Source organism: Stenella coeruleoalba, assembly GCF_951394435.1.
Source record: "Stenella coeruleoalba genome assembly, chromosome: 15".
Classification (NCBI taxonomy): Eukaryota; Metazoa; Chordata; class Mammalia; order Artiodactyla; family Delphinidae; genus Stenella; species Stenella coeruleoalba.
The window spans coordinates 37,024,333-37,168,511 of NC_137161.1; the positions used below are offsets into that span (position 1 = coordinate 37,024,333).

General features: G+C 40.5%; 1 protein-coding gene and 2 pseudogenes across 3 annotated transcripts; 2 read left to right on the forward strand and 1 right to left on the reverse strand.

The window, feature by feature from the left end:
* Positions 1-7,242: 7,242 nt before the first annotated feature.
* Positions 7,243-24,907, forward strand: ANKEF1 (ankyrin repeat and EF-hand domain containing 1; the record flags this gene model as incomplete). The annotated part of the gene is made up of 9 exons (XM_079946180.1): positions 7,243-7,612; positions 12,733-12,932; positions 13,709-13,858; positions 14,876-14,999; positions 18,301-19,123; positions 21,013-21,239; positions 22,428-22,591; positions 23,774-23,911; positions 24,749-24,907. The coding sequence occupies exons 1-9, from the start codon at positions 7,267-7,269 to the stop codon at positions 24,905-24,907; spliced, it is 2,331 nt and encodes a 776-aa protein (XP_079802306.1). The 5' UTR covers positions 7,243-7,266.
* A 23,427-nt stretch (positions 24,908-48,334) lies between these two features.
* LOC307198665 (large ribosomal subunit protein uL6-like) lies at positions 48,335-48,914 on the reverse strand (annotated as a pseudogene). The gene has a single exon. The product of its transcript is annotated as a large ribosomal subunit protein uL6-like (transcript).
* Positions 48,915-60,355: 11,441 nt separating this feature from the next.
* LOC307198463 (thioredoxin-like protein 1) lies at positions 60,356-103,615 on the forward strand (annotated as a pseudogene). Its single transcript has 3 exons — positions 60,356-60,392; positions 99,827-99,932; positions 102,760-103,615. The product of its transcript is annotated as a thioredoxin-like protein 1 (transcript).
* Positions 103,616-144,179: the final 40,564 nt, after the last annotated feature.

The window sequence follows — 144,179 nt, forward strand, 5'->3', positions numbered from 1 at the left end:
CTACCCCCAACACCTCTTTTGTCTTCGGCTGAAGATGACATTTAAGGTGAGGGCTCCTGCCTTGTTGACAAGTTATTAAGTTCTCCTGGGTCTCTCTCCTGTATACATGTTATTAAATTTTGTTTGATTTTCTCCTGATGATTAGTCTCAGTCAATTTAATTCTTAGGCCAACCAGGAGAACCCAGAAGGGTGGAGGAAAATCTCTTCCTCCCCAACAGTAAAAACTCTGTAAACTTTTCTGTCATGTCTCCATTAGCTTTATTTTAAGCAGTAGGACTATTAATGCCCTTTCCTCCCATTTTTTTCTTTATGTTGCCCAAGTTCTGACAACTCTACTGCCAAATGCTAAAGGCAAGAAATAAAGTTCAAGTTAAGAACTTTTCTGTTTTTAAGACCTCTCGTGAAACAGGGGAAAGGTTGTGTCTATTTACTAATCTGTGGGATTTATAAAATTTTACCCTTGTTACGCCTGTCCCCTCATTAGAGGAAGATGGTATTTATGTTGTTGCTCAGTGTAACTAGCCTCCCAAAGCTACAAAATGGTTAAAATCACGCATGATTTTCTATTGCCAACTACTTTTCAGCTACCTACTCATAAAATCAAAGAGAATTTTTATGAAACTCAGACATTACCCTTTCAGGGGAAAATTTTCCCTAAAACATGTTAGGAGTGTGAGTTAGACTGCTTTGTCTATCTCCAAGGTCTCAATCAACTAACAAATGTTTACCAACTTCTACTCAAAGTATTTGTACCAATAGTTCTGATAAATTCAAGCATAGTTTATACATAATCAATCTATTCCCTTGGTCTTCTAGGTGTGTTTCTTCCCAAATCTACCAGATCCTCAAATAACTTTAGGAACCTTCTCCAGAGTTAAACAATGCTGCCATCAACATCAACTTTGTCTCCAGAATGAGGAAGACTATCACTGTAAAAATCCATTGATGACCTCTAATACAGAGTTTGAACTATTCATCTATAGAAGCATTCCCCAAGAATCAATCACATTTGTCCACCAGAGCAAAGATGAGATCTTTTTTTTTTTTTTTTTTTTTTAAATGTTTGGCCATGCCTCACAGGTTGCGGGATCTTAGTTCCCTGGCCAGGGATTGAACCCACGCCCTTGGCTGTGAAAGAGTCCTAACTACTGAACTGCCAGGAAATTCCCAAGATTATTCATTGTTACACCTAGTTCCTTTATGGCTTGTAAGGGTAGTTTATTTTATTCTAGTATTACAAACTGAGACCCAAGTAACCTGAGTGACTTCCTCTTCTTTGCCAAACCCCACTAGGTCAACAAGCTAAACCCAAATGTGAGGCTTTCCTACACTGAAAAACAGTAGTTCAAGAAGTGTTGCCCTGAATCTATTAAAATAATCTGAGTTGTGTGGTGAGTACTTGAGGGTGAACAGTGTAGCTTTCCGATAATGTTACATTCAAATATCTACATGCAATCAAGCTTTTAGACTAACAATTAGTAATCGGAGCATACAAAATAAAATCAGGAAATAGATTGGCAAAATTTTTAAAGTGTGACAAAACCAAGTTTTGGCTAAGACACATACTGCTAACGGGAGTCTAAATTGCTATACATACTTGGAAAACAAGTTGACTTTACCCTGACATCATAAATAACCTATGACCCAGAAATTTCACTCCTAGGTTTATACCTTAGAGAAGCTCTTGAACTTGTGAATCTAAAGACATGTACAAATATGATAATAACAGCATTGTTTTTTAATTTTATTTATTTTTGGTTGTGTTGGGTCTTTGTTGCTGCCCGTTGCGGCGAGTGGGGGCTACTCTTCGTAGCAGTGTGTGTACTTCTCATTGCGGTGGCTTCTCTTGTTGTGGAGCACAGACCCTCCGCGCACGGGCTTCAGTACTTGTGGCTCGCGAGCTTAGTTGCTCTGTGGCATGTGGGATCTTCCTGGACCAGGGATCAAAACCGTGAGCCCTGCATTTGACAGGCAGATTCTTAATCACTGTGCCACCAAGGAAGTCCAAACAACATAGTTTTTAATAACAAATATTGGAGACAGCCTAAATGCCCATCAATAGTAGAATTGATTTAAAAGGGGAATAGAATGGTGGTACAATGGAATAGTTTACAGCTGTTAAGATAAAGGAGCTATAATTAAGTATATCAACAAATACACATTTCGAAAATAAGATGTTGAAATAAAAAAGTCATCAAAACAATAACACACAGTTCTATACCATTTTTATAAACTCTGAAAACATGCAATACTAAATACATATTATTTGGGGAAGATTTCATATAAAGCAACACATTTTTAAAAGGCAGGGGGATGATAAGTACAAAATTCACAATAGTGGTTATCTCTGAGCGCAGGAAAGGAAAGATGCAGTATAGGGAAGAAAACCCAGGCTGTAGAGGCAGACTTCTTTTTCCTTAGCCATGGTACGCTTTGTTTCTTCATACTTTCCAAGTGTTATATAGTTTACTCTTTTGTGTTCATGGAATAGTCCTTAAACATATTTTTAAATGAAGTGTAAAATATAGGACAGATGGGGTAAGGAACTACTGCTTTTAATTAGAAGCTATTACATATTATTTTTAAAAGCATACATATTTTATACTCACATAAACAGATAAAAGCTTTCAGAATTTGCCTCCAAAAAAGTGTGCATGTGTTTGGGGATAGGGATGTTAGGGCATCTTTGTAGGCCCTGAAATAAAGCTATCTCCATGATATATTTGGTCCCATTTGTGTATAAATCTTTTCAAGTATATATACATCCTAGAGTATGCAAAGAAAATTTCTGGGATCTATGAGAAATAAAGTTTACAAGAATCTACTGCAGTTGTCTCTGACAAGTAGATTTACTTTGCATTTTATTGTATTTTCATTTAACCTTACTGCTTACTTAATTAATTAACACTATATGAGGTTTACCTTTTTGATCAAGTTATTTTTTGAATGAGGGCAGGAGGTAGGAGAAGAGGATGAAGGAAGGGAGGACTCCTGGAGACCCCAGCAATGGGCGCAGCGGCCCTGCCACCCGTTCTGAGAGTGCTGAGCCCTCCTCCAGCATCCTAGCCCGGCCGGCGACCAGGCCGAGACCAGGCCACCTGGCGGGAGGGGCGGTGGGTGGCGGACGGTGGGCGGAGACGGGCCTCGCCCCGCCCCACCAGCTGAGCACCTGGGCCGTTGCCCTGGCAGCGGGGCCTTGCTGGCGTGGCCAAAACTCACAATCGACGGGCGTCGCCGGCTCCCTCCCCGCCCCCTGCGCTCACCTGGCCGCTCGATCGCCCTCGGCGGATCCGCGGCCCATGGACACACACACCACCTTTCCTGCTGCCCCGCGCGCCTGCTCGCCTGCTCTGCCCAAGGGGACACCATTCACGTCCGGGCGCCCAAGCCGGGCTCTGGGAGCCCGAGGTCGTGGCTGGGACCCGCGCCAGGCGGCAGAGAACCAGAACCGGCCCCCTCAGGCGCGTCTGTGCCCGGACGTCCTCGGCTCTGATCGTCCTGGCGACTAAGAGGTGAGCTTGGCACCATGGTCCCGGCCACCTGGACTTTCCCTTGAAGTGACATTTTACCCACCTTCCCTTCCCGATTTTTCTGAGCCTTAAAATTGAACGGAACAGTAAAGAATCCCCGACATCTAAAGCTTGGCTTATGGATGAGCTGAAACCCATAGATGTTTGATTTATTCATGGCGAGCCTGTGTTGAGAGACTTGTCTAAATACTTTACAAAGCTGAACTCATTTCTGCTTCACACAGCCCCATGAAGGGTGCACTCTTCTTATCCCCATTTCACAGATGAAGAGACTGAGGCATGAACTAGGTAGATGACCTGTCCAGGTTTATCTAACTCCTTTGTATAAATAATGATGCAGAGGAGGGAAAACAATGGGTGGCAACAGATCTCCCCACTTCCAATCCTGCACTCTTTCCGCTGTACATTTCCTCTTTCTGACCAACCACCATTGCCTCACAGGCTCCTTTGAAAAGTTAATGAGCTCTATGGATCTCTCCCTACAATGGAAAAATGCATCTGGACACACACACCCTGTAGATTTTCATATAATTTCAGAGTATCCAGACTCCAAACATGAACTTCAATTCAAGGAATCCTGTTCTGTTCCACTATCTTTTGAGATTGTGCTCATGGATGGTTACGTGGGGTATGCCAAGGTGCCCCAGGGCTATGCATGCATACTGAGATGTGTGTATATGTGGTGACCCTCCTGAGCATCAGAGAGGCCGTACAGTTTACAAGGAACCCAGGACTGGAGGGCAGGACTTCTGTCATTTCCTCCAACGGGGTCAGTCTTGGCAGTTGGTCGTGAAGGACACTGCACAAGGCCTTGCTCTCTCCTCAGCAACTCAAAGCGTTAGCCAAGAGGAACGCAAGCTGTAAAACTGACCTATGGGCTACTGAATTCATCCTTGTAGCTGAATGGGACAATGCCATATGTTGCTGGTTCTTTGTAGGGGTGGGTGCTCTCAGAGGCAACATTGAAGCCTCTGATTAGGAAGTCTGTCCTCACAAATGAGTTTGCATCAACTCAGTATAAGCAATAAGCTTTTGGGGTGCATCTTATCCTATTCTGTATATGATGTATGTATGCGGTAAGACAACCCAGCATCTAACCAGAATAAGGCTAATAATAATACAACAAACCATAATCTCCAGCTAAAATGAATGTCACCAAGCCAAGCTGCAAAGGCCAACTGGATAAGTTCTGAGGCAGCTCAGGACTTACTGGGAGCCTATTTTACACACATGGTTCTAACAAGTTGCCTTATCCAGTTCCCAGTCCATCACCCATTGTAAACAGATTAGAAGGGAAGAGAGGGGCTACAGCAAACAGAACATTGAAGCCACGAGCCACGTGATGGCTGATGCTCCGCAGCAAAGGAGGAGGCACAAAGAATAAACAGTCCTCACCCAGTCTGGGGCTTACTGAAACTGCCAAAAACCTCGTAACTCCCCACCCACCAGGCTCAGATCTTTCCCTGAATAATGTACACCATTGCCTTGTGAATTCTCACTCTGCATGCTCAAAGCTTAGCTCACTCCCTGACAAATCTGGACCCCATCCTGGGCTCACCATCTCAGACACAGGTTGCTCAAGACAGAAACTTAGGTGTTTTCTTTGATTTCTTCCATTCCTCAATCTTTTAACTTTCAGTCATCATTTATTGAGCAAATATTTATTGAATGCCACATAGGAGTCAGGTTCTGGGTGATGGAGAGATAATACTAATTAAAATATAAAGCTTCTATTCCATGAAGACCATATACTAGTGAGGGAGACACACAATACATAAATCGAATATATCTATATTTACAGATTTCTAGAAATTTTATATATAGAATGTTTCACTTCATCGTGAAAAAAATAAAACAAAGGGATGATGTAACATGGTGACTGCAATTTGAGTTGTGAGAATGCCAACCAACAGAAATTCTGAGCAAAGAGCACTCCAGGCAGAGGGAACAAGAAGTTCCAGAGTCAGGAATGAACCATAACCAGAAAGAAGGCCAGTGTGTGTGGCTGGAGATCACTAAATCGAGGGAGACTGGAGTGAAGTGAAGTCAGAGGGGCAGAGAAAGTGTCCTTAAGAGATCACCCTGAGGGATTTGGATTTTTTCTAATTACAATGGAAAGCTACTGAAATACTTTTAAAAGATAGTTTGGAAAGAACTTTCAGGTGTGAAGGTAATGCTCTGTATCTTGATAGGGGTTTAGTTTACAAAGTTGTATGCATTTATCAATGGCTATATATAGAAATAGTACACATAATTCTTGTATATTATATTATATGTTCAGAAGACCAGGAAGAGAAAAAGAACTGTAGACAAATATTGAACTACAGTTAAGGATATGTATGCTGGAATATGTCTGCAATTTACTTTGAAATGGATCAAAAAATAAGATAGATTGATGGATAGATAGAGGGATGGATAGATGTGTGATAATGCAAATAAAGCATGAATGGAAAAAAAAAGCATGAATGGTAGAATCTCAGTGGTGGGGATATATGGGTGTTCAACTTTCTTTATGTTTAAAAATAGTAATACTAAAATGTTGGGGGTGGAAGCTGGTCTGATCTTATCTAACCTACATTTTACAAAGATTTTTCTGGGGACTGAATAGAGAATGGGCTGTAGAGGGTTTTTGTGGAAGCAGTGAGACAAATTACAAGGCAATGGCAATGATTTGGCCTAGGATAGCACCTCTGTACTCTCTGGAATGGATTCCCAATATGTTAATGAAGTTCTGTTCCCAGAAAACGTGAAGAAACACGAGCTGGGTGTACCTAACATGGTCTACTACTTGACTCAAAATACTGTTTTTTTGAACTGAATAAACAATGAGATAAAATTACGTATTAGAATGCTCATTGCAACTTAGTGGGATTATTTATGAAAATTTACAGTTATCTCTGAACCATTTACCTACATAGTTCCCACATTAAGATGGCACAGGAATCATCCATCACATCTTTGGTATTTCCCAGGGCTCAATAGATTCCTGTTTATAAGCACCTCAAAATTCTACACATTCTTTATAACATGTTTAAGCTACTGAAATCTGTGTGGTCTCTACATTGTGAGGAACATGCTGGTACAGATCATTATAGTGGGGAGCTTGGCAATTTAATTAGCTTCACCTTCTTCATGGGTAAATGGTAAAGCTGTGTCAAGGAGGGAAAATTAAATGGAATAATAAGAAAACTGCATAGCAAGTCTAGTGTTAATTATGATGGAAGATTTGTTTTGAAATATTTTAACGTTATGCTAGCGGAATATTTTTGTATTTATATGTAATTTCTGCTTTCATGAATTAGTTGCAATAAATTATGGTAATAACGTTTCATAAGAAACAGCATCTCTTCTTAGGGAAGGCTTAAAATATTATTATCGGGCTTCCCTGGTGGTGCAGTGGTTGAGAGTCTGCCTGCCAATGCAGGGGACACGGGTTCATGCCCTGGTCTGGGAAGATCCCACATGCCGTGGAGCGGCTAGGCCCGTGAGCCATGGCCGCTGAGCCTGCGCGTCCGGAGCCTGTGCTCCGCAGCAGGAGAGGCCACAACAGTGAGAGGCCCGCGTACTGCAAAAAAAAAAAAAATATATATATATATATATATATACATTTATTATTATTATTTAGTCAAAGTAAAGAAGACAAAATTAACTTTGAGTTATATGTTTTTGCTTTGATTTTTGTTGCTGTAATTTTTGTTTTGGTCCACAAAGGCATTTTCAAGAAGCTGGTCAAATATGGCTTTAGCAGATAAAAGACTTGAGAACCTGCAGATCTACAAAGTTCTCCAGTGTGTTCGGAACAAAGACAAGAAGCAGATAGAGAAGCTGACTAGGCTCGGATACCCTGAACTCATCAATTTCACAGACCCCGTCAATGGAAACAGTGCTCTGCACTTAGCCTCAGTTTCCAATGACATCGATATGGTCAGCTTTCTCCTGAGCCTCGGTGCTCACCCTGATGTGCAAGATAAAATGGGCTGTACTCCGACTATGAGGGCTGCAGAACTGGGCCACGAATTGTCAATGGAAATATTAGCCAAGGCAGAGGCCGATATGACTATTGTCGATAATGAAGGAAAAGGTAAGAACTCCCAGCATTTTATCCAGCAATTCGCTTTGTAGCCAGAAATCAATAAAATGCATTTTTTGCTTTCCAGCTTTAGAAATGAGTTATTTATGGTACATGGTAGTGAAAGTCTAGATTCTCACTCTTATACCAAAGGACACTATCTCCCCATGATTTGAAAATGATGCAGGTATTTCTTATGGAAGCCAGTTCTGAGAACTTTCTCATTGAAAAATAATATTAGAATTAGTCAATCTGTTTTTTTTTTTTTAACATGGAGAACTTTCAACATGACACATGTTAATATTTCCATAATCACAATCACCCATTGTAAAATATAAAGTCTCATTTAGAGCTAAAGATGAAGGAGAGCATCTCTTCTTTTTTACATTTTAGAACCTCGAGTAATACTAGATATAGGTTTTGCTCTCAAGAGCAATCTAATGTAGAAAGTAGTTGCATTTAGGAATTTGAGGGACAAAGGTGGATTCTGACATAAACTCCAACTTTCTAGTGTCATTTAAAAATGTATTTGAAAATATGGCTTAAAATTTGAGATATGGTGGGCTTCCCTGGTGGCGCAGTGGTTGAGAGTCCGCCTGCCGATGAAGGGGACACGGGTTCGTGCCCCGGTCCGGGAAGATCCCACATGCCGCGGAGCGGCTGGGCCCGTGAGCCATGGCCGCTGGGCCTGCGCGTCCGGAGCCTGTGCTCCGCAACGGGAGAGGCCACAACAGTGAGAGGCCCGCGTACCGCAAAAAAAAAAAAAAAAAAAAAAAAATTGAGATATGGCATTTCCATGATTATTCAGGTGAGATAGCCCCACTTTCTCACTCCTCCCCTCCCAAATCCCATTTCAAGACCACGATCTGGGAGCTTCTTGTCCAAATAACTCAAGGTTCTGACAGGAGGTGACACAGCCTCATGAAAATCACTAAGAAAATTACCTCCAGGCTTAATATAAATTGGTAGATTTAATCAGTTGTTCCAAAGAGTTGCTTCAAGTACAAAGCCATTAACATCAGTCCCACATTAGAGAAATGAGTCCCATTTTATAATGTTAATTAATGTTTTCTGACAGGAGCAGAGTCTGCTTTTTAACTCTCTGTGGACATGGTATTTGAAAAGTGACTTGCTTATAACAAGAGGAGAGGACAAAGAAAAGGAAGAGTTATTTAATTACTTAATGGCACCATGTAACAAAATACACTTCAGATGCACTCAGGAGTCAAATGTGTTTTAAAATGTTTTATTCTGAAAAAAACCTCTCAACGCTCTATAGAATATCATTTCCCAAAGTGTGTGTCACGGGCCACTGAATCAGTGGGATATTGATAAGTGCTACATGCAAAATTGGTTCATTCCGCTGCCAAATTTATTAGAGAAACATTGGATAAAACAAATTTAGACATGTTTATTTTACATTTGTCATACCGACCAAAACCAGTGACATTTTCCATATTTATTTGACCATGAGATAGTTTTTTAAATGGCATCTTGTATACCTGGAGTTTCATGGAAACTTCAGTACATTCAGAAGAACGGTAACAAAGAAAAGTTTACCTTCTTGAGTTTGAAACAGAGATACAAATCACAAAGAAAGCAGTCTGAGACATTTTATAGCATAAAAAACTAAAATTATAAAATGTAAGCAATCAAGGTAAAATTGGAAACGAGGTCAAATGAGTATCTGTAGCAAATGCAACAGCCATGAGGTTATCTATACTCATTCAAATTAATATTAAACCTACCAAGGTTCTGGAAGACCAAAGTATGATAAAAACAACCTGACAAATCAAATAGAAAGAATTAAAAATATAAAATGAAACTTGAAATAAATACAAAATCTTGTTTCACACGTGACCTTGTTAGTACTGCTCCCTCCAGCCTTGATTGTGGTTCATGGTATGCCTACTGCACAGAGGGCCTTGTCTTCCCATCAGTGAACCTAGCTTACCTTGCACATCCCTCAGCTCAAGGGCTGCCACTGGCCAAACTCCTTGGTTTATTCCACTGTAGTCTCTCTGCCCTTAACATCCTATTTTCCGGTGATTGACATTTGACTCACTGCACATTGTTTCAAAAGGATGAGCAAACATTTAAATGGTTAAAATAATGGAGCTTTAGAAGGATGAGGGATGTACTCTAGGTCTAACCTGTACTTTCTATTTGAACAATTTTGCAGAATATGGAGAAGGTAACACTCTAAGCCAAAAAATTATTTGTTGTCTTAGGAAATTAGTTACAGTGTCTGGAATTATTTTCTTTAAGGGTAAAGCTGGAATAGTTCCTTGTAACACCCATTCCATTGGTTCTCCCATTTATAGGAATGCATCCCCAGTCCTCAATTCAATATGCTAGTTCTATTGTGTATACATGTTGTTCTCTTTTGTTTTTGCTTCGATCTTGGAATGTTGATTTGTGTCCTTTGTGGCTTAAATAGTCAGCATGGATAGACTTTCACTGTGTGTTGCACATGCCATCATTATAAAGTAGCCATTTCATAAGTTCCTTAAGGTCTTTGTAATGAATTCAACCTCAACTGGCACTATATTCTAGATTTTGCTGTTGTTATTGTTTATTGCTGTTTGGGTTCACTCTTACCTACTATGACTTCTCTGTCTTTGATTTTATATTTTCAACCATGTCCTTGACCATCTTTCTATTTTTAACTGTTTGAGTAACTCTATTTTAGATGCATGTTTATAAGAGATATATTTTGGTTTCTATTTTCACATACATTGTATTTTTATTTTAATGGTAGAGTTTATCCAATTTACATTTATCTAGATGCTCCATAGGTTTGGCATCAGAACTGTCACTTATTTTATATTATGAAAACATAATATATTTAATTTATATAAATACACAAATATGTATAAAAATATTTTCCTCTATGGTCCATGTGTTCTGTGTTTTGTTTTGCTGTGTGTATATATTTTCCTTCTCACATTTTCTAAAATTAATGGTATGTTTTTAGTTCTTTTAATGGCTAACTGGACAGCGTTACATATACTTAATACTCTGTTTATTGAATTAGCACTTTAAACAGTATTCATTAATATTTCTCTATGAAAGATGAGATTGGTACAAGAACCCTTCCTCTCACCTCCTTTACCTCCCTTCCAGTACCTAATTTTAGTACATTAAAATCATTTTAGTTCTTTCAGTGATTCTTTTCATACCTTTAAATAATAAGCATCTATCTCTTTATCTGTTTTAAATAATATCTCAAACTCCAGCAGTAAAAGATAAAGAAAATCAAATGATTACACTGTCTCTCCTTCCCTCTCTTTCCTCCAAGTTTTGTTAAATTACATTATTATTTCTACATTACTGTGAATTACAATATTATTTTCTGTATCTAGAATTCCTAAGGTGATTGAACTTTGGTTCAATGGTTGAAGGGATTCAACATCTATCAAGGGTCTTTTAGTCACATATTCTCTGTTGATCCCCTGTTAGACTCATTTTTGTCATCAAGTAGTTTAGCTCACTCCTTTGGGCTTATATCTTTTGATTTCTTGCATCTTTAAACTTATTGTCCATCACTTTTATATATGAACAATACCTTGACTGAGTATTAAAAATTCTCTGTTTTCTATTCCAAGTGACATTGTAGAGCTATTTTGGTTATTTTCTAGCACTGAATGTTGCTGTACCAAAGTCTTGCAGCCAGCTTGACTTTTTCTCTTTAGAAATGACTTGAATTTTTAACTGGATGCTCACAGGACACTTTCTTACCTAGCTTTACCTAGGCACCATCTTATGGATTGTTCTTAATCAGTTTTTCCTGAGACTCAGTATACTCTGTCAGATCTAGGTTTTTCCTTCAAGAGAGTTTTCTTCTATTATATCTCTCCATTTCTTTCTGTTCCATTTGTTCTTTTATTTTTGAATACCAATTACATACATGTTAAATATTCTTTGCCTCTCTAGAACATTTAAACTCTTGCATCATTTCAGTTACATTTTTCTTTCAAGTTCTTTCAAGTTTTTCTTCCATGTCCCTGACCATGGTTTTGGCGATGTCTGCTCTCCTTTTTCCTGCTTCCAACATGAACCACTTTCATTTCCTTAGTGGTTTTACAATATTTTTCTCCACCATTTCTTTTTTTAAGCTTTGCTTGCTCAAATTCAACTTTTCCTTCTATTTATCTTTTATTGTCCTAGAAGTATTTATTATAAGTTCAGTCTAGCTTTGCACTTTTGTTTCAGAAAAAAATGTATTTGATTTCTTTGTTGTCATGGAAATGGGTCAGTCAATAATTTTCATGTCGTATAGTTTTTTGAGTATATAATTTTTGCCTATGTTTGTCATCAAGTTTCTTTCCTTACCTTTCTTTCAGTATATTTTTTCATAGGTCACATGCTGGTTTCTTGTTGATTATTGTTCCTCTTTGAATGAAACCTCTTTTTAGAGTCAAGTCATTACAAAGTCAGTCTGAAGTTTGACTGCTGTTTACCTGACTTTCTTACCAGGGGAATATAAACAATACCCCAGGTCTGTAGTACATTTTTGACATGGGTTATGTTGAGGGTCTGTATGTCACAGGTGCTGGGTATGAAGATTTAGCATTTTTCTCTCTTCAGTAAACAAAATGATTTGCCAAAATGTCAGAGCCCCTTGCCATCTAGTTTTTCTTCTCACTGCTACTGTACAGACAGCCTGCTTCCTATAAACATGGCTGATCTGCACATTTCATCATTATGTACCATCTCCTTTGCCACTCTGCAGTTTCAGAGGGGATCCAGGGATCCACCAATAGTCCTCTGGCACACACACCCCTGTATATTCCAAGAAGGGACACTGGGGTATAGACTGCAGGATGCCAAATACCCAGGGTCAACCGGAGCTCACATCCCAGCACTCAAATTCTTCCCAAACAAAGTCTTATCACATTTTGGTTATGATTGTTTTCTGGCTCTTATATGAGGTTGGGTTTCTTTTCTGGTATCTCTGTCTTGGTGTTTCAGTTGATTTCAGAGGGAAAACCAAGGCATAAACATCTTTGCTCTATCTCCTTCAGCTAGCTAATTATGAATTTGTAAATTATTGTTTGTTCCTTCCTATGTGATCCAAATATAGAGAGACTACTAATTAAGTATTCTTTGGGGATTCTATTTTTCTACAGGTATTTTGTTTTACTGCATTTTACCTACTAAGAGGCATTATCGCTGTGCACTGATTGCCTTGGAACATGGTGCAGATGTCAACAATTGTACCTATGAAGGAAAGCCAATATTCCTTAGAGCTTGTGAAGAAGCACATGATGTTAAAGATGTGTGCCTGACATTTTTGGAAAAAGGAGCCAATCCAAATGCTGTCAACTCAGTATGACTATTCCTGTGATTATAAATATTCCTTTTTTCAATTATAGAAAAAAATTTCAATACACTAATAATCTCTATTAGTGTATTTTTTCATTTGAATATGATAAAATTATCCTGTTAGTTTAGACTGTTCATTTCTGTTCAAAATACTTTAAGATGATATACTTTCATCATCTTTATATGGCATGGCCATGATTCTACAATCTATTTCCTAATTATGTTTGGAAAATTGGTATTTATTATGTATAATGTTAAAAGATCATTACAGGAAATAGAAAAGATATTACTGATGCCTAATAAAAATTTATCTTCTTCAAAAGAAAATATGTAGTTCTGCTGTTCCCCTTAATCATTTTGCTCCCTCTCCTCATTTGGCTAATTTTATTCAGTTTTCTTATCTTTTAATTGTCATTTCCCAACAATAAAAATAGATTTTCTTCTCATTGGAAAACACCTATAGCCTAATTTTAGCATGTGTTTTACCCTCTTTTCTCCCTTAATGCTCTACTTTCTTTACAAGAAACTGCATTTTTCAGCATGATGTTCTTACAGGGACTTTTGGTGTGACCTTGACTCTGATTTTAGAATTCTACATTTTGGACACTGACCCATTTTACTGGCTTCATTTTTCCTATTTGTTACGTGAAACCAATAAAACTGTACAGAACTGAACGTGTCAGTGTGACTCTAAGGCCAAATGGATTTAGACCATATTTATACGGAATATGTTATTTAGTATGACAGGGATAAACAGCATCTGATCTGTTTCACGTCCAGTCCACAGGTCGCACGGCTTTAATGGAAGCATCAAGAGAAGGAGTGGTAGAACTAGTTCGAGGGATATTGGAAAGAGGAGGTGACGTGAATGCATTTGACAATGACAGACATCACGCCGCACACTTTGCTGCCAAAGGAGGCTTTTTTGATGTAATAATCTACTCTTTGCTTTAAATTTTGTTGCTAAAAATATTCTCTTCTTTTTCTCAACATCTTAAAATATCATGTAGTTTACACTGATAGAATTTTTTCTGAGTTATCATCTTGATTTTCCAAAATAATTCTAAAACTATATTTTAAACCAAATATTAACCTTCAAAATATATTTTAGCTCTTTATTCAGTTTTATCTGCTTGCTAACTTATTCTTTTAATATTGCTAATAATGTTTTTCTATATTTTTAATTATGACAGCTTAAAGGTTTTGCCAACTGGGATTACTCCATTTTATGACTCCATTACACATTAGAATTTTCACGGTGGGGAGAACAATGCCAATATACTCATCTCCCTGATGTTTGAGGCATCTAATGACTCATCTAAATTTTTAACTCTAAGTATTCTTATTATCTGGATATATCAGCAAAGGATATCTCATAGGTACAGTGATATTGCAGAAACAAAATAGAAATCGATGCTATCCTATTTTTTTAAATTCTGAATTATATCTAAAATTTCTTTACTGAGTTTTTCTGAGTTTTAACATAATTATCTTTACTTTTGTCATAGCATCTCTTCCCTGCAATAAAAGTATATATCACAGTAGAAGTCACATCTGTTTGGTAAAGAATTTGCTCCCCTGATGATGCTTGCCATAGTCTGATGCTTTCTAAAATTGCCTAAATTTACTTCAAAACAGTAGTTCCCCAGCTGAGTATAGAGTTTTCTATACTCTAGATCAATGTTGTTTGATAGAACTTCTGGCAGTGATGGAATTGTTCTGTATCTGTGCTGTACAATGTGGTACAATACACTACACTTGTGGTTTTTGAGTACTTGAACTGTGGCTAGTGGAAGTAAGGAACTGAATTTTTAAAATTTGTTTTCTATTTAATTCATTTTAATTTAATTCAAATTGACACTCTGGATAGCACAGGTCTAGGTCCCAGTTTTCATTCAGTAAATGTACATTCCTATTCCTCTACAATATCCACTATTTATTTTGCAGATATTGAAGCTTCTCTTTGCCTACGACGGAGACATGGGGCTGATTGCAATGAATGGCAACACACCACTTCATTATGCTGCTATGGGTGGTTTTGCAGATTGCTGTAAATATATATCTCAGCGAGGTAAAATGGTCTACCAATTTCATGCCTAAAGAATTTATAATTTTCCCTCACTGTAGATGAGCAGAGAATTTCAGCCTGTCAAATGTCAGTTGCTTATCTCACACATATATGTAGAAAGAAAATTAAACTTTTTTTCTTATTTACCTTCTGTTAAATCATGAATCTGGCCTTGAAGGTGATAAAAATTCATTTCTCAAGTATTTTTAGGTTATTATTAAAAATCTAAAGAGAATTGTTTATGAGTCAACCAATTATTAAGATGCTTATAGTTATTAAATTCCTATTTAAAAATGTAAATATCAATCTAAAAAAAGACAAACACTAGACACCATGTCTTTTAGTTTGCATTCTTAATTATTTTATTTTTAAAAAGGTACTATCATGTCAAGTTCATAGATAACATTTCTGGGTAATTTTAAATTATAGAGGAAATATTTTGGGGAGAAACACATGAAATAAATGAAAAATTTCATGGAACATTTGGAATATAAGTAATATTTATTATTTTAGATTTTTCTGTAGCTTTCAAATAATTATTAACTTAGGAATATAAACTATGTTTTGTATAGCTTAATGTATTCCTTAAAATAGTAATATTAGCCAATTAAGTTTAAAGATTTGGATCTATTTGGTGTTAATTACATGCTAATTAAATGTACATTCAAAGTTATTAACTCTTTGTTAGAGAGGGAGCTGCATTCTGCTGAATGTTACGGTAGTGTTTTTTTTTTTTTTTCCAGTTTATGAGAAATGGGCAGAAACTTAAAGTTCAACAACTTTATAATAGAGCAGACAAAGTGTTTTTATTTTCCTGTCTTCTACAGAGGAACAGAAATTTTGAAGTCACTGGGATCTGAGAGAGCCTATACTGTAACCACTAACGTTATAAATAAGACTAACGTGCCTGCATAACTAATGGTGTAATAACTGGTCCACTTTGACTTTTTTCACGTTATACAAAGCTCACATTCTTTCCCCATTCCCCTAAAATACAAAGCAGATAAAGGAAAATATATCAACTGCAATTTTTGCTGTCATCAACTGTCTCATCAGTCTTATTTTCAAAGCTGTTACCATCAGCAGATTATTCTGACACTTCATTTTTAACATTGTGTATTTCTAGAAACTAAAGATCTGCCCAGATTGAGACAAGCTTCTTCAACTTTAACATGCTGATTCCTTTCTTATTGGGACAAACATCGCCCAATATATACTCTACCATTTATGTACTCCTGGGATAAAATCAGAGAAAGCAAATTGAGAAGTAAAGAGCCAGAGCCTGCCAAAGGCCTTGCCTGGTGATGCAGAAAAGTTTCATCCTCCTGGCTGGCTCACAAGACTAGGCTGTGTTTCTGAAATAAATGTCTGAAAATGTTCTGAGTTCTGTAGCATGTTTGGAAGTACAACCACCAGATCCTATGTGGGTGACCTATTTCCATACCAGGCAATTGCTTATCTAAGGCAATCAGAGCAGCAAGAAACCATTGGTCACGAAATGCTCATTTCTGAGTAAACTCCCTGAGTGTAGCCTCTTTTATTCTTAAATGTGAGGGCTGGATTCCTTTCCCACATTAAACTACCTTCCTCAGTATGCTCCTCTTTTGTCCCTGATCTTGTCCCTAGAGTAATTTACAACTCCCTGTAGGCAGTGTGAGGCCAGATCCAGGGGAGAGGAGGGGAGTTTGGAATAGTTCTCCTGAAGCCCCTGTTCAGGGTTCTCCTTCTCTTGGGCCTTTTGCCAGCAGTCAGCTGAAAGTTGAGTATCTCAGCCACAGAGGCACATAAATCACAAAGGGAATGAATGAATCTTTATTTACTAATGATAAAAGAGGAGACAAAATCAAAGAGAGAAGAAAATGCCTTCATATCTTTAAGCTGGGATGTTGGCGTCTTTTATCCACACAAAATTTCTAACAGGGAGGAAACTGGGAGCAGAAGAAGGCAAGATAAAGCCGCTTTAAAACCCTTTGATCCTTAGTGCTGGGCTGAATATAGGAGTGGATTGGGAGATGGTAGATAAACCCCCAGACACCCTGAATAAGCGAAAAAGCTAAATAAAAACAGCATACTCAAGATGACTATGGAATTATACTATGTAATTATTATGCTGTGGAATTATACTGTTGAGACCAGTCTCAGGTCCCTTTCCCAATAAGTCACTATTCTTCAAACTGTCCAATATAAAAATTTTAGAATCTTTATTGCTCCAATGCTCTTTTTGAGTTTTTCTATCACTAGTAAAATTATCAGCCTTCACATAAAATTTTAATTTTTGACAATGCCATAGGAAGTGCTAATGTTGGAAAACACTGGTAATTAATTTTCTTTTTGATAAGGAATAAAACTATAAAGTGTTGGAGGGACGGGTTTTATTTTTGCATTCGGCGACCTTTACATTTTGGATGCTAGAGATACTGAGGTTAGAGAATCTTTTTTGATTATGTGATGCTTGCAAAGCAACAGAAGAGCCTTCTAGATTCAAAACACTAGAAAGAGCATCTTCATAGTCTGACTTATAATGGGTTTTTAGTGTCTCCAGACATTTATTACAGACAACACAGCCTTCTTGATAGCATTAAGTAGACTCCTTGATGCATTCAGAAAAGTTTATTTCTTTGGAGAATGCTTACATATAATGTTGGTCCCATCATTTTAAGTAAGGGTCCAAAAAGGAAAACGAATTTTAATGCCTAATTGCACAGTTCTTATTCTTTCACGTTTGATGAACAAATTACTTTTTCTTCTGTTAGGCTGTTCCCATGACCTTACTGCAAAACAGCAGGTCAATATAAATTACACTAACTTCATGTAGAATACAGTTAAAGCATAGTTTAAGATTTTACACAGATTTAGTCATAATCGTTCAAAAGAAGCAGGTGTCAGTTATCATCCTGAGTTCCTAAGGTCCTATTTAAGCTGTTTGAATCCAGCTTCCTTCCAAATTCAAATGTCACCCTTACTCTTTCCCGCTAGTCAGGAAGCCTCCTTAGCAAGTATCCCAATATGATATTTGTTTCAAATATCTATAGGGATTAATGTCCTAATCCTTTGGGAAAAGATACTATCAACAGGAAACATATCTCCCTCAGAATTCACCAAAGTAAAGCTCACGGAAAAAAAAAAAAATCATAGCTTAATTTTGTAGTTATAAGAGCTAAATGTGCTTACCTCTATATACAAGTAATTTGGGGAGCAACTTTTGATTAATCACTAGAAACTTTAAAAACTGTTGGATGCATGTCATTTGTGGAGTCATGCAGATGCCTTGGCACCATTATAATCATGATGCTTCCTGTTTTAGGATGTGATCTGAAATGGAAGAATTTGGAGCATAAAACGCCCAGGGCCTTGGCTAAGGAAGGCGGCTTTAAAGCAGCCACCAAAGAAATACGGCGGGCGGAGCAAATCGCTAATAAACTGGCCCGGCCAGGAGCCCAAAATCTGAATCCACAATTGTACCTGAAACTTCACGATTGGTCCATAGAACATGAGATTTTCCTTCGGGAAGCCCTTTCGTTTGTGGACAGGGGCGATGGGACAGTCACCAAGGAAGACTTTGTGCTGGCGCTGGAGGAGAGGCAAGATTTTATGAGCTCAGAACAGATAACTACCATAGCTCAACTTCACGAAAAAGTCCGGGGCGGAGGGGTCAACATTAACGATTTCTTTAAAGGAACCAAATACTTAAGCAAGTCTTATGTCCTGGGATCCTATGGACCTAAGAAAATTAAAAAAGGGATGGCCAAAAAAGCCAAAAAAGGCAAGTTTGTTTTACCCTTCCCAATCTGCATCATCCCTGACCACGTGTTTCCACGCCAGAGCGAAGGTGGGCTGCCTTGTTACATGATTGAAACCTACAAGCATGTAACTGATTGCAATCGCTTTAACGGAGATCATCCACCCGAACATCCCATTCAGGATGACTCTGCTTGGTACATTGATGATCCAGGGAAGGTCTTTTCAAACATTAATTTTATCACCAAGGCGGGAGACCTGGCATCTCTGAAAAAGGCGTTTGAATCAGGAATACCTGTGGATATGAAGGATAATTATTACAAGACACCCCTAATGACTGCATGTGCCAGTGGAAACATAGATGCGGTCAAGTTTCTTCTTGAAAAAGGGTATGACTTTTGGTTGAGTGAAATTTAGATTTTCGGGAGCCTTCACATTTCAAGGAAGGCTAAGACACATTCAGCTCCAGAATTTAAGTAGTGCAAGAAAGGGCTTCATTCCTGAAGTCCAGATCACAAATAGATCCTATACTGGGAACCAGGCTAACGGAACATAGGAGTGTGTGTACACAAAGACCGTTTGCCAATAACAGCTATGCACAAAGTGAAGGCCAAGAAGTTTTCTCTCTGAGGGAAAACAAAGCCTTCTGATTAGGTATCCCTGGCCTCCCAAGACAATTTAATTTGGTCTCAGAGCTTTACCTACATGATGTGGAGTTGCTTTTTATTTTATTTTAAATTAAAAACAATCTTTTTATTGTGGTAAGAACAGACAGCATGAGATCTACCCTCTTAAATTTTAAGTGTAGGGTACAATATTGCTAACTATAATCACTATAGTGATTATAATATTGTAGAGCAGATCTCTAGAACGTACTCACTTTACATGGAGTCATTTTTAAATCTGTCTCTTTTTTCTTTCTTTCTTTCTTTTTTTTTTTTTTTTGGAGAGGATCCCAACAAATTCAAGCAATTTGTTGGTAGCCATAATGACTAAGCACCATTTCATTCCCCTTTCCTTGGTTCATTTGTAAATATCTTTAAAATAACAAAGCATGACATTTAGTTTAACTTTTAAATCTAAAGCAATTTCTCAGGCTTAAGTCCTTCTTTTTACCATTGCTGAATAACCTGGGGTAACTTTCTTAACCTTTTTGTGCCTCAGTTTTCTCATTTTTATAACAGGGTTCTAATGGAACTCAGCTCACAGGATTTGTTGAAGATTAAATGAGTTAAAATATGTAAAGACTTAGTAGCCCAGTAATTGCAGACTTGATAAAAGATATTATTGTTATTATTACTATAATGTTTAACTTCAAAGAAGGATTTAAATGTGTTTATTATAGAGAGGGAGTATAAAGCAACTAATGACAATGTGAAGTGTTGGGCAGAGAATTTTTAAATAGGACTAAAATTTTATTTTATCTTTTCATAGTTTCTGGATGATTTATTGCTTTCAATAAAATCAAAAGAATTAATTTTCTTTTTTCATTTAATATTGGAGTATAGTTGATTTAAAATGTTGCTCTAGTTTCAGGTGTATAGCAAAGTGATTCAGTTATACATATACATATCCATTCTTTTTCAGATTCTTTTCATATATAATTACAGAATATTGAGTAGAGTTCCCTGTGCTATACAGTAGGTTCTTGTTCATTATTTATTTTAAATATAGTAGTGTGTATATGTTAATCACAAACTCCCAATTTATCCAACCCCCTCACCTTTCCCCTTTGGCAACCACAAGTTTGTTTTGGAAGTCTATGAGTCTGTTTCTGTTTTGTAAATAAGTTCATTTGTATCATTTTTTGATACAAAATTTTGATACATTATAATGCTTAAAATTTTAATAATGAAGGTGCATTTAAAAATTCATAACATACAGAGAAAGTAGATACAAAATGAAATAATATAACTTTTCTGTTTCCTGTTAGCTTTGATCTTTCATCGGATCCAGTTTTTCCCTGATTTTAATGATGCAAAATTGTAGCCCTTAGGTTACAATTGTAACCTAAGGATCTAAGGGTTAAAATTGTAACCCTTAGGGTCTAAGCACCTTTTAAACTAAACAAAATGTATATATACACAAAGTTAAGACTGTTATAAAATGAAGGACACAGGTCAAGAAAAATTATGGCACAGAATTTAACTTGACCCAAACCTTCCTTGGTTTTCAGTTGAAAAACCTGATAAAACTATGATATCTTCCTTAGCATTTTTATCCTCTAGTGCTTGGAATAACCCATATTTTTAGCTCATGCATCTACCTCATTTTACAGGGCTAACGTCAATGCAACAGATAATTTTCTGTGGACTCCGCTTCATTTTGCATGCCATGCCGGCCAACAGGATATTGTTGAGCTTCTTGTTAAATCTGGAGCCGTGGTAGATGCCCTTTCAATCAACAACTCAACTCCCTTAAGTAGAGCCATTGAGAGCTGTAGACTGGATACTGTAAAATACCTACTTGATATTGGTGCTAAATTCCAGCTGGAGAATAGAAAAGGCATGTGTTCTCATTATGGGTGATTAGGGTTAGAAAAGGAGGATTTATGTTAGTTTCCAAACCCGTTTAAATCTATTCTTGTAGGACCACATTTTCCCTTGAGTCACTGCTGCAAAAACAAACCTGAGTAAATGTTATGGAACTTTATCCTATACACAGTGCTTCTCAAATCATTGGTGTGAAAGAACCAGTTCTTTATGTTGGTGATCCATTGTGGATGGAGACTTTTGCAAAATACAATGAAAATGATTTAGAAAAATGAAGAGGAAAAAGCCCATAAAATACAAGTCCAAACTTTTTTTTTATCATTGGATTCAAATGACATAAAATTGCTATAAAAATTTCTAAATGTAGAAAAACATTTACTCTTAATCCCTGTATTTATTTCACTGTGGCTGTGTAACCATTAGTTTGTAGACTGACACCAGTCTGCAGATCACATCATGAGTCATCACTTTGTCTTAACAGTCAATTCCTAATAATCGGCATAGTTTGAAGCCTCTGTAGACTTTGGATTCCTTCTAAAGTTGGACAAATCATTCCTGAATTGAGGCTCTTTCTAGGAATGGAAATGGGAAGCCTACCTGTGTCATAAATATCCCATGTAAATACGTGGAGGTGTTATTTTCTTAGAGTGGAACCCATTGCTTCCTTTGGATCTGAAGGAACTTCAGTATCTCTGGCTGCTTCAGGCTGCCTCTGAGTCACAGGTAATATTGTTAGGCCTGCCTGAGGACGTTACAGGTGTCATAATACCCAGCAATCTGCATAGAGCACTTGAGACCTCCAGTTTCCCAAGCCTTTTTGAATACACCTCCTTCCATCATGGGAAGGGGAGGACAATGTAAAATTGTCACACACAAAGGAATGTGTGCACTGTGGGGAGAGAACCAGCACTCAGATATTCAAAATGTAATCTACCACTATTTCCTATCAACTTTTTAAGAAACATGCTCAAAATAATTAACAAGAATAAATGGTTTTGCTGGTAAATGGCACTCTAAATGATGAGATTGTAGAGCTGGTGCCACCTTAGAGAGTATCTGATCCCGCTCTGTGACTTTATACATACCATTCACTTCAGTAATCACCCTTGGTACTGCATGCTTAGAGCTGATGTGCTGAGATTTTGCTACATGGTTTATTATTAATCTGTTTAATGAAACTCTGAATTTATGTTTTGAGCAGGGCATAGTGCCATGGATGTTGCAAAGGCTTATGCTGACTATAGAATAATTGGTTTGATTAAGGAAAAGCTGGATAACTTGCCAAAACCAGCAGAAACTCAAAAAACAAAAGGCAAGCCACTGCTTAAAGTGAAGACTGAAGGCCCTGAGATTAAGAAAGGAGAGGTATGAAAAGCAGTTGACCTCCCATTAGTAACTGGTGGGGCTGCGGCACCATTTACATATTGTTACAGGACATGGGCAAATAATACGCAGTCCATGTTTTCAGCACCATTATGCAATAGTATTAAAGAAATATCTAGCAAGAAAGTTCCTGTTACTGAAAAGCCTAAAAAGTACTCATTGCAAACAGAACCCACACAAAAACCAGTTGGTTCAACTAAATACCATTAGAATGTTGGAAAAAATAACTGGTATTGGATATGTATACACTCAGACCTGAATTATACAGATTTGATGGGATGGCCCCAAAAGGGGAAGAAGAGTAACCCTTATGAGAAATGAAGTAAAACATGATTTTCCTTCATTTTGGTTTCATAATCTTTCACTACCCACCTTACCACCCCACTCCCAAAGAATTTTAATGATTACTATGAACCCAGGGATATGTAACTTGGATATCCTGCAAAATAACTCTAGAAGGTTTTAAAGGTGTCAAATTGTCCCTGGTAATCTGGAATGGTTTGGGTGCCTCTAAATTAGCAGCAGAAGATCGAGGTTGTTGTTTATGGGGATTTCTGAGACACCAAGAATTTGTCATTCATTAGCAGGAAGCTTTAAGTACATTTCTAGACTGAAAGCTTCTTTTAGGGAAGCAGATGGATCCCTAGAGATCCTTGGCTGACATAGGATAGGGGATGAAATTCAAGAAGGAAAAGCTTTAATGCTATCAAATTAGAAAGGGTTAGAGAAATGTAGGTGGTAGGAAGTAGATAGAGTTGAAGGGATGATAGGCAGACAACAGAGAGTAGTAAGCATAGAGGAAGAGAGTAAGGATGGCCAGAGGTGAAGGAGGATTGATCAGCTAAAGCTCCTGATACATGCACCATTATCATTTTGGTAGGAATACACCCTTCTGATTAATAATGTCCACAGGTCAAGGATGGATATCTGAAAAACTTTTGTGATCTGTCACTAATACTAATTAAATAAAGTTAAACAAGGCAAACGAATGATCTCTCCTCACTCAAAATTATAATAATATTCTATTTCATTTCAAATTATAATTTGTATAGTAGCATTTTTAGTTTTTTCTGGCTTCAGAGTAAGATGCGGAACAGCAAATAACGTTAGGAAGTATATATAGGTTTTTGCAATTGACAGGTTTTTTTTTGGTCTTGTTTCCAGGAGCCACTTTCATCAATGTATACTGTACCAACCATAGTGGAGAAAAAGAAGGTGCATAAGGATAATGTGGCTTACCTCAATTCATTGATTACCAGTGGTTATACCAAGAAAGTGGATATCACATTTATTCCACAGAGGGTAAGTACTTTAGAAAGATCATAACATGGTATAAACTCATGATGTCATTTTTCAAATACTTTTTATGCAGAGCACCCAAATGTCCTTATCTTTTCTAGTTATTATTTGGAGGTGTCCTTTTTCTAGGTCCTACTACTTCTGACTAAGTAAGTCCAACTTGTATAGCTTCCAATATCTGGTATTACTCTTTTCTGTATTAACATTTTAATTTTCCTTGAACAATTGAAATCTTCTTCAGTTAGTGCCATTCCTTATAGCCATGTAGTCACCGAGTTCTATAGATACTTTCTCTGGGTACACCTTAGAGCCCAACCCTTCCTCTTTTTACACACTATCACCATCTCACTTGGGAGTTTCATACTAATCAAGACTGGATTTATTCAGTGGCTTCCTTAAACATCTACAATTAAAAAGGTGAAGATGTCTTTGGAGAATAAGAGTGGTCTTGACAATGTGCATCAAGCCATGCTGAATAAGAGACCACCAGCTCCTTCTGCCCTCTACTGTGAAAATAATTTTGACTTCCCCATGAGACATAAAGGCAGTAAACCCAAACTATCGATTAACTCCATTGCTTCCTGGTTTTGACATCCTAAAAATGATCAGCAGCTGGCCTAAGGGTCATCAGAGAGGTAACTGAAGAGCATTTCAGTTGTCCAAATAGTCACCATCAGAAACAGCGATGCCCACATAACCAAAAATGTTGTGTAAGAGATAAAAGAGATTTAGAAATAAATTTGATAGTTTTAAATTAACCATCTTGAAGATTGTCTGGATATTGGCATGTTTATTGGCCATCATATTCACACCTGCTCTGGATGTGGTTGTTTATTTAAGATCTGGAGTCCCAAAGCCACCACAGCAGAGCTGATCAGGAAGAGGGAACTGCGCCGGGAGCGGTTCTCGTACGAGGTAGATTTTGATGACTTCATGATGCCCTTTGAGAAGCACATCACAGAGAAAGCGCAAGCATTGAAAGCTGCCTTCAAGACCTAAATCACAGCAGTTGCTTCTTGGGATAAACATTTTGAGGCCCAGGGACCAAACGTTGGAGAAAGTAGATATTTCCATTAAAGCCAAAACAATCCACAAGTAACCAAATATTTGTTTTTGCTTTAACAGCTATAAATATTCTGAGCTGTCTAGAGAAGGTGTGTTTTATTTTGCAATGAACTGCATGTTATTCTGCATAAATCTCCCAATTTCCCTCAAGAATGTAGTAGAATACATGGCATTTTTTGTTATAAGCATAGTGTCATCGTCAAAGAATTTACAAGATTTACACCATTATGTTTGTTAAAGATATCATTTTAGTGGAAATGGATGAAAACAATTTGATATTAGGGAAGAGAAGTCGTTTTTAATCCATTAAGAAAGCAGTTTTGTTCTCACACATCATAAGTGATATGGATTAGATTTTGTTTTTTTATGGCATTGGTATATTAGAAGACAGGCTAGTTATTTTGTAAAATGGTTGTTAATTGGGTCTGATTTGTCTTATATTTCCTCAAGAATAGATTCAGGTGATGCATCTTAGGCAGGAAGACCACTGACATGATGGTGTGCCCTTTTCAGTACATCATATCAGGAGGCACATGATGTTGCTATGGGATGTAAACTTTGTCACCTTTCATCCCTTGATTAAAAGTGGTATGTACTTGGTTTCTCCTCTGTAAAGTTACTCTTTTTCCTTTTGTACTTAATAAAAATCTCATGGATACATCCTTTGAAACTACGTAAATTTCCTGTTACTCCCATGACTTTCACCCTCTAATTTTAACACTCATGGATGACTTTTGCCTGAAAAAATTATTACAGTGATGGTTGCCATAAAATTATGTTCTAATCTCATCATTCTTTCTACATTTCTTAGTTGGTTTTGTATTGTTGGTCAGAGCTTTCTCTTCTTCACCATTAATTTGTGTATTGGTTATGTAATCAGTATGGACTCACGGTTTTCTTTTTCGCTTAATGGGTTACAATCATTTACTACCATTATTTATTTTGGTGCTCAAATTGTTCCTGATTTGGCCAGTGGAAGCTCCTTCAAGCTAGCTCCTGAGGACAAGACATTTTGTTTCCTTAAGTAACTAGAGGACTCTTTATTTCTTGAATGTGAGGGAAGATGACTATCCATGGTTTCATTCGGGAGCAAGGAAAATGAGTCTGCAATGGGAGATTTTCAGAGTCTACAATTCTCTGCTATCACCCGGTGAATACAACACATTCTCAATGCCAGTTTCATAGATAGTGCTGTTCTGTGATCACCCTCAACCATCTGCAAACATAAACTGAGAGAAAGTGTTAATGTCAAATCCTATTCTCTCTCATATATATCAAGTGTTTATATTCATTTGAATGACTCAACAACATGCTTGAATGAGAATTGTGTGAGGAGACATTCAAGTGACTAACTTTATTTTGGGTTTAACTCTAAACTCAAACAGAGCAAAGCCAAAGTTCTTTGATGCCCCATAAGGCCATTAGTGCTATTCAAAGAGTGGTCCATCAATCAACAGCATCAACATCACCTGGGAGCTTGGACCCCTCCCACAAAATTATTGTACAGAATCCTATATAAGAATAAAAAATATTTTGTAGAGGGCATTTTACTGGCATAAAAAGACAGTCTGTCAAACTTAAAAATGTTAAGTTAAAAAATATTATAAATAGTATGAATAGTAATTTCAGACTTGTAGATATGCAACACACATAAATAGTAATTTTTCTGGATTTTAGAATTATGAATTGACTGTTATCTTATTTTGCTCATCTGTTTTATTTTTTACATTGAATATTAATTTACAATAAAAAACAAACAACAGAAGACAAAAAATACAAGTCAACCCAGAAGTCCAGCATACCAAAGTGATTTTATTAGTATTTGCCTCTTTTATTCCCTTATATATATTGACTTAGTTAAGATTCTCTCAGAAGGAGACGCTGAGCCAAGAAGTCAGGTGCAAGTGATGTGTTAAGGAAATGGTCCCAGGGAGACCAGGTGAGGGAAGCAGGCCAGGGAAGGGAAAAGAAGCCAAGCACAGGGGAGCTTTCTGGTGAAACCCCAGCTTCCATCCAACCTGTGGGGAGCTGTGGAGCACCAGGCAAAGGCTCTGGGCTTCTGGATTCCCAGGTCAATCAGTTACAGACTACAGGCTAGAGAGGGTACCAGTAAGGCTATTCCAGTGCTCAAGGGCAATTCAGTGAATTGGGTCACGTTGGGAACTACTGGCTGGAAAGCATTCAGCAGCTTGCTGCATGGGTGGGTGCGCCTTATGGGAAAAGGAACCCCAGGGCTCTGGATGGGCACCATCGGTGTGTGCTATAAGAATGTATATACAGGAGCTGAACTTGAGAAGGAAATACTCTTCTCTATACCCTCCTCTATACTGATCTTTACATGAACACTTGGGTGAGCGGGTTAAAAGTGTGGTTTTGTAGTCGGTAGATTTGAATCCTCACTCTGCCATTTACCAGCTGCACATCTACGGATCAAGTTACAAACTGTCTCTGAGTCTCAATTTCATCATCTATAAAGTAGGGCTAATAATATGCCCCTTAATAAACTGTCGTGAAAATCAAATAGAATAACATCTATAAGGTTTCTAGGTTTGTGCCTTTGCATAGTCCGTGCTCCATAAGTGATTTGTTTTTAAACTTCTTTCAGTCTCGGGCTGCAAAGTAAACCCAAAGGAGGCACAGGGATGAGGACCCAGACCTAGACAATCAGAAGAGTATAAAGGATTCACTTCCAGACTGTCAGCTGAAGTGATTTAAACCTGTAAACATTTTATGTAGCTTTTGATCATCACAGAAAGATGAACAGTATGCATTTGCTATGGAAATAGTTACTAATCCTTAGTCATGGTCATTCTGGTGGATAGTGAAACAAATGTTCAATTGTTTTTTTTTTGGTCTGCAGAGCCTAACCAATTTCTTATAGAGTCTAAATAGTTAGGTAATGAAAATAGTGTCTTAGGGTGAGCTCCCTAGAAATAGGGAGATGGAGACTCTTGTGTAAGTATTTTTTTGAAGGAGTGTTCCCAGGAGAAACTTGTAAGGGATGATGGAAGCAGAATAAAGCAGGAGGAGGACCTAAGAAAGAGAAAGTTAGCCCCAGCCTGATTCCATGGGGAATCGGCTCTGGAAGATGAATTGTAGCACAGAGGTTGCCCTGCTCAGAAGGAAGGAGGTTGGCTGTTAGAAACTTCAAGTTTTTCACCTTGCTCACTGACAAGGTGACTCCAGTCAGCCAAGGGCAATCCTCCAGAGGAGAAGGTAACTCTGAGCCCAAAGCAACCATCAACCTCAGCAGCTGAGCAGTGGCTACTCCGGCTGTTAATGGAAATGTGTAGCACTGTAGCATCTGGTACAAATGACATGTTTTGTGTGCAAAGTTTTAGGTGGCAATGCCTTGAGGTTCATTTTGTATAACATGCTTTCTTCTTAAAAAGAATGTAACTTTTACAAACTTCCAAACTTGTCTAAATTATTCTTAATTACAAAGAACAAGAAAGAACAGCAATGAGAACCAATTCAGCAGCTACTTAAAAAGAGAAAGCAATTCACAAATCCCACTGGCAGCATCTGTTTCTTCAAACGTGAATCGAGCATTATCAATCACTGAAAATTTTAAACAGGAGAGACATGTTCAACCTCATGCTCAGGATAAGGTCATGTCTAATTGGTACAAATGAATCAGCTCCAGTGCAGTTAGCTTAGCAATTTTTATTAAATTCACAACTTAGCAAATTCACTCTGTAGCATGAAGGTGCCCAAGAGAACCACTCAGCCTATAGTCTGTTTTTAAGGAAGGTAGTATGAAAAGAGAGAAGGGAAAATTCAGATGGCTTCTACAAACAGGCATAAATTTGAAGTAAATAGTCAACTGTACTGCATTATTATTTTCCAATATTTGTAGAGGGTATATTTTTTCCTGAAATTGTGTTTATTTAACAATGGATCCTGGGGGAAATTTACAAATGAAGGTAGATCTGGCATTTGTGCAGATCAAATGAACTCATGCCAACATTCTTGGGTCCTTAGGTAATTGTTACTATATCATGAATTTTATCTGGGCAATAAGGAATAACTGAATATTCTGTTAACATTCTGGGAGTCACTGGAGATTTTTTTATCCTAGATAAATAGTTGAGTATTGTGTGGTGTATGTGTTTTATTCAGAATTTAGAATAATGGCCTTTCCTTTTTATCTTCAGCAAATAGTAAGACTTTGAAGAAGAACTAATACACAAAAGATGATTTAATTTCCATAGGTTTAGTTTTTTACAAGATGATTTGAAATATCCATGTATTTCTTTACATTTGGGAGATTATTATGCTCTTTGTTATTGGGACACGCAGGCTCCAGTGTGGTCTCCTCCTAAGAGAGTTGGAAGTAAAGTAAGTATTCCCTCACCTCATAAAAAGTAAATACTGAAATCAACACAGAACAAATGAAATGACCAATAGGCAAAGGATTACTGAAAAATATTTATCAGTAATTCATCCCAAGCTAAAGCTATAATATATTGTGAGGTAGGAAACAGATGGGCCCCTGGGCCGGACAGCTGGTGTTTGTCAAGTGGAGTGAAATTGAAGCTTTGTTCTCACCGAGACACTCCAAGGACAAAGCTAGTGGCAGAAGCTGAGCTCTGCTAAAGTAAAGAGATAAGGTGTCCGCTCCTGAGATCAAGGAAGACTTCCCTGTCTGCACATGGTGTAGGAAGGCTACTTGGGGGTCAAAAAGGAAGGGGACCCCACCTAATAATCAGTGTGGACATGCACCCACAGCCCTCTATGGTGGGATCCATGTTAGCAAAAAGTTGCACATGCATCTTGGGGAGGGTTCTAGAACCAGTCAGGTGCCAAAAAAGAAATGAGATAATTGACCAAACGTAAACAAAGACCCAGAAGGACTGTCCTATATAAGAGATTTAAATCACCTCTTTACTGCACTCCTCCTCATTAGGGAGGATGCCCACACCCTTTATCTCTGGGTGTGTATTTCTGCCTTGCTTCTGTCTTAAATAAAATGCTTCTCTGTGTGCTCTCCCATATGTTGTGCTGCATCTCATAATAAACTTTGTGCCTGTTTTTACAGTTGTTGCCTCCTTGACACATTCTTCCTTTCAAATGGGAGAAAGAGCCAGGGCCACTTTGCTCCTAGCCTCTAGCCCCTGGTGGTCTGGTGGCTAGAATTCCTGGTTTTCATCCAGGCTACCCAGGTTCAATTCCTGGGCAGGGAACTAAGGTCTGTCTTCAGGACTGCTCACTGCTGTGTCTCTGAGATCAGTTGCACAGCTAAAGAAAGAGTCAGCCAGGAGGAGGATTGATCAGCAACAGACTCATCACTAAGTGACAACAGCCAGGCCGACTGACTGTGTCTCTCCAGATTCTCCCCTGGGTAGGGACCTCTGGTCTATGTCACCCATGCATTTTTGTTATAAATTTAGACCCCTCAAGGCTGGTAGCACTAGAATTTTGAATCAACCAGCAATGCTTGTTCTGCACACAGTTTGGTTTTATTCATTCATTCAGTGTATATTTATTGAGCACTGATAATGATAATCCTGGAGCTGTTCCTTTCTCTTCCCCTGTGGTGCCCCCCCCACCCCGGAGCATGACCTAGACAGATTGTTTCGGTGTCATCTGGCTTCCAGCTGTATTGGGACAATGGCAGACACTGGTAAGAGAAAGGAGTGGAAAGGAAGGAGAAGAGAAGCCAGGCTAGTTCTCCTTTTCCCTCTTTGCCTCAGGCTGCATCCCAGGCAGTAGCTGTGTCTGTCTCCCCCATAGCTCCAGTTCCCACCTGAATATCCTGCTCTGGTTCCAACTTCCACTGTGTGACCCTGGCCTCTGAGCTCTGGTGGAACCACCTCCTCCTTCTGTCCCTCTAGCCTAGGGATGGCACCAGCTTCCTTTTTTTTTGTAAATATCTGGGCCACCTCACAGTGTCCTGGTTGACTCCTCGGCCTCTTCTATCACCTGTGCCACCAAATCTTTGCATTAACTTCCCTTCTGTGAGAATGCAGAATGGTTTCTGCTTCCCTGGTTGGATCTTAATTTACCATGTATCAAGCACTACGGCATGTCAGGAGAAGATGAAATGCAAAATGAGGCATGACCCCTGCCTTCCTGGAGCTTTCAGTTTGTAGGAGAGACATATTTTAATAGAATAATCACAAAATACATAAGTGACAATTACACAAGTTTGGATAATTGGCGATTATCACAAGACTCACACAATTCCACAGGATATACTTAAGGAAGTTTCTCATATAAGCAAAGGATATGGCAGGACAGAGTGCACAGGCTATCATATTTTGGTCTAAGACTTCTAGGCATAACTCTCTATGTCCTTTCCTAGTTGCTCAGGACAGGGCACACTTCATCTTCAGATTATACACTAACAAGATAACGGTGAGCCCAGGCATACATTTATTGAGGGCTTTTTTATACCACTGGCTATATAAAAACCCAGGCTGTGTAACCTGTTAAATCAGGTACAAACTATCAATCTACACATCCCTAAAAAGTGTAGACAAACTAATACATGTTGCCTCTAGGGGAGTTTTGAACTTTAAACAGAACATTATGAAGTTGGAGTTAGTATATTTCAACCTTCCCTTGATCAGACTTCTAGACATCCCAGGAGGTAAGCACAGTGCTACCCAGTATAGCTGCAAGGTTAACACTTTCCTTACACAATATGTAAACTTACAGTATGTGCTCTGGAATCAGAAAAATCACACTGATGAAACAGCATTTTATGTGAGATCTGAAGGATGAGGAAGAAATTAAGTTGGCCCTTACGGAAGGAAAGAGTCTGGTAGAAAGAACAGCATTTTGCAGGAAAGACCCAATTCAGCAAAGACTGAAAAAAGGCAGTGTGACTAGAACCTTAAATAGAAATTTTGGCAGGGGAAGAGGCCAAAGCCAGTTTCATTGAGAGATCAAGTAGGGTTTTTACCGGACCAACTGGAAAAGAGATTCACTTTTTACTTGGGATTCCAGCAGGATGTAAGCCTGGAGCTGCTGGTGGACAGTTTCGCTACCTTGTGGGGACATTCCAGCTGAGGTTGTGTTACCAAGTCCAAGCTCGCTCTGCTCACCACACGACAGGCCAATGAATTGGAGACGAGGTGTTGAGGCAAGGAATATGACTTTATTTGGAAAGCTGGCAGACTGAGAAGATGGCAGACTAATGTCTCTAAATAACCATCTTATCAGGGTTTGGATGCCAGTTTCTTTTATAGCACAGAGAGGGGGAGGAGATGAGGAAGTAAAGTAAAAAGGCCATAAGTTTTACCAATATCCCCTGGAATGGCCAGCCTCAGGGAGGGGATGTGTTAATTTCTTCTTTTTTGTAGCCATCCACAGGTGGACAGGGTCCAGATGTTTCCCTGAACAAAGGCACTTTGGTTTAACATTCAGACTGAGGGGCAGGGCTCCCTGAGGCAGGCCATTATGTACAGGCAGTATCTTTTAGTGAACAAAAGCAACCAGGAAGCAAAGGTTAAAGTAAAAGAAACAGATCCAACATGTAGTCAGAGTTGGCTCTTCCCTGTTACAGTTGGAGTTCACACAAACGAAAGCAGAGCTGAGAGAGCAAAGAGCCAGAGGAGAGTGCCAGCAAGCACAGCAGAGGGAGAGAGAACTGTTCTCGCGTCTCAGATCCAGGCTTGCTCAGTCTACCCCTTGAAATTCTAAGTTTTAGGACCTGTCACATTCTCTTTTTATTAAATTGGTTTGTGTTAATGTTACTGAATGCATGTTCCTGTGCCCTGACACACAGTGAGGCCAAACAATATTAAAGATTGGAGTTTGGAGCAGAGAAAGGTTCACTGCAGGTCTGTGAGAGGAGAGCAGGTGGCTCATGCCCCAGAAACCCCCAAACTTCCCAAAGGGTTTCAGCAAGGCATTTTTAAAGGCAAGGTGAGAGACGAGCATGATTGCCTTTTGCAAACTTCTTGGTGTAGGAATCCTTTATTCTTGCAGCTGTCCACATAGGTCAGGTCATGATGTCCCTGTAAACCTCCAACAAGACAAATGTTACTTTCTGTTCTGCAACTTTTTAATCTCTATTTGGATGGAAAAGTGGTATAGCCTTAAAGGTCAGAGCCTTGAGAATGGGCTCTCCTTTATATTTTAGGCTATAGGCAACATTCTTAACTTGTAGCAAAAGCAGTGGAATACAAAGGTTAAAGTAAAAGAAACAGATCTAATATAGAGTCAGATTTATTCTTCCCTATTACATTAAGAGTTCTAATACTAAAAGGAAAGCCCTGCAAAGGATATTGAGAAGTACCAGGAACTGTCGTGTTACCAAAGTCAAGGAAATTCCTAGGATGGTGGAGGAATCAACAGAATCAAATAGAAGACCATCACTTCCCCAAATCCATATGATTGCTTTACCAACCCCTCCAGGGATTTTCCTGCTATGTTGAAAATATAACATCATCTAAACTTAAATTATTTAAAAATTAGTCATTATACAGATTAAAAATTATGCATGTGCTCTTTTAGTGCCTAGTCACATGTAAAGAGAAGTTTGCTCTTGTGCTAATTCATCCCTGACTCTTATACCCCTGAGTTGCTGCATCTGTTCTTTAGAGTGTTTCTTTGTTTCTTTTTACTGAACTATATTAGCTTTCCGTTTTGCCACTCAAAACATAGCTAGTTGTGTGAAGCTTCTAATCAGTGCCCACCCACAGAGGGGCTCCCTTACCCCATTGCTCTCCTAGTTGAGTCTCAACTTCACTCCAGACCCCAAGATGTATAAAAATCACAATCCCTTCACTTCTTCTGAATGACTGGTAAATAAACAAGGAAGTAGTCTCAAAAAGCTCTTTGCAAATGACCTTACAAGAGTTTTTCTTTTCAGAGGGTAAGATGGGATGTACAGCTGACAAAATAAAATAAATTTGAAATGGATTAAAGATCTAAATGTAAGGCCAGACACTATAAAACTCTTAGAGGAAAACATAGGAAGAACACTCTATGACATAAAGCAAGATCCTTTTGACCCACCTCCTAGAGAAATGAAAATAAACAAATGGGACCTAATGAAACTTCAAAGATTTTGCACAGCAAAGGAAACCATAAACAAGATGAAAAGACAACCCTCAGAATGGGAGAAAATATTTGCAAATGAAGCAACTGACAAAGGATTAATCTCCAAAATATACAAGCAGCTCATGCAGCTCATTATCAAAAAACACAAACAACCCAATCCAAAAATGGGCAGAAGACCTAAATAGATATTTCTCCAAAGAAGATATACAGATTGCTAACAAACACATGAAAGGATGCTCAACATCACTAACCATTAGAGAAATGCAAATCAAAACTACAATGAGATATCACCTCACACCGGTCAGAATGGTCATCATCAAAAAAGTCTACAAACGATAAGTCCTGGAGAGGGTGTGGAGAAAAGGGAACCCTCCTGCACCGTTGGTGGGAATGTAAATTGATACAGCCACTGTAGAGAACAGTATGGAGGTTCCTTAAAAAACGAAAAATAGAACTACCATATGACTCAGCAATCCCACTACTGGGCATATACCCTGAGAAAACCATAATTCAAAATGAGACATGTACCACATTTTTCATTGCAACACTATTTACAATAGCCAGGACAAGGAAGCAACCTAAGTGTCCATCAACAGATGAAAGGATAAAGATGATGTGGCACATATATACAATGGAATATTACTCAGCCATAAAAAGAAACGAAACTGAATAATTTGTAGTGAAGTGGATGGACCTAGAGTCTGTCATACTGAGTGAAGTAAGTCAGAAAGAGAAAAACAAATACTGTATGCTAACATATATATGGAATCCAAAAAAAAAAGAAATTGGTTCTGATTAACCTAGGGGCAGGACAGTAATAAAGACGCAGACATAGGGAATAGGCTTGAGGACACAGGCAGGGGGAAGGATAAGCTGGGATAAAGTGAGAGAGTAGTATTGACATATATACACCACCAAATGTAAAATAGATAGCTAGTGTGAAGCAGCTGCATAGCACAGGGAGATCAGCTCAGTCTTTGTGTCCACCTAGAGGGGTGGGATAGGGAGGGTGGGAGGGAGGCAAAAGAGGGCAGGGCTATGGGGATATATGTATATAATATAGCTGATTCACTTTGTTATACAGCAGAAACTAACACAGCATTGTAAAGCAATTATACTCCAATAAAGTTGTTAAAAAAAACTATATGAGATATTAAGAGTTCATTATTGTTTTAAGACACTAAGTTTTAGAACCATGTACGATGCAACAAGAAATGACTAATTTAGTTGTGTACACATAGAGGAGAAGGTGTATTTGAAGTATATTTGGAGGTACACTTGATGAGATGTGATAAAGGTCTGGATTTGTGGGTGGGGTTTGAGGAGAGCAGAATTGAGAACACCTCCCAGATTTCTGGCCTGTAAAAATGGGGAGATCACATTTTATAGTGAAATTAAGGAAGGTATTAAAGAGGAACACATCTGAGGTCAAGAGTCCAGTTTTGAAAACGTTTAGTTAAAGATGCCTGTAAAACATCCAAGAGGATAAATAAGCTGAAAAAAATTAATCTGGGCTACAGATATAAACTGGGGAGATTTTGGCTTAATGATGATATTTAGAATCATAGGAATAAATTATATCAACTAGACCAGGATGATGACTCTGCCTCAAGAGCTGAAGTCTGAAGATTTTCATAATGTAGAAATCTAGAAGAGAAGCTGACACATAAGAATGAGGTGGGGGGGAATGGTTAGAGAAGTTGGAAGAAAGAGGAAAATGGGAAAATGTGGAGTCACAGAAGCCAAGATAATAGTTTCCCAAGGAGGAGGAAGAAGCTGGTGTCAAAGGTTGCTGAGAAGTTTAGTACAATAGTGACTGAAAAGAAAGTAATACAATCATTCTTAACCTTGGCGGCATTTTGGAATCAACTGGCAAATGTCTAAAAAAACGAATTTTTTTATTTATTGGATTTTTTGGTGTCCACCCAAAAAGATTCTGATTTAATTGGGCTGGCGTATGGGTGGGTGTCTAGATTTTAAAAGATTTCCAGAGTATTCCTGTGTACAATATTGAGAACCAGTGATAGGATGGATTTGGCCATGTGGCAGTACTTGTAGACCTTGGTAAAATTGTGGGCCAGAAACTAAATTTGGTAGGTTGAGGAATCAAATGCTCTATTACAATTTATCTTTTTTTGTTCTTTTTGATAGAGCAGTGTTACAGTTTTCCCATTTTCCTAATCTAATAAATTGAACTTTTCAGTAATAACCTTGTCTTGGGACACTTTTGAACTATTTCCTAGGTCTGTGGTTCTCAACCTAGGCTACTATTAGAACCATCTGAGGAGCTTTGTAAAATATTCTCAGACAGTGCCTACCCCAGGTTAATTAAATCAGATCCTAACAGTGGGAAATGGGCAAGGGGATTTTTTTTTTAATTTTATGTTACTTTATTTTTAGATTTTTTTGATATGGACCATTTTTTTAAGTCTTCATTGAATTTTTTAGAATACTGCTTCTGTATATATATATATATATATATATATATATACCAGGTTCTTATTAATCATCAATTTTATACACATCAGTGTATACATGTTAATCATAATTGCCCAATTCATCACACCACCACCATCACTCCCCTGCTGCTTTCCCCCCTTGGTGTTCATATGTTTGTTCTCTACATCTGTGTCTCAATTTCCACCCTGCAAACCAGTTCATATGTACCATTTTTCTAGGTTCCACATATATGAATTAATATACAATATTAGTTTTTCTCTTTCTGACTTACTTCACTCTGTATGACAGTCTCTAGATCCATCCACATCTCTACAAATGAACCAATTTCGTTCCTTTTTATGGCTGAGTAATATTCCATTGTATATATGTACCACATCTCCTTTATCTATTCATCTGTCAATGGACATTTAGGTTGCTTCCATGACCTGGCTATTGTAAATAGTGCTGCAATGAACATTAGGGTGCATGTCTCTTTTTGAATTATGGTTTTCTCTGGGTATGTGCCCAGTAGTGGGATTGCTGGATCATATGGTAATTCTATTTTTAGTTTTTTTAAGGAACCTCCATACTGTTCTCCATAGTGGCTATATCAATTTACATTCCCACCAAAAGTGCAAGAGGGTTCCCTTTTCTCCACACCCACGCCAGCATTTGTTGTTTGTAGATTTTCTGATGATGCCCATTCTAACTGGTGTGAGGTGATACCTCATTGTAGTTTTGATTTGCATTTCTCTAATAATTAGTGATGTTGAGCAGCTTTTCATGTGCTTCTTGGCCAACTGTATGTCTTCTTTGGATAAATGTCTATTTAGGTCTTCTGCCCATTTTTGGATTGGGTTGTTTGTTTCTTTAATATTGAGCTGCATGAGCTGTTTATATATTTTGGAGATTAATCCTTTGTCCGTTGATTCATTTGCAAATATTTTCTCCCATTCTGAGGGTTGTCTTTTCATCTTGTTTATGGTTCCCTTTGCTGTGCAAAAGCTTTTAAGTTTCATTAGGTTCCATTTGTTTATTTTTGTTTTTATTTACATTACTTTAGGAGGTGGATCAAAACAGAGCTTGCTGTGATTTGTGTCAAAGAGTGCTCTTCCTATGTTTTCCTCTAAGAGTTCTATAGTGTCCAGTCTTACATTTAGGTCTCTAATACATTATGAGTTTATTATTGTGTATGGTGTTAGGGAGTGTTCTAATTTCGTTCTTTTACATGCAGCTGTCCAGTTTTCCCAGCACCATTTATTGAAGAGACTGTCTTTTCTCCATTGTTTATCCTTGCCTCCTTTGTCATAGATTAGTTGACCATAGGTGTGTGGTTTTATCTCTGGGCTTTCTGTCTTGTTCCATTGATCTATGTTTCTGTTTTTGTGCCAGTACCATATTGTCTTGATTACTGTAGCTTTGTAGTATAGTCTGAAGTCAGGGAGTCTGTTTCCTCCAGCTCCACTTTTTTCCCTCAAGACTGCTTTGGCTATTGGGGTCTTTTGTGTCTCCTTACAAGATTTAAGATTTTTTGTTCTAGTTCTGTAAAAAATGCCATTGGTAATTTGATAGGGATTGCATTGAATCTGTAGATTGTTTTGGGTAGTATAGTCATTTTCACAAAATTGATTCTTTGATTCCAAGAACATGGTATATCTCTCCATCTGTTGTTATCATCTTTAATTTCTCTCATCAGTCTTATAGTTTTCTGCATACAGGACTTTTGTCTCCCTAGGTAGGTTTATTCCTAAGTATTTCATTCTTTTTATTGCAGTGGTAAATGGGAGTGTATCCTTAATTTCTCTTTCAGATTTTTCATCATTCATGTATAGGAATGCAGGAGATTTCTGTGCATTAATTTTGTATCCTGCTACTTTACCAAATTCGTTGATTAGCTCTAGAAGTTTTCTGGTGGCATCTTTAGGATTCTCTATGTATCGTATCATGTCATCTGCACACAATGACAGTCTTACTTCTTTTCCAATTTGTATTCCTGTTATTTCTTTTTCTTCTCTGGTTTCTGTGGCTAGGACTTCCAAAACTATGTTGAATAATAGTGGTGAGAGTGGACATCCTTGTCTTGTTCCTGATCTTAGAGGAAATGCTTTCAGTTTTTCACCACTGAGAATGATGTTGGCTGTGGGTTTGTCATATATGGCCTTTACTGTGTTGAGGTAGAGTCCCTCTGTGCCCACTTTCTGGATAGTTTTTATCATAAATGGGTGTTGAATTTTGTCAAAAGATTTTTCTGCGCCTATTGAGATGATCATATGGTTTTTATTCTTCAATTTGTTAATACAGTGAATCACATTGATTTATTTGTGTATATTGAAGAATCCTTGCATCCCTGAGATAAATCCCACTTGATCATGGTGTACAATACTTTTAATGTGTTGTTGGATTCTGTTTGCTACTATTTTGTTGAGGATTTTTGCATCTATATTCATCAGTGATATTGGTCTGTAATTTTCTTTTTTTGTAGTATCTTTTTCTGGTTTTGGTATCAGGGGGATGGTGGCCTCATAGAATGAGTTTGGGAGTGTTCCTTCATCTGCAATTTTTTGGAAGAGTTTGAGAAGGATGGGTGTTAGCTCTTCTCTAAATGTTTGATAGAATTCACCTGTGAAGCCATCCAGTCCTGGACTTTTGTTTGTTGGAAGATTTTTCATCACAGTTTCAATTTCATTACTTGTGATTGGTCTGTTCATATTTTCTATTTCTTCCTGGTTCAGTCTTGGAAGCTTATACCTTTCAAGGAATTTGTCTATTTCTTCCAGGTTGTCCATTTTATTGGCATAGGGTTGATTGCTGTAGTCTCTTAGGATGCTTTATATTTCTGCAGTGTCTGTTGTAACTTCTCCTTTTTCATTTCTAATTTTATTGATTTTAGTCCTCTCCCTCTTTTTCTTGATAAATATGGCTAATGGTTTATCAATTTTGTTTATCTTCTCAAAGAACCAGCTTTTAGTTTTATTGATCTTTGCTATTGTTTTCTTTGTTTGTATTTCATTTATTTCTGCTCTGATTTCTTTCCTTCTGCTAACTTTGGGTTTTGTTTGTTCTTCTTTCTCTAATTCCTTTAGGTGTAATGTTAGATTGCTTATTTGAGATTTTTCTTGTTTCTTGAGGTAGGCTTGTATAACTATAAACTTCCCTCTTAGAACTGCTTTTGCTGCATCCCATAGGTTTTAGATCGTTGTGTTTTCATTGTCATTTGTCTCTGGTATATTTTGATTTCCTCTTTGATTTCTTCAGTGATCTGTTGGTTTTTTAGTAATGTATTGTTTAGCCTCCATGTGTTTGTGTTTTTTACATCTTTTTCCCTGTAATTCATTTCTAATCTTATATTTTTGTGGTCAGAAAATATGCTTGATATTATTTCAATTTTCTTAAATTTACTGAGGCTTGATTTGTGACCCAAGATGTGATGTATCCTGGAGAATGTTCTGTGTGCACTGGAGAAGAAAGTGTAATCTGCTGTTTTTGGATGGAATGTCCTTTAAATATCAATTAAACCTATCTGGTCTATTGTGTCATTTAAAGCTTCCGTTTCCATATTTCTTTTCCTTTTGGATGATCTGTCCATTGGTCTAAGTGAGGTGTTAAAGTCCCCCACTATTATTGTGTTACTGTCGATTTCCTCTTTTTTAGCTGTTAGCAGTTGCCTTATGTATTGAAGTGCTCCTATGTTGGGTGCATATATATTTATAATTGTTATATCTTCTTCTTGGATTTATCCTTTGATCATTATGTAGTGTCCCTCCTTATCCCTAGTAACAGTCTTTATTTTAAAGTCTATTTTATCTGATACGAGTATTACTACTCCAGCTTTCTTTTGATTTCCGTTTGAATGGAATATCTTTTTCCAACCCCTTACTTTCAGTCTGTATGTGTCCCTAGGTCTTAAGTGGGTCTCTTTTAGACAGTATATATATGGGTCTTGTTTTTGTATCCATTCAGCAAGCCTGTGTCTTTTGCTTGGAGCATTTAATCCATTCACACTTAAGGTAATTATCAATATGTATGTTCCTATGAACATTTTCTTAAATCGTTTTAGGTTTGTTTATGTGGGTCCTTTTCTTCCCTTGTCTTTCCCACTTAGAGAAGTTCCTTTAGCATTTGTTGTAGGGCTGATTTGGTGGTGCTGAATTCTGTTAGGTTTTGCTTGTCTCTAAAGCTTTTGATTTCTCCATTGAATCTGAATGAGATCCTTGCAGGGTACAGTAATCTTGGTTGTAGGGTCTTCCCTTTTATCACTTTAAATATATGTTGCCACCCCCTTCTGGCTTGTAGAATTTCTGCTGAGAAATCAGCTGTTAACCTTATGGGAGTTCCCCTGTATGTTATTTGTCATTTTTCCCTTGCTGCTTTCAATAATTTTTCTTTGTCTTATTTTTTGCCAGTTTGATTACTATATGTCTTGGCATGTTTCTCCTTGGGTTTATCCTGTATGGGACTCTCTGCACTTCCTGGACTTGTATGGCTATTTCCTTTCCCATGTTAGGGAAGTTTTTGACTCTAATCTCTTCAAATATTTTCTCGGGTCCTTTCTGTCTCTCTTCTCACCCCTATAATGTGAATGTTGTTGTGTTTAACATTGTCCCAGAGGTCTCTTAGACTGTCTTCATTTCTTTTTAATCTTTCTTCTTTCTTCTGTTCTGCAGCAGTGAATTCCACCATTCTGTCTTCCAGGTCACTTATCTGTTCTTCTGCCTCAGGTATTCTGCTATTGATTCCTTCTAGTGTAGTTTTCATTTCAGTTATTGTATTGTTCATCTCCGTTTGTTTGTTCTTAATTCTTCTATGTCTTTGTTAAACATTTCTTGCATCTTCTCGATCTTTGCCTCCATTCTTTTTCTGAGGTCCTGGATCATCTTCTTTCTCATTATTCTGAATTCTTTTTCTGGAAGGTTGCCTATCTCCAGCTTCATTTAGTTGTTTTTCTGGGGTTTTATCTTGTTCCTTCATCTGGTATGTAGCCCTCTGCCTTTTCATCTTGTCTATCTTTCTGTGAATGTTTTTTTTGTTCCACAGGCTGCAGGTTTGTATTTCTTCTTGCTTCTGCTGTCTGCCCTCTGGTGGATCACTGCTTCTGTTTTGTGTTTTGGTTTTCTGGCCCCAAGGCTTGTGGGATCTTAGCTCCCTGACCAGGGATTGAACTCATATCCCCTACATTAGAAGATGAAGTCCTAACCACTGGACTCCCAGGGAAGTCCCAAGGGGATTTTTTGAAAGAACCCCAGGGTATTAATGTACAGCAAGGCAGAGACCATCTCTGGGTGTTATGTAGAAGCAATGTAAATTTGCTGTTTATTTGGTGCTGGAATATCTAGGGAAGTAGAGATTCTTTAGTACCTACAAGCAAGGGCTGTAGATCACAAGATGTCAAATGCTAAAAGGAAAATGATAGGAAGAGTTTCCATTGGCTGAACCCTCAGTGGAAGCTCAAACTTTGTAGACTCCTCAAGACTTCGCTGATAATGTATTGTCTCCCAACAGCTACTCATAAGTAGTGAAATTCTGCTGACGAGAGGAGCTGAAATGGAGGAAAAGTATGACATTTGTCTCCTAGGAGGAAAGATTTTCTTTGACCAATGCATTTCATAAGTCCAGGAGGCAGCATCAACATAGAATACTATGTGAGCAGTGCCCCCTGCAGTTGTGCATGCACCAGCCCTGTCTATAATTCATCTTCATGAAGAATGCACACAACTGAGGAAGGTTGGATTGACAGTACTGCCTCTTCCTGAAGGTTATTTGGCTTCACATTGCTAACATCTTCCAAGGGATTGCAAGTCACATTTCTCTTTATCTTCAATAAGTTATCCGATGAACTCCAAGGGCCATAACATTTCATAAGGAACTCAGCTCTGGTAATGGAAAGGCAATATTTTTGATCTCTAGCTTTTGAGGTAGGCAGCTGGAAATATAGCCAAAGGATTTCAAGTTCACAAAAGTGAAAGCAAGGGAAATCTGCTAATCCCTGTTCACTCTCTAATATTCCTGTGTCTTTCTATGTGACATAGAATTGGTAGGCTCAGAATTTGCCATAAAAATACTGTTCACTTCATGTTTAGTTCTTTAATAACTTCTTAACTCTTTCACTTACTGGCTATGTGACTTGACAAGTTGTTTGACTTCCCCCTGTTTCTTTGTGTGTAAAATAAGGGCACGCAGTTACTATAGTAGTGATTAGTACTATTCACCAAATATTGCCTGTTCCCTCCACTTCTGGATACACTGTGGGGTTGCACTCCCTGCCCTGCCCCCTTGTGGTTGGGTGATTCCAGGTGATTAGCTGTGAACAATGAGTTGGGAGCAGAAGTGATGTTTGCCATTTCCAGGCTCGAGCTTTGAGTTGCAGGTTTGAGACTCCCCAGGTCTTTTTCTCTCTCTCTGCTGCTGGCTACGCTGTCAGCCAAGGAGAGATGGAACAGGGCCCAGAGCTGCCTATCAGTGGATATGGTGGTTTATAAACAGCTGAGATTACAGACTGTTGACTACCCTAATAGACTTATCTGTAGGTTTGTGGTGAGGACTCAATGGGATAATATATTGTAGCAATTGCTCTACTTACTGTCTGTCACACTATAAAGTGCTAAATACATATATTTTTCCATCTTTCAGTTAAGTATTACTGGCCTTCTCTGTCTAAATGTTTGCATTTGTGTAGCTTTCAGGATTTAATTTTCAGGCCAGGATTGAATGATACAAGCTACCTTTAGAAGTATTGACACTGACATTTACTTATACATGAAAATTATTAATCAGCAAGTTAGTAAATCATATTTTCATCTCGTGATTATTGATGATATAAAAGAATCTCTAAGAACTTAACATTACTTTGCTCACAAAAGTGAAATAGTGATGACAAAAACTGTATCTAATCTTCTTTTTAATAAATAACCACATGTAACTGATTTACTCAGCTCTTACCAAATCAAGTGAGGGAAAGCTAAACTGGTTTATAAATATTGGAGGAGTGTTTAGTTTTAACACATAATAAATGCAAAGCATAAGGATTTAAAGAAGAAACTCAAAAGAAATAATATTCTAAAATAATGTTGCTTCTTCCTTTCTCTCATTGCCATTTTTTCAAACATTTATGTTCTACCTATAAATATGCACCTGTATAAATTATGACTAAATCTATTTACACTGCTTCACAGTAAGTATTTTGCTGAATGTGTGGGATTTTAATCTCTGGTGTATTGTGCACTAAAGGATAATAGATTTGGCAACAGAAATGGATAGTTATGTTCCATTAAAAACCACCTCTATAATTCATAACTGGACTGAGGTTCTGCTCCCAAACCAATGACGTGCTTAACTTCCAAAAGGTCTAAAACAAATTTTCCAGTTATGGTTTCCAGAGTCATATTTTCCTCCATTTTAAAAGATTGCAATATTTATATTATTTTCCATGGGTTCTCTAAATAATAGCTAAATGCCTTGACAATAAGTATGATTTGTTAAATTCAGTGATCTCTTGATAAGCAGTAGTTTGATTATTTGCTCATATTATCAATCATCATGTCATTTATTTAATTTTTATATTTATTTTTAATAATCTTTTTCTTATAAAAGGAATACATAATCATACAGGAAAAAAACCCTGCAAATTAGGAGAAAAAGAAAAAATGTCATCCATTATTCCAGCCCTAGAGAAAACCAGTTACCCTCTTGAGGACTTTTTATTCCAGTTCTTTTGCTCTGCATACATTTGCCATAAAGATATAATACAAAGTAATATATACTGGTTTTTTTGGATAAACAACAAGGTCCTACTCTATAGCACAGGGGACTATATTCAATATCCTGTGATAAACCATAATGGAAAAGAATATGAAAAAGAATATATATGTATAACTGATTCACTTTGCTGTACAGCAGAAATTAACACAACATTGTAAATCAACTATACTTCAATAAAATTAAATAATAATAATAATATATACTGTTTTTTAGCCTTCATTCTTGATTATAAATGTAACCTATATGGCTCCCTATAGAGAATTCTGAAAATATAAAAATTAAGGCAAAAACATAAACCAGGGAAAACCCATCAGATTACCATTATTCATATTTTAGTGCTTCCATTAAAAGCAGTCATTACTCAGCTACTTCAGAGTTCACTCAAAGAAATATTCCCTAAAATGGTCCTCAGCAGCACGATTATGTTTTCCAAATTTTTATTCACTTCTGAGTTGGATCACTGTCGTTCATCACGAATTTGCAGTAGGAGACAACTACCTGTTACATCCTGATGTTATAGATACAAAAGACCCAGCCTCTTGTCACCAAGAGCTCCAGGTTTGGGGAGGATATAGACTAGAAAACAATGACAATACAGAGTGATTAGGTCTAGCATTTGAGGTAAGCTCAGTCTGCAACAGAACTGGTTGGACAGAACAAAAACCTATCCTGCTGTGGGAGAAAGAGTCAGGAAAACAAGCTTCCTGGAGGCTACGCAGTAGGGCTTCACTCTGAGGTAGGGGTGCAGCCAAAGACGGGGAGGAGGAGAGTCAGCAGGGAGCATCCACTATCCAGGATCAATGATAATCCCACATTGTTGGAAGATAGAAAGATTGAGACAAGAGATGAGGTGGGAGAAGTTGGCACAGGCTTTGTATTCCATAATGAGTCTGAGTTTTATGGAGAAGGTAACAAGGCAATTAAGCAACAGAGTTGACATGATCAGTGTGTATTTAAGAGGAGCACTCTGGCTGCAGTGGGAAGGGATGGGAGATATGGCAAGGCTGAGGGCACAATAAGCTATGGCAGTCATCCAGATTAGACATGGAGAGGACTGGAGTGAAGGCAGTGGTAGCAATCAATGTCAGGAATGTCAAGGAGGCTTAGAATATTCCTTACCCCTCCATGTGCCACTTGGGGATTAAACTTGGATATTGATCATGCCAGCCAAATTGTTGATAAGACAATATCTCAAGACTTACCTTGATGATCTCCTTTGATATGAGATTGAACAAGACAAATAAGGATATATTTTGGATCCTGCTCCAAAGGGATCATCATATAAGACCTGGGTAAGATTTCAACACTATAATTGAAGTCAGGTAATAGGGACATATGCTATATCACTCATGGAGAGTGAATGGCTTGAAGACCCTTTTAGGGCAACATGACCACTGCGGAAGAACTAGAAAAATACTTTGGGTCATGATGATTTATCTGAGCTGCAAGTTGAAAGTAGAATAAATCTATTCTGAACAATGTACTCACTGAATCATAGTCATTCATAGTATATTAACAAGACAGTTACCCAAATGGGTACACACTTGCTGAATAAAGAAATGTTGGATAGGGGATGAGGACTTACAAATGCCAAGGTATGTAGCAGTTCAATATCAATTTTTTTGTCGACTGGGATTACTAATGTGGTTTACAGAGTTTTCCCAATCAAGGTGACTGACACTGAAAGCTATCCAAATTTTTTAGCACAGTGCTTACACCTGTCTATCATTTGGCTGCTGAAGACTTTTTTTTCCTTTAATGTTTAGAACTTTCTGAAACTGGTTTGGATTGCTTCGTGAGGGGATAATGAGTTTGCTGTCACTAGAAGTATTTTTTTAAAAGGCTGAAAAACAAAACACTGGAGGACAAGTTTTAAGGAGGATTTATATGCAGATTAAAATACTGGTTTATAGCTTTAGACAGTTTTATTTTTCTGTTGTTGTCATGGGATGATATGTTTATATATTACAATAAGTCCCCTACATAGGAACCTTCAAGTTGTGAACTTCCAAAGATGTGAACGTGAGTTCATATATCCAAACACGTAAGTTAGTACACGTGTCTGGTGTACATTGTCACATATGTGCATCCTCTACAAGTGGTTGTGCTTTCATGTACTTTACTGTACAGTACTGTATAAAGTACAGTAGTACAGTATCTTTATTTTAAGTCCAGGATGTGCGGAAGCAAGCATAAAACCAGCGGTGATGTAGCTGGTACTGCTAAGAAGCACTAAGCGATAACGATGGAAACAAAAGTGAATATAATTGAGAGTGGAGAGAGGTGAAAAGATGGTAGATGTCACTCATTCTTATAGTAACTGAATAACTGAAGAGATTCATAATGCAGGAGATGCAATCCAGTGCTACCGTGTCATCTATGACAAGGAAAAAAAGGAGCTACTACCCAGACATCACTGGATCGTTTCTTCAAGAGGGTAGATAGAATTGAATCCAGCAAGGAACCAGAATCTGTGGCACTAATGTCAGGCATGGGTGACATTGTAGCTTGCCCTCCATCTCCTATTGCTGACGATCCTTCAGCTCTACCATCTCCCACCTCCTCTCCCTCCTCCAATCAGTAACTCTTCTTGCCTGTTCACTTGATGCCAGCCCCTGTATGCCAGCTGTTGTACTGTACTTTTCAAGGTACTGTATTGTAAGATTAAAAATGTTTTTTTGTGTGTGTTTGTTTTTTATGTATTATTTGTGTTAAAAGTATTGTAAACCTATTTTGTGTTTGTTTTTTATGCATTATTTGTGTGAAAAGTATTATAAACCTATTACAGTACAGTACTTTATAGCCGATTGTGTTAGTTGGGTACCTAGGCTAACTTTGCTGAACTTACGAACAAATTGGACTTATGAAAGCACTCTCAGAATGGAACTCATTCATATGTAGGGGACTTACTGTACTTTTTCTTCCTTGTTACTCAGCACTACATAAACAAATTCAACTAAGTTGATAAAAGATTTAAGATACAAGGTCAGAAAACCAGATACCTAGAATTCCTTTAACACACATACTTAAAATTTGCATATAGATGATTAAGTTGGACCTTCTTACAAGGCAATGATTTAAATATTTAATTCATTCAGCCTTAATTGAGAGCTAACTTTGTGTTGCCGGATATAAAAACAGGTAGGTCATATATAAAGGGCTATTTAAAATTGTATCAAATTACAAACTGAGTACAGGTGTCTACTTCCATCATACAGCCCACGCAATGAAAGAAAACTTGATGAAAATAATCCATCATAGTGCAGAAAAATATAAGGTTTTCCATCAGAGGAACAAAAATTGTGAGAAATCTCTGGAAGATAGAATACAATCATGTGCAAACAAGACAACAACTCCAAATACATATGGGAGAAAACGATTCTTTCAAAAGTTAGAAGTATCAGAGGCACCCCAAAAGGGCCATGCCATCAATGGAGGAGTATGATTTAAGGGAACCCTGCCATTGCATGTTGATGAGTGATGCTGTTTCCATTGATAAGATTTCAGGAAATCTGTTAAGAGTAAGATCTGAAATGGCTTCATGTTTTTTTTTTGTTTTTTTTGTTTGTTTGTTTGTTTTTTTAGCTTTTAGACTTCTTTCTGGCACTACTTACTGCACGTGCTCAAGATGAAGCCCCGTGTCCCTTGGGAGTGTATTACATTGCAAAGAAGAGAAGTGTAACTCAGACAATTTTGACAGTGACTCCATAGCAAGAAAAAAAATCATAAACTCATTTAAGTCCTTTTCAATGCCACACAATTACTTACAGAATATTGAGATACTAAGACAAACTTCAGGACTAGTGTCTGAGAGATATGGAATTACCTTTCAGCTGAGAGGCAGGACAAAGTGGGGAAGTTGGTAACTCAAAAAATTTGAGAAGTCCAGCCCCAGGTATCCGGATTGTCATCCCCACTGTCTTTAGAAGGGGCTGAAAATTTCTGTTTCTCCAATGAGATGTCTTTTTTTCTAAGGAACTAGATTAGAAAAATCTAGGATGGAAGATGGGAACTCTCAAAGCAGCAGCTGGTGAAAATAGGATTAGGATTTTTCCCCCAATCAAGAGCTTTTATTGCATCTTTAAAATGTCACAGATGAGTCCGAAGTATCATCTGGCATCTTGCTGCTTCTGTAGCTGGACAATGTAGATCTTATTCATCAGCCTGCTGAACTGTTCCTTTTTCAGAAACAGAGATAGCATCCGAAAGTTTTCTGATATCCTTGTTTTTAAGTATTGTGGCTTGCTGAATCAAAGCAGCTGAATTTGATACAAGTTCAATGTCATTTCCTTCAAAAATGAACTCATCTTTCTAGGCTTGAGATACTAAACAAGCAATGCCTGGCCTCATTTGAACCCTGTGGATGTATTTTTCACATCCCCCAAATTTCAGACTTCAACAAGAGAACCATTCTCCTAAATAATGACGTTGATGGGGATGTGAGCATACAGAGACTTCATCTTGTAAATGGAAGCCCAGTGTGACACCCTTGACCATGTTCTGTACACGACTACAGATAGTGTGCACCATTGCCAGTTCCTTTCTATTTCCCTATCCTTTGTCAACCCGGAGCCTCATTTTTTTCTTTCCAAGGAGACTGAGTTCTACATTAATATGATTGAAGTCCCTCCACAGGGTGCCTCTGGGCCCTTCTCAATAATTGTGCATCCCTTCAGAGTGATGTCAACATTTTCTGGCATGTCGACAGTCTGATTCTGAGAATGGTCTTCATTCTTGCAGTAGATGCGGCAAAAAGAGTGGGATTAGGACAGTGGACTAATGGGTGGACAAAGAGAAATTGACTAGAGGAGAGAAACATGATGTTGAAATGGTAGCAAATAGAAAATCTGAAAGTTTATCCTGCAAGAGGGCTAAAAATAATTTTATTCTGAATGAGAATGTGATTGCTAAGAATCACTCTTCAAGCAATCAAGGATTTAAATTTCCTTGTTTAGACTCAGAATTTAAATGGGAAAACTGATGCAGAAGACTTCAGGACCACTCTCCCCTCTTCATATGGCTGGCTTCTTCCTATCCTCTGGGATTCAAATTTAAGATTGCATTCTTAACATAAGTTTCTCCCTGACGACTTAGCAATTGGGGCTTATATAGTGCATTGAATGCAACACACGTGTGTTCTAAAGTCAAGTGGTTAGACACCGATGGGCCCCCAATACTGTTCATGGACATTTGCATCCCAGGTAGACGCTGTCAGAGCATCTGTGTCCTGCCCAGTTCTTGCTGGTCCTCTCTTCCAACTCTTCTCCTCACTGACAGCCTCTTATAAACCTCTTGCCACTCTCCTGGAGGGCTTTCTCTGGTTGCAGGTGCATGATCCAGCATGCAGGCTGGAGGTATCTGTGAATCAATGCCTCCAGAAGCAGCCCTCTACAGTCATCCAATGGAAAATGTCGGATAAATTCCCCAAACCTCACCTCTCAGGTGGGGCAACACTGAGGCATGTTATGCAAAGTCTCCCGAGAGTCCCCAGAGGCCTGAGTCCCAGCTGCCCACATCAGGAATTCTGCTCATTTGCACACCCTTTGATTGGTTTTCTTTCCTTCCTTGTCTCCTTCTCCACTTGCCTTCCAGTGGTTCCTGGGATCGTCCCCCAGATAAACTACTTGCATTCACATCCTTATCTCAGAGTCTACTGGGGAAAACCATACTAAAACAGCATTTTTCCACATAAGAAAATTCACCAACTATGGTGCACTGATCAGTGTTTCCACCAAGCCTTGTGGGAGTTTGTACTCCCCGCCTGTGCACAGCAGCAGTGCACGTTTTCCAGTGCTGTGAAAAATTCGATGGAAGCCAACTTCCATTGGAACCCTGACTTAACTGTTCTTATTAAACTCCAATATCGTGCTATTTAAAACATATGAGGGACTTCCCTGGTGGTCCAGTGGTTAAGACTCTGCAATCCCAATGCAGGGGGTACGGGTTCAATCCCTGGTCAGGGAACTAAGATACTGCATGCCGCGAGGAACAGCCAAAAGAAAAAAAAAAAGTATGAATACTAAATTTTAGTAATAGTTAATTCCTCATATAGTCACTTACTAGTATGTAGCACTTGCTTATATGTATAAAATATGAAATGATATCATATGGTACATCATTTGCTCATAATAAAGAGAAAGCTTTGTGCTTTATCAGTTTAAGGTTCCTGAAAGCCTTGTGGATACTGGTCCACACTTTCACCAACCCTGCACTAAATAGAGACCATACTGGGAAAAAAAAAAAAACATTATCACAAGCAAATGCCCACTGTTTTCCTGGCAGCTCGACCCCGGGACCAAACATACTTTAAACAGTTATGTTCCTAGTCACTGAAAGAGTAAACATACCTTCAGGGGGAAAAGAAAAACATACAACAATCTTACCAAGTTGCTTTTTTTTTTTTTAACATCTTTATTGGAGTATAATTGCTTTACAATGTTGTGTTTGTTTCTGCTGTATAACAAAGTGAATCAGTTATATGTACATATATATCCCCATATCCACTCCCTCTTGCGTCTCCCTCCCACCCTCCCTATCCCACCCCTCTAGGAGGTCACAAAGCACCGAGCTGACCTCCCTGTGCTATGCAGCTGCTTCCCACTAGCTATCTATTTTAGTCTTGGTAGTATATATATAAAAAACTAAAAATAGAACTACCATATGACCCAGCAATCCCACTACTGGGCATATACTCTGAGAAAACCATAATTCAAAAAGATACATATACCACAATGTTCATTGCAGGTCTATTTAAAATAGCCAGAACATGGAAGCAACCTAAGTGTCCATCAACAGGTGAATGGATAAAGGAGATGTGGCGCATATGTACAATGGAATATTACCAAGCCGTTGGGTTTGATATTTACTACTCTCTTTCTCGGGTCAAGGCTGCGGAGTATAAACTGGGCTCCAGCCAGGTTATAACCACTTTCCTTCAACAGTCATTTCCCAGGAACTTCTGTTTTCTGGAAGCGATTTTTAAAAATAGTACCTGGGAGGAAATCAACCATGCTTATGTTGCTGAGTGATTCTAATATGTTTGAGGGGGAGCACGGCCCATCCATGTTAAATCATTCACTGTTTGCAGAGAACTTCCTTTGGATGTAGATTTTCTTATTCTCCACCACCAGCAGCTATTTTTCTAGTCGCCTATACGTGTTTGCAAGTTTGTCTCCCTCAACTGGCCTGTACACGAGTGGAGGGCCATGATCTTGCCTAATCTACCTCTGCCTGCCCGCGACAGTGCAGGGCAGTAAAGGGAGAGGGGAAGCCGGGCTCGTTTCAGTAGGGAAGAAGGAGGAGCCCTGAGGCGGGACTTCCGCTGCAGCGCCCTCTGCAGACCCCATCGATGGATGTGAATTCACCACCAGCTTGGCTTCCTTCCCTTCCGCATCAAGTTTCCCCCATTCCTTTAAGGTCTCCCTGAAGCCCTTCCTGAATAAACCATTTGAACATGATTCTCATCTCAAGGCTTTCTTCTGGGGATCACCAAATGACTTCAACCCAGAGGAAAGAGAATCAAAGCACTGGAAATATGCAAGTTAGTGGTTACCATCTTGTTTTAGTTAACGGTTCTCGATTTCCAAGGAGGAGAAACCCATTCACATTAACTTAGATGGAAAGTTTACAAAAGACTTAAATTCCAGAGGTACACCGTGGCCTTGGGGGAATTAGAAAGTCACCTTAAATGTGTTGGGGCCACATAGTCTCTCTTCTCTGATTCTCCTAGCACTTGTACTCATCTTTTTTGCTGCAGTTAATATTTTCTATGATGCTTTACTCTAATGTGCTGTGTTGGCACATGGCTGCAGCTTACTAAGGGAACAGAAGCCTTGCCCTGTCTCTACAGAGAACAAAATAATTTAGTCTCTTAGTGCCCTAGGTCCAAATGCCAGGGGAAAAATTCAAAACACCAGAATCTGATTAGCCCACCTGGGGCAGGTGTCTGCTCCATGACAATCAGATGTTGCCTCAGAAGCAGGGTCACCTGCCCCAACACAGCCACTTCTTCAACAGTACCGTGGACATGGGTGGGCTTTTTCAAGAGGGATTGTAGGCTCAAGGCAATGACTGACATCTTTAGGACAATAACAAGCCAAGACTTTTTTGTTTTGCCTTCAGACGTCTCAGTGTTGGCCCTGCCCTACCCTGTCAAGCATAGAGATACCCACTCACTTGAATATGTTCCATCAACCTCGGTCCCATGGGCTTGTTCACCACGTATCAACATGCTAGGCTAACTCCATCTCCATGCCATCTCTCTCATTGGTCCTCAGATGATACAGGCTTTGGCTTTGTTTCTACAAACACTATCCTTCCTTTATTTTCTACTTTCTCCATGAAGCCTTTCCCAAGAATTCCAATCCTCCCCTAATGCCAATGCACTATTTATATTTTGTCCATTTGCCCGTGTTGCATGGTAGAAGCAAGGTTATCTTCCCTATTCAGTAAGCCCCTCAAATCAGTGGGACATCATACTTCCTGTTTCTATTGCTTCCCCTACAGCATCATTCTAAGCATACAGTCAGCAACACACAGATACTCTGCCTCATGTATTGACTGAAGTAACTAAGCTTTTGTACGGCACTTACTTCAGTGACTTCCTCATAGCTGGAATAACAAGCCTTTGAATTACCGCCCCTCAGGTGGTACCACTGCAATGTGAGCTCGCTCTACTACCAACTGCCTGTATCTTCATCTCTCACCAGACGGTGTCCTCCCAAACAGCAGGAAGCCACCCTGGACTCAGACTCAGTAGACTGGACAGTCTGGGCAGTTAACCGCTGGCAGCCTTCCACCAGTGATGCTTAGAGGCAGGTGGATATATAACCCAAATCCCTTTCCCTCCATAAGTCAACTCTGAGTCTTGTACATCAGCTCCCAGAGTTTCCCCCTGGGCTTGAGCTCTGGTCGCCCACGGTGGTAACTTGCTCCATTAGGCTGCCTATCCTTCCTGTGTCACCTCCACACCTCCCTGCTAGTGTTTCCTGGGACCGCCTCCCACGTAAACTACTTACACTTGAATTCTTGTCTAAGGGTCTGCTACAAGAGAGGGGACCTACACTAAGACAAGATTCAATAAATACTCATGATTGAAGGAAAAAGTGACTTTGCCTTCCCCCTCACAGGCCGAGAAGCCAGGCCAGGGGCAGGGTTGGATTTCTCAAGCCCAGGGAGGATAGAAGTCTCAATTTCCATGCTGTACCTCAAAAGTGGAAATACCCAGAAAGGAGAGGCTTCATGGGAATCAGTTTAAAACACAAAGCACTGTATCCTTGGGGGCAGCTGTGAAGTTCACGGTACCCAGCTAGGTCTAGAGAAGGCAGGTGCTGACAACACAGCTGCCCACAGTTTACTGGCCCAATTTGGGATGGGTGATATATATCTTGGCAGCCCAGAAGCCAGACCCCCATTTTTCCTGGTTTCCACTAATACATAACAGAGATGAACCGAGGAAAAATAATAACTACTCTTAGACTTTTTGCTAACCTTGATGGACTACATTTGACTTGAGTTATAAAATCAGAAAAATGTCCCCTCTCTTGCATCTTAAATTTTGGAAAAATTTCTACCTGCTAAAATAGTTTTCCAGAAATGAAGCGGCCAAAAGCCATACAAATGCTTCAAGGATGATGGGAAAAAGCAGTTACCCCGATCAACTGGAAGGGCAGCTTGAACATTTCTGATGGTCAATTGCATAACCATCAAGTTCTTGAACATCTAACATGCTAGTCCTTTGTTTGCTGGAGGAATGCAATTGCTCAATGAAATGCGAAAGAACTTGGCAAGGACCGTTTTCATGATTATCTACCAAGTTCTTGCTTTAACTTGTTTGCTTAATCAAATGTCTACTTATGATCTCTTTGGGAGGTTCTAAATTTCATTAGCTCTTTCCTTAAAGAGAAGTTAATCTACTCAGGAAGGAAGGCTTATTCATCATAGGTCAGAGAACATTAGCACTTCCTAATAATTAGTTCCAAGCCCCAGTTTCTAGACGACTAACCAGTTCAGCAAAATCCTGGTTCAGCAGAACCAGAACCTGTTTTCAGCAGAACCACTGCAACCAGAGCAAAATGTAATATCTCATTGAACTGTTTTGTCATTACAGTCCCAACGTTTGGCTATAGCTAAGCAACAATTAGACCAAATGATGCTTGTCTTTTCATTGAGGGGGATCTACAGAACAGCTCTCTGTCATAATTTTAATTTGAGATCTGCCCACTATCCTTATGAAAGCCATCTTAATGAACTTGTGAATTTCTCATTGTCTTCTATTGTAAGAATGTACAGCAAGTTTCCTGCTCAGCTATGCATAAACAGAAGGTGAACACCCTCACTGCTGTGGACTTGAACCTGAATAAAAACTTTGTCTTCTCAGAAAGATGGCATGCTAGATGGACGAGGGGCTTTTAAAAGCCTTTAGTTTACAAATGAAGGATGTCTTCCCTCTGCACATTATCATGGTAGCTAGAATAATGGACCCTTCCCCCAAAATGTCCACATCTTAATCCTTGGAACCTGTGAATATGTTTCCTTACATGGCAAAAATGGTCTTTGCAGATGTGATGAAGTGAAGGATCTTGAGATGTAGAGTTATTCTGGATTAGCTAGGTAGGCTCAACCTAATTACAAGGGTCCTTAAAATCACAGAATCTTTCTCTGTTGTATTCGGAAGGAAATATGACTACAGAAGAATGGCCAAAGGCATGTAATCTTGCTATCTTTGAAAATGGAGGAAGAGGTCACAAGCCAAGGAATGTGGCTGGTTCTAGAAGCTGGAAAAGACAAGAAATAGATTCTCTCTTAGAGCCTCCAGAAATGATCACTGCCCTGCTGACACCTTGATTTCGGCCCAGTGAGTCCTGTATCAGACTTCTGATGTCCAAAACTATAAGATGATAAATGTGTGCTGTTATAAGCCACTAAGTTTGTGGTAATTTGTTGCAGCAGCAATAAAAAACTAATACATTATACTTAAAATACTTAAATAATTCCTGGAAAAACTTAAGTAAGAAAAGAAAAAAATATATTATGGTAAAGTAATTTCTTCTCCCCCAAAATAACTAGAAGTGTGACTTTTCTTTTTTCTTTCCTTTTCCACCATCCAGGATTAATAGCTATTAACTCTTTGTGTTTGTGGCCTTTCGTTCTGTTTTGTAAAAAAGTACAATATTCATTACAGTTGAACCTCAGGTCCCCTTTAGCCATAACGCCAATTGCATTCCCTGACACACTCCACCAATCCTAATCATATTTTAACATATATTTTTATAATCTATTAAAAATATTATATATAAATGTATAATCATTAGTGTGCACTTTAACTTTTTCCATATAATGTCATAGAATTAAGGGCTATTTGACAAAAGCTGGAGAACAGGACACAAAGTCACTACCAAAGATGATGCATCTTAAGAAAGAAAGAGAGGTCTAGCTGATAACTCCCTGGCTTCTCCCTGTTTTCCCTTTGCTTTCTATCTCCTGTCTCCTGGCCACATTTCCCACAGGCCAAATCCAGCCAGAAGCCAATTGGCTGGGAAGTCCGAGAAATGTAGTTTGCAGGATGAGCCCTCTGCAGTGCAGAAGAGGACAGGGGAGTGTGGAGAATGGAGCTGAAAGCAAGCTGGCAAATGCTTTGCAGGGTGTATGCTAGACTTACAATGAAGTCCTTTAAAAACCCTACAATTTTCAGCTTTCCAGAATGAGGGTCATATATTTTTGTTTTGTTACTTGTTTGTGCCAGAGGACCTTTGAATGCTTAAAAGGAAATTCTGAAGAAGTCCCTACCATGGGGAAGGGGGCCCAGTGGGACCAGAGCCCCCCAGTTGGCAGGTCCCTTGAGACTTGAGCCCTCTTTACTTTCTGCTGTAACTGTATCTTCCAGCTTCTGAGCGGGAAGAAGGACTCTAGAGTCATGATTTCTGGAAAGTGGGAGAAATGAAGCAAAAATGAAGCTTCCCAGGGTGGGCAGATTATTTCAATAAAAATATCAGACATATATAAATGAAAACATTGACAAGACAGCAACAAAAATATGCAATATGAAAAGATTTCTGGAAACAATCTACAATATCTCCTATTTTGCATTAAATAAGATATTTCCCTTTTTATTTTATTGATTGATTGATTATTATTTTTTTTACATCTTTATTGGAGTATAATTGCTTTACAATGGTGTGTGTTTCTGCTTTATAACAAAGTGAATCAGTTATACATATACATATGTTCCCATATCTCTTCCCTCTTGCGTCTCCCTCCCTCCCACCCTCCCTATCCCACCCCTCTAGGTAGTCATATTATTTTTGATTATTATTACTTTTGGCCTTGCCACACAGCATGTGGGATTTTAGTTCCCCGACTAAGGATAGAACCCACGCCCCCTACAGTGGAAGCGCAGAGTTCCACTGGACTGCCGGGGAAATCCCTTTTTCTTTTCAAAATAAGATTTTCAGAAATTCATGTTTTTTACCCTTCAACTAGAAGAGCATCACATAGACCAAGAAAACAAACCAAAGGATTGTTCACTGATCAAATAATAACATGAATACTAATCAAAACTGCTTAATTAGATTGTTCCAGACTTTTATAAGGAAAACTAACATCAGAGGGGTTGTTGACACATTTCTTCACTGTTTTTTCAGCGTAAAAGCTCACATCCTGAAAGCTCTCAGGTTCAGAGGTTTGATAAGCTCCACCCTACAGAGTACAAGTTGGGTCTTCAAATCACTATTTAGACAGAAACTATAGACCAGCACCATCCAATAGAAATAGAACATGAGCCATGTTCAAAAAAATAAAAGGTGGTGGGCGAAGTAAGTGAAGGGGGTCTAAAAAGGTACAAATTTCTAATTATGAAATAAGTCATGGGGATATAATGTACAGCATGGTGACTATAGTCAATAATGCTGTATTGCATATCTGAAAGTAGCTAGAAGAGTGGATTTTGAAGAAAAACAAAAACTGGTGAAATTAATATTAAGAATATTTTAAACTCAGTATATCAAAAATATTATCATTTCAACATGTAATCAATATAAAAATAAAATAATTTTGTCTTTTTCAAACCTAATCTTTGAAATCTTACATGTGTTTTACACTTTCTCCATGTCTCAATTCAGATACTAAATTTTTATTGGAAATACTTGATTTGTATTCAGATTTTATAAAACATACAGTTGCTAAGAAAAATTCATGTACTCTGGTGGTTCCAAGCATACATTAAAAAAAAGTTCTTCAGTAACTGAATCAAGTATAAGTTTTTAATTTTAGATTAAAATTAAATAAAATTAAAAATTCAGTTTCTCACTCATCATGGCTGCAGTTTCTGTGCTCCGCAGATACATGCGGCTCACAGCTACTATACTGAACAGCAAAACACTCCATCAGAGACAAGGACTTGTCAAAGCCTGAGGTTTTTTTCACCTTTATAACTTTTTCATGCTACTTTTAGAGGTGACCTGTTTTTTCTTCATAAGGATTAATCTGAAGCCTTTAAGTAAAAAGTACCTGTGTTCTTGTTACTGGTGTCAATAAGGAAGCAATGGCTAGAGAAGAAGGGAAGCTTCATGTAAGAGTGAGAGGATGTTTGTAGGCCATCAAAGAAAGAAAAGCAGCCTAACTCTCCAGGGTCTTCTGGACAGAAAGAATGGAGGCCCCCAGAGCAGAAGAATGGGCTTGGAAAGTGACCTTGTTCACTTTCAGACAGGGCTCTTTGTCACAAATGACAGATACTTGATTCAAACTGGCTTTGACCATGAAGGTTCTCTGTGGGCTTAAGGAACTAAAAAGTCTGCAGGCTCTGTAATGAGAAGCTCAGGCATGGCTGAACCCAGGGGCTCAAATAATATCCTTAGGAATTGATGTATCTCAGTCTCTCAACATCAGTACCCACTGTACTACTTTCAATCTCAGAGTTTCTCCAACAGTGCCAAGATGGCTGCCAGCTATCCCAACCTCATGTCCTGTTCTTCACATCCCTACCAGAGAGGATGCTTCTTTCCTAAAAGACCCAGCATAAGTCCTAGGGCTGATGGTCATTGTCCTCTGCTTGGGTCACTTGATCATTTCTTAAATAATCCCCAGGCCTGATTGACTTTCCAAACTTGGAGATGGAGCGTTGGATCTGCCCACTCAAACCACATGGACTCAATGAGGGAGCGTGGTTCCCAGGGAAAATCAGGTTGCTGTCACTAGGGAGAGAGAGAAGCGTGCTGGGCAGGAAAAATCTTTTGTATGTCAAATCAAAACGCTTGGCAATGAGGAGGCTAGTTGGTTCCCCCCAAAATGATTATGGTTATTCAGATTTTATGTGGCTTCATTAGAAATATTGTATCATCTGTCAGGTGTTCCATCTCCTTTTTCCATTAGTCTTTTGGGAGTCCACACCTTTTTCAAGTTACTTAACCTTGAGGAAGTTGTTTAACCTCAGTGTGCTTCAGAGTTTCCATCTGTAAAATGGGGACAATAATAGGACCTACCTATCACATTTATAATAAAAATTAAATAAGCTAATATGTGTGAAATATAAGATAGACAATTTATGAATAGAGTCTGGCAGATGACAAGTTCTAAAAAATTCCACTAAATAAACATGCAAAAATGTGATATTATATACTTCTCTTAGAAGATCCATTGCCTTCTCAAATGAGTTCATATATGGCTCTTTCTGTCAAAGTATGTTTCAGAGAAAGGAGAGACAACTGAAAATGTTTATTGGATCAATGAATGAATCCTATTGTCAGAGTTAAGGATGTATATACTTTTTTTTTCAAAGGCATACCTATGTCCTTAAATACAGTTTGCCTGTATTGTGATTTCTCTCTTAGGAGCACATGTCAGAGTTTAATTAAATTTAAACCAGTGCATTCCTCCTGTCAAAGACACTCTGACTCTGGTTAATGTAATGGCACCAAGGAACAATCTGGGTAATTTGATCATCATGAGGAATTGTCTCCATCTCTATTCTATTCTTATTGTCCCAATACTTGGTTTAATCAAGTTATAGGAATTATAGTAAATGGGGTTTATCTGGGAAAATACTCCTTGAGAAATCAAGGGACCATCTCCAGTTGCCTCTGCTGGAGAAAGCAGGACTCAGTTCCTACTTGGGGGATGAAAACACCCAGACATGGAGGGAGATTGAGGTTACGAATTGCCTGAGACCGAGACTCCTGAAAATGCCGAGTTGATATCTGATGAGGAGGTGAGCCTCAAAATCCTTTTTTGCTGGACACATTCAATCAGTAAAAGCCACCTGCGAAAGGTGATTCAAGGTACAACCTGCTTTGCCTTCCCTAAAGGACTAGTCCCCTGTATCCATCCCTTCCCTCACACCTGGTCTAACATGACCACCCTGAGGCCACTTCACTGCCTAGGCACTGCCTTCAGTAGGCCCTTGCCTGTTCCAAGCACATTTGCCACCTGCAAGGACACACATTCACATCCTGGCCCCCCACCACTGTCACACAGATAACATTATTAGATCACCTCATTCCTCACCCCTCACTGTACCCATACCCTTCCCTAAATAGCTTTGCAGTTCCTTCCACTAGAAATCTTGCTTTGGTCCCACGTGGGCTTACTTTGGCCAGTGGAACATGGACAGAAATGGCAGTGAGTCAGTTCTGAGCCTACACACAAAGAGGCAGCACACTTTCTGCTTGCTTCTCTTGTGCAGAGTTCTGCCACATCATTCCTCTGGCTCCAGAAGAGTGAAACATGTATGGAACAGAGCCACCCTGGCAAATCAGCGAACCTGTGAGCATGACAATGCATGTTTATTATTAGCCATTGAGATTTGGGCTGCTTTGTTACATAGTATGGCTCAGTTATAGTTGACTGGTAAACGAGCTACCAGCCAAGAGGGAACAAGGAAGGCTCTGAGAGTCTTGGCCACAGCAGGTGAAGTTTTCCGCAGGGGTGGCAGAATTTGTAGCATCATCATTGCAGCCATTCCTTATCCCTCCTTCTTTGCTTTCTGTAATTACAGCATCTAAAAAGTGAAATGCCCAAGTTTCCAGAATGTTTTACCACTGGGCCATCTGAGCCAGTTCTAGTCAACGACATAGAAGTAGAGATTGGCAGGGGACTCCTAAGAAAACTTTTGCTGTTTGAACACAAGAGAGACTTCCGGTACCGCCCTCCTCCCTCCTTCCTGCCTCGGAGGCAGTCGCGATGCCTGAGTCCATAGCAGCCAACTTGCAACCAGGAGGTGAGCAGCATGAGGTTGAAAAACCAACAGCTTGAGGAAGGCAGGAAGAAGATGAAAAAATCCTGGGTGCTTGGTGAGATTGCTGAATAGCTGAACCAGCAGCAACCAATGCCTATCTCTGGTTTTCTTTTAACGTGAGATACAATCAGTGTCCCTTTTGTTTAGACCCCTGTTAGATGGGGTTCTGATATCTAAAGTGAAATGCATTCCCCGATGATATGCCTATTTTCTGGTTGGACTCGGGTCTGGCCCAGTCTGCCTACATCAGAAAGGTGATGCTGCTTCCTCACTGGGTATTGGAGGAGCTGAGATAGAAGGAAACTCCAAAGGTTTCGTAACCATTGTGGGTAAGGAAAGGGAAGCAGCAGTCTTAGCTTTTGACATCAGATAGGAGTCCCCTAGGAACTGAGACAGGGGAAGCTTTGATTACTTCTCTCTCTGTCCTGACCCATTTGATCCATTAAAATCCAACCCACCCATCGTTCTTAGCCTGTTCCATGAAGCTTTCTCGAATTCCATCCAGAATGACTCACTACTTTCTCTGAATTCCTCGAGTTGGTTGTTTGCTTGTTTATTTCAGCCTATGTGTGCCCCTCAGTTGACACATCACACTTGGCTCTGCATGAGTCCAGCTGTGTATGTGTCTTATCTTCCCTACAAGGATAGTGTCTTAGTAGCCCCTGCCGAATCTCTTGTAGAACCTAGTAGACACTGGTCGGCATGCATCAGGCCTTTAGAACTAGTGGTAACTATGAATCAAATAAAATGCGTATGAACTTGCTTTATAGCAAGCCTAGCATCACATCCAGGTTTGTGTGTGTATCTGGAAACCTAATTAGGGATTGGCAGCAAAAACAGTTCGGTTTAGAATACCCTCTACTATAGAGGAAGCAGATTAAGAAAGAAATGAGGGGACAAAAGAGAGGAGAAATAAAGAACAATCCAAAGTCACCTCTGAAGAGACCAGAGTCTGTATAATTTATTCCCTCTTGGGAATGTTCCTATCAGAAGTTCTGATGACAAAGAGTCAGCAACCTGGCATGGTTTTGCATTTCTATCCTGTGCCTTAAAATATATGTTGGATCGTTTAGACTTTTTCACGTCCACTTTAGTTAAAAAGAAGAGGGAAACTTTAATCTGGGCAGTGCCTGAACTCATAGTTAAGAAGTGGGGTGGTACGGTCTCGGACTAGGTTCCCCAGAAGCAGGGCAAATGGCTTATGTGGGAAGTGATTCCAGGAAACACAGGGGAGATTGTGGAAATGGCGGTGATGGGAAGGAAGCGAACATGGGTGGGTTAATGAGTAAGTTACACCTGTGTGTACCTGGATCTTGGTCCTGGCAGGGAGCTCTGTGTAGACCCCACCTCCAAATTGTTCCACTATGTAAAAAAGTCACTAAACCAGTGTTGGAAGAAAATATTATTTTTATAAAAGGCTTTGGTTGGTAGGCTTGGAGTTACTTTTTTGGGTTCCTTATAATTGTCTAAACTTTACGTATTTTCCATGATGAACATGCATCACTTTTATAAGTTCCTCACAAAATCTTTGAGAAAACATATCACTCATTACCAATAATGATTCCAAAATGATTTTGCTGACTTGACCCATCTGAGTCTCTGCTGTTAACTTCTGTTTAGCTCAAGGGTACCAGCTTCCAGGAGATTAGCATCCTCAGCTCTGTCCTCCTCATTCCCCAAGATGTCCAGGTCACACTCCCTCCCACCAGTATGCATTCATTCTTTTAAGAAAATATAGAGGCCCCGCTGTGTGCCGGGCACTGCCCTAGGCACTAAACAAAACCAGACATTGTCCCAGCCCTCATGGAAGGAACTGAGTAATAAAATAAAGCAAAATTTAAAGATTCTGTCTTTCAGAAGCACTGTGCAGGAGTGTTTTTTTGTGGGAATTCTATGAGGTCCCAGTTCTCCGGGAAACTATAGTAGGAGATTTAGATCCAACGGGGAAGCTGCCCTTAGGAAGTGAGGTTGAACCTAAGATCTGAAGGGTGCAGAGGAGTTAACCGGGCAAATGTTAATTGCGTTTCTAATGTGCGCATGGGGTCATCACGTTGGGGTCTTGGGACGCTACGTTCAAACCTCTGTCCTCAAAGACATAGCCATCTAATTGTCAGCCTACAATCAAGTTTCCTAAAATAACAGAGAGAAAAAAAACCAAAACAAAACATTGTTGGATCAAGTCCCCCAGTGTCTATAGGAACATGTGAGAGTTCAAAGGAAGAGGCAATCAATAAGGCGAAGTAGACAGGAAAGCCGCTTTGGAGGAAATGTAGCTTGGGTTCAGGTTTTATGCCAGCAACAAGGAAAGGTTCCCACGGAAGGGGAACAGCACACACAAATGCTCAGAGAGCTCCATGTCAGGGATCCTTCTATTGAATGGTGAGATGACCAGCAAGATGAGAGTATCAGATAGGTATTAAGTGGAAGAGATGGCCTGTCCTTGGAAGCCGGGTAAAGATTCTTGGACTTGATGTGATGGGAACTAAGGAGCAAAGACTGCCAAAAGGCAGGCATTACCTACAGGAGGATTGATGCCGCCGACTTTACCCCTGGGAAAGAGGGGAGCCAGAGGGGCTGGCCACAGTGATCCAGACAGCAAGAGAGAGTCTGACAAGGAGGACCTTCTTCCTTGTATCCATGGTAAACTAGGATTTTAGAGGTTCACGGAATTTTTAGCTTCTGAAAAAGAAATTTCTATTAGAAAGGGAAGCATCATTATATTACTTGATAGAATTGGTCTCATCTCATTTATTTTATCCATCTTTCTCTTACAACCGAGGAAATATACTGAAGCCCAGCCAATTTCTTTCCTTTCCCAGAAGCTCTCCACAGGAAGGAGACCATATTTGCAAGTCATCTGGGACTCAGCCCTCCTGGAGCACACCCATGGAGTGGGAGACCCCACTCCTGCTCTAAGGAACACCTCTTCCTGATCTGTAACCTTCCCACCTCACAAAAGTTGCTGCCAGGGGCTTCCCTGGTGGCGCAGTGGTTGAGAGTCCGCCTGCCGATGCAGGGGACACGGGTTCGTGCCCCGGTCCGGGAAGGTCCCACATGCCGCGGAGCGGCTGGGCCCATGAGCCATGGCCGCTGAGCCTGCGCGTCCGGAGCCTGTGCTCCGCAACGGGAGAGGCCACAACAGTGAGAGGCCCGCGTACCGGAAAAAAAAAAAAAAGTTGCTGCCAGCCGTGGTGGGGTGGGAGCGAGGGCAGGAAGTATATGTCATGCTGACAAAGGGTCTTCATTGCTGGAGGGGGCTGCAGAGGCATAAGGGCGGGGCTGAGAGATCTCTTCCCTAGCAGAGGCTGGTGGACCAAGTGGTGCCCATTCTGCCCCATTGCTTCCCATGACCAGCAGTTCCTCTGGCTAGATCATACCTTTTTAGGCCATTTTCTACCATGTCCCCCTACTGAGATAGCCCCTCCTGTGTTCTAGATCTCTCCAGGAAAGGTGAGTTTCTAAGTTCTACGGTGTTTTGTCTTAGTGAACACTTAAAGGGCCTTTTGAGCAACAGTAGAGGAATCAGCTTTACCCCTGCTTCAGCGCACACTGTAAATTCCCAATCAGGACAGCGCTAGAATTTTCTATACGGGACACATTAACAGGTGGCAATCTGGAACTTCGTTCAAAACTCTATTTGCCTACAAACATGCTGTTTGTATTTTGATTTTATGTTTACTGGGGCAGCACATGGAAGTAATGGGGTACGAGGGTCCACAGCTTCCAAGCTTGTTCCTGATACCACCCCTGAGCCCTACAACTAGGCTTCTTTTCAGTTACAGACTCTCATAAAAAGTCCTACACCCTCATCTGTACTTTCACACCAAGGACAGACAGAGACTTGCATGCAGAAATCATTTACAGTGAATAAATTGGTCAATTAATTATCTAACTTCCCTACAGAGCTGGCTACTGCCTTCTCGTGGGAAGGTGAACACCTGCTGAGAAGGTTCTCAGGAATCAGCTTATGCCCAAACACCCCACCCAGAACAGACCTTTCAGCTCCCTCCCTGGGGCTTCTCTCAGAAACAGGAGTTTTTCTGGATCTCTGACGCCCTCTAGTGGCTGTCCCAGGCTGTAATCCTGCCTAAAGTCGGCAGCCGTTCCATCTCCTCCTAAAAATACGACCAGCCCTGAATTTAAAAAGAAAGGAAGAAAAAACACATATCCTTTCTTCTGCTTCTCCTAAGTGCAAAAAAGAAAATTTAGGGATGTCTAGTTTCTGACACCGTCAAGGTTCACCTGGCCTCTTAACATTGCCCTGGTTGGTTTGTGTTTTAAAACTTTGATAGCATCTTGCTGCCTGCTCTGTACCCCAAATGGCTTTCCCCTTGCCCCCAATATATACTTTATTTCGTCTTTATGTTTGTTTCAGAGCATCACTGAGTGTCTTTTTCTCAAAAAAAAAAAAAAAAAAGAAAAGAAAAGAAAGAAAGAAACACAGGAATGGCTTAACTGTATCCTTTAAGTTGAGGAGGGCAGATTTCCCTGCCCGACACACCAAGGTGCCCTCGCAAAGCCTCTGCGTGATTCCAGGCTCCAGGGGCATCACAGTGAGCCTTGGCAGGACCAGAGATGCTGCTGTCTTTTTTGACTTTGGTAGGTAGGTGTGGTTTGAAATTGGCTACATTGGTCATTTTTATGAATCGATTTTTACAAACCCATGGGAAGTGTTCCTAATATAAATAGCCTGCGTTATTCTTGTATCACCTTCATCTGACCCCTAGGAGCGCTAAAGAAAAGCCCATCACACTTACCTGGCCTTCAGCCCGAAGCAGACAAATAAGCCACTGGCCAGGATGAGACTGGAGGAGGAGACAGCACATCTGCTGCCACTTCTATTCCCTTGGCTGAAAGGAAAAGACGAATATTTGCTGGGCTTGTTCTGTGTACTGACCATTAAGTATCTCATCTAGTGGGGCAGGTATGACCATCTCCATTTTACAGACGAGGACATTGAGACACAGAGTTAAATGGTTTTCCCAAGATCACATAACTATGTAAGAGGCAAGGTTAAGATTCAAACCCGGTTCTGACTCTCTTTAAGGCCCACTCTTTACCCAACTCTTGCCTCTTATCTTACTTAGCTTTGGGTTTCAGGTCCTTGCCTCAGAGTCTATGTGAATGGTGCCTTCTGGAGTTGAGCAGTGTGCAGCCTGCAGGTCTGTCCAGAGTGGCTCAAATTTGGATTGGCTTGAAACCCTCCCATGACCAGATTCTAAGCCTGGCCTGAAAACTAGAGTCTTGCTGCTCAAAGTGTGGTCCCCAAAACTGCAGCATCAACGATACCTGGGAGTTTCTTAGAAATGCAAATTAGTGACCCCCACCCCAGACCGAGTGAATCACAAACTTCAAGGTTTGAGATTAGAAATGTATACCCAGCTCTTCTCAGCTTTGATGTGCACTCAGATCACCTGGGGGTCTTGTTGAATGCAGATTCTGATTCAGGAAGGCTGAGGAGATGGTGCTGAGCTTCCGCTTCTCTAACCAGCTCCCAGGCAATGCCAACACTATGAGCTACATTTGGAATAACATGCCCCTAGATCAATAATTCTCAAACTTGAGTCTGCATTCAAATCACCTGGAGGGTTGGTAAAACAGATTACTGGGGCCCCATCCCAAGAAATTCTGATTCAGAGAGTCTGGGATGGGGTCCAAGAATTTTCTTTTTTAACAAGTTCCCTGGTGATGCTGGTATAGGGACCCTATAGAGAACCACCATTCTAGCCTATAAGAACTTCCTTCAGTTAGACAATTAACCGCATGCCTTTTGGCTTTGCATTTTCATGAGGCCCTACTTAGTCCTCAAATCCTGGCATCCTGGCATCTTTTTTTTTTTTTTTTCATCCTGGCATCTTAGAGCTGAAAATAACTTCATAGACCAAAGGCAAACCAGGATGAAGCAGCCAGACTTACTCTATTCAATGTTGTTCCTCTGCATCCTGCTGGCTCTGAAGCTCCATAAATTTTCCAGCGTCTAGCAATTACAGTGTTTATGGTGAGCTCTGCATTTCAGGCCAGTTTTGTAAGCACTTGAATCCCTATCAGACACATATGTCATTGGCAAAATCCATAAAAACTCAGGGCCCTCCTACCTCACGGCTCTGTGAAAAGAGGGCTTTGGAAAAAACCAGCAGCCAGGCTGGCAGCCATGGTGGAGAGAAAACGCAGCAGCTAGCAGGCAAACCCAGACAAGGTGATTCAGCACAGAGGCCCTGGAACAAAGTAATAAACCAGGATACTGACGGCTACTGGCACTCACATTCTGCGGGGCAACCCTGAGAAGGTCATTTACTCTCTGTGCCAGAGAAGATGCTTTTCCTTAAGGTAAACAATACTCTCATTCAAGGAAATACATGCAAGAGGTGGTCTCATATAAGGACTTAGATCAGTTAGTTTCTGTTATCTGACGAATCACCCAATACTTAGAACAACCATTTATTAATGCTCATGAATATTTGAGAAAAAGTAGTACTGTATATTTTCTTGAAGCCTAGGCTTGGAACTGGCATGCCATCACTTCCACCACATTCTATTGGCCAAAGCAAGACCCAAGACCAGTCCACTGCTGGATAGGAGAAGCTGTAACATCACATAGTAAAGATGTAGAGGAAGGTGGAGTTTATGGCCATTTTGCAATCTACCACAGAAGAGTTTTCTGAGTTTGGGAGACCCTGAGACAAAGATTCCAAAGCCAGTGGTTTCAATGGTTACTTGGAAAGTGAAGGAAATACTGGTAGGGGCGTAGGGTTTGAGACCCAGAGGAAAGCATCTGGTGAAGTGTGCGTAACCCGGCCAGCCAGCATTCTCATAGATGGAGCTGAATTCCACTGGAAAACTCTGGGAGTGTTGGACACATGCCTTTTTGTTATCCTACCTGAGAGAAGGAGCTCAGATATCTATACATCAATTCCTAGCAGTCATTTGTTGAGGACTGCTCCTAGGGCACACGGGTTCCCTGTTACTGCAGCCTCCCAGACTGGGCAGAGTGGTCCCAGAGGTATGCAGGTCCTGGTAGCTGTGCACCGAAGATGTAAGTGTAGGGAGATATAGGGACACCAACAGTAACTCCTGCAGTGCAATGGTGATTAAAAAAAAGAAGAAAAAAACCCCTCAAGCTTTGGTTTTAAGTTCTTCTGGTAATAACATCTTTTCTTCCCTGTTTTAAAGTCTATTTGCTTTATTGAGGTGAAGCCTCATTTCTTTTTCTGGCTTGGTTGGAACACTAGATAGCGTCATATCAAGTTGTCCTGCAGCTCCAGAAACAAAATGGAACTGAACAATTCACAGCATGAGTTGAGAACAAAGAGTCGTGTCTGCTGTAGCAGTGGTGGACCACTTCAGCTCTACCAAGAACATCACTCTGTCTGAACTTGCCCTGTGCAGCAACGTCACAAACCATGGGGGGCCAAAGCACAAAGGGCAGGCAGAGGTCACTGACATTTTCTAAGGTATGGGATTCCCAAAATCCCTGTAAGGAAGCAGTAGGGAGAATGAAACTTTCTACCCCCAGAAAGGTCTTTGAACTGTATGAAAAATGGGCTGAAAGGAAAAACACTAAACTTATAGTAGAGATTTATTTTGGGAGGTGGGAGTGGAGAGGGGATAGTAAATGATGTTGAAAGTGAGGGTTCAAGTTATTTAACATTTTATTTTAAATATTTACCACAAATGAGACAAAATGTCAGCATTGACCAATTCTTTGTAATAGATACTAGGTAGTTGCCATATCATCATCTCCTTTACTTTTTCTTAAATTTCAAAAAAGTGTGTTGGGGGCAAGGCGGGGTGGGGGCAGAGGATGTTCTCCTGTAATTAGCAAGGTCTGGTAGGCTTATAGAAGTAACACTGATCTGTTTCTTGAGTAACATTTGATAAATACTTCCCCTTACTGAACCTTCATTTCCTTGTTCATAAAATGAAGATAATAATAGTAGCAACATCAGGGGCTAAGCCTCAGATGATATACCCTACTGCCCAGCGTGGTACCCCAAAGGAAATGGTCCCTCAGAAAATGCTCACTGCTCCCTTTATCCCTCCCCTGATGCGCCGCATGGATTAGGATCCCCTCACATGGAGTCAAACAAGACAATTGGCTAGTTACCTAGATAAGGCTAGAAACAGAAAAATCTTAAATAAAGCCTTATCCTGACTCCTCTGAGTCCAGGGACAGCGTTGGTCTAAGAAAACAGAAAAAGAAAACCCTTGCGGGAATGGCTAGAGAGAGACAACCCCCGCTTGTGGAGACAGGGATTCTGGAATTTAGCAATAAGTATTTTCTAAATTTTCTCAAGTCTTTAAAATCTTCTACCTTGAAGGGGCACTAACCTAGTTCTAGAACAGACCTAGGTGCCTTGGTAGGACTTGTAAAGAGATATTTCTCCTTTGAGTGTAATGAGGATTCTTGATTTTTTTATACAAATTAGAGAAAGCCCATAGCCAGCCTTAACAACACAGAATACCATGAGGAGAAGAGAGAGAGAGGGACATAATGGGCCAGTAAGAGTGGAAGATATGGAATGTGATCTATTAAATGAGGAGTCAGAGCCTGACCTCTAGGAGAGAAGGCTTCTCTGGCCTCTCTGCATCTTGCCTGGGAAGCTGAGGGAAGTCTTAGAAGGGAATGCAGCATTCCTCGGAATCTTGTTTTATCTGGGATTCTCTGAATCTGGAAAAGATTGTCCTTAAGCACAGACTGAGAAGCCATTGGTCTGGGCTTGCTCTGTGCAAGAGTTACAAATAATCTCAGTCTTCTCTACACTTCAGGGTCTGCAGGAGGGGTGTGTATGTGTGTGTGTGTGTTGTGTACCATCCCATCCATTCTGTATCAGTCACCTATTACCACAACAGTGCTGCATAATAAACCATCCCAAAATTAGTGACTTGAAACAATAACTGTTTCTTTAGCTCATGAATCTGAGGCTTGCAATTGGGACTGAGTTGAGCTGGGATGTTCTGGTTTCAGTTGGGCAGACACTCTCTAAAAAGAAAGAAAATGCTAAAAGAAGAAACCCTAGAACATCAAAAACAAGGAAATACAGTAACCAAAATTATGAGTAAAGACAATAGAATTGCCTTTTATTCTTGAGACTTCTAAATTATATTTGATGGTTGAAGAAAAAATTATAACATTGTCTGATGTGGTTATCAAAGTAAGTAGAGGAAATGTTTAAGAAAACTATATTATGAACAGGAGGATAAATGGACATGAAGAGAGGTAAGTTCGTCTACACTTCATTCAAATGGGTAAAATGATGACAACAGTAGACTGTGATAAGTTATATATATACCTAGAGCAACCAGTAGAAAAAAACTACACAAAGAGATACACTGTTGATGAACACTACAGATAATTCAAATGCAATTCTAAAAAAAATGTTTAAGTAACTCATATGAAGGCAAAAAATAAATCATAAATGGAAAACAGAGAATAAACAAAAGAAAAATAAAATGGCAAACTTAGTCCCTAATATATCAATAAGTACATTAAATTTAAATGATCTAAATATACCAGTTAAAAGACCTTGGCAGAGTGAATTAAAAAACATAATCCAAATGTATATCATCTACAAGAAACTCACTTAAAATATAACAGTACACACAAGTTGAAAGTAAAATGATGGAAAGAGATATATCATGCAAACAATAATCAAAGGAAAGCAGGAGTGGCTAATGAATGACAGACAAAGTAGAATTCAGAGCAAAGAAAATTACCAGAGTCAGAGAGAGAGATTATATACTGATGAGAGGGTCAATCCACAAAGACATAGCAATGCTCAGTGTGTATCCACAAGGCAACAGAGATGCAAAATATGTGAAGCAAACCTGATAAAAGTGAAAGAAGTATAATCCACAATTATAATTTCAGACTCCAACACCTCTCTTTTAATATTTGATAGAACAACTAGACACAAAAATTGGCAAAGATACATGAGAGTTCAACCACACCATCAACCAACAAGATCTAATCAACATCTATAGAAGCATCCTCCCAACAATAGCAGAGTACACGTTCTTTTCAAGTGCCCACAGAACATAGAGAGACCATTTCCTGGGTCATAAAACAAACCTCAACAAATTTAAAAGAATTGAAATCATACGCAGTGTGTTCGAACACAATGGAATCAACCTAGAAATCAAGTCACTCTCCTTGTTCAAATTTATTTGTAAAATGAAATTGACAAAACCTGCCACAGTTACCTCCCAGAGTTGATAGTAGAGGTAAATTAACATTAACTGAAGAAGAAACTTTACAAATATAAGAACCAAGTCTATATATAAATATTAGGCATTTGAAATCTTTCATTATATAAATAGATGCCTCAAAGTCCATCTCTCCTGGTAGTTCAGGAACATAATTACCTCACTAAGACTAACAGCTAATTTCATTTTCATCATCAGTCTTTAATCCCAGTAATATAATCAAAGAACGATATTGGACAAGAGAAGAGAAAAAACTGATCTCTTTTCCAGTCCTATAACTCACTCAAGAGCCAGGAATATGCCAACAGTTTCCCCTACTGCTGCAAAGGATATTGTCAAATAACCTCTCCTAGTCTGTGTCATAGAGCACAGACCACTTTAAGATATTTTAATATCTTTTACTATTTTGGTTTGAAGAGATTGCACAGAGTTTATTCCCTGGCGTTTATGTGAGAGGAAAACCATTTGACTATTTATAGCCTAAGGAGACAGAAAGGATAAAGCACATTTTGGTTATCATTGCTTTGGGGACAGAGGGTAGGGATTATTTAATCTATTGGAAGCATTTGGAACTACTGGGAGGCTTTATGCAGCAATTAACTTTCAGTTATTCAAATAACTGGATGAGTTTCAATTATTTCTAAACTAGCTTTTTCAATGAAAGGATGTATAAGCTCATTTAACAGGAAATTTGATAGGAGTTTGTTGATCCAGAATCTCAATATTGTTATCTGGAGCTTAGGTTCTCTACAGTCCTTGGCTTTACTATTCATTCACATGGTTGGTTTCATTTTTTTAAGTTGTCCAAGGGACAATGGTGGATTCATCTGCCTTCATTCAATTATGGAAAGAGAGAATAGCTTGCTCTTAAAAGCAAGGCAGAACTTCCGCAGATGACACCAACAGCCCTCTCATCACATGTCATTGGCCAGAACTGGGTCACATGACTTTTCACAACCAATCACAGACAAGGGGGGGTGAGATAACCCTTAATACAATCAGATTCACTCCTGAAGCTGATGGGATTCCTCTAAGTCATATGGGCTACACGAGGATGGGGCATCTGAAAAAGAGAGTTTCTGTTAGGAAGGAAAAAGGAGATAATGGGTGCTGTGTGGGCAGCTGGCACTCAGTAACTCTAAGTATGTTTCTAGGAGGAGAAAACTCAAACAGACTATAACAATGAAGTGACCTGATTGTCTCACTGAACTGAAGGAGGCCACAGCTGGCAAGGCTTGATCCAGCAGATCAAATAATGCCATCAGGACCTGGCTTCCCCCTCTCTCTGTGCTCTGCAGTACTGGCCCCTTCCTCCACATAGTGGTCTCCTGCCCATGAAAAGCTACTGCAGATTTGAAGCTTGAATTGCTCAACATGGTGGGTTGGGGGAGGGGTGGAAGAAAGAAACCAATTCTAATAGTTCCAGTAGAAGACTCTTCCTTTTGCCAGAATACTCAAAAAATAGCTCTTCATATCTCATTGGCTTTGATGGGGACATGCACCCAACCTAAACCAATTACTGTGGCCCTGCAGTGGAATAGTTTGTCTAGTTTAATTCCAATCATAATCTCTGTGTGTAAGGGTGGGCCAACAGCAGTAAACAACAACAACAACAGCAATAACAAAAAACACGCACTAAATCCATTGGTTTAACCCAGTAAGATTTATTTCTTGCATTCATTCAGTGTGGGTGGACAGAGTGACTCTAATCCACACAGTTATTCAGGAACCCATGTTCCTTTTAAATGCAGCTTTGCCCTGGACATCAGAGCGGTTGTGAAAAATAAATGAAGAGATGGAGAGAGAGACATGCTCTTGCTCCTCATTTGGCATCCACAGCCATGACAGAAATGTGACTTCATTCACTCCTGCGCTATGACCACTTTGTCTTAATTCAGCCAAAGAGACTAAATGACATATTTCTGAGAACTCTGATGCTAAATGGTGAAAATATAGGGTAGGGTTTGACTTTTCTAATTTTGAATCTTTCTTCAAACTAACTGTGAAGCTTTATGTAAGTCAAAGTCTTGGGCCCTTGTTTCCTTATTTCTGAAAGGAAATAAAGTTGTGTAACCTTGGGCAAGTTACCTTATTTCTGTGTCAGCTTCCTCATCTGTAAACCCCTCATTTGTAGTCAATACTACTTTACTCATAAGGTTGTATATGAGTCTTCTAGGGCTGCCATAACAAAGTATCACAGAGTGGGTGGCTTAAGCAACACAAATGTATTTCTCAATTTATGGAGCCTAGACATCTGAGATCAAGGTGTCTGCAGGGTTGTTCCTCCTTGGTTTGAAGATGACCATCCTCTCTCTGTGTCTTTACATGGTCTTTACTCTGTGCATGTCTGTGTCCTTGATTGCCTCTTCTTATGAGGATACCAGTCATATTGGATTAGAGCTTATCCTAATGACCTAATTTTATCTCTTTAAAGACCCTATCTCCAACTACAGACATTCTGAAACTGGAGGATAGGATTTCAACATGTAAATGTGGGGGAGGGAGACACAATTCAACCCATCATAAGTTGATATGAGGCTTAAATAATTTAGTACATGTTAGGGCTTAAATCTATATAGTAGGTATATGCACTTAACATGAGCTATAACAATTATCTTACTTTTTTACAGTAGTAGCAATACATGTCGTAGCAGTGGTATTTGAAGTAGTATTAGCATCCCTAGACGCAATACAGAAAAGGGAAAACGGCTCACTACAAAGGAAAGGGAAAGATACACTTTATTTATTTATTTTAACATCTTTTTGGAGTGTAATTGCTTTACAATGGTGTGTTAGTTTCTGCTTTATAACAAAGTGAATCAGTTATACATATACATATGTCCACGTATCTCTTGCATCTCCCTCCCTCCCATCCTCCCTATCTCACCCCTCTAGGTGGCCACAAAGCACCGAGCTGATCTCCCTGTGCTATGTGGCTACTTCCCACTAGCTATCTATTTTACATTTGGTACTGTATATAAGTCCATGACACTCTCTCATTTTGTCCCAGCTTACCCTTCCCCCTCCCTGTATCCTCAAGTCCATTCTCTAGTAGGTCTGCATCTTTATTCCCATCTTGCCCCTACGTTCTTCATGACCTTTTTTTTACATTCCATATACATGTGTTAGCATACGGTATTTGTTTTTCTCTTTCCGACTTACTTCACTCTGTATGATAGTCTCTAGGTCCAACCACCTCACTACAAATAACTCAGTTTCGTTCCTTTTTATGGCTGAGTAATATTGCATTGTATATATGTGCCACATCGTCCTTACCCATTCATCTGTTAATGGACACTTCAGTTGCTTCCACGTCCTGGCTATTGTAAGTAGAGCTGCAATGAACATTTTGGTACATGACTCTTTTTGAATTATGGTTTCCTCAGGGTATATGCCCGGTAGAGGGATTGCTGGGTTGTATGGTAGTTCTATTTTTCGTTTTTTAAGGAAACTCCATACTGTTCTCCATAGTGGCTGTATCAATTTGCATTCCCACCAACAGTGCAAGAGGGCCCTTTTCTCCACACCCTCTCCAGCATTTATTGTTTCTAGATTCTTTGATGATGGCCATTCCGACAGGTGTGAGATGATATCTCATTGTAGTTTTGATTTGCATTTCTCTAATGATTAATGATGTGGAGCATTCTTTCATGTGTTTGTTGGCAATCTGTATATCTTCTTTGGAGAAATGTCTATTTAGGTCTTCTGCCCATTTTTGGATTGGGTTGTTTGTTTTTTTAATGTTGAGCTGCATGAGCTGCTTGTAAATTTTGGAGATTAAACCTTTGTCAGTTGATTCGTTTGCAAATATTTTCTCCCATTTTCAGGACTGTCTTTTCATCTTCTTTCTGGTTTCCTTTGCTGTGCAAAAGCTTTGAAGTTTCATTAGGTCCCATTTGTTTATTTTTGTTTTTATTTCCATTTCTCTAGGAGGGGGGTCAAAAAGGATCTTGCTGTGATTTATGTCATAGAGTGTTCTACCTAGGTTTTCCTCTAAGAGTTTGATGGTCTCTGGCCTTACATTTAGGTCTTTAATCCATTTTGAGTTTATTTTTGTGTATGGTGTTAGGGAGTGTTCTAATTTCATTCTTTTACATGTAGCGGTCCAGTTTTCACAGCACCACTTATTGAAGAGGCTGTTTTTTCTCCACTGTATATTCTTGCCTCCTTTATCAAAGATAAGTTGACCATATGTGTGTGGGTTTATCTCTGGGCTTTCTAACCTGTTCCATTGATCTATATTTCTGTTTTTGTGCCAGTACCGTACTGTCTTGATGACTGTAGCTTTGTAGTATAGTTTGAAGTCAGGGAGCCTGATTCCTCCAGCTCCATTTTTCTTTCTCAAGATTGCTTTGACTATTCAGGGTCTTCTGTGTTTCCATACAAATTGTGAAATGTTTTGTTCTATTTGTGTGAAAAATACCAGTGGTAGTTTGATAGGGATTGCATTGAATCTGTAGATTGCTTTGGGTAGTAAAGTCATTTTCACAATGTTGATTCTTCCACTCCAAGAACATGGTATATCTCTCCATCGATTTGTATAATCTTTAATTACTTTCATCAGTGTCTTATAATTTTCTGCTTACAGGTCTTTTGTCTCCTTAGGTAGGTTTATACCTAGATATATTATTCTTTTTGTTGCAATGGTAAATGGGAGTATTTTCTTAATTTCACTTTCAGATTTTTCATCATTACTGTATAGGAATGCAAGAGATTTCTGTGCATTAATTTTGTATCCTGCTACTTTACCAAATTCATTGATTAGCTCTAGTAGTTTTCTGGTAGCATCTTCAGGATTCTCTATGTATAGTATCATGTCATCTGCAAACAGTGACAGTTTTATTCCTTCTTTTCCAATTTGGATTCCTTTTTTTTTTTTTCTTCTCTGATTGCTGTGGCTAAAACTTCCAAAACTATGTTGAATAATAGTAGTGAGAGTGGCAGCCTTGTCTTGTTCCTCATCTTCGTAGAAATGGTTTCAGTTTTTCACCATTGAGGACGATATTGGCTGTGGGGTTGTCATTTATGGCCTTTATCATGTTGAGGAAAGTTCCCTCTATGCCTACTTTCTGTAGAGATTTTATTATAAATGGGTGTTGAATTTTGTCAGAAGCATTCTCTGCATCTATTGAGATGATCATATGGTTTGTCTCCTTCAATTTGTTAACATGGTGTATCACATTGATTGATTTGCATATATTGAAGAATTCTTGCATTCCTGGGATAAACCCCACTTGATCATGGTGTATTATCCCTTTCATGTGCTGTTGGATTCTGTTTGCTAGTATTTTGTTGAGGAGTTTTACATCTATGTTCATCAGTGATATTGGCCTGTAGTTTTCTTTCTTTGTGGCATCTTTGTCTGGTTTTGATATCAGAGTGATGGTGGTCTCACAGAATGAGTTTGGGAGTGTTCTTCCCTCTGCTATATTTTGGAAGAGTTTGAGAAGGATAGGTGTTAGCTCTTCTCTAAATGTTTGATAGAATTCACCTGTGAAGCCACCTGGTCCTGGGCTTTTATTTGTTGGAAGATTTTTAATCACAGTTTCAATTTCAGTGCTTGTGATTGGTCTGTTCATATTTTCTATTTCTTCCTGGTTCTGTCTCAGAAGGTTGTGCATTTCTAAGAATTTGTCCATTTCTTCCACGTTGTCCATTTTATTGGCATGCAGTTGCTTGTAATAATCTCTCATGATCCTTTGTATTTCTGCAGTGTCAGTTGTTACTTCTCCTTATTCATTTCTAATTCTATTGATTTGAGTCTTCTCCCTTTTTTTCTTGATGAGTCTGGCTAATGGTTTATCAATTTTGTTTATCTTCTCAAAGAACCAGCTTTTAGTTTTATTGATCTTTGCTATCATTTCCTTCATTTCTTTTTCATTTATTTCTGATCTGATCTTTATGATATCTTTTCTTCTGCTAACTTTGGGGTTTTTTTGTTCTTCTTTCTCTAATTGCTTTAGGTGTAAGGTTAGGTTGCTTATTTGAGATGTTTCTTGTTTCTTAAGGTAGAATTGTATTGCTATAAAGTTCTCTCTTAGAACTGTGTTTGCTGCATCTTATAGGTTTTGGGTCATCCTGTTCTCGTTGCCATTTGTTTCCAGGTATTTTTTGATTTCCTCTTTGATTTCTTAGTTATTAAGTAGTGTGTTGTTTAGCCTCCATGTGTTTGTATTTCTTACAGATTTTTTCCTGCAATTGATATCTAGTCTCATAGCGTTGTGGTCTGAAAAGATACTTGATACAATTTCAAGTTTCTTAAATTTACCAAGGCTTGACTTGTGACCCAAGATATGATCTATCCTGGAGAATGTTCCATGAGCACTTGAGAAGAATGTGTATTCTGTTGTTTTTGGATGGGATGTCCTATAAATATCAATTAAATCCATCTTGTTTAATGTATCATTTAAAGTTTGTGTTTCCTTATTTATTTTCATTTTGGATGATCTGTCCATTGGTGAAAGTAGGGTGTTAAAGTCCCCTACTATGATCGTGTTACTGTCGATTTCCCCTTTTTTGCCTGTTAGTATTTGCCTAATGTATTGAGGTACTCCTATGTTTGGTGCATAAATATTTACAATTGTTATATCTTATTCTTGGATTGATCCCTTGATTACTGTGTAGTGTCCTTCTTTGTCTCTTGTAATAGTCTTTGTTTTAGAGTCTATTTTGTCTGATATGAGAATTGCTACTCCAGGTTTCTTTTGATTTTCATTTTCATGGAATATCTTTTTCCATCCCCTCACTTTCAGTCTGTGCCCCTTGCTCTGAAATGGGTCTCTTATAGACAGCATATATATGCTTCTTGTTTTTGTATCCCTTCAGCCAATCTATGTCTTTTGTTTGGAGCATTTAATCCATTTACATTTAAGGTAATTATCAATATATATGTTCCTATTACCATTTTCTTAATTGTTTTGGGTTTATTATTGTAACTCTTTTCCTTCTCTTGTGGTTCCTGCCTAGAGAAGTTCCTTTAGCATTTGTTGTAAAGCTGGTTTGGTGGTGCTGAATTCTCTTAGCTTTTGCTTGTTTGTAAAGATTTTAATTTCTCTGTCAAATATGAATGAGATCCTTGCTGGGTAGAGTAATCTTGGTTGTAGGTCTTTCTCCTTCATCACTTTAAATATGTCATGCCACTCCCTTCTTGCTTGCAGAGTTTCTGCTGAAAGATCAGCTGTTAACCTCATGGGGATTCCCTTATGTGTTATTTGTTGTTTTTCCCTTGCTGCTTTTAATATTTGTTCTTTGTGTTTAATTTTTGATAGTTTGATTAATATGTGTCTTGGCATGTTTCTCCTTGGATTTATCCTGTATGGGACTCTCTGTGCTTCCTGGACTTGATTAGCTATTTCCTTTCCCATATTAGGGAAGTTTTCAACTGTAATCTCTTCAAATATTTTCTCTGTCCCTTTCTTTTTCTCTTCTTCTTCTGGGACCCCCTATAATTCGAATGTTGGTGCATTTAATGTTGTCCCAGAAGTCTCTGAGACTGTCCTCAATTCTTTTCATTCCTTTTTCTTTATTCTGCTCTGCAGTAGTTATTTCCACTATTTTATCTTCCAGGTCACTTATCCATTCTTCTGCCTCAGTTATTCTGCTATTGATCCCTTCTAGAGAATTTTTAATTTCATTTATTGTGTTGTCCATCACTGTTTGTTTGCTCTTTAGTTCTTCTAGGCCCTTGTTAAAAGTTTCTTGTATTTTCTCCATTCTACTTCCAAGATTTTGGATCATCTTTACTATCATTATTCTGAATTCTTTTTCAGGTAGACTGCCTATTTCCTCTTCATTTGTTTGGTCTGGTGGGTTTTTGCCTTGCTCCTTCATCTGCTGTGTGTTTCTCTGTCTTCTCATTTTGCTTCACTTACTGTATTTGGGGTTTCCTTTTCACAGGCTGCAGGTTCATAGTTCCATTGTTTTTGGTGTCTGTACCCAGTGGCTAAGGTTTTTTCAGTGGGTTGTGTAGACTTCCTGGTGGAGGAGACTAGTGCCTGTGCTCTGGTGGATGAGGCTGGATCTTGTCTTTCTGGTGGGAAGATCCATGTCTTGTGGTGTGTTTTGGTGTGTCTGTGGCCTTATTATGATTTTAGGCAGCCTCTGTGCTAATGGATGGGGTTTTGTTCCTGTCTTGCTAGTTGTTTGGCATAGAGTGTCCAGCACTATAGCTTTCTGGTCATTGAGAGGAGCTGGATCTTGGTGTTAAGATGGAGATCTCTGGGAGATTTTCACTGATTGATATTATGTGGAGCTAGGAGGTCTCTTGTGGACCGGTGTCCTGAACTTGGCTCTCCCACCTCAGTGGCACAGCCCTGACACCTGGCTGGAGCACCAACAGCCTTTCATCCACACGGCTCAGAATAAAAGGGAGGAAAAAAAGAAAGAAAGAAAGAATAAGATAAAATAAAGTTATTAAAATAAAAACTAAGAATAATTATTAAGAAAAAAATTTTTTAAGTTAAAAAAACACAAAAATCAGACAGAACCCTAGGACAAATGGTAAAAGCAAAGTGATACAGACCAAATCACACACAGAAGAATACACATACACACTCACAGAAAGAGAAAAAAGGGGGAAAAATATATATATATATATATATATCATTGCTCTGAAAGTCCACCTCCTCAATTTGGGATGATTCTTTGTCTAATCAGGTATTCCACCGACGCAGGGTACATCAAGTTGATGGTGGAGATTTAATCCGCTGCTCCTGAGGCTGCTGGGAGAGAGTTCCCTTTCTTTTCTTTGTTTGCACAGCTCCTGGGGTTTAGCTTTGGATTTGGCCCCTACTCTGTGTGTAGGTCACCTGAGGGCATCTCTTCTTTGCTCAGAAAGGACAGGGTTAAAGGAGCAGCCAATTCAGGGGCTCTGGCTCACTCAGGGCGGGGAGAGGGAGGGGCATGGTGTGTGGCGTGAGCCTGCGGCAGCAGAGGCCAGTGGGACGTTGCACCCGCCTGAGGCACGCCATACGTTCTCCCGGGGAAGTTGTCCCTGGATCACGGGACTCTGGCAGTGGCGGGCTGCACAGGCTCCTTGGAAGGGAAATGTGGAGAGTGACCTGTGCTCACTCACAGCCTTCTTGATGGTGGCAGCAGCAGCCTTAGTGTCTCATGCCCGTCTCTGGAGTTCCTTTAAGCAGCGCTCTTAATCCCCTCTCCTCACACACCAGGAAACAAAAAGGCAAGAAAAAGTCTCTTGTCTCTTCGGCAGCTCCAGACTTTTCCCGGACTCCCTCCCTGCTAGCTGTGGCACACTAGCCCCCTTCGCACTGTGTTTATGCCACCAACCCCAGTCCTCTCCCTGGGATCCGACTGAAGCCCGAGCCTCAGCTCCCAGCCCCCGCCCGTTCCAGCGGGTGAGCAGACCAGCCTCTCGGGCTAGTGAGTGCTGGTCGGCACCGATCCTCTGTATGGGAATCTCTCCACTTTGCCCTCCGCACCTCTGTTGCTGTGCTCTCTTCTGTGGCTCCAAAGCTTCCCCGCTCCGCCACCCGCAGTCTCCGCCCGTGTAGGTGCTTCCTAGTGTGTGGAAACCTTTCCTCCTTCACAGCTCCATCCCACATGTGCAGGTCCCGTCCCTATTCTTTTGTCTCTGTTTTTTCTTTTTTCTTTTGCCCTACCAAGGTACGTGGGGGAGTTTCTTGCCTTTTGAGAGGTCTGAGTTCTTCTGCCAGCATTTAGTAGATGTTCTGTAGGAGTTGTTCCACGTGTAGATGTGTTTCTGATATATTTGTGGGTAGGGAGGTGATCTCTGCATCTTACTCTTCTGCCACCTTGAAGCTCTCCGAAAGATACATTTTAAATAGAAGTGAGATGCATGAGGATAGTATTTGTATCACAAAATTGCAGTTTCCCAAAAACTTTCAGAATTTGTACAGAAACACAAAAGACCCCAAATAACCAAAGCAATCTTGAGAACGAAAAACGGAGCTGGAGGAATCAGGCTCCCTGACTTCAGACTATACTACAAAGCTACTGTAATCAAGACAGTGTGGTACTGGCACAAAAACAGAAATATAGATCAATGGAAAAGGATATAAAGCCCAGAGATAAACCCACACATATATGGTCACCTTATCTTTGATAAAGGAGGCAGGAATGTACAGTGGAGAAAGGACAGCCTTTTCAATAAGTGGTGCTGGGAAAACTAGACAGGTACATGTAAAAGTATGAGAATATAACACTCCCTAACACCATACACAAAAATAAGCTCAAAATGGATCAAAGACCTGGGCTTCCCTGGTGGGGCAGTGGTTGAGAGTCCACCTGCCGATGCAGGGGATGCAGGTTCGTGCCCTGGTCCGGGAAGATCTCACATGCCACAGAGCGGCTAGGCCTGTGAGCCATGGCCACTGAGCCTGCGTGTCCAGAGCCTGTGCTCCGTAATGGGAGAGGCCACAACAGTGAGAGGCCCACGTACTGCAAAAAAAAAAAAAAAAGGATTAAAGACTTAAATATAAGGCCAGAAACTATCAAACTCTTAGAGGAAAACATAGGCAGAACACTCTATGACATAAATCACAGCAAGATCCTTTTTGACCCACCTCCTAGAGAAATGGAAATAAAAACAAAAATAAACAAATGAGACCTAATGAAACTTAAAAGCTTTTGTACAGCAAAGGAAACCATAAACAAGACCAAAAGACAACCCTCAGAATGGGAGAAAATATTTGCAAATGAAACAACTGACAAAGGATTAATCTCCAAAGTTTACAAGCAGCTCATGCAGCTCAATATCAAAAAAACAAACAACCCAATCCAAAAATGGGCAGAAGATCTAAATAGACATTTCTCCAAAGAATATATACAGATTGCCAACAAACACATGAAAGAATACTCAACATTATTAATCATTAGAGAAATGCAAATCAAAACTACAATGAGAGATCATCTCATACCAGTCAGAATGGCCATCATAAAAAATCTAGAAACAGTAAATGCTGGAGAGGGTGTGGAGGAAAGGGAACACTCTTGCGCTGCTGGTGGGAATGTGAATTGGTACAGCCACTATGGAGAACAGTATGGAGGTTCCTTAAAAAACTACAAATAGAACTACCATATGACCCAGCAATCCCACTACTGGGCATATACCCTGAGAAAACCAAAGTTCAAAAAGAATCATGTACCAAAATGTTCATTGCAGCTCTATTTACAATAGCCAAGAGTTGGAAACAACCTAAGTGTCCATCATTGGATGAATGGATAAAGAAGATGTGGCACATATATACAATGGAATATTACTCATCATAAAAAGAAACGAAATTGAGTTATTTGTAGTGAGGTGGACGGACCTAGAGTCTGTCATACAGAGTGTAGTAACTCAGAAAGAGAAAGACAAATACCATATGCTAACACATATATATGGAATCTAAGAAAAAAAATGTCATGAAGAACCTAGGGGTAAGTCGGGAATAAAGACACAGACCTACTACATAATGGACTTGAGGATGGGGGAGGGGGAAGGGTAAGCTGTGACAAAGTGAGGGAGTGGCATGGACATAAATACAGGACAAAACGTAAAATAGATAGCTAGTGGGAAGAAGCCGCATAGCACAGGGAGATCAGCTTGGTGCTTTGTGACCACCTAAAGGGGTGGGATAGGGAGGGTGGGAGTGAAGGAGACGCAAGAGGGAAGAGATATGGGGACATATGTATATGTATAACTGATTCACTTTGTTATAAAGCAGAAACTAACACACCATTGTAAAGAAATTATACTCCAATAAAGATGTAAAAAAAAAAAAAAAGAAAAGAAAAGAAAAAAAATTCCAGTTTCCGTGGCTGTGTAACATATTGTGTCAAAATGTGGTGGCTTAAACCAACAATATTTATTTTCTTCAAGAATCTGCAGTTTCAACAGTGCCCAAGAGAAACAGCTCATTCAATTGTATTTGTCATTAGCTGGAGCAGCTCAAAGTCACTTTCTTGTCAATGCCAGCTGTCAGCTGGGATCTCAGTTGAATATCTATATAGGGTCCCTTCACGTAGCCTGAGCTTCCTCACAGCATGGTGGCTGTGTTCCAAGCACCCTGAAAGGAAGTGGAAACATAGTGCCTTTTAAGACCTAGTCTCAAAAGTCATTCAAAATGGCTTTGGTTGCATTCTACTCATCAAGGCTTTCATAGACTGTCCACGTTCAAGGGAAGGGAACATGAACTGATGGAGGATGGAAAGTTCTGGAAAAGTATGTGGTCCTGGAAATATTGTTATGGTCATTTTTGAAAAATATAATCCTCCACTCATCCCTACATTCCCACACAGAGAACCTCCTTCTGGGTTGGATCCTTATACAATGTTGCTCAATTCCCAGGAAATTGAAGATAAAATGACACACTTGGTAGGAAACTTTTAAGAGCTTTGTAAAAGAGAACTCCTCAAATACAGGTTTGGCGTAGAGCACAATCCTCTTCCAACTAGGCACACATAGAATGCAGGTTGATTTTCTGATTTCCCAGATGATTTTTTTTAATGATTCTAGACACAATCATCACAATTCCCTGCACAGGGAATTCAGACTTTCCTTTGTAAAATGAAGACTAGAGATAAGAAGATCCACAATGTCCTTATCAGCTCTAATATTCTATGGAAACAGGAGAAAAATAGAATGAATTAAGAAAATTTAAAAGCACTATGCTGAGTCCATCAAAGGGAGAAGCCGAGCTGTTGCTTGCTTTATATTTGAAGGCTGTGCATGGTTTTCATGATGGCAATAATAATTTATTGACAAAATGCTTTTATTGAATTGCCTTTACTGAAGAGGCCTTGCTTTTTCACCAACTTGCTACAATTAAAAGCAGCAGTAAACAGAGCCTTTTTATTTAGATTGAAAAGCAACAATTAAGCTTGCTCAGCTATAAATAGGAGGCAGCTTCACATCAACCACCCCAAATGCACACATTAAAGACTCCAGTCCCAGATGCCCCCAATTTATTTCCACAGGACAAACCAATAAATTGTCAAACCCTGACCTGAAAGCTGACAATTTCTTAGAAAATGGAAGTAGGTAAATTATGCATAATTCTAGATAATTACTGGGATGTCCACAAGGCCAGGAAATCAGTACTCGTGCTGGAGATCTAAATTTACAGGCATCTAGTTTTTTCATTTTATCATTATCAAACCATGTTTTGCCTTGGGTGGCTGTCAGGTCTGGCTCTCCTTTGCCTGAGAGGCATAGATGAAAATAATGGATTTAAGAGTTAGGGAAAGGAAGATAGAAAATAAAAAGTTCTTTCACAAGATTCCCATTAGTTCGAGTAATTCAGTAAAGAGACCAGAACATGGGCAGAGTTGAATACTTTTTAATAAAAAGAAAACAAAACTGCAAGTGCCACTCATCCCATCTATAAACTATAGATACTGAGTTTTCAGAGATGTGAAGGCATTTGATTCAACCGCCTCATTTTCCGCCTCATTTTCCGCAGGAGGAAACCAGAGGCTTAGGAAGCCACATGTATTGTCCAAGGTCACAGAACTTGACAGTGGCAGAGCTGGAACACAATCGCTTTCCTGACTGCCACTTCAATGTCCATTGAATGGAAAAAATTGCCCTCCTTTCATTCTTTTCAGTACAAAAGACTAGATTAATGAGACCTAAGTGATAAAAAGTCCAAAGGGTATCATACTTCTTTGAGTGCAAGACAGTTTTCAAAGGCAACAGGATTTTCCCACTTGGAGATACTGGGACTCCTCTGCCTCTGTATCCCCCAGTCTAAGCCAAGAGTTGCCAATTTCCAAAAGCTCCAAAAAAGTGATTTTCCAAAAATCTGTCTTGGGGGAATCACACCTTTTTGAGACTCATGAGTCTTGGTTTTCTGTTTGCACATGCCCTGTGTCTCCCAGTGAGTTACCAACTGCCTATGACTTCCCTCCGATATGTACTAAGTATTCTTTGTTGCCCCCCTCACCTTCTCTAACAAGCTCTGTGCCCTAGCGGACTGACATTTATGGACTCATCAATGGTACCCTAGTTCTTTGGCTACCACTGAACTTGGCTATATGGCAGGGGGTGGGGGGAAGGGACACAAACAGGAGACTGGATAGCAAGAGGATAAAGAAGCCAAAATTTGTATTCTCCCATCTCACTTCCTGCAGAGTGAAGCAGAGTTGCCCAGCCAAGCCCATCCCAGATTAGCCAAACCCCAGGCAAAGCCCAGACACGTGAATGAGAGTAAACAACTATTGTAGTAAACCACTCACTTTTCAGGGGTAACTGTATTATGCAGCAATAGCTGACTAATACAGAATATGACATCTAAAAAGAAGACTTTTAGACAATATGGCCATTCTAAAAACTGAGATAAACATCTGTGAAAGCCAGAAATGGAATTGAACAGAGGAGTAATTGGGATTGAGTTTACAGACTCACTGAACTCCAGATCCAGAAGCCAATGGAGAAATCTGAGTTCCTGTGGGTAACAAGACTAAAAATTTCACAAAGGAAGTAAGAGGCTCACTCTTCAAACTCACTGTTTGAAATCAGAAGCAAGTTTGAGGTTTCCTCATACATTAAAGGATGCTGAAATAAGCTCTTAAAACCACTATCTGAGCTACCATTTATATAAAGCAGGGAAGCTGTAAGAAATGAAATCTTTCATCCTGGACTTAGGCTTAACAATCTGCTGACTTGGTTGCTGAATATGTAATGACTCCAATATCAGTGTAGGTTGCTAGCCCTGAACTACCAATATAAGACCTGGTTTTGGAATTACTGTTCTTGGGAGGTGGTGGAAGAAATCAAATATAAATATGCAGGACTGTGAAACAAGGGGTGGAAGAGAGAGAGAAAAAGCATGCAACCTCTCTGTCTCCATTCAGTAATAAAATTCCAAAACATATGAGAAAATAATGCTAAGAAAGACAGCAACAACTGGAAATAAATTCACTCTAGATGAAATGGAAATAATTGGAGAGATTATTACGCACAGATCCTCACTGAAATAACTACTAAAGAATTTTAGGCAGAAGGAGAAAACATCTTGAGAGATAGGTTGGAGTGAAATATAGAAACAATACTTAGTGTAGAATTTGGTGAAATATGTTGATAAGTTTAATTTACTATTGACTCTTTAAAAAAGAATGGTATTTTTCCACATAACTAGATACAATTCAAGTAATGTCAAGGAAAATATAGAAGAGGGAGGTGTTCATTGTGTAATTAAAGCATATTAAGTTCTTGGGTTATTTGGGAGGAGGGTAGAGATACTGAATAACTTAAACTTTGTTATAAAATTTTATACTTAAGTAAATATATGAAAATTTTGAAACAGAAAGAAGAAAAAGTGGAAAAAGAGGCAAATAAAGAGCATGATAAATCTAAAACATAAAATAAGATCATATAACTAAGTATGAATATAGCAGTAATCAAGATAAATATAAAGGAATTCAAGTGGCCTATAGGAACAAGATTATCAGGCCAGATTTTTAAAAATCCAACCATCTGTCGTTTACAATAGACACATCTAAAACATAACCGTCCAGAAATGTTGAAAATAGAAAAAAACACAAAAGACAATTACTAACTAAAAGAAAGCTGATATAACAATATTAATGTCAGATATAATTTAATTCAAGCTAAAAAGCATAAAGAAAGACATAACATAGTAATAAAAGGAACAGTACACATAACAGTGTTAGTTTGAATGGCTAACACTATGCCTTGAACTATAAAGAAAGAATACTATCAAAATCACAAGCCAAAATGAAAAACCTACCATCCTATTTAAGGTTTTAAAATACATATATCAAAAACCTGTGGAGCCAACAGAAAATATCAATGTATATTGAAAAGCTCAAAAGTAATAAACCCATTTATAGATGTAGAAACTAAGTCTCTGGGAAGTTAAGTGACCCACCCAAGGTCAAAAAGTTTATATGAGTTAGAACAACAACTATAACTCACATCTTTTAAGGCTAAATCCTATGCCCTTCCAATTTTATAACACTAAAGCCAATAGAATAAACTGCATATTTGCAGAAACTAGATTTTTCCATTCCCTTAAAATAAGTGTAAGTGTGGGGCTTCCCTGGTGGCGCAGTGGTTGACAGTCCGCCTGCCGATGCAGGGGACACGGATTCGAGCCCTGGTCCGAGAGGATCCCACATACCGCGGAGCGGCTGGGCCCTTGAGCCATGGCCGCTGAGCCTGCGAATTCGGAGCCTGTGCTCTGCAACGGGAGAGGCCACAACAGTGAGAGGCCTGCGTACCGCAAAAAAATAAAAGAAAAGAAAAGAACAAGTGTAAGTGTGTAGCATCTCCAATGGTGTTCCACTCAGATTCCCTTCGATCCCTTTGACCTTTTCAGTATGCTTTTCCTTGCCTTCTAAGTGTTTTACTTCTAATTGTCCATCTCTATGATGCTCTATGGAGAACCTCCCTGGGGCTATTGTGTTGGCTTGAGAGACAGAAGTTCCTCAAAAGTAGTCCCTATCCAATGATTGACTGGAGTGGAAAAAGGAAAGCCCAGCTCTTTTGCCTTGGAGTTAGGCCGAAATTTGAGGTGTAATTTACATTACCAACCTCTCCTGAAGGTTAAGGCTGAGGCTAGAACTTGGCTTGGCTTCTTTCCTTCCCTGTCCTGCTTTCCACACCCAATTTTTCCCAAGAGAACTTCCTCAATAAATCAAGTTGCATGGGAATTCTCATCTCAAGGTCTGCTTCTTGGAACCCTTTGCTAAAATAAAGACCATACAACTCTGTACAGAAGTATAGCGAGAGTAGAGAGTCATCCTAGGGAAAGAACATTTGAGTGGCTCAGAGTTCCTGGTGCTCTGGTCTTTGGGAATTTCCAGTTGGATTTACGCACTGGGAATCTGGCATTGTGAATGTAGTGTCTGCCAAGCTTGAGAAAAATTCTCTTGCAGTTTCAGACTTGAGGTCAATAACCATTGATTGGCCAACTTTCTGTCCCCAACAGTCCCTCTTGGGTCCAGTTCTAGATAAGTGATATTCAAATCTGGAGGATTCTTGACTTACAGCTGTCTCTCCCTCTTTCTCTCCCTCTCCCTCTTGCTTTTAAGACTGGCTCTGAAGATGCAAAAATGGCACCACAGAGCTCTGGGCCTTAAGATGCAGGACCACGGGTAGCCATACAAGCAACATCATGGCCTTTCGAGTTGATGTGGCCATTATTTCAGCCCCTACATTTTATCCCATAGCTTTGTTTTCCTTTGCTTTCCAAGTCTGGATCTACAGGTAGGCCCTATGTAGAAATCCAGGTCTGCCCCGTAGCAGGCAAAAATTCCATTACCCACTGTGGCTTAGAATGATATGTATATAATAAAATATTTACCATTTTAGTGCATGCTGTATGCCATTTTACAAATGAAGAAATTGAGGTTTAGAAAAGAAAATTAACTTGCTCAGATTCACAAGGCTACTAAGTAGCTAGGTTTTGCTACCAACAGATGAAGGATTTGGTGAGCCACATATGAGTCCTGAACCTCCATGGATCCTACAAGTCATAGCATTTTCTACCCTGGCTTTGCTGACCCAGGCTCTAGCACTGGGATAGTCTTTGATTTTCTTGCTATGTGCACCAGTTGTACTTTCCAGGTTAGGGCCCTGACATCCATCCTCTGCTGACTCGTTTCTCCCGGGAGCTGACACTTGCTTCTCAAAATGTGTCTTCAATTTCTACCTGCCATTCCCTACGTATATACATAGCAGGAGGATGTGCCCTAAATGAACATCTCTGGGAACTTCCTGTTTCAAAGCCCTGCCCACTTCCTGCCAGGCTTAGCTGTGGCAACTGGGGGCCTAAAACCCTCATTGTGTCTTAGGTCGGATTCCCCAGAAGCAGAGCCCAGGACAGGAAAAATCAGGTGCCCAGGGTATATTGAGGAAGGATGCTTAGGAGAAGCCTCTAAGGGAGGACAGAAGACAGGACAGGGGAAGAAGGCAAGCAACGATGTGTGTTCTGGCAAAATCTAAACTTGGCCTGATCCATGAAAGACTTTGGAGACACAATCGTCCCCTCCTTAAGGCAAGGGGGCTGGCCTTTTGTACCCCTGCATCAGTCAGTCATTGCTATAGGCTTCTCCTGGTGGGGGGTATAGGGGTATAACCTCCTAGGCATCAGTTAAGGGCAATTCTTGGGGAAGGAGGCCTCTGTGAGCCCTTAGCAGCCAACACTGAAAGCAGCCGGGGGCTGGGGGCCCTGCCCATGCAACAGCATCTACTCCATGTGCCTGAGTCCAAGTCAGGCTCTGAACTGACAGGCTGCAGCAGTCAGATCCCTTTCTCTCACCCCACCTCCCTGCTCCTGGACTCCTGCTTCCCACCAGCCCTTGTGGCTGGGATCCCCCATGCCAGCTGCTCATCCACAGCTTACTTGATTTTAGTACAGAGTAAACTGCATTGGCGCCCGACACTTTATTAGTGTTCTAAATCTTTGTTTACAGTTACCAAGACTCCCCAGGTGGCAGCAAAAAAGTCAACAAGGAAATAATACTCCACCAGCTGGCGTATTAGCTGGGGATCAAACCACCACACAGGTAACAGCTGGGTGTGCGCCCACAATCCTCAGGGCATTGCTGGCCCTGAAGGCTCATCTGGAGTTACGCGTTTTAACCCCCTTTCTGAGCCTGCCTCTTTATCCTCCGCGTCTTCCAGTTATTTTGCACCATGTGGAAGCTGAGGTAGCAATGAGCTTTGAAGCTGTTCCGCTGCCTTTGACAGTCCATAGTTGTTCGTTGATCCAGTTGCTTGCTGCTACGTACATCAATCTCTTGGCAAAATCTGTGCCATTACGTCCCATTGTTTCCTTAGTCTAAAACTCACACCTTCTGATGCTAAATCCTATGTGTTTCTTGTTGTATGAAATGAACACTTTAAGGGAGCCCTGAAGAAAAACTCTCCAGCTCTTCTTATCCGAGACTGAAGAAATTAGGATGAGTCCAAAGGAAGTCATTCAGAGGGGCCAAGAGAAATATACTAAACACTGCTGCTATTGCTTCATGCCTCCTGGTTTGATTCCCTGGACCACATGCATGTGACCCATGGGTGGGCTAGAGACACCATGAGGGTGGCAACAGGCTTGGGCTTTAGAGCCTGTGCCTGAATTCTGGTTCCAGAAAATCAGAGCTGCGTGACTTGGGACAAGTGACTTAAAATCTTCATGCATCAGATTTCTTCTCCATAAAATAATAGTACCTATTATTTCAGGGCTGTGAGGATGACATTTGAAAATATATGTTAGACACTCAGCCTCGAGGCTGTGTCTAGATTTGGTGGGGCCTGAAGTTTATTTAAATATACCCTCCCACAAATAAAAAAAAAATTAAAACATTTTGCATTTGCAGATTTTATGAAAACACTTAAATATGTGAACATGCTAAGGCCCTTTTCAAGGCCTTGGGAAAGCTCCATGTATGTGAGAGGCCCCAAGCTTAAACTTTATTAGCTTCATATTGAATCTGCTTTTCTTAACAGTCTGTGCTCACTAAATATTAGCTATCAGGGATCTGGTGTGGGAAAGAGGGCCCTCAGCTTCTTATACATGTGTTCTTAATTAGACTCCATGCCTCTTGGGAGTGAGCCAAAGACCCAAAAATACGGTCTGGTGATCTGGGGGGAGTTTAGGAGAATATATGTGTCTGGGTGGGACAGTACCTTGTGAAAGGGATGTGACCAACTGTATTACTTAGGATAAGTAATGTTAGCTGCTATAAAAAAATAGCCCCTATAATTTCAGTAGCCCCAAAATACAAAAATATATTTCTAATTCATATAAAGTCCACTGGATTCTCCTGGTTGGTGAGACCCAGACTCCTTCATCTCATGGGTCCCCATCTTAGTTCTTAGAATCCTCTCCATCTAGCTGATAGATAGGGAAAAAAATAAAGTGGAAGATAGCTCATGGGAAATCTTCATGGGCCACATTCTACTAGATAGAATTCAGACACATGCCCACAAATAACTGTAGAGGAATCTGGGAAATGTGGTCTAGCTGTGTAACCAGGAAGAAAGGGAAACAGATTTGGTGAGCCAGTTTAATATCTGCCAAACCAACTTTCCTTTAAGTTTGACTAAGGACCACAAGGCGGGGCTGAAGTAAATTTTACTTGAGTCCAATAACAGGCAGACTTTTGTCTCTAGACTGAGTAGACAAGAACTATGAGAAACACAAGAGATAAAAGGGAATCAATCATAAGAGGCAGGCCTATGGCTTCAAAGGTTAGTATGTCTTTTGTTGACCTTGTACTGATGCTACTGGAAGCCTTACTCCATGGGAAGGTCAAGAGGGAACCTCTCCACTTCCAGGATGTCCAAGAAGAACAGGGGTCTGTGGAAGTACAGGAAGAAGACCCTGGGCCAGACCATGTACCAGCCAGAGATAGGAGCAAAGAGTGGGAAGTAGTCCCCATTCCTGAGAGGCAGAAAGCAATTCGTGCTCAAAGAAAAGTTCACAGTTTTGGAGAATAGACTAGAATATCAGAGAAGAAGCATAAGACATTATATTTCTGAAAGGGAAGATGGCAAAAAACACATTGGAAAAAGAGTCAACTCTACCCTTTGGCCATAGCGTCCAAAAGAGAAGAGAAATCTGAAAGCATTCCACATAACACGGAGAGCAGCAAGCAAGACTTACTATGGATTCATAGTCTCCATCATCCGAGTCTACTCAACAGTTTCCTCCTGCAGAATCACAAAGCCCTGCAGTGACCTCACGAGCCAAGAGTGAGAACAGTCAGCATCACGGTGCAGGTAGGGGTATTACTTAAATGATGTTGGGATTTCTCCTTATCATGGGACCCTGAGGGACCATGGACACTTGAGGATTTTGGGTTATTCTCATCTGGCTACTGCAGAACAGAAAGCATTGGATTGGTAATTTTCCTTTTCTTCTTTATAAAAATTTAACTCTATTCTGATGTGCTGTGTCTAAAGCTTATAAAGAATCCAGTCTTCTAGAACATTTCCAGGATGGCAGCTTAAGCAAAGAAGGAAGCAATCACTTTCTACCTTCACCCCATAGAATAAGGTCACCTGACCCTCAATTCTGAAAGCCGGTGGACTCCAAAGTTAAACTTGTCAGAGCCTTCCTGCTTCAAGGTCTTCACATTTCTTCTCAGCAGCTGCTGGACCTCATCAGTCAGCTCAGTTTTACCTACATCTCAAGGGTTGATTTTTACCTATATAGGAAGATTTTACCCAGCTTTCATGGTATCAATTTTTCCTCAATGTTCTGCCTCTGAGCTGTACATAATCCTGTTTAAATATCTAGATCATTTCCTTCCAAATAGAAATTCTTTCCAAATTTTTTTCCCCTATCAGGTGGCTCAACACAAACTAGGTAAGTACTATGACCAGTCACCCTGCTCCTTGTACCGCTCTGTTTTGGCCTGTCCCACTGGATCTCTTGCTTAGTCTCATGCTGTCTTCTCTGCCTGGAACCATCTTCCCATAGAGCCTTGCATGCCTCATTACTGCTCATTGGTCAGGGCCAGCTTAAATATCAACTCCTTAAAAACTCTCCTGTGATTAATTTATCTAAAACATGACCTATCTCTGTCATTCTCTTCCACCTTATTCTGAAATTGTATAATTTATTTTAATTTTTTAATTTATTTTAATTATATTTTTTATTAGTCATCCATTTTATACACATCAGTGTATACACGTCAATCCCAATCTCCCAATTCATCACACCACCATCCCCACCCCACTGCCGCTTTCCCCCCTTTGTGTGCATTAGAGAACGTTTATTCTCTACCTCTGTGTCTCAATTTCTGTCCTGCAAACCGGTTCATCTATACCATTTTTCTACGTTCCACATATATGCGTTAATATACGATATTTGTTTTTCTCTTTCTGACTTACTTCACTCTGTATGACAGTCTCTAGATCCATCCACATCTCTACAAATGACCCAATTTCATTCCTTTTTATGGCTGAGTAATATTCCATTGTATATATGTACCACATCTTCTTTATCCATTCATCTGTTGATGGGCATTTAGGTTGCTTCCATGACCTATTGTAAATAGTGCTGCAATGCACATTGGGGTGCATGTGTCTTTTTGAATTATGGTTTTCTCTGGGTATATGCCCAGTAGTGGGATTGCTGGATCATATGGTAATTCTATTTTTAGTTTTTTAAGGAACCTCCATAGTGGCTGTATCAATTTACATTCCCACCAACAGTGCAAGAGAGTTCCTTTTCTTCACACCCACTCCAGCATTTGTTGTTGGTAGATTTTCTGATGATGCCCATTCTAACTGGTGTGAGGTGACACCTCATTGTAGTTTTGATTTGCATTTCTCTAATAATTAGAGATGTTGAGCAGTTTTTCATGTGCTTCTTGACCATTTGTATGTCTTCTTTGGAGAAATGTCTATTTAGGTCTTCTGCCCATTTTTGGATTGGGTTGTTTGTTTTTGTAATATTGTGCTGCATGAGCTGTTTATATATTTTTGACATTAATCCGTTGTCCGTTGATTCATTTGCAAATATTTTCTCCCATTCTGAGGGTTGTCTTTTCATCTTGTTTATGGTTTCCTTTGCTGTACAAAAGCCTTTAAGTTTCATTAGGTCCCATTTGTTTATTTTTGTTTTTATTTCCATTACTCTAGGAGGTGGGTCAAAAAAGATCTTGTGATTTATGTCAAAGAGTGCTCTTCCTATGTTTTCCTCTAAGAGTTTTATAGTGTCCTGTCTTACATTTAGGTCTCTAATCCATTTTGAGTTTATTTTTGTGTATGGTGTTAGAGAGTGTTCTAATTTCATTCTTTTACATGTAGCTGTCCAGTTTTCCCAACACTGCTTATTGAAGAGGCTGTCTTTTCTCCATTGTATATCCTTGCCTCCTTTGTCATAGATTAGTTGACCATAGGTATGTGGTTTTATCTCTGGGCTTTCTATTTGTTCCATTGACCTATATTTCTGTTTTTGTGCCAGTACCATATCATCTTGAATACTGTAGCTTTGTGGTATAGTCTGAAGTCAGGGAGTCTGTTTCCTCCAGCTCCACTTTTTTCCCTCAAGACTGCTTTAGTTATTGGGGGTCTTTTTTGTCTCCATACAAGATTTAAGATGCCATTGGTAATTTGATAGGGATCGCATTGAATCTGTAGATTGCTTTGGGTAGTATAGCCATTTTCACAACATTGATTCTTCCAATCCAAAAACATGGTATATCTCTCCATCTGTTGGTGTTATTTTTAATTTCTTTCATCAGTATCTTATAGTTTTCTGCAAACAGGTCTTCTGTCTCCCTAGGTAGGTTTATTCCGAGGTATTTTATTCTTTTTGTTACAGTGGTAAATGGGAGTGTTTCCTTAATTTCTCTTTCAGATTTTTCATCATTAGTATATAGGAATGCAAGAGATTTCTGTGCGTTAATTTTGTATCCTGCAACTTTACCAAATTCATTGATTTGCTCTAGTAGTTTTCTGGTGGCATCTTCAGGATTCTCTATGTATAGTATCATGTCATCTGCAAACAGTGACAATTTTACTTCTTCTTTTCCAATTTGTATTCCTTTTATTTCTTTTGCTTCTCTGATTGTCATGGCTAGGACTTCCATAACTATGCTGAATAATAGTGGTGAGAGTGGATATCCTTGTCTTGTTCCTGATCTTAGAGAAAATGTTTTCAGTTTTTCACCATTGAGAATGATGTTTGCTGTGGGTTTGTTGTATATGGCCTTTATTATCTTGAGGTAGGTTCCCTCTATGCCCACTTTCTGGATAGTTTTTAGCATAAATGGTGTTGAATTTTGTCAAAAGCTTTTTCTGCACCTATTGAGATGACCATATGGTTTTTATGTTTCAATTTGTTAATATGGTGCATCACATTGATTGATTTGCATATACTGAAGATTCCTTGCATCCCTGGGATAAATCCCACTTGATCATGATCATGGTGTATGATCCTTTTAATGTGTTGTTGGATTCTGTTTGCTAGTATTTTGTTGAGGATTTTTGCATCTGTATTCATCAGTGATATTGGTCTGTAATTTTCTTTTTTTGTAGTATCTTTGTCTGGTTTGGCTATCAGGGTGATGGTGGCTTCATAGAATGAGTTTGGGAGTGTTCCTTCCTCTGCAATTTTTTGGAAGAGTTTGAGAAGGATGGGTGTTAGCTCTTCTCTAAATGTTTGATAGAATTCACCTGTGAAGCCATCTGGTCCTGGACTTTTGTTTGTTGGAAGATTTTTCATCACAGTTTCAATTTCATTACTTGTGATTGGTCTGTTCATATTTTCTATTTCTTCCTGGTTCAGTCTTGGAAGGTTATACTTTTCTAAGAATTTGTCCATTTCTTCCAGGTTGTCCATTTTATTGGCCTAGAGTTGCTTGTAGTAGTCTCTTAGGATGCTTTCTATTTCTGTGGTGTCTGTCGTAACTTCTCCTTTTTCATTTCTAATTTTATTGATTTGAGTCCTCTCCCTCTTTTTCTTGATGAGTCTGACTAATGGTTTATCAATTTTGTTGATCTTCTCAAAGAAACCACTTTTAGTTTTATTGATCTTTGCTATTGTTCTCTTTGTTTGTATTTCATTTATTTCTGCTCTGATTTTATGATTTCTTTCCTTCTGCTAACTTTGGGTTTTGTTTGTTCTTCTTTCTCTAGTTCCCTTAGGTGCAAGGTTAGATTGTTTATTTGAGATTTTTCTTGTTTCTTGAGGTAGGCTTTTATAGCTATAAACTTCCCTCTTAGAACTGCTTTTGCTGCATCCCATAGGTTTTGGATCGTCGTGTTTTCATTGTCATTTGTCTCTAGGTAATTTTTTATTTCCTCTTTGATGTCTTCAGTGATCTCTTGGTTATTTAGTAACGTATTGTTTAGCTTCCATGTGTTTGTGGTTTTTAAGTTTTTTTCCCCTGTATTCATTTCTAATCTCATAGCATTGTGGTCAGAAAAGATGTTTGATATGATTTCAATTTTCTTACATTTACTGAGGCTTGATTTGTGATCCAGTATGTGATCTATCCTGAAGAATGTTCTGTGCACACTTCAGAAGAAAGTGTAATCTGCTGTTTTTGGATGGAATGTCCTGTAAATATCAATTAAATCTATCTGATCTATTGTGTCATTTAAAGCTTGTGCTTCCTTATTAATTTTCTGTTTGGTGTATGTGTCCATTGGTGTAGGTGAGGTGTTAAATTTCCCCACTATTACTGTGTTACTGTCAATTTTCTCTTTTATAACTGTTAGCAGTTACCTTATGTATTGGGGTGCTCCTATGTTGGGTGCATATACATTTATAATTGTTAAATCTTCTTTTTGGATTGATCCCTTCATAATTATGTAGTGTTCTTCCTTGTCTCTTGTAACATTCTATATTTTAAAGTCTATTTTATCTGATATGAATATCGCTACTCCAGCTTTCTTTTGATTTCCATTTGCATGGAATATCTTTTTCCATCCCCTTACTTTCAGTCTGTATGTGTCCCCAGGTCTGAAGTGGGGCTCTTGTAGACAGCACTTATATGGGTCTTCTTTTTGTATCCATTCAGCAAGCCTGTGTCTTTTGGTTGGAGCATTTAATCCATTTGCGTTTAAGGTAATTATTGATATGTATGCTCCCACGAACATTTTCTTAATTGTTTTGGGTTTGTTTTTGTAGGTCCTTTTCTTCTCTTGTGTTTCCCACTTAGAGAAGTTCCTTTAGCATTTGTTGTAGAGCTGGTTTGGTGGTACTGAACTCTCATAGCTTTTGCTAGTCTGTAAAGCTTTTGATTCCTCCATCAAATCTGAATGATATCCTTGCTGTGTAGAGTAATCTTGGTGTAGTTTCTTCCCTTTCATCACTTTAAGAATGTCATGCCACTCCCTTCTGGCTTGTAGAGTTTCTGCTGAGAAATCAGCTGTTAACCTTATGGGAGTTCCCTTGTATGTTATTCGTTGTTTTCCCCTTGCTGCTTTCAATAATTTTTCTTTGTCTTTAATTTTTGCCAATTTGATTACTATGTGTCTTGGCATGTTTCTCCTTTGGTTTATCCTGTATGGACTCTCTGCACTTCCTGGACTTGGGTGGTTATTTCCTTTCCCATGTTAGGAAAGTTTTAGACTATAATCTCTTCAAGTATTTTCTTGGGTCCTTTCTCTCTCTCTTCTCCTTCTGGGACCCCTATAATGTGAATGTTGTTGCGTTTAATGTTGTCCCAGAGGTCTCTTAGGCTGTCTTCATTTCTTTTCATGCTTTTTTCTTTATTCTGTTCTGCAGCAGTGAATTCCACCATTCTGTCTTCCAGGTCACTTATCCGTTCTTCTGCCTCAGTTATTCCGCTATTGATTCCTTTTAGTGTATTTTTCATTTCAGTTATTGTATTGTTCATCTCTATTTCCTTTTTCTTCATTCTTCTATGTCTTTATTAAACATTTCTTTCATCTTCTCGATCTGTGCCTCCATTCTTTTTCCGAGGTCCTGGATCATCTTCACTATCTTTATAGATTTTTTTTTTGCACTCATTACTATTTGTATCCCCAGCCAGAACACAAAATTCACAAGAGGAGTCACTCTGTCTTGTTTGCCATGATAACCCTAGGACCTCTGGGAACTTAATAAATATTTGTTGATTGAATGGGTTCCATACTCCACCTGCCCATTGATTTTTTTTCACCAGCAACAGCATCATGGTCTTTTTCCTTCAGCATTAGCCACAAGTTAATAAATCCAGCTCTGTTCCCCAAAACAAAATTTTGTGTTGATAGGGAATGATATGCATGCACTTTGAACCAATATTTGTGATTTTCTATTTTGGAGAAAGTTAACTAATAGCTCAGCCTTACAGAAAACATCTTCTATTATATCAGCCACATCTGGGGTTCTCCATACTTTTCCTAGAGAATATGTATAGGACTGGGGAAAGAAGAGGAGCATCATTCAACTACAAAGCTTAGAAAACTCTCTTTTCATCTCCCTCTTGGCTCTACAGTAGTTATGATTAATGTATAGAATTCCCCCCTCCCACGGCTGCTCTTCTAGAAAGACATGGTACCAAACTGTAAGTTTCATACATCAAAATTATGACTGGCTTATTCATTTCTGTAAAACACGTATGTAGAACAGCCCCTGGCATGTGGTTGGTGCTCAGAAAATGCAAATTGAATACCTATTGAATGGCCAGGTTTATAAACATTTGCCTGTTAACTGGACAGAGTCTTGGCCCTTGAGAAGAAAGGAGTTGGCCATAGCATCCCAGAGTTAGCACTGCCAGAGTCACTAGGAAGAGAATGGATTTTGCAGACCCGAATGTTAGCACATTAAGGAGCGGAAGGCTGGAGATCATCTTTGCTTTGGTTTAATAATTTTATCTAGACCTCTTTATTCAGGAGAACTTAGCTCCCAGTAAGAGGTCAATTCTATAATGAGAAGTTATGTTCTTCCTTTATTTTTGAGACATTTGTTTTGTTTTGTTTTTTTGCGGTACGCGGGCCTCTCACTGCTGTGGCCTGTCCCGTTGCGGAGCACAGGCTCCGAACGCGCAAGCTCAGCGGCCATGGCTCACGGGGCCAGCCACTTCGCGGCATGTGGGATCTTCCTGGACCGGGGCACGAACCCGTATCCCCTGCATCGGCAGGCGGACTCTCAACCACTGTGCCACCAGGGAAGCCCCCTATTTTTCAGACATTTAAGGTCCAATAAAAGGGGTTAGGACTGACTTGGTGTCAGAAATTAAAAGGAAGACAAAACATTTGCATGTTTTGACAATAGCTTCACACTTTCACCTGTGCAATCTTTTCTTAAACACTCTTGCAATTCACTGAGAATCAGGATTCCATAATCCAGCCTGAAATGGTTTCCTCTGGAGGCTCATGTATATGCATTCCTTTCTTACTTTCTCCCTGACTTCTGATTTTGCTTACATGCTTAGTAATCACCCCAAGGACGAGGAGGACACAGAGAGCAGAGTGTTGAGCATCGATTCAGTCAGCAGTTTGTGTATTTTCCTTCTTATCCTGGATGTGAAGCCCCATTCTAAAATTTGCAATTAAAACCAGAGCCTACCTTAAAGATAACATTATATTTTCCCCCCAATGGTCAAACTCTGCATAATAACATCAAATTGTATTCACTGTCTCTCAAGAGTGGCTCACTGCTTTTAATCAGTAAGTGAAAAAGAGAATGTTTTTCTTGGTTCTATCTGTATTCCATTGCAAAAGCTCAAACTGCACTAGGGTGAAGATTGCAGTATTTCTGCAAGGGTTAGAAGGGATCCCAACTATCCAAAATAGGTCAATATGCCCAGACCGCTGCATTTAGTGTGGTGTCTAAGCCTCTCTTCTGGCTCACAGTTGTTTAAGAAGCCATTTTTCTTGGTATGTCCTGATAATCCCACCTCATTTCTGCCAAGGGCAGGACTGAATTAGAATAGCATGACCAAGGATAAACTCTAAAACATGATGTTATGTTGACCCCCTGCCATCCCCAGGAGATATGATGGTTTAAGAGGGCTATGCATCCTTTGACACTCTCCCACTAAGGGGTAGGGTCTGTGTTCACACCCCTTGAAATCGGGTGGGCTTTGTCATTGCCTCAACCTAAGGAGTGCAACAGAAGTAACACTGAGGCTGCCATGTGCTGAAGGTACCAGGTGGAGAGGCCACTGAGAGAGAAGAGAGATGGCCAATGAGCCCCAGCTGTTCCAGCCCCAGCTATTCCATCTTCCCAGGTCACGGAATGCCATGCATGTGAACATAGAAAACTTCAAGATGACTCTAGCTCTAGTTGCTTTCTGACTGTAACCACCGAGAGCTGGGAGCCAGATGTGCCCAGAGGAGCCTGGCTGACCCCAGAACCATGAGAGACACTAATAAATGATTATTGTCTTAAGACCCTATGTTTTGAGGTTGTTGGTTACATTGCAGTAAATAACTAGAAGAGGAGGCATCACTCATAATGTGATGTAGAACTGAACCCAGATGATTCTCCTGCCCCCACTAGATACAAGGCTGTGGTAGGCGGCACTGATGTGGGCACACAGAGACAAAGCAATGCCACACGGGACGTTGGAGCTGGTAGCTGTCTGCAGGCTATGATTTGATAATCAATGGAACCTCCCCAAGGGCACTACTCTGGCCCCTGACCGTAGTAACTGCTTCGATAGGATTTGCATCCTAGCAAACGTGCAGAATGCTAGAGATCCCCACGTACAAGGAGTTTCAAACTAGGAGCACTTGGGGTTTCGAGAAGGGACTGTCAAGGAGGTAGGGTGCAGAGCAAGCCTAGTGGGAACAACCTTTTCCTTTCCTCTGTTCTCAGGGTCAGGGCTTCTTTCCAGCCTCAGGGGTGGGACATATGACTCCAGTGACCAATCAGTGCAACACATTCCTCTGGCCATTATGATTGCTGTAGGCTTGGACATGAGGTATAGGCCAGCCAATCAAAGTGAATGTCAGGACCTTCACAGGGAATTCTGGGGGAAAGATGTTTACTCTTCTTCACTAGTTTGGACATCAAAAGGATGTTACTCTGAGAGCTTCCAGTGGTCATCCTGTGATGAGGAGGCAAGGATCCTGGGAATGGAGTAGAAAGAGGGAAAGCAGAGGAGAGAGGAGACAGACAAACTGATCTTGATATCTTTGTTTGTACCTCTGTATCCAGATATGCTTGAAGCTGGACCTTCCTAGGTTATTTTGTAATTTGAGCCCATAAATTTATTTTGCTTGTTGACTTAAGCAACTAGAATCAAAAGAATATCAATGAATACATATATGCTTAGCTTCTTTAGAAGTTTATGTCTAGGAAAAGTCATTTCTGCTGCTAAAAATGTGTTTAGAAATAGCTGATATTAGTCCATTTGATTTAGTCCTTTTTGTTTTGCAAAAGGAAAGGAATAAAGTCAAATTAGTACCCTGGTCACCTGACATAATCCCATGTAATAATAATGATGATAAAATTGATGATGATGATACTAACATTCACTGAGCCCTAATCCTGGGCAAGACAATGTTCTAAATGCTATGGATATATTAGCTCATTTAATCATCTCAATAATATTATAGGCTACTCCATGATTGTGCCCATATACAAATAATGGAATTGAAACACAGAGAAGATAAGTAACATTCCTCAGATCACACAGCAGTAGTGGTGAAGCTCGGATGGAACCCAGTTCATTCTCTTAGCTGTACCCTGGTGCTGTCTCTGACAAGGTAAAGTGATTTTTGAACAACCCCTGGGTTCTGGGCCATTTGTCTTTTCACAGTGCCTCCATTCTTAAAGCATGGAACCCAGAAGGCCCATGTTAAATATAAGTGGGAGAGTTTCCATCACTGTGGATTTGCCTCCATCATCTCTTCTTATTCCAGCAACAAAGTACCTGCCTTACCCATGTCAGCTTGGGTCTGACACATTTCCCAGAGGTGAGAAAATGCAGAGATCAAAGAGAAAACTTTTAACGTAAGTTGTCAGCTTGTTTCTGCTGCCAAAAATTCTCATGTTTAAAAGTATGGCACAATACTTTATTCTTCAATCTAAAAAAATTAAATTGTAGCTGACTCTCAGTCCTCTTTTCACTTGGGTTGAGGAAGATTCAGTCTCAGTGAGTATGAAGAGTCTTTGCTCCCATGCCCCCAGTTCCCAGAAGGGTCCAAGAAGTTGTGTGCAGCATAGAATTTGGGGGGCTCCCCCCCATGGTGTTTGGACCCTGTATGCTCCTTGTTCAGATGTGCATAGTCCTTGGAGGGAAGGTGGCTCTGACAGACACCTCATTGTCTGTTACTCTTGGGTGCAGGGTACTTTGTGAGACTGGTTTCCCAGAGGCTGGGGCCAAGCTTCCCTCATGGGCCTCACATCCATTTAATTCTAAGGAGATGCTAGGGTGCCAGATCGGAAGCCACCATCCCTTTCTTTGTCTCCGCTAATCTTCACCTCTCTGCTTTTACTATTTCTACCTTCCCTTGGATGAAGAACACAAGCACCCTCACTGCCCCCACTCTGTTCTTTGTAGCACTTTTCACATTGCATGGGTTTCAGCCTAAATTAAAATGGGCTTTTTAAAGAATTGTAGAGCTTTTAACCATTCAAGCATCATTTATTTTACTTTTCCCTTAAACACATTTTGAAAAATCTCTTAGAAGTCCAGTCAGTTTAGGGGTTAGTTAGTGTATATTTTAATTGACCATTCAATTTCAAATAAATATGGAGGAAATTGTAACCCTCTTCAACAGCTCAACGACAATTTAAGGAGAATGAGAACCTGATTGAAACAATTAGGAACTTAGAAACCAGACTCAGATGTGGTCAGACGTGGTCAAAGAAAACAAGCCCAGGAATTTTTAAATCCTGTCTTATTTTCCTTTTAAGAAAAATGTTAAAACCACAAAATTAAAAGAGATATTGCCCTAAATTTGAAATGATTTAATAAACAGATTGGATGCAATTATTATAGTTGGCATTGAGAAATATTGATAACTAAAATTTTATCTTTTGAAAAATAAAAATGATTGTTCTCACCTAGCCTGTAGGCTAGAAGCTGGGAAAGAAAACATTTCAATAGCCTGTCCTCTGTTACATATGTTGATCAACGCATGTAATCAAATTCCTGATCAGATGGGCCATCTGCAGACACCCCAAGAAGGAGAGTTTTCTATCAGCCCCATTTTATTTACTCCCTTTTTGGATTTGTGGACTTTACTGAATTTTGTGGTAGGTGAATAATAGCCTAATAAAACTATCCCAAAACCTATTCCAAAAATTAATATATATATATTTATATATATACATATATATATACACACTATATATGTATATATATAAATAATGTTATAAAATATATATAAAAAACTATATATAATTTTAAATGTATAACACATTATAATCAATATAGTGTGTATTATATATCTCATACGTATAATGTGTTGTTAGTTGTATCTTACATTATATATTGTATAAATGCATCTATGATTACATCATATAAAATTATAGGCCTTTTCTTCCCTCATCTTTCCTCTCCCCCTCCCATCCCACCCCCTCTGCTGCTCCGCTCTCTGGCCTGACTCGGCACTGGGGGACCATGGAGAAGACACCAGGGTCGCCACCTCCTTTGTCCAGGCCTAGATCTTCCTGAGCCTCCCCCCTTCCTCTCCAGGGCCTTCTCCTTCAGTTTTGAAGCCAGTGGTGTTGTGGCCGCCCTGCCAGGCTCTCTGAGAGTGGTGGGTGTGAAACGGGTCAGGAGTGACCTGGATTTCCAGACTCACCATGGTCAAATTCACCACGCGAGGGTGTGGACCGTGTTTAAGGATTGCCCCAGCATTCAGCTCTATGTGTAATAAGTATCCACAAGCAGTTTCCTTGGAAGTAGGTGTACATCAGTGTCAGGGAATAGCTGCCACCAACAATATGTCAGCAATACCTACATTTTTGTTTTTTTGAAACAAAGTGACAGTTGATCAGTATCAAGGAGCAGATGCTGTGGGACTAGAAGAAAAAACCGAGCAGCACTTAGAAAACAGCCCTGGAAGCAATGAGGACACAGATATTCCAAAAGGCTATATGGATTTTATGCTTTTTTATTAACAAATCTGGCTGTGAATGTCTTAATGAAAGTGAGGAGCATGGATTTGACAACTGTTTATGAAAAGACATGACCTTCTTGGAATCTGATTAGGATGGACAGCTGCTTATTACTGTCGTCTTCAATCAGCCTGTTAAGCTTTATTCAATGAAATTTCAAGGTCCAGATAATGGTCAGGGTCCGAAATACGTAAAAATTTCTATCAATTTACCCCTATCTATGGATTTTGAAGAGGCAGAAAGAAGTGAACCAATTCCAGCTCTGGAACTATCAGAGGATGATATTAAAGAAGATGGTATTGTCCCACTTCATATGTTAAGTTTCAGAATGTTAACAGCATAACTATATTTATTTAGTCCAATCAAGTGAAGAAGAAACAACTAGAATTTCATATTTTACTTTTATTGGAACTCCAGTCCAGGCAGCAAACATGAATGATTTCAAATGAGTAGTTTGCAAAAAAGGAGAAAGCCACTAAGGTACAAAAGACACTGGAAGACCATATTGCAATCAGATCTACAGCTCTTGGATAATTGCTTGATTCTCGCCAGAGACCTTCTTTTTTTTTTAATTTAATTAAAAAAATATGTAATTGATTTACAATGTTGTGTTAATTTCAGGTATACAGCACAGTGAATCAGTTATACATACATATATATATATATATATATATATATATATATATATACACACTCTTTTAGATTATTTTCCCATATAGGCCATTACAAAGTATTGAGTAGAGTTCCCTGTGCTATACAGTAGATCCTTATTCATTATTTACTTTATATATAGTAGTGTGTATAAGACTTTCAATATTTCATTCATTGCCATCACCAATAAATCATTGCCTTTGTTCAGATGGTTAAAAAAAATATTATAACAAATAATTGGGCAAGTTATAAAGTTGACCCTTGTACAAGCAAGGTTAGGGACACTGACCCTCTGTGCAGTTGAAAATCCAAGTATAACTTATAGTCAGCCCTCTATATGCACATTTCTTCTGTATTCGCAGTTCTGTATCTGTGAATTCAACCAACCTCGGATCTCTTTTTTTTTTTTTTTTTGGCCACACGGCTTGCAGGATCTTAATTCCCAGCAGAGTCCTAACCACTGGATTGCCAGAGAATTCCCAACTTTGGATCTTGTAATACTGTAGTATTATTCAGTGAAAAAAAAATCCAAGTTTAAGTGTACCCACACAGTTAAAATCCATGTTGTTCAAGGGTCACTTGTAATTGTTAATGAGCCCTTTACCTCCCCTGCTCTGGTTTCAAAGCTGAAGACACCTAAATTCTTTTGACCCCCACAAAACTTCCTCCTTCCATAAATATGCCACCCCGACTTTCTCCACAGACCTGACAGTAAAACAAACAAACAAAACACAAAACAAAACAAAAAACTTTCCCTGAGACTAGTCCATCCCTTTGTCAGGTTGTTTTTGATTTGCTTTGTTTTGTTCAGTACATCATGAGGTCAAGAGCCCTAAAGTCAGCCTGCTGAGCCTCTAATCCTGGCTTCACCCCTTTAACAGCTGTGATTGAGTTCAAGTCAGCTCCCTCTCTTTGCCCAGATCACCCACCTGAAAAGTGGAGGAGTAATTGAATTCATCACCCAAGGGCATCAGGAGGACTAAATGACTTCTAAGAATTCAGGATTCAGTCATTAAAACAGTGACTTATGCTCAATAAATGATAGTAGTAGTAGTAATATTATAGTTATCCTCCTGTTGTATGGATTCTCAAAAACATCTTAAATTTTAAACTACTTAGGCCTTATAATTGGAGCAGAGTCAGCCTCATCCCTATTTGGGGAAACAAGGGAACGTGACAAGCAAAGGCTTCATGGTCACAACCTGGGAACAGGGCCAGAAAGCCCATATTTGGGGCATCCCTTTTTGCTGCCCTGTAAATGGTCTTTATTTGCTTTTCCTATCTAGTCTCTAGATTAATTGCGAATTTACATGGAGGAACTTGAAGTTTGCCCATACATTTTCTGTGTTTAAAGAGAAGATTTTTATCCCTGAATATTCTGCAGTGAGCACGAGTCAAGGAGAGTGACTCAGGCTATCTTCTCAGAGGTGGCCAGTCATAAATCAGCTCATACAGAAAATTAATCTCTCCTGGCTTCTTTGGGAAGTTAGCAATTATTAGTAGACAGTGAGAGAGAGTCTTCAAAAGAGGCATATGTGACAATGTCACCAGGTATCTTCCAAACTTATTGATATTGGAGAAAAGATTTTCCCTCAAGTAAGCTTTGTGGGGATGGGGCGGGGAGCTCTTAGCAAGCAGATGCAGCCAAAGGAAGTCGTTGGGGCCTGAAACTCAATACAAATGTGAGATGACTCCCAAGAAATACCCTGGTATCTTCAGGGGAAGATAAGGTTTCAAACACCTATTTGGCCCAACATGGGTTTGTTTCTACCCACTGTTGAATACCTAGGATATCTTGAAAATGTTTACCCAACCATTTTGAGCGTCTGACTATATGGCACCCCACAGCTGAATACAAATAATATCCAGGTTTTGGGGCCAGTGTGAACAGCCACAGAACTAGGGAATTCAAGAAAGGACATGGAAGAGTCACCCACATCAAGCCCTCACTTGAGGCAGTCTTACACTGAAACCATCACAGACAGGATTTCCTCCTTCTTTCTGTCTGTCTCTATCGGTGGGTTCTTAAAATGTGGTTCCCAGACCAGCAGCGTTGGCATCACCTGGGTACTTGTTAAAAAGGCAAATTTTTAGGCCTTTCCCAGATTTGCTGAATCAGAATCTCTGAGGTTGGGGCTCAGAAATCTATATTTCAACAAGTCTACCAGATAACTCTGGTGCATGCTAAAGTCTGAGGATTACTGCTCTAACTAAAAATTACCGATATGTCTCCCACCCCCAGAAGTTATGATTTTATTGTTCTGGAAAGAAGCTGAACAATAAGGTTTTTAAAAGGTCTCCAAGTGATTTTATTGTGCAGCCAGACTAGAGGCATGAGAAAATTCCACTGGACTCTGTGCCAAGCCAAACACCCAAATATGTGAGGGTCTACCTCCAATAAGACTCAAAGGCAGGGCTGGGCAATGTTGTTTTGGGTGACCGTTCTTCTTGGGGTCTATTTTGACATTTCTTTAAACGTCCACCTTTCTCTTCTCCTTTTTAGCTGATGTTGCATGTTCACCAGGGCTCACTCTGACTTCATGAAGTTCCCTTCAATCTACCTCTCAGCTGGCATGTGGCCCAGCCAGGCAGAGCTGGGGGTGATAAACAACGGATTGAGGTCAAAGCTCTGTATTAATAGAAGAAGTGTATTTGCCCTGAATGAATGTCCTCTTTATACTCTTCCCTCTTGAATCTCTGACCAGAACATCAAGAACTCAAGGATGTGGGATTTTAGTCATCATCCCTCGGTTTCTTTCTTTGAGAACCTAACTAATATCCTATACTATCTTCCCACCGAATGTTGCCCAATCTCTTTTTCAAAAATTCACCACTCCCAGGGCCTTCCTTTTCATTTTCAGAATTCTCAAATTATGCAATGTTCTCCCCTTCTGTTAAGCCCAAATCTGCCTCTATTGAGAGTCCAATTATGGATCTTAGATCTGCCTACAGAATGTACAGAATGGGTTCCTCTATGTGTCATTACAACTCATCAAAATTGGGACACAGTTATCAGGTCTCTGCTAAATTTTCCCTAGATCTTCTTTGAGTTCAGAATTCAGTTTCTAAATAGTGCCTCTGTTAGCAAATGCTCTTGGGGTCCAGCCCAGAACCCCCTTTCCTGGATCACATTCCCATTCCCCAGCTGCTCTGAGTGTTGCTATTAAGAGCTCATGACTACATCTTCTAGAAAATTTCCCAAGGCTGATGGAAGCCACAGCAATGGAGATGTGTGTCTCCCCTCACCCAGGGGCAGCCATAGCCAATGACTGACAGATATGGGGCAAACAAGCCCAGCTTCCTTGTCTCAGAGTGGGAGAACACACCCACACCTTAGTCCCCTCCCCTTTCCTGAGATTCTTTCCACAACAAATCACTTGACGAAAATCCCCATTCTGGGCTCTTCTGGGAAACTTGACCTAAAACATTTCCTTTTTATGTGCTCACTCAGGTTTCCACACATTTATTTGACCAGCAGGATTAAAAGTCTGCTGAGCCCCAAAGGAATAAAGCATAAAAGAAGGCTGGAGAACAGGTTTGACTGGTTTTGTGGGGTCAGAGTCAAGGCTACAGGAGGCCTGGAGAGCAGCTGCTACCCCACAGATGCTTTGCAGAAGGGAAAAGACCTGATTTCCAATGCCTCTGTTTTCATACCCCAGCCACATGTAGTAGATTGAATACAAAAAAAAAAAAACAAAAAATGGCCCTGATTTTCCACCCCTTGCACACTCATTGCAATGTGATTTTGCAGTTTCTCTAAGCTAGATGCAGATTGTGTTTCCCACCCCTGGAACCTGGGCTGGTCTGTGATTTGTTTTGATGGGTAAAATAGAGCAGAAGGAATGTTTTTCCAGCTCCAAGCCTCACCTCCAGTGCCCTTGAGCACCCTTCTCTCTCAGACCCTTAGCTATCACCATGTGACAATATCCAGACTAGTCTGCTGGAGGATGAGGGACAGCCGTGCCATCCCCCCAGCCAGCAGCCAGCTGACGAACAAGCATGCGGGTGAGGCCATTCTTGAGCAGTCATCCTCCAGCTGACCACCGACTCACAAGCAAGCACAGCAGAGGTCAGCAGAGCCCCAAGCAGAAGGACCGCCCACCTGAACCATAACCTTGAGAACTAATAGTGATTGTTGTTTGAAGATGCTGAGTTTTGGAGGGGCTTGTTAGGCAGCATTATTGTGGCAACAGATACTTTCACAACAGATGCCCCACAATTTTCAGACCCTTCTTGGATAAACACAAATGTGGGAGGGAAGCATTAAACTTCCAAGTACAAAGAGCTCTGCATACCTGATTTTGGACTTGGGGAGGCAGGTTTGCAGTTCAGAGCCCTAGAGAGAGCAAGGGCTCTGGTAACCAGAGGACACAGCACCGGGGCAGGGGCAGGGTTCAAGCTCAGAGGAGAACCTGTGAGCAGCAAACAACACAGCCTAAAGCCTTCTGTGCAGTCACAGGGGAAGTGATGAGAAGGCAGGTTCTACTTCTGTTCCATGGTCCAGCAGAGGTACCTGGGAAGCCAGCAGACAGCAAATCAGGGAAGTTGACTAGTATGGCCTATAGGGGCTTCCATTTAATAAAATATGTGTCATAAAGGAGAGAAGGAGAGCAGGACCCAAAAATGTGAAATGTGGGGGTAAAATTAGAACTAGCCTTTCTCTTTTGTAGCTTTAAACTTTCTTTTTTATGATGTAATAAGCATCCAATAATTTGTACAAATCTTAAGAGTTCAACTCAGACCAATATGAAGGCATTTTCTAGGCCCTAGAAACTCCCTTATGTCCATTCCCTGTCAACACTGCTACCTCATACAGAAGTAACCCTGTTAGTTAGTTTTGCTTGTTTTTGAACTTCATATAAATGGAATCATACAGCATGTCTTATGTCTGCTCATCATTTTTTATGGGTTTTTTTTTGCTTTTCTTTTTTGCCTTACACGGGCCTCTCACTGCTGTGGCCTCTCCCGTTGTGGAGCACAGGCTCTGGACGCGCAGGCTCAGCAGCCATGGCTCACGGGCCCAGCCGCTCCGCAGCATGTGGGATCCTCCCAGACCGGATCACAAACCCGTGTCCCCTGCATCGGCAGGTGGACTCTCAACCACTGAGCCACCAGGGAAGCCCTGCTCATCATTTTGAAACTGAGCAGGACTGTGCAGGGGCCCTCCCAGCTGACCAGAAACTTATGGCTCAGCTAATGTTCCAACTGCAAGCAAGACCTGATGACTACTTAGAATTGCAAGGTTGAGACAATTATCTCTGAAAATAGAATATTGCCCCCTCCCCAGCATGTAGCCCCCTTCCCCCTTTCCCTATATAATCTCCAAGCAAAACCTAAGGAGTTGGGAGTTGAGTCTTTGGGACATGAGTCTACCTTCTCCCCAGGATGGCCAGCTTCCTCAATAAAGCTACCTTTCCCTTTGCCCAACTCTTGTCTCTCAGTATTGGATTCTTGGACAGCCAAATTTGAGTTTGATAACAAATTTCACCTATAGGATCTATATATGAGGGTACATGTTATGGTAGTTGATTCATTTTTTATTGTTCTGTAGTATTCCATTGTATGAATACAGCTCAATTTATTTATTCTATTCTATTACTATTAGACATTTGGGTTCTTTCCGGCTTTGACTTAATAAATAGTGGTGCTATAAACATTCTTATACAGTCCTCCCTCAGTATCTTCAGGGGATTGGTTCCAGGACCCACTCTGGATACCAAAATCCACAGTTGCTCAAGTCCCTTATATAAAATGGCACACAGCATTTGCATATAACCAACACACATTCTCCCTCTCATATACTTTAAATCATCCTTAGATTACTTATAATATCTAATACAATGTAAATGCTATATAAATAACATTTCCCATGCACAGCAAATTCAAGTTCTGCTTTTTGGAACTTTCTGTATTTTTTTTTTCTGAGTATTACCAATCCACAGTTGGTGGAGTCTGAGCATGTGGAACCCTTGGATATGGAGGGCCAACTCTGCATGCCTTTTGATGCCCATATATACTCTTTCTCTTGAGAAAACAATGGCTTTCAATCAACCCCTCTTTTGGGGTTGGGGAATGACCTCATCTGGCCTGGGGAATGACCCAACACCCTTGCTCACCTGCTGACAATCGGTTGCTTAGGTAAGAAATTGCATTTGAATCCATATTCAATCCCAGCTCTGAGAGGAGGAAAGGGGAGAAAAAAGGAAGAGGCAGCTTCAGTGACAACAGAAATGAGAGTCAGTCCCTCTTAGCTTTACATCTTCTCTCTAGTAGCTCTCTAAGATGTCAAAAATAATGACATTCATCTGAATTAAAGATGGGAAGACTCTTTTAAAGATGCAAATGTGCTTTTTAGAAGGACAAACACATAGAATAATTAAAATGTTACAGTTTCCTGGTGCTTCATGATGTTCAAATTGTCCTCTTATTTACTAGCCCCTCACTACTCAGAGTGATACACAGATCGGCAGCATCCATTAGCCCAGGAGTCTGTTAGAAATGCAGAATCTCAGGCCTCACCCTAGACTTATGGAATCAGGATCTGCATTTTAACAAGCTCCCCAGGTAACTTCCTGTACACTAAAGTTTATGAAACCTTCTAATATTCCCCATGATACTCAAAGGCCTGGTAAAACAGAGAAGGGAGGAGTAACTGTTCTCATTTTACAGATGGGGAAATCAAGATACAGAAAGGTGAACTTGAGTAGCAAGGGAACCCTGTTGGTTCCATGCAGGGAAGGCCTCTAGATGGAAACTGCTAATTTTCATTACTTCACGCTGAAACCCATTGACATGCCTAACGCGTAATAAGGTCAGCCAGCCTGTTTCTCCCTAGAAAGCGCTGTCCTGATGGGATGCACTATGGTGTGAGTCATTTTGTTTGGAGGTTGACATGAAAAGCCGTCATAAGGACACAAATGTGTCAGCGTGATAAGGGCGGGGGCGGGGGAGGGGGCAAGGTGGAGGAAAGGAAAAGGAATGAGGAACCACGTGAAACAGCAGAGGGGTGTGGAAAGGGGGATGAAGCAGCACCAGAGACATTTCAAGTCCCAAGCTTTCCATACTCCTCCCTTGCCTGCAAGCAAGAGATCTGTGCTGTGACGCAGTCTGCAAGAGGCTGTTGGCAGCCAGCCCAGAGCTGGCCGGAGCCCTCACTGCGGTGCTCTCAGCTACGCAGGGACACTGGAGGCTGCCTGGTGCACCTCTGCTGGGCCCTGCAGAGCATCCGCACCACCTGTGCCAGAGGGGACACGGCACTGCAGCAAACAAAGCCAGCCAGACTGCAGAGCTGGCTGGAAAGCTGGGTGCAGTAATGTGAGACAGGTACAGCTCAGGGCATGCCTGGCTACACCTGCAGGGGCTGAGGACCCTAGGGCTTCACCGTCCCTTTCTGCCCCTCCAGAAAGCATCTCCAGGCTGCAGACCTGCTCACGTGGCTTGGAGACATCTGGATACTCTCCCTTGACCCTGAGCCCTGTGCCAGTCCAACAGCCAGGATGATTCCGGATCAGCAAAGCTCAGGGTTCAAATCAGTGACACTTATCTAGTCTCTATGCCCCCCCAAATACAGCTGGAGGTGGCTGGAAAATACCCAGGGCTCTGCCTGCCTGGTGCTGACATAGGAAGACTCCAAGGAAGCCTGCAGCTCCCCCCTCACCACCCCTACAGATGCCAGATGTCAAAGGTACAGTTAACAGTGGCCTTCCAAAGCTATTGTCTGATTTATTTCCAAACCCAAAAGGTTGGCTCTAATGGCAGATGTTCTGAAACAGGCAAAGGGAAAGGGGTACCACAGGCTGGTCAGAGAGCTACTTAGGGCAGGTGACAAAGTTTGTGGGCTATAAAACCACAGTGTATACTTAGTCATCTCCCTAAGTCTGAAGAGTAGAACTCCTGCTGCGGCCTTGACCTGTGGCCTCCCTGTTTCTCCTGGCTGCCCAGTTTGCTTTCACCTTGCTGCCATCAATGGTTCTCCTTCCCCAATGTTGGGAGATGGCTACCCCCCTCTATGAACAGCTGTGGCCTCTTTACGCAGTCAGGGTCCAGGTGTATGGCCAGGACACTGATACAACCTCTCAGCTGATAAAACTAGGCAAGAAGGAAGGTCAGGTTTCCAGGCCAAGGTCAAAAAGTGGTCTGTGTGTTGGAGTGAGTGTTGGTGGGTGGTCAGAAGCAAGGAAAGAAGGAGGTGAAGGTCACTGAAAAGAATCAGTTCAAAATCACTGCTTGAGGGTTCACTGTTTCTCAGGCAGCCCAAGACTTACTTCCTACCGAGCTTTGCCAGAGTAAATGGTACCGTTTCCCACTCCTTGTTGTGTACCTCTCCACAGTACCCCAAACAGGGCAGATCAGCAGATTCACTCAAAAGCCTACTGTGACAGTGGAAATGCGTTTAAAAATCTTCACAACAGAAATGGCCTAGCAACGTACGTGTTAGATGCCACGTGGCTAGGGTGTTAATTCCAGATGCCACGTTTCCTGAATTTGCTTCCATGCTTTTCCCACCTGCTTGATTCAAGCAAGCAGAGCTTAAAAATCTCTTAGATTTAGTCTTCTCTTTTTTGTTATTCTCTCACCAGCCTCCTAGATACCGGCAGATCATTCATTCATTCATTGATTCATTCAATGAATAACTATTGAGCACCTTTCCTGCATGAGTCATTGTGCTGATGAGGCAGAGACGTTGTTTCTCCCATATAGGAGTTTCTTTATTCCACAAATATTTGTTAGCACTATCTGTTCACACAGCTTTGGTTGAGGTGCTAGGGAGGGTAAAAAGGCAGAGAGCATACAAGCCCTGGGGAAGCTTTGGCTATATCAGGAGAAATGTGCAAGGTCACACACAGCCCAATTCTGTTGTCAAGAAAATGGACCCTTGCTACAGAAGTGTGGATCCTCTGAAAGCTTGTGAGAGATGCAAGGCCCCACCCCAGACCTGCTTAATAAGAACCTGCATTTTAAGTGAATGCCCAGGAAATTCCAAGCACAACGATCTTTGAGACCCACTGATCTAACAGTTGAAGTTCTAGGAGTTTAGGGGAGACAGATTATCGCGCACTTCATGATAATAGTCAAGAAAACATCCACGCAGGAGTTTGCCTCTGACGAATCACTGGGCTTTGGTTGGATACAGAGGGCTCGGGGGACAGTAATTTCCCACTTCCACGGTGTTAAAAACAAAAACCAAAAACATGTCTGCAAACAGCAGAAGGCAGTAAAATTCTGCAATCACGTTTTCCACAACAGCAAAAGCTTTGAGTCAGGTAGGATGAGTCTGCAAATTCTTGTGGCTGACGGTGTCAGGATCCCCAAGTGGGAGATTGCCCGGTTTGGACAGCTTCAAGCTCCGATCGCCTGGTGCCCTGGAATGGACCGGCCCCCATCCAATTCCTGGCCCTGCCCACCCTGCCTGGCAGTCAAACAGATCAACCAATGAGAAACTGGTTCATTATTTTCCAGCAGTTACTCAGCCAATTGGCAGCTTCCAGCAGACTGAGTCCTGGAGTGGCATCATCTGAACGTCCGTGGTGCGGCTGCTTTATCAAGCCGGCCCAGGAGAGCAGATAAATCACTGTGAAGTTGCGATTAGAGGCTCTTTGTGCTGTGACTATCGCTTAATATTGGATCAGCCTGAGGGGCTGCCTCAATTTTACTTGCACTGTCCCTTCCTACATTCAATTTAAGAATTAAGATTTTTGTTTTAAGTATAAAAACTGAAACAAAGGAATAAAACAGGTCAAAACATGACTGTGTTTACTGTTATCTCCTGTTTCTGCCTACCGTCCCAAATGTCTATGTTTGTCCAATAATTTAACCAGAAAAAGATGATACAGAACTTCACAACACCATTGAATGCTTTGCTTAAAATTCAGGCCTGTGCTCCACAGTGATGAAACCTGCCCATCCTTTCAGAAGTCATGCCAAGGAGAATCCGCTCCAAAGCAGGTAAGCTCTAAAGACAACATGGCCCCAGTCATCTATCAGCAGGCAGATTTCTCCTCGGAATTATCTTCTAGCAACTGGGATGGGCTCGTGCTGAGTCATCTACACCCTCTCACCCTTGCAGCCATGGCTTGTTTTAGGAGGCAGCTGGCAGAGGTGAGAGCTGAGCTGAGGCTGGGGAGAAGGACCCAGCTGACTGGCTCACAGGAAATGGAAGTTAGGATTTCTGACTCATCAGCTCTACTCTAATCCCCTTAATCTGATGTTTAATTAATAACATGGCAATCACATCTGTCCTGAACCCACCACCACTCACCGTGTCCCCCAACACCTCCTGCCCTCTCTTCTCTCTTCCCCAGGAAACTGGAAGCACTAGTCAGTCAACTAATTCTCTTAAGCATCACCCTAGGTGTGATTTCAGATTGGTGCAGGCTGGGGTTATGCCAGGCAGGAGCAGGCACCCACGGAGAAGAGGAGACATACTCCTCTTTATCTCGGGACTCTGCTTATAGGAAGGAGCTTTTGAGTGGGAAGGTTCCAGCCTCCAGCACTGATCTCCCCATTTGCTGCACACACACACCCCCTCCCCCATCTATCAGAGACTGAGCGTACTGTGCAGTGCGTTTGAAATGATCAAATGGAACAGTGAGGAATCCGGAAGCCACACAGATAAGGAATGGTTGAAGGAACTGATGGAGCTGAGATGAAAGTATTTCAAACGTTGGAGGCGGCGGCATGTGAAAGAGGCAGCAGGTAGGTTTCTGTGATTCCTGTGCGTCGGATGTAGGATGTAAGCTCAGGGGACAAGGTGCTTCCTCACAAAGAAAAGCCCCCAACCACGGAGGCCAGACCCTGCCTGCTGAGGTAGGAGCTGCCCATCTTGACAGGCACTTAAACTGAAGCTTCGTGACTATTGTAGGAGACACGTGCATTATAAGGGAAAGGGTGGAACCGAACTTTATGATTCTTTCATCTCTGAGATCCTGTGATGTCTGCAGGGCTTGCCTTCACAGGGTAGATTCTATGGCCTCATTTTACACGTATTATCCCCTGTCACTCCTGCAGCACTCCAGTTAAGTAGGTACAGTTGCTGTATTTTGTTTACTATTCCCGCTCCCTCTGCTTAGAATACTCTTGCCTTAGATACTGTGTGGCTCTCTCCCTTCACAATATTCTGGCCTTCTCAGTGTTTTATCTCCTCCAAGAGCCTTCTCTCTTCTGCCCTTTGTAATATGGCCATTTCTTCCTCCTCTCTCCATCCCTTACCCTGCTTTATTTGTCTTTATAGCATTTAGCACTCGCTAAAATTGTGTTACAAATAGACCTGTTTATCATCTGTCTCCTCTAGAACAGAAGGACATTGGTTGGTTTTACTCACTGCTCCATCCGCAGCACATGGAATCAAGGTTGCGGCCCATGGCAGGACATGTGCGTGCAATTAATAGATGAGTCTGTTTTACAGATGAGAGACTGAGGCATCGAAGAGAGGAAATAACATCCCAACGGTTACACAACGAGGAATTAGAAGAGCTGGGATTCGAGCAACTTGGCTCTAGTGTCCACACACATAACTGATATACACCATTTGACCCTTTGAAGAAAACGTGTTTTCTTTTTTGGTGGTGAGGGGAGCAAAATTTAAGATTTTATTTTCAATTTTAGGTCAACTATCATTATCAGAAATAATTTTGAATCTATATTCTTATTAAGCATTTTTAATTTTTATTTTATATTGGAGCATATATGATTAACAATGTTGTGTTAGTTTCAGATGTACAGCAAATTGATTCAGTTATACAACCATGTTTCCTTGAAGGAAAACTAAAACCCTTGAAAATCCAATGGCTGGCTCTGGCCAGAGTTACCTCTTGTTTTATTACTTCAAATGACTTGTGCCTGTAAGCTGGTGGCCACTGGTTGCCACCAACATGGTTTCAAAAGCCCCGAGAGAGAGAGGCAAAAGTCAGAGGGCACAAGGTTACCTTTTGCCTCACCTATCTTCAGGCTGCACAGTGATTTGGTGAGTGCAGCAGGTGGCTCAGAAGGAGACAGTGAACAGCTCGGCAGTCACCTGGTCCTAATCTACCCCTGGGCAGATATATTGACTCTGACACACCTCCCATGCCTGGAGTCCTCAAAGGCAAATTTGCAAACTCAGGGAAGTTTCCTTGCCTCTCCAAGTGATTTGAAACCATATGCTATGTCACTCTTCCGTCAAAGGGGCTGAATATATGTTCCCTGCTTCCTCCATCCAGGTTTTTTCCATGATAAAATCATTTTTATTTAAATATTAACAGGCCATAAAAGGGAGTTGACATTGGTTTTTGTAGTTGAAAAATAATACAATCTTGAAAGTCAGATGAACTGGAATTAGAATTTGAGTTAGTTACCCTCTGCGAACCTCAGTTTTCCTAACTGAAAAATAGGAACTAAGTCATCTCACATGTTTTTTGTAAGGATTAGATGAGAAAGCATAAAGGCAGACATCTGCCACTGATTTTCTTCTTAAGTGTCAGATCATTTTGCTGCTAGCCGCCTTCTACTCTTTCTGTGGCTGGGTACAGAAAAAAGCATTATCTGAAGGAGATATTGTGTCAGGGTCCACAAGTCAGCTGGGGTCACTTGGAATCTGTACGTCCACTGGGGCAATTTTGCTTCATAAATCTCATTTTGAGACTTAGGCTGAAAATGGAGCAGCTACCAGGGAGAAACCCTTCTCGTGATGGAGAAGAAGTTTCCAGAAGCACTAGTGGAAACATGCACTGTCTCCTTCTGTCTAAGATGTCATTTCACAGAGGGAGAAGCCAACAGTGTCTGATGTCAGAAAGACATCAAGCAGCAGTGACCCTGTCACTTCCACCCATATGCCATTGGCCTAAGCAGGACACATGGTCAAGACCAATATCAGTTATGCAAGAAAGTCCACACTTTCCTTGGAGGTTGGGGGTGATGGGGGGGAAGGAGTGGAGACAAGCTAAACAATAATCTACTACAGTTACATACATGAACTTCAAAGACCACATTTTCAACACCACCATGGTTCTTCCATTCTCACTGGCTCCATTTCTTTAAGAGACAAAGTGGGAGAAGTTCACTGGCATTTGAGTCATGTTGGCGAAACACTGGGAAAACACACGACATAAATAACAAAATTTTCTCAGCTACCTGTAAGAAATCTATTAAATTAATAGACAGGTGGTTTTATCATTGTGTTTTGCTTTCAGGACCCTTGGTGAATATTGTCTTAATTAGGATTAATTACATTTAAAAGAAACCATAAGAATAATGTGAATGACTTAGCTCTGCTTCTTTGCAACCAGAATACTAAATGAATCACTAGTGGCTTGACAACAGCCAGCAGCCTGTGACAGAGGTATAGAGTATGTATTTTGTTCCATCTTCTTATATACTCTGCTGCTTGAGTCATGACCATGCTAGAAACCTCTGTGTAATGTTTAGGCTTCTAGGTGCCTAATACATAGAGGAACTGAAATGAATCCAAAAACAAAATTATTATTGGAATGCAATAGAAATTGGATACTTGTAGAATCTTTAATAAATATCTACTGTGGATTTCATTAATTCATAAATGTTAAAGCTAAAAGATCACTCAACTACTCCTGATACATGTTCCCAGGGACCTGATTTAGGCCAACCCCAGAATTTTACAGATGAGGAAAACTGACTTGAAAGAAAACTCCATGTGTTGTTCAAGGTCACCCTTTAGCCATAACAGATCTTAAGCTAGATCAGCCCAGGTTTCCTGGCTCCCAATTCCAGAACTTTTCAGCACACCACGTTTGTTAGTAAAGTAAAGGAATTGTGGTTATTTAGCCTGAAGGAGATCTTAATAGTTTTGGATTTTAAAAAAATGGAAGTCTTTTCCATCATCCATGGTGCAGAACTCTGGGGTCAGCACCAATGGAACAGGCAAAAGGCTTATTTTTGAGCATAAGGGGTGCTCCTCAGTCTATGGAGAAATAGGATGAGAAGGGAAGTAAGAATCTTCAGCTTCCTGTCAGAATGTCCATTTTGTCACCTGGCCCTCCATGTGCCAAATCCAGTGGAAACTTTTCATTCTTTGTGCTGCTTGATAACTTTCTGACATCTGATGCCGTTGGCTTCTCCCTCTTTGAAAAATCTCCCCTCGTTTCCTCCTACTCTGCTGATTGCTCTCAGTTCTCTTTGCAGCTCTTCTTTCTCTCTGTTTATCCCAAATGATGGTGTTCCCCTTGGCCCTTCCTCCTCCTCACTCTGCATGCTGTCCTTAGGGCCTAGAACTATAGCCCTCAAATCTTTAGCTCCAGCCTAAATTTCTCTTCTCAACCCAGAGCCCTGGTTCACCTCCTGGTGAACATCTGTTGGCCCATAGGTACCTGACAACAAATTCTCTCCCCATGCTTTTCCTTCAAACAACCACTTTCTAGGACTTCCCTGACAGTCCAGTGGTTAAGACTCCGTGCTTCCACTGAAGGGGTCACAGTTTCGATCCCTGATCGGGGAATTAAGATCTCGCATGCCACACAGAGTGGCCAAAACAAAACAAAAGCCAGAAAAACTCCAACCACTTCTTCTCCAACGTGGAGTAGCCAAAACAAACAAACAAACTAACAAAAACAAAAAAAAACCCACCGCTTCCTTCTCCAATATCCCCATCTCAGTGCAACTCATCATCACTCACCAGGTTTCCCAATCCAGAAACGAGGGATTCAACATTGATTTCACTTTTCCCACCACATCTCACATCTAAGCACCCACCAAACCTTGCAATTCTTTATCCTTAATACTTTCTAATTGTCCCTTTCCCTTCATTCACAGATGCTGCCTGAGTTCAGTCACTTTGTCATCTCTTGCCTGGGTTACGTACTGGCTCCCCAATTGTTCCTTCAGCCCAACTCCAACCCTTCTGTACAAGCCATCTGTACAGAACACACATTCTTCAGTGAGTTTTCTCTAATAAGGGATAAATTTGAGTTTTATATGGTAGCCTGGTTTATATCAGCACTTGTACTCTGAGCATGGAACATTTGTTTATTCAGTCGACATTATTTATTAAATGCCCACAATGGGGCAGGCCTGGAAAAACAATAGCAAAACAAACAAACAAACAAACAAAAATTCCCTCTCATGGAGCTTAAAACCTAGAAACCTAGAAGGGGGAGACATAAAATAAAAATTAAATAGATACCTATAATAAATAATATAAATAAATAATATATATATATTAAGTTAGAGAATAAAAAGCACTTATCAGAAAAACAGAGCAGAGAAGGAGGATTAGGAATGCTGAGGGGGGAGGGCTGAAATATTACAGAAGGTGGTTATAAAGGGCCACACTGAGAAGATGCCATTTAAAGGCCTTGCCCATGGTAGGCACTCATAAAACTACTTCTTAAATGATGAAATACATAGATAAATGCATCATTTTGTATGACCTCTGCAACAAGTGATGAATCACACACCAAAAAAATCCTCCCCATTTTCCAGGTGAGGAAACTGGGGCTCAGAGAATGAAAAGAGGTAGTTCTTTGTTGTCCTCTAAGACAAAAGAGGAAACCACCAACATTATCTCAATATTGAATTTACAACAACATGAAGACCTATGTGTTATTCAGGCGGTCTGGAGTTTGAAGGGCGTTTCATCGTAAAATGTTTTGATCAATATGACATTCTATGACACATAGAAGGTCCGAAGTGAGGCTGAGCTGGGTCGGGGCTTCTTTCTGGGTTGGTCTGGCTTGAGCCTCGCAGGCTGGCCACTCACTGACCTGCTTGCTATTCGTTCAACTAATGTGAATTGAGTGTTTGTAACAGTGTTTTAGGTGCTGTGGATTCTGCTGTGAACAAAACAGACAGTCATGGAGCTCTTTGAAAGGCAGACAGTAAGATGAAGCTGGTAGTGGTGACTGCTCTGAAGACAAATGAAGCAGAGTTGGGGATGGGAGGTTAAGGGGATGCTGATCAAGATGAAGTGGGGGAAAGAAAGGAGAAAGTGATGGTCTCATAGCAGAGATGGGTTTGGTTACATGCTAACAGGGAAGACAGGCTCAAAGCACCAGGAAAGGAGTTGGGTTAAATGGACAACTCTTGTCCAGGGCTTGTGGCTATACTTGCAAGAGTGACCTCAGGTTCCCTCCCTCCTCCCCACCAGACAAAGGCAACTACTTTAAATTCACTGTTGGTCTTTGTTTCACTCCCTGAAATTCACTGAATTTCTCTTTCCTGATTTTCTTCCTTCCTAGATTTGTAACTCCAGGTTGGAATTTTTCTTTTTTTAATGTGGGGGTCTATCCTAGAACTTAAGACAAAGGAGATCAAAGCAACTTCAAGGTGCTTATAACCCAATAAAGCATTTCCCAAAGTGCACTGTTGTGTGCTGCTGGGGCTGAGAGGTTCTGAGTGGTCCTCTCCACCCCCCACAGGAAAAAAAAAGCTTAAATATGACTCATGCAGACATCTGCTTTATTGAGACATGAGCTGTAATTTAATTGCAAATATTCGCTTTTGGCTCACACAAAATGGGTAGATGGGGGTAGCGTGGGTGAATAGTGCAGTTTGGGGAGAGCCTGGGAGAAGAGCCTTTTATAATTATTCTGTTCCCTCAGAGAGAAAAAAAATATCTTTGGGAAACTTAAGGCAAAATAATTTCTTGCATTTACTTTGACAAATACCTTCTTTTAATGGCAAATGATCCAGGATTTTCATTTACAGTATAAATATAAGGTCTCTTTTTAAAATAACTTTAATTTGTAAAGTGAGTGCAAGTGGCATATTCTTGGATTAGTTCTCTCAACCTCGTCTTTTCCTTCCAAGAGGTTGGAAGTCTTAAAATTACACTCTGAAGACACCCTTGTTGTCAGGGTTCTGTATATGAATTACATTGTGCCAATTAGTTGCCTGAGTTTTGTAAGGCAGAAATAAAGTAGACGTAGTCTTGCTGCAGTGGAGGCAGTGGGTTAGTAAGCTTTGAGAGATTTGAGTGCATGCAAGCGTCAGACTCAGGGTTCCACTTTCTAGTCAACAGCCTCCTGGGAGTGAGGTGGTTATGGAGGCATCAAGAATGGAAATGTGATAAGCACAGTTTTTTTTCTTTGAGAGTGAAAACAAAATTCCACTGGTGTCTCTGACTTCCACTCCTCCCACCATTTTGTAAACACTTATCTCCCTGAATTAAATCCCCTTCTGCTTGACATACCTAGAGTGTCTTTTCTGGCCTTCACTGAACCTTGATGATGTGGCACATATGACAAAAGTTGTGAAGATGATTAATACTGCTCTTATGGAGCCATGACTAGAAACACACAGTCTCAGAATTTGTACACAAAGGAAAAATAAGTGGATTTCAGAAATGTTGTAATTGGGGAGGCAAAATGAAGCTGCAAATGCTGAGGCAAACATTCATTAGTGGATGCCCTGGGACCTCAAACAATCTATTCAATTTCTTTTATAAAATGTGTTTTCAATTAATTTAATTGTTTTAGAGTCCCTTAGCTGACTTATATTTCAGCTGGCTGGGAGGATGTTTGGTGGGCATTTTGAGTGGAGTATAGGAAAGCAGTTTGTTTCTTTGGTTGTCTTCATCACAGAGTAAAAGCTACACACTTGCCTGAAGTCACCATCCCATTTGGTCTGCTATTCCATTGCCCTAGCACTTGAACTTCTGAGGAAAGCAGACATTGGGATCATTGTCCCTTTTATAAACATGAAGAATATCTTTAAAGAGATACAGATAAACCATGGGCATTTGGGTCTTCATACCAATGACTGGGGCATCTGTGAGGAGGGGAGAAACATGACAGTGGCAGTTGGTCCTGTGAACACACTTATACACCCAAGAAGAAGTCTGTTCAATTTCTCAGGGGGCCTTGGGAAAATTTAGCTGCCTCAGGAAGCCTGAAAGAGAATATGTAGAGCTTTTGAAAATACCTATAAATATCTGCACTGTTAGTACTGTAAGCAGAGGAGACTTTTGAATACTGAGCTGGCAACTCTTGCTCTAGAGTTGAGGTGCCTTAGGTTTTATTATTTTTTATTTATTTATTTTTTTGGTCATGTCACATGGCTTGTGGGATCTTAGTTCTCCAACCAGGGATTGAACTGGGGCCCTTGGCAGTGAAAGCATGAGCCCTAACCACTGGACCACCAGGGAATTCCCAAGGTGCCTCAGGTTTTAGAGGGATTTCATAAGCAGAAATTACCTCTTTGTCTGCAAGATTCCCTTTTTCTTCTTTCACTTTGGTAGTAGGCCTTTGTTGTTTTACCTGCCACTATCCATTCTACCAACTTCTGCTAGTCACTCTTCACTCTTCCTTTGGGCTGACTGGCCTGGCACCTGAAGACTTTTGATAGAACCATTTGGGAAAAGAAAAGTCTTTCTGTTGGTGTTAATAAACTGGAAGACATAAGCTTATAACTGTAGGAGGACTTCTACGTAAAGAAACTCAGACTGAAAATTAAGCCAACATGAAGGAAAGATGAACAAATAAATGGAAAGAGAGAGAAACAAAGACAGAATTCTTTCAATGCCATATGAGCCCTGGATCCAGCCATACCTGAACCCAGTCTATACCCCTAGATTTAATTACATGGGTTAATGAGTGTTCTTTAATGCTTAAATCAGTTTGAACTGAGTTTCTGTCACTTATAATCTAAAACGTGCTGACTAATACTTTAATTGTTCTTTCTCAATGTTAACACAGTGCTAAGTACAGAGCCAGTGCTGTTTCTTTTTCTCTTTTTCTACCACATTTCAGAATTCTTCTGATTCCCAGGTTCATCAAGTAATCATTCAGCAATTATTTATTGAGAACCCATCATATGGCCAGCATATGGACTTTGCTGTTAAAAAGTTCAGAGTCAATATTGCTTTCCTAAAGTTATCTCAAGATGGTAAGCTGGTTATTTTGTTTTACAAAAAGTATAAATAAATAAAGAGAGAGAGAGAGAGAGAGATTGAACTCTCAAGTTAAAAATATTTGTGACTTTTACCAAAAATTTTACTTTATTTCATGAATCATTTCACTTAGTGGTAGAAATTACCTTTCTCCAAATTTCTTCATGTTTTCAATGTGGCTATCACATCTTCTCCTTAGGAAAGTTACTTAGGCTTTCTGAGCCTTAATTTTTCTCATCTATAAAGGGGTAAAAGGGGTTCATCTGATATCTTCTCAAACTGAAATTCTGGCAATTAGCTCACTTATATAGACCCCCTTTTTCCTTGGGAACAATTTCCTACTCTGCCCTGTAGTAGCCTTCACTGCATGTATATCTCCCACTTCCCAAACCCAGGGAATCAAATGAGTTTCTCAGAGGAGACTGCCTTGCTTCCATTCCTAATACTTATAATCCATTCCCTATGCAACAGCCAAATCAATCTTTCTAAACAGTATGTCAGATCAAACCACACACACCCCACCCCAACTTATGATTCAGTGGAATGCTATCCACCTTGGAATAAAACTCAGATTCCTTACATGGCCCCTGTCTTCCATTTCCTCTCTCCCCTGACCTCCTCTTCTTCTCTCCCTTACTCACTATACTTCAACCACAGTGTCCTTTTGGCTCCTCCTTGAATATGCCAATCTTGGTTCCATCATGGCCTTTGGTCTTGCAAATCTCTCTTCCTAGAATATTTTTCCTCCAGATCAAGGAAATGTTTACTCCCTCACTTCACTCAGGTCTTTGCATGTGTCACTCATTCAAAGTGATTTCCTGATTCCCCCTTCCCTCCCCTATCTAAAATAACATCCTGCCCCCACTCTTCTACTTATGTTGATTTATTTTCTCTCAAGCTCTTATCACTCTCTGGAATTATAGTAGATCATGTTATGACAGTACTATGTTATATAATTAACATTTAATTTAATATAATTTAATGTAAATTATATTAGCATAGAGAGGAGCAAATAATAGAGGCTCAATTGGTTTTTGTAGAATGAATAATTCTACTCTAATTCCCATATTAGCCATCTGTTTAGCTTCGAGGCATATATGACAATAACTCACATTGGCTATAGTATCCTCTTTTAAGCATCTTTTGCTCTAATGTATAGACAGTTTTTCTATCCAAGCAGATTTTAAGCAATTTGGAGATTCCATGAGCAGACATCATTTCTTTTGTGAATTCTCACAGAATCTCATCAGCTAATAGAATTTTAATAATATTCTCATAGGGGACTGTATTTTATTTTTAAAAGACAGGTTTTCTCACATTCTTAAAAGATTCAATTGAACATGGCAGAATTAACTTCTAAGACAATCTATAATGGGTAGTAGATATAATTTGGATCACCAAATGGAAACACGAAACAATGTTCAGAAGTCAGGGTACAGACCCAGGATTTAAACCAAACTGAGGTGATCTACCAATGAGGTATTTCCACCATTTTATCAAATTCATCCAATTTAACCACTGGATTATGGTGATATGGTTCAGCCAAATGATCACAGTCATCTGGACAATGTGCTCCCAACTTACCCAGAGAGCAGTTCATGGTAATCATCTCAGAAACTTCATCTATATTTGGTGAAAATTAGGAGGTCAAGGACAGGATAAAACTTAGAAGATGAAATATCAAGAATCTTCTTGGTATCTGTGTTTACTAAAAGATAATAAGAAGGTACAAGAATTTTTGTCACAGCACTGTTTGTAAAATGGCGGAATCCCCATGTCCATCAACAGCAGAATGGAAATATAAATCATGGTATATTAATGCAATGGATGACTATAACAAAAAAGAAGAATGAATGATTTACGGTCACATGCAATAATATTAATGCAACCTACACACATAATATTGAAAGAATAAAAACACCAAACAGTCACAACAGTATGTACTAAATGTATAAAGTTCAAAAACAAGCAGAACTAATCCATAATGTGAGATCAGGATAGTGGTTACCCTTGCGGAGTTAGTGACCAGCAAGGGATGTGAAAGAGGCATCAGGGGTGCTGCTAATGACCTAGGTCTGATTTTGGGTCCTGGTTGCACGGATGTGCTAACTTTACCAAAATCCATTAAGCTGTACACTTATATGTGCATGTTCATGTATTTATTTTACATTTCAGTAAAAGTTTACTTTAAAAACCATTCTTCATGTGTTTAAGGACTTTTAAGCCAAGAAAATTATGAAAGCCTCTTTTGCAAGTACTCACAAATTGATACGCCAACTTTTAAAACCATCTGAAGCATGTGTTGAAAAGACGTTGAATCTTTAGCTGAACTTCACCAAAAAAAAGGAACACATTTGATTCTGAAGATATCACATATCCCTGAATTTTTCAAGAGAAAATGACTTTGTTTTCAGGATCCCAAGTTATATATTTTCCAAAAGCTCACTCATTCCCTCCTGGCCATTCACCAAAGTACATTCATCAATCAATCAATCAGTAACTGAAGGGGAAGGATGATGATGGATAGACATCCTTTTTATCTTCTAGCTCAGGTTATAAAATGCTAAGGGACTTCTGCATAATGAGTATGGCTCAGTAGGGAGTTGGGAGGAGGAGTGCAGGAAGTAGCTGTCAGAGGGAAATGAGGTCATCACCAAAGAGGGGGTAATAGGGCAATATCTGAGAAAGGTGGCACCTCAGATATTGTTCTCCTAGCCATTGCATAACTAGCCCCTAAAGTTTATACATAGGTGACTAGTTTATAAATCACACTATCTCAAGAATTCTGCCTCTAGTAATGGGAGACTACGTAATTTGCCCCATTCTATCCACCATCTCCTTTTCCACCATCATTACAACCAGAACCCTGAACTGATATGCTATCACTCTGTAACTTTTTTCCTCACTAACACTATACTTTGTGGAAATTTTAATTTAATTTAGCTATTGTGAAAAGATTCAAGGATGACAAACTTGGAAGGAAGTGGTTATAGGCTTCTTTCCTCCTACAGATAACTTTTTGTCTTCACAGGGTATTTTTTAAATGTTTGAATGTAAATGTCTTTAGATTCATAAAGAAAAAAAATTAAAAACAAAAGGCAGTTTCTTCTACTTTTCACTTCTGTCACCAAATGTGTTGTGTGTGTTTTCTTCCACACCAAGCAATTTCCCAATTCTTAGTGGACATCAACTAAGTGTCCTACAATTTAACTCAATTATGATACTAACTATCTGGAATTAGCATAGACCCCACAGGTTAAGGGCTCAGTCCCACAAGACTGCTCTCCACTTCAGAGGCTAGTTGAAAGTCTCAGGTTGTCAGTGTACTTCTGACACCAATCAGAGGTTCCCACGACCCCTCTTCAGGTTTGACAATTTGCAAGAATGTCTCACAGAATTCAGGAAAGTGCTTTACTTACTATTATCCATTTATTATAAAGAATACAACAAAGAAACAGCATAATGGAAGAGATGTATAGGGCAAGGTATGGGGGTTTATGAGGGGGCTTGAAGCATCCATGCCCTTTCTAGGCATGCTACTCCCCTCCTCTCCCCCGCCCCACACCTCAACATGTTCAGCAAACAATCTCTTCAAACCCCTTCAGTTAAAATTTTTATGGAAATTCCATTATGTAGGCACAATTGATTAAATCACTGGCCACTAGTGATTAACCTAAACGCCAGCCCCTCTCCCCTCCCTGGAGTTTGGGGGGTGGGGCTGAAAGTTCCAACACTCTAATACATGGTGTGTTCCTCTGGCAACCAGCCCCATCCTCCAAGTGTCACCTCATTAGCATAAACTCAAGTATGATTAAAGGGACTTATTACAAATAACAAAGGCTCCTCTTACCCTGTTACTCAGAAATGTCAAGGGTTTTAGGAGCTCTGTGCCAGGAACCTGGGATGAAGACAAAATATATATTTCTTATGATATCACAGTATCACAAATAGGCAAACGATCTCCAATTAATCATGGCCACCTCCACTCTTTGCATACTACAGTCATGTTTTCTACCTGGAATAAAGTCTTTTTTCTACCTTTGAATTAATTCTTAGGAATCCAAAAATGTTTCTCCTCCCTTTTTGCCTATGAAGTACAAGAAAGTCTCTGGTGGGGAGCAAAAAGTTACATAGAGGAATACAGATGTTTTTGTGATTATTGTTCCCAACTTTTGGTGTTTCCAAGGTACTAGTGTTAATTGGTTATTTGACATGAATGAAAGAGAGAAACAATGCTAATGACACAGAATCACCCAGCCCCAGATCTCAACCCTACTAGAGAAATGATCAGATATGATTACAACACCCCACTCCTCCAACCAAAACTGTCTTGGAATAAAAAGCTACTGAGGTAAAACTCCAATCCAATTCTGATTCCACTACTCACTAAAAATCTTATGATAGTTAGAAAATATTGACTGTAAACACGAACCAAATTAGTGACGAAAAAGAAAAATGGGAAAGAACTCCATGCTAAAAATCCAACCACATATGAAATTAGCAAAGCACCCTGAGAATAGACCATAAGTGCTACCTTCATCAAAAGCTTCCGGAAAGGGGAATAATTGTCCGTCCATGATACAGTCACCTCCTCCCCCCTCAGCTCTAACTGAACTGTTCATCTAGAGCCCAGACAGCCTGGACGGAGAAACTGAGCCCCTGATCTCTGTGGTGCCTGTTAGTTTAGGGTTGATGGTTCTCCATTAGCACCATCAGTAACTGCTGTACGGCCTGCATAAAACCACTTACCAATTCTAAGACTTAGACTTTTCATCTGTAACATGGGTGCAAACCAGGTGATTTCAATTCTAAAGGTTGCTTTCCATCCTAAAATCTCACTTTCTAAAATGTAACATTCCATTTCTTAACCTAGGTGGTGATTACACAAATATTTGCTTTACAATTATTCTTTGAACATATATGTTTTATACAACCTTCTAAATAAGTAATGTTTGAAAATGTGTTGAAATGGAAAAAAACCCTATGAAAGGAAGCCAGTCTAGTACCATTCTTGAATGCATAAAAGTAGGTGTGAAAATTGAATGCTAGAGGCAAAAAGCCAAGAGCAGATTGAAGCTTGTAAAATTCCTGAGGCTTCAAACCATTTCAGTGATAAGATAGAATCTAAGAAAGTGGAATGAATGGGAACTTGCAGGGCAAGCTGGACAGTTGCGAGCTCATAAAAGTTCCCACCATGGTCCTTGGAGAAAATTGGAATCCAAGGGTTGTTATTTAATAGCTAAATTTTCTCTTAGCCAAATGTGACTGTGGATATACATAGCATAGCCTAGGAAACAACTTTCTCCTAGTAGTTTACAATAAGGAGCATCTTAACATTCTCAAAATGACTTTGTTATAAAAAGTTTTTCATTACAGCATTATTTCTTTTGCCAAGCATTGTGCTGGGCCACATAAGTCTGCTCTCAAGGAGCTTGCAGACTTAGAAGGCCCTATGTCACTTAGAATAAATTCCAAACTCCTTATTCCTCTCTGACCTCAACTAAGAACACCCCCCACTGGCCTTTTGTCTTCGTTTTATCAAACTCCCTCCTCAGGGCCTTTGCACTTGCTGTACCGTCTACCAGACATTCTACTCCCCCCATCTTTACCTCGCCAGCTCTTTCTTACCATTCAGGTTTCAACTGAAATGTCGGAGATGCTTCTCTAGACCTCCAAATTAAACAAATTAATGTTCTAGTCATTCTCTACCTCATTTCTCAAAGTAATGAACCTTCAATACTCAACATTTGTAAGTACTTGTTTTTTAAAACTTATTTCTAGCCTTCTTTCTCTCAATATAGAGAAAGTTCCATGCTATGCCCCAGTGGCTGGATCAGTGCCCAACACATAAAAGTTGCACATTAAATATTTTAAAATTTTATTATTATTGATAAATGATATGAGGCAAACAAAAAAAAAGCATTACAAAATGTTTTTTAAGGTTCTGTTTAATCTTAAGATTTATATGCTCTTAAATACTATCAAAGAGTTTAAAGCTTCATGGAGTTGAAAGATAAAGAAAGGAAAGATGAATCCTGATTCTGTTTGTGTCCTCTATGTTGGTTGGTGTGATAGAGGGATTCACAGAAGGTGCTATTAGTGGGATTGGGAAAAATGCATATGATTCTTCAAGGTAGAGAATAAGAGGAAATTATGCCAGGTCAAGTGAACAGCCTGAAAGGCATGAAGAGATAAGAATGCACAGAATGTTGCTAGAACAGAGGATAAATGGAAAGGAAGGGTAATTTGAGCATTGTCATGGAAGATTTTGGGCTTCTTTCTGTTATCTGCTGGTGACAGGGGTCAGGAAAGTAAAATGACCTCACTCATCTTATGGAAATCTTAGTCTGACAGCAGTGGGAAGAATGGATTTCTGTGAGTGTGAGCAGCAATGAATACTTTGAGATTCTGGCCAAAATGTGTGTGTGTGTGTGTGTGTGTGTGTGTGTGTGTGTGTGTGTGTGTGAGAGAGAGAGAGAGAGAGAGAGAGAGAGAGAGATTTGGACATTTTACTGGAGAGAGAAAACTCATAGCTTTCATCAGGCTCAACATAAAAGAAAATAATAATAATAAATTAAAATATAAACACTGATGTAAAGGGAAAGTAAGAAGTACTCACATTGAAGATAAAGAAAAGATCCAGCAGAAGAAATATTTGCCCTTTTTTTTAAAGGTTATCTCCATGAGTAGTATAAGCCCCCCATTAATTGAGTCTTCTTACTTTTGGGAAATGCTCAATTATACATATCATAAACATTCAGGCAGATTACATATTTCTAGAAGACAGGAGGAAGGCAAATTTTTTTATTGACAATGTAGGAAAAGCTTAGACTACATCATATAAGACAGTAATTGCTTGAAGGTAGAAATAGGGGCAAATTCAGGTCTAACAAACTAAGACAGAAAAAAAGAAAAAGAGAAAAGTACAAACCTTACTCATGTATGTCCTATGTGATTCTTGTCTCTGCCTCAGTTATCCATTCTTTTGTGGCAAGTGAGTTTCTCCTCCATGCAGAGCAGCTCCTCCCATACCCTATACATCAATGGTCAATTCTTTTGTCATCTGTGAACCAGCTCTCTGGTGATGTAATTGGCAAAACTGCTTGAAGTTTAAAGTATCAGAGTTAATCTGTCTTCCCTAAGTTATAATAATGTTATTACAGTGGGGGTAGAAACAGCTCCAAAGTAGAGAAGAGTGTGATCTTAACAGTGAAGTTGAGGAAAGAAGAATTAAAATGAGATGGTGACCAACGGGAAAACTTGATGCAAGTCAAACCAATGGTCATCTCTCCATGGGGATCAACTGAGGAAAAACCGAGGTCAGATAAGGACATTGGCAAGAGAAGCCAACAGGCAGTGGAGTCAGATGGCCTTGTCCTTGTAGAAGCTATGCACACCCTTTTGAAGAGGAGAAAGCTAGATTTCAGGAATTGGCTCCAATTCAGTAGGAAGAAGTTGCAGGAGCCAGGAGGCCGAAAGATGTCTGCCATCTGGAGAAACTGGAGGAAGGAGGATGGGAAGTCATGCCGATCAGGGGTGGGGACTCAAGAAGAAAGAAAGACTATTTGGCAGGGATGCCTTCGGTGGGGTCTGATGCACCCACAGTACTAGGAGAGTCAGCAATAAAAACAATTATTTCCTTTCCAAATCCTGATACATCTATATTTTGAACTGACATTTAGGAAAACTGTCTTTAAATATGTAAATGTAGTGTTTCACATGTGATCATCTTTTTAAAAAATGCATCAAAATCATTAACAGCAATTCTACAAAGTGCAATAAATTTATACATTTTTGTTAGGGGTAAAAGGAAAAGATACCAGTTCTCTCCAGATAGAGAATTTCTTCCTGGAGAAGCAAAAAAAAAAAAAAAAAAAAAAATTGCAGTGGGAGTCACTGAAATACTGGCAGGAAAAGTTAAGGTTAATAGTGGTTACAGGTACAGGCTCTTAAATGAGACCAGGTAGATCAGATCCTGGCTCCACCATTTACCAATTATGGGTTCTTGGGCAAGTTCATAAACTCTGTAAACCTCAATTTCCTTCACCATACAGTGGGAGTAGCACCCACATCAAAGAGTTATTATGAGGATTAAAATTCAAAATAGTAATGCATGTAAATTATTTAGCACACTGCCTGGTATATTTTGAGAGCTAAATAATTATCTATCATCCCCATCATCACTATTATTAGTTAATTAGAGAGAGCTTCCAGAATTATTCATGGACAGTGCTAATTAGTATTGGAATCGTCCACACAGACATAGAGTACAGACTTGTGGTTGCCAAGGGGGAGGGCGTGACCGAGGGATGGACTGGGAGTTTGGAATTAGCAGATGCAAACTGTTATATATAGAATGGGTAAACAACAAGGTCCTACTGTATAGCACAGGAAACTATATTCAATATCCTGTAATAAACCCGAATAGAAAAGAATATGAAAAAGAATGTATATATATATGCATAACTGAATCACTTTGCTGTATAGTAGAAATTAACACAACATTGGAAATCAACAATACTTCAATAAAATAAATTTTTTAAAAAATGTATTGAAGTCGTCCATCTTCTAATGATTTGCTGTATGAATTTCGCTGAATGATTCAGCTGTAAAAGGGGAACAAGATCTGTGTCTAGGTTAAATCTCAAGAATTTAGATCATAGACATTGTTATTATTAACACTGCAGTGGCACAGACGGGGTGTTGAGTCCTTGTGTCAACTCCACCGTGAACTCACAAGCCACACATCTGTATAATGTTTATTGCAGTCTCCAAGGTTCATTTGAATTCTAACATTCTTTGATTCTGCAGCTACTGTTTCAGCTGCAGCACTTGTGAGCTAAAAATAATATAACTCCCCTTTGCCTGTATGGGTATGCTTATGGGTACTGAAAATGCAAAGCATGTGAGTATGTAACCTTCCACAGGTAAGAGATGGGTTGCTCTGCTCAGCCCAGCCTGTCTTTTCACAGCAGCCATTTTGTTCTGCCCTTGGCTGGCTGCCTCTTCAGTAATTTTCTGCAGAAAGCTCCATCCTCATCCCAGCCAGCAAGAAGAAAATGAATTTGCTCAGCAGTCCCAGGCATCCCTTTGGATGTTGCAGGAGAGAGCACGCCAGGCATTTCACTGTTAATTATCAGCAGCCTGGCTGCTGTGGCCCCTTGCTGTGCCAATTTGAGAGATGAGACTCTTTACACTGCTTATTAGGCTCAGCTAAATAAATATTACCCGGCATTAGTGTTGTCAGAGATACAGTCTGAATTCAGCTCCCTGGAGTGGCTGTTGGTACCCAAGCTTTACACCATCACTTTTCCTTCCTGGCTTCCCTCTCTTACCACACCACTGTTGATCTCTTTCACTCCTCCCTGGACATTCAGCTGGATTCTGACATCAGGGGGCTGAAATATAATATCATTGATTTAGCTCCTTTGTTTAAGGTTATCAAACACCTGTACTATTAGATTTAAGGGCCTCAGTATTAATTACCTCCTATTCTTGACCCAACAGACTAAATTTCTCAGCCATGTGTTTTGAGTTAGATTTCCCCACCCTCCAAAAACTCGGGGGTGAGTTTTGATAGGCTTAAGTCCCCTGGCTGCAATGATTGCTTTATAGGTGGGAATATGACCCTAATCAGGGCAATCATAGCCTGAAAGACTGAACTACAGAACTTATTTAAACTATTTGGAAAACAGACTTTCTCTTCTTGGCTGGATATTGAAGCTAGAAAATATAGCTACCATTAGCTCTTTTGTAACCATGAGGGTAGAAACTACTGAGAATGGAGCCAACACATAGAAAGTGACACAAAGAAATAGAGGGTGAGAAAAGCCCCATGCCTGGTCAAGAATTGAAGAGCTGGATCAAGCTTTACCTGAAGTCATTCTAATTTTTGAACATTTCAGTTTTGCATCATTATGCCTCTTTTAGCACTTAAGCTTGAGTGGGGGAATTCTAATACTTTCATCCACATATATCTACTTGTTGTATGTGGTCTCCCTGATGTGCCTATTTGTAGCAAGTGCAGGTGGAGCCCTGCCATATCCCTTCAGCTCTTACCATAATAATTCTCTCCTACCTGAATTCCTACTCCTAAGGGCATACTCTAGTGTTTCTGCCTTAGAACGAGACAGACCAAAGTGCTGGGTAATTAATACCCCTTTGAGGCAGCCCTCAGTCAATAACTGGCAGAAGTTCATGGATAAATACCCCAGCCTCCTTGCTCCCTCAGGATAACTCTGAGATATATTCTCTATATGGGCTCTCAGAGTTCCGCAGTGAGAGTGAGCCTGATTTGATAATGCGCCCCTAATTGCCTGCCTTCCTTTCCCCATCCTACCTCCTCACTTCTTTACGGGCTTCTTGGCATCACCCTCTAACTAAACTACTTGCACTTGGGTCCCTGTGAGCTGAGACATCACTTAACAGAGCAGCAAACTAGAGCTACACTGGCCCACAGGAATTTATAAAAAGTAACATCTACTTAGAACTTTAAAATGCACCCCACAAATTGTTTAACTTACCACAATTTTCATCTTTCCACCCCCAAACAGACTGGTGTATACGCAGACCATTTGACATTGACTCAGCCTAGAAAGCAGCTATGAATTCAAAGCCCAGTAAGCCAGTGTGTTCTTTCTTGTCATTGCTGGCCAAACAGAGGGTGATGTACTAGATGGAAGGTTTTAGGAGACAGACAGAAGTAAAAGCAAAAGCTAGCCAAGGTGTGGAGGACGCTCATTAATCCCCAGGCACCTACAATGGCAGTGAGCTGTCTAGATGCATGCATGGGAAGAATCAAGTCACTGAGGTTACTAATTTGGTGGTCCTGAAAGATGAGCAACACAGACATGTTTAATCTCTGGACACACTCCCTCCCCTGCACAGTATCTCTCCCAGTTTCTAAGCCCTCTTTGCTAAGGAAACATCACCAGGCATGGGGGCTTTGCCAGAAACATGCATTTGCACTCCAAATGGTACCTGTCAGATGAAAACCACACTTTGAAATAATGCACTCTGACTAGTCTCACTAATGGGATGTTGTCTATTATTTACATGAACAATGTTGAAATGCAGACTCCTTTGTTTTATTTTTATTTTGGGCCTTTAAAAGAAAACATTCAATCTCATGCCAGTGGGAAAAGGTTCATTTCCCTTTCTGTGTTCCTTTCCGTCTTCTAATCCTAGATTCTTGCCAAAGAACACATATGGCCAACAGGGCTTGCACTGAAACCTGTGCAATTCTAGTTCCCTCCTATGAGAAAGTACAATCATGGGATAAAAGAGTTAGCACCTTCAAGGTAAAATAGTTCAACTTCCTCATTTTACCAATAAGGACAGGGAAGGCATGAAAGTCTCAGATGACAAAGCTGGATGGGACTTGAAGGGCATCTGGTCCAATTCACCCCTGCCACAGATGAGGAAACTGAGGTACAGATCAGTGAAAGACTTTGTTCAAGACGTCACAGGTGGTTAGGGACAAAGTTGAGGCTGGAATTGAGGAATCTTGATTCCATCCACTGCCCCTCCTCCTCATACCATGCTCATTATTTTTGGTTTAACTGAATTTTTGTTTCATTTGCACGTTTGTTTTATCTTAAGCTCACACTTCAACCCTATAACTTATCTTGAATGTGGTGTGGGATGTTTCTTCTTAGAAAACCTGAGATTATACCATTGTATTTAGGGGTCTTGCCTAAATAATTGCACTGGGGAGAAACCCTCTCAGTAATGAATTTTGTCACTGGGAAATCACTAGAAATACCCCATGGCCTTTCCTTCTCTCTTCAGATACAGCCTGAAAAGTCAGATTATACTGATCCAACCTTAGTCCATTTGGTACGATGCTCATTCCTAAGCTCAAACCAGTTCCTGGGCCTGAGCCCAGGTACTGGTGTGGCCAGAAAAATGCCAGAAGCCATATGGCCTCCCCAGGCCACCTCCCGGATGAAGTTGGACGGCACACCTAGGAACCAACTCACTCCAAGAGATAGAACAGATGGCACCCCAGATATTAATATGTAGAATGTAGACTGCTAAGGTTGTTAAATAAGTTTATATTTTTAGACGGATTCATGGAAATCAAGAATTTTAAAGCCAAAGTGAAAGCCAAGCAAAGGAAACCACAAGACACCGTTCAAAGCTGTGCACTATTCTGTATTTGCTGGCACTGCCTTCCATAGCATCCTCCAACCTCCATAGAAACCACTGGAAAATAACCAGGAAGAAATTAAGTTACAACAAGAAAGGACTTTGGCTTCAGAATTCCATGCTGTGAGACCCTAGAAATGATACTGATGGCTACGTTGTCATTTGGCAGAACAAGAAGCAAGCTGAATTTTTCCCTGTCTTCACCACCTGTTCCATGTTCCTTTCCTGATAATCCCACACTGACTATCCCATCCCACCTCAAACTACTTATGCTTCATTTTGGCTGCACCAGGAACAAGGCCTAAGGAGTATAACAACAATGCAAATCACTGAATCAGTGGAATTGGATAAGAAGATAGACGTGTAAGAATCTCCAATGCAAACAGGACCCATCAGAAGGCTTCGAGTGCTTTGCCCATTGTTAGTACCACCTTGCATATGAAGTTATTTCCAGTTTACAGAACACTCTCATACTCATGATCTCATTTGATTTTTTTTTTTTTTTTTTCGGTACGCGGGCCTCTCACTGTTGTGGCCTCTCCCGTTGAGGAGCACAGGCTCCGGACGCACAGGCACAGCGGCCATGGCTCACGGGCCCAGCCGCTCCGCGGCATGTGGGACCTTCCCGGACCGGGGCACAAACCCGTGTCCCCTGCATCGGCAGGCGGACTCTCAACCATTGCGCCACCAGGGAAGCCCTCATTTGATTTTGATCTTTGTAACAACCCTATGAGATAGAGAACGAATTTTTACTCTCATTTTATAGATGAGGAAATGGAGGCTCAGAGAGGTTAAATAGATCACTCAGAGATGCACAGATGATAAGTGGTACCACTGGGACTTGAACCCAAGACTCTTTGATTCCATGTCTAGCATTGCATCTGATTCGGCACTTGCCGATGAATTAACAGCCAAAAGGGCCTTCACGGGGGAATAATTCCAACTGCTGCTAGAACAGCCTAATCCATGGATTAACTGATTTTAATGAGTTAGAACATCAGGGGGTGGAATGAAATAATATTCCCATATTCTGCGAACATTCCGTGTAAAGAAACTAGATTCTAATGTATGCATTATTGATACTTAGTGCTTCACCTCTCACTGTATCCATGACCTTTTACACTTCCTCCCACTGGAGACAGAATCCATTTCCCTTCTTCACTGATGATGGGTTTGGCAATGTGATTTGCTTCACCCAATGAAACGTTAGCAAATGTGATGCAACAAAGACTCAAAATGAACTTGCTTAGTTGAGTTTACCATCTTTTGCTCTTATTATCTACCCAAAGTAGCTCACTGAACCAAGCCCATCTGAACCCATCCTAGATAATCCAACCTCCATCCAACCAGTGACACATAGTAAGAAAAAAAAAGATTATTTGAAATAATTGAGTTTGGGGTTGATCCGTTATATAGCAATAGCTGACTGATACACTACCTTCCTTTCATCTTTCCACCTCCAATTGAACGCAGATAGGGTTTGCCATTTGTTATCATTACTCTGTTTCTTTCCATACAGTAATCACCACCTCTTCTTAAGTCCTAGATTAGCAGGGGTTTCAATATCAGGATGTGTATCATCATAGGATTGTGAAAAGCTACTATTAAGGACCCAGTAAAACAGTAAAAATAAGGTGGATGAAGATATACCCACAAAGGAGAACCTCATAGGTACCAGATAAATATTCAATGAATGATCAAAAACTTTGGTCATTTAAAGGCTATTTTATAGTTAGCATGTTAGAGAAAACACATTGTCATTAGACAATATTTTCTATGTGCTTTTTTACATGGTGACTTGGTGCTTGGTGTGCTAGGAAGACAGACTGCCCATCCCCTAGTGGCTTATTGACTAAAACAGACAATACAGAGGCAGGCAACTGGTAGAAAATGTAGAATAGGGTTGGATAAATTGATACTAAAAGGGTAAGGTTAGGTATTTTCTTTGGTTTGATTCTGCCATTTTGGCTTTGTTGGATGCATCATCAAAGCCCCCCAAAACCCAGTTCTGCTGGCTCCCTAGAAATCTGCATCAGGCTTCCAGCTCTAGAAAATTACGTGCTTTTCTTGGTATTCAGGAGGTTCAAATCCCCTAGTTCTCTAATCAACTGCTCCAAGCTGGGGTGGGGTGAGGAGTGGGGGAGGGGGAGGGTGAACCAATAGGGTGTACCACTTACAGCAAGGATGTAGTTATTCATCAGTTATCTGCAGTTTCCTGAAGATGATGGAAAGACTATGTCTAACCCTTGGTCAGCACTCAAGAACATTTGCTAAATGAAAGAAGGAGGAAGACAGGAACTAGTCCCTGCCCTCCCCATCCTTCCATCGTCCACTCTCTTTCATGTCAGTTTGATCAAGTAGTATCCATTGTGTGGTTCTCTCCAACTCTCATTGGTTCTAGCCCTATGATTCAGCCATTATAGCCCTCCAAATTTCTTCAATGATCACATCCTCCCCCCAATCCCTGGCACGGTGACCTTGATACCGGCAGATTTTCCATTTTAGCTCTCAACCCCTTTCTTAATGTGCCCCAGTGCAAGGTATTTTGTACATAGTTCCCACCCTGACTGTAACTCCAGAAAGATGGACTTTGATTCTCAATTTTTAAAAATATTCTTTATAACAGCATCATGCTGGGCACTGAAGTACCCAGTGCTGTGCCACCTACAAAGAACTTTATTCTACAATAACTCATCTGACCTTCACCGCAGGTGGACAGTACAACCCTACCTGTTCAATTGAGGACTTGGAATACAAAGAGGGTTACAGAGTTGGAATACAGAGCAACCAAGATGCAAACCTAGTTTTCCTGTCTCCAACTCTGGGAATTATTTCTTTGCATCATGCTATTTTTAAAAAGCACTAGCACTGCTGAAATTCTTGGATATCCTTTATAATATTCCAATTTAAAAGAGAAAATTAAAAATTGCTAAGAAAAGAACTAGTTGGTATGGCACACGAAAATGGCCACAAGAAGACTGAACGACTTAGAAGGCCCCTTTGCCAAAAATGACCATTAGCTGTATTCCAATGCATTAATATAGATCTTAAGATTCTGGGTTCCGTTGGCAGGACTCTCTCTTCCAAAAATAACTCCAGATTTAATGGGTAGAATGAGATTCAGTACAAAGGCCCTGCACTCTTTAAAACTCGGCTTCCAGCCAAGACTTCAAAGGTGATTAAAGAAATGTCAGGAAAGACCAAAGGCTGTCACCGCATCACGAATCACTCAACGTCTATTGGAACTTCCTACTTTTTTTAATATTTGCTTTCCAGAGTAATGGGGCCCTTGGGCTTTTGGAGGACCCTAAAAACTGCATCTTGAGAAGGTGTCCAGCTTATTCAGTAGCCATTGCCCAGTCTGATTTCATTTTGAGATCATTTCCAAATAACCAGCTTGAGCATGAAATACTAGAAAAGTTCTAGGCTCAGGAGGAGGTGACAAGGGCATAGCTCCTGGCTGTTCCATGAACTGACTGTGTGAAGTTGAGCAAATTCCTTGGCCGATTCTGACCTCATTCTTTCCACAAATATTTATTTGAGCACCTACCGTGTGCCAGGCACTGGAAGTAGAAGAGCCCACCAGACAAAGATCTTGCCCTCAGGGAACTCACATTCTAGGGGAGATGCATGATAAGCAGATAAGTAAACATAAAATAAAGACATGAAAACAGCAAGGAGGCCTATGGAGACAGCACAGAGAGCTATTTTGGATAGGGTTCTATTTTGGGGAGGGTAGTCTTTTGGGCAGAGTAAAATGAAAGAAATGTCTGGGGGAAGAGAGTTCTAGGTGGAGGGGACAGCATGCCGGAAGGGCCATTGGTAGGGGTGCACCTGGTGTGTTCATGGAACAGGGAGAAGGCCAGATCCCTTACTCTGGCTGGAGTAGAGTGATAGAGGGGAAAGAGGGGACAGGGAGGAGGTAAGCGTTAACTGGGGCCCGATTTCAGAGGGTCTTTAGGCTTGGTAATGACTTGGGATGGGAAGTCACTGGAGAGGTCTGAGCAGGTGACAGTATAATCTGACTAAGGTTCCAGGAGCATGACTTTGGCTGCTATATAGAGGAAGGACAGCCTTCTGCTCATCTGGAAGCAAACTGGTACAGACAAGAGAAACAAAGAGGGCTCCCCACTGACCCTCTATGAGCTGAGATCCCAAGTCATAGGCTTTGCTGAACAAGTCACTGCCCATCTTGGTGGAAGCACATCCAGGCTGGGGCAGCTCTTTCATCCCAGAGGCCCGGGGCAGTGTCATTCCTCTGCCATTAGCCTATGGAGGAAGGACAGCTTCTAGACAGCAGGAGCTCCTGGGGGACCTGGTGACCACCCTGCAGCCCCTGGGGCTCAGGGTGGCTTTTCAGAGATGGCCGCTTTGGGTAGTTCCAGATAGAAATGACCCAGTTTGCTGCTCTTCATTTCCATCCATCCTCCAGCCTTTCTTCCCAAAAGGTAATCTGGAAAGGTCAGTGGGATTGAAGCACTTGGCCTTGGCCCAGCAGAGTGATTATTCTGTGGATGCTCAAGGCTTCAGGAGCTTATTTCTTTTTCTGGGTCACCTGATTGGTGCGAATTCACCCAAATACAGCAGTTTGGTATTTTTAGAGCTATACATTTTAAGTGCATTTCTACTCTCCTACAAAAATTCAAGCTAGGGTTGGGGCAGGGTCCGTCCCTCTGTTTGAAACTTAGAGCCCCACCAGGCCTCTTAGCTCCCACCACTGCTGCTGGAATCAGTCCTCTGCACCGCTGCGTCGTAGCCACTCCAAGAATCCTGAGTCATTTCACTGGTTCTGTTTTCCCCCCTTTTCCCGGGCAACGTTTTCTGAGGCCAAGGAACACTGCAGCTCAGCAATCGCCCCCCTTCAGCAGGGCAGGCACCCACACCCCTTGGCTTCCCTCCGGCGGCCGCGGCTCAGGGCTGCGGCGGAAGGTCGGGGAGCCGCATCGCCCCGCGAGCAGCAGGCTTTGGCGCGGGGCGCGCGGCACGGAGGGTGGGCGGAGGCGCGGCGCGGGCGGCGCTGAGCTGGGCGGCGGGGATTCGCCTGCGCGCGGGCTGGGAGGCGGGCTCTTGACTCAACGGCGGCACCCGCGGGGCTGCAGCCCGGCCTCCCTCGCCCCCTGCCATCTGCGGCGGAGGTGAGGGGCGCCGAGCCGGCCTCCCTGGCTCGGTGGTCCTCTCGAGGGCTTTCCGAACAGCCCGCGCTCATTTCCGCGGGAGCCCTAGGGGGGCTGTACTGTCACTGTTTATTTCCACTTCTGCCCCAGGAGACTCCGACGGGGCAGAGCTTTCATCCACCCCCCGATGAATTCGGGGCCGTCGCGCTTGGCACCGTTCCTGGCACGTCATCACGACTTGGGGGATCAGTAAACAGCAGTGGAAGGAAGAGGGAGGGAGGGGGAGGAGAGAGACAGGGCGGGAGAGAGGAGAGAAAACGGAAGCGGCCTCGAGCCTCCATGTCTGCATAAGCGCTGCCCGTCTCCCTTTGAAACACAGGGATTAAAGCCGTGTTTAACCCCTTGGCCTGGCCGCCCCTCACACACCTCTGGCATCGTCCTCAATATTTATGCTTCTAGAGTGACAGTGATGTGATCAGGAGGGAAGGAAAGGACAAGGAGAAATGGGGGTGTCTCTTGCTCTTAAACATGAGGGGGTCATAAACACTTCATTGTCCTCCAACCACCAGTTGCCCCCAAAGCAAAGCAGGCTGGTGGCCTTTCCCTCCCTTATCATAACCGCAGAATGTGCAGAGCCTGGAGGATTCTCAGACACGTCTAGGACCCCATGTTACAGATGAGGAAACTGAGGTTCAGGGAGGCTCTGTCATGTGCCCAAGTCGAGGAAGACAGGACAGGAATCAGTGAGTTGGAGCTTGGATTTCCAATCCCTTATCCTGCCTACTGCATCCCATGGCCTCTCTCTGAGCTTTCTCCTCTCCCTAATTTCCCAAAATGAAAGTTCTGGAAGAAGCCCCATATTGCGTTTTGCTCAGGGCCTGGACTCTGAACATGTGGAATTCTGGATGCAGAGACCCAGGCAACCAGCAGCCTCTGAAACCTCCACCCACCAGCGGGGAGCAGCTGCCAGAGGCTGCCTGACAACAAGCTTTCTGGGGCAGCTCTGCGCACGGAGAGGTATGTCGCTCGCAGCTCCAAAAACAGATTTTGCCATCTCATCCCCACATTTGCAGTCTCCAGTTGGCGTCTTGTGATTGGCCAGAACTTTTCCTCACTAGAAAGATGAGGAGAATTTGCCTCCTCCAACCGGCTGGGAGAAAACATTCTGCAGCAGGAAAGATGGGAATGACTGTTCCACCCCCTCTAATGCGGACCAGGGGGATAGACGTGGGCTCCACAGGATGAATGACGCCAGGGCCCCCAAGGGTCCCTACACCTGACCCTGGGGGAGGTGGCCTCTGATGGGGTAACTGACCTTGAACCTTTCAGTCTGTAATTGGGGGTGTCTGAGTGGATCCTCTGGCTTTCTGGACCAAAACGTTTCTCAAAATTTAATTTCAAAAGTTGTCATCAGGGGCTTCCCTGGTGGTGCAGTGGTTAAGAATCCGCCTGCCAATGCAGGGGACACGGGTTCGAGCCCTGGTCCAGGAAGATCCCACATGCCACGGAGCAACTAAGCCTGTGTGCCACAACTACTGAGCCTGCGCTCTAGAGCCCACAAGCCACAACTACTGAACCCACGTGCCACAACTACTGAAGTCTGTGCGCCTAGAGCCTGTGCTCCGCAACAAGAGAAGCCACTGCAGTGAGAAACCTGTGCACCTGAACAAAGAGTAGCCCCCGCTCGCCGCAACTAGAGAAAGCCCGCTCACAGCAGCGAAGACCCAACGCAGCCAAAAGTAAATTAATTAAATTTAAAAAAAAAAGTTGTCATCAGGGCTGGCAACTTGTGTACACAGCAGGTGGTTGCTAATAAACTTCAGTTTGGGGGCAATTACAGCTACCTGTCTGCCGACCGCAGTCCACTCCCATGCCAACTGCACCACACTGATTCTTAGCTTTCTCCAGTGTCGGGAACTCTGCCCTGAGAGATGCCCTCTTTTAGCCTGACCCGCAGGCTTCAAGGCATTTCCCAGGATCAGGCTTAATTATCTATTAGTATCCCTAATGCAGCAGTTCTGCCTTTGGCTACTCATTAGAATCACCTGGAGAATTTTTTTTTTTTTTTTTTTTTTTTGGCGGTACGCGGGCCTCTCACTGTTGTGGCCTCTCCCGTTGCGGAGCACAGGCTCCGGACGCGCAGGCTCAGCGGCCATGGCTCACGGGCCCAGCCGCTCCACGGCATGTGGGATCTTCCTGGACCGGGGCACGAACCCACGTTCCCTGCATCAGCAGGCGGACTCTCAACCACTGTGCCACCAGGGAAGCCCCACCTGGAGAATTTAAACGAATACTGAGGCCCAGGCCACACCTCAGAATGAATAAAGCAGTATTTCTGGAAGTGTTTTCTAAAAGTCCGCCTCGGGTGACTATAATATACAGTGAGATTGAAAGCCATTGGTCAGATGGTAACTGCTGGTTTTACCTGCCCACATCTGTCCCCCTTCTAGTAACAGCACCTGATGTTCCGGGGAAAATCCCACTCTCTCTTAATCCAAGTTACTGAGTGGTGCTCGCCCCACCCTCACCTCCCACTCTACCCTTCTCTGTGGGACTAGAAGGTTATTAGTTTGGCTAATTAGCATTTGCCATTCCCCTGGAGAAAGCAATCTGTTCAGGCACACTATGTGACCCAAGGAGTCCAGTGAGAATCAGCCAGAAGACTTCTGCTGAAACTACTGCGGAGGAAGAGTTCTCTTTGTGCTGCAGTTATTCAGCAGAAAACATGGGAGTCCCAGGCTCCCAGCAGCCATTTTTGTCACCATGTGGAGAAAGCCTGCCTGTAAATTAAGGCAACACAGAGGAAAAGAGAGATTACTGATGGAGTGAAAAAGATAGAAACCTAATAAAACCATGCCTGAAGCCAGATACCCTTCAGTAACAAAAACAAATAAATTCCCCTTCTTCACTCAAGCCAATTTGAGCTGAAATTTCTGTGATGGACCAGCATCAGAATTAATCTGTTACATAACTAGGTGTTAGCTTGAAATGCAATGAACAGAGTCCTCATCTAAAGGGTCACTGCACAAGTGAGCTTAGATGTTCATGGGGAATAGTCCCAGGTATCTAAAGACAGCAAGAGCATGATGCCCACCTTCAAGGATGGTGGCTGTCAGAGGAGAGGGGTGCAGAAACTAAAGACAGACATGTCCTACTGCATTGTTTTCTTCAGTGAACATCAAGAGCCATGAGTAGCTAGGCCTTAGCTACATGAGAAAAAGCTTGAGGCAGAAATAAGTAGGTCCCAGGGATAATGTGTGGACTAATTTTAACCATGTCTGTTAGAGCTCTTTAAATAGCCAATAGAACAATGATACAGGAAGTTATACAGCCAAACAAAAGCAAACAACAGACCATCAAGACAATGCATTGGATGCTTTCTTGGTCAGGGGAAGTTTCCTGGAAAATGTACCCTCTGTCTGAAGGTACAAGGGAGGGAAGGGTAATTGACTCACTGAATGTTCAATTTGAAAATTATATCAGTTAGCTACTGCTGCATAACAAACACCCCTAAGCTTGGTGGCTTAAAAAAAATGATTTATTTGGCCCAGCAATCTGAGTTAGGGTCAGCTGAATCCTTCTTCTGGTCTCAGTTGGGCTCATTTATGTATCTGCAGTAAGATTCTGATCAGTTTCTGGAGTTGGCTGGCTGTTGGCTGGCATGATGGGAGTGACTGGGCCATGTGTCTCTCACCCTTTAGCAGCCTAGCCTGGGCTTATGTACATGGTTGAGGCAGGTTTCCAAGAGTGAGAGGAAAATCACACAAGGAATCTTGGGATCGAGAATTAAAACTTGCACATTTTCATTCCACCCCACTATTGGTCAAAGCAAGCCACAGCTCCACTTTTTAAGGGGAGGAGTTGCAAAGTCACATTACAGTGAGCCAATAAGAACTGAACTCAGAGGTGATTTGACCCAACCTTTCCTATCTGACAGGTGAGAAACTACAACGAGTGAGCTTACCCAGGTCCCCCTCTGATTATGGAGGAGTATTCTGGCCTCCACACTTGATGATTTGTCTACTACACTTCCCTTTTCTTAGTTATTTCTCTTACAATGTAGATCACTTGGCGTCTAGTAAATTTTCCATAAAGTGGAAGGATGACATTGTTTAATTTGCTGCTTTATAATTAAAGAAACTGACACTCTTCTTCTCAAGGTCACCCACCAAATATATCGGGGTTCTTTCTCTGGACTGGGCACTGAGACACAACAGAAAACAGTGCAGACATGGATTCTATCTGCACAAAACACAGAGTTTACCATCTAAATGGGGTATCTGGACCCGAACCAAGACCATCCAATTCTTCCTCCGGACATACTTTTCATCCCCAGTTGCTGTTATGA